Below are 144,179 nucleotides of genomic sequence, written 5' to 3' on the forward strand. Positions count from 1 at the left end.
GAACCGACAAAAGCCACCTTTATCGTTTTTATGCATGCAGACCTTAGGGATCCCCTGCTTGTCCTATGTAGCAAGCCCACAGGGCTGCCCCTATGGGTCCCGCACAATGCCGAGTTGTAAATCCTGCGCATATCCTACGTCGGGCCCCCATGGGCTGCCCGTGCTGGGCCCACAAGGGCCCGCAATTCAGAGCCCCGTTTGTGCTACTGGGGTAGCTTTGCTTTCGGAATTTTATAAATAGCTAATATTATTTCACGAAATCTTTCTCTGAACATATTTATTAAATCAATCTCAAAACGCCCTCTGCAAGAGATGCAGAACACCTTCTGAAATATAAAGTTATGCAAAACATAAACCCTAACTTCAAAACAGGCGGAAATTTCTGTGGCTGTAATGTTCAAGGGCATTACGATCACAGTTTTTCAAGACTACAAAATAAAAAAAATCAAATAACCATTTTTGACCAAGCCTCGATGCTCAGAGGTTTTGTCCCACGCTTTCCATGTCTGGGAATCAAGGAAACTGAAGCTCTGATTGCCTTTTATCCTTTACGACATATCGATATATATGTTCTACGATTTATACGCTGGTGTGCAGCATGAAATATGTTTTATTTACCTATTTCTATTGATGTTTTTTGCGCTATGGAACTCGAAAGCTCTCGGAGATTCAATTTTCTTTCGTTTACATGTGCATTTTCCCAGCTATGTGAAGCTTCCTGTGCGTTGGCAAGTGCAATATGTATGCGACTAAACAACTCCAAAAAAACTCGGCAACAGCACCCCAGGGTCTAAGTAAGTGTGCCTTTTACGTATATGATCGTTCTCCCTCGTTTTCAAGGTATCACATGGAAAGACGCCCGTCCGGCCACTACATCTGCACGAATGGCAACGAGCCGGCGCCATAAGCGAAAGACGAAGGCTGCTTTGGTTCTTTCTAACATCCAAGTAGCACAATGTGGGCTATCATGTGCGGGTCCTAGTGGGCCCGATGAGGGCAATGTTTGTCGGGCGAACGCAGGCTCTGCAACTTGGGCCCCGGTAGGCCTAAATAGGGCAGCCCACCAAACTTCCCCATGGGTACCACTTTGGACCGATCGGGGCAGCCCAAGTGAGGCACGTCTGATTTACTAATCGGTCCAACAGCGAAAGTAGGTGGGCTGCCTACATCAGCAGCCTAAGTGGGTTTTATAGCAGGTTGATGTGGGCTGCCTACATCGGCAGCCTAAGTCGGTCCTACAGCAGGTTGATGTGGGCAGCCTATGTAGGCTTCCTCAATGAGGCACACAGCAGGTTCAGGTGGGCTGCCTTAATGGGATCCACAACGGGCTAACTTGGGCAGCCTAAGTGGGCTGGGACCTTAGCAACTGTTACGCCACTACTGTTTCTTAGGTTGGCCTAAGCCCCTGAACAGGGACAGGCAAGTGGCGGCAATGATATTCAGATAAACTGTAATAGTTAACTGGAATATCAGATTCTGTGAGCAAGTGACGTATTTTGCTATGCCACTTCAGCCCACAGATCAGGTACACAAAGCCATCAAAATGCAAATTAATACATTTTATTTCAAGAAAAAAAAACGCCTGTGGTGGGCAGCCCAAGTTAAAATCGCTGTCCTGCTGTAGCACAGCCTACTTCATCCTGGCCCTGCGGCCGCCATCCCGGTCCCGGGCCCCTCTCAAGTACCCTGCGATGCGGTTATTAATGACTGCCACATCCGCATGCGGAATCCGGCGCTGGACAGCAGCTGAAATCACATAAATCTCATTTATGACAGAATCAATTCAGACAGCTGGAAGAGTACTCATCTTATTAGCATTTGAAAATAATGCCCCAATGCATCAAAACAGTTAATCAAGGTATAAAACTTCATTGGCACTTAACATCTAAACAAAGAAGGTTATGCCAGAATATTTTTTTAATATTTGCGAGATACTAAGACCCACCAAACTAAACATCAAACTAATACGTTCGTTAGATTCACCTATTTAACGGGCCTAATACATTTATGGCACTGCAGCAGTACAATTTGCTCTTGATGATGCACTCAAACTGTAGACGGCAAGTACACACGTAAGCATAACGCCTGAAGTCAGGCACAAGGACTAAGGATGTGGTCAGTTACATATAAAGTTAGTGTAAAACAGAAACATACCAACAATCACATTGTTGTTGAAGAGATAAGCCGGCCTTCAAAGACCAAAGTCTTTGAAGGCCGGCTTATCTCTTCGCCCCTCCAAGGTGTACTCCAGGGCCACTGGTGTTTTGATAAAGGCTTTCATTATGAGGCGTGTAGCTTCATCAGGAGTTGTTCCCCCAATTAATCCGAGCTTTTTCGTGTGAAAGAAAAATTGCAACAAGAATTACCTTGCTAGCTTCACAATTGATGGAGCAGGAGTCCCTTGTGCTTTTTTCGGTTTTGGCATATAAAGATGCTTTTTAATAACAACTCTCCTAACTCTAATAAGACTCAATGACATTAAGAAGTGACTGTAGGATATTACTATATTTGCTAGGATGTAATGATGATGATGATGAAGGCTCCTGGCAACAATCAGACCAATAAAACTTCTGCTCTCCACTCCACGTTCAGCAAGCATCACTGCATCGAAGTGCAGTTGAAACCTCAGCAATGAAAGCCCTCAAGAATGAAATTCCAGCGGCAACAAAGAATCTGGCAGCCCTGGCGAACGCCCATAGAGATCATTACATTTGCCGCCTCTGAACAGCGAGCGTTCTTTTTGTTTCGCAAAAACTTCAAGAAGTGATCAATATTTTTTCGGCACATGAGCCAGTTGGGAATACAGAAGTACCAGATTTGCACAAGCAAACTAGCCAACAAGCACTGGTGAAGGCATTGTATTTACATTAAATTGTTAAAAGAAAAATGATGCAGACAGCTATGCATTTTGTATGCTGAAAACTGCGTTTTGCTACGTAGGCATGATATATTCATCGAGACAGTACCCCAGCTACCGGCTGTCAACAATGCGCGCTGCCACTGAAGGGAGTATGAGGACGCAAGTTTGTGACCTCACTGTCCACCATATGCATGCTATGACTGACCACGTCTTGCTGACATCAATATATCTGGTATCGTTATAAGTGGACTGCACTGTAATGCAGGTGACAACCCAACATATAAAGCACTGGTTTAATCAAGCTGTATGGTCGTGCCTTCTTAACCTAGGAGTAGCATGCTTGTCTCGACATCCAAGAGAACTGGAAGGTTGATTCTTATTCCGATTTTATAATCCCATCTCACATGAACAACCCCAACTGGCAGCTCCTCCCAACTTTCTGATATGATGCGGTCCCGTTAAGTTGAACAGACCAGTTGCGCAAAAAAATCATTGGCCAGCCATGCAAGCTACCAGCTTTCAGCACCATGGATGTGATTTCTAGCTCACAATGCCAACGAAGAATTTTGCAACAAAGCCAACTTGTCTTCATGGCGACCACAGGGAGCTTACCAGAAAGGTTCGATTGTCGGGATCTGCAAGCTCCTCCTCGATTTATTTCAGTACCTCAACAGAGGTTGCCGACCCCATTTCTTGGCATGGGCCTCCACTATGCGCAGCTGCGTAGTTCCCTTTCAGCTCCTTAATGCCAGCCCGGAGTTCCATCAGTAGCTGTACAACCCGGTGGATCATGCCTGGGGAAAATCACATGAAGTGAAAGAATGAAACATTCATCTTTACTAAACATCATCATCAGTCTGACTACCCATTGCAGGGCAAAGGACTCTCCCATATCCTTCCAATTAACCGGGCCGTGTGTCAGCTCATCCACTTGATTCCTGCAAACTGCCTAATCCCACCTAGACACCTGGTTTCCTGCTGTCTCCTACACATGCCTTATCTTGAAACCTACTTCCCTACCTTTAACCGTCGGTTACATTCCCCGCCTCTTTCATTTGACTAGCCTGTATTTGTTCACTGACCCGCTCTGCTCTCTTCCTTATTTACGTGACATCTACAGTGAAATCTCTTTACTACGAACACATTAAATAATTTTTTCAAATTAACGAGTTTTTTAAGAATCCCCGGCAGATTTGCTATGTTTTCAATGTAAAACTATTTCAGCATTACAAATTTCAAAATAGCGTATATTTCTGAACAACGAACGTATTTTATTTCTTCTTCTAGAATTTTGGAACATCAGTATTACGAATTCGGCTAAAATTAACAGCGCCGCAGCTTGCAACTCTCGCGTGAAACAGAAACTGCCGTTTCTGTGTGCGTGGTCCGTGGGCCGTAGCTATCATCATCAGCACATCTAATACCAGCTCCTAGCGCCACCATGAAGCTATGGTTTATTGCGCAGCAGCCAGCAGGCCTAGCTGCCTGCGTTTCTTTTCCTCTCTTGTGTGTCGTACGCGGGCCGGTCGTTCATGTGTTCGTTCGTGTGGGACGGTATATTTTTTTTGCCACAGATTATCTTACGGCGAAGTTTGTGCGATATTGGCGATGATATTAGCCAGCGAAATGCCAAGAAGATATGAACGCAGCTCTTTTCCCAGCATGAAATCGACGCAGGGAAAAAACGATTCGGCCTCTACAGACGGCTAGCATTGCCCCATCGAATGCCGCGATCACTATGAAAGACCAAGACAAGATTTTCAAACTTCAGGGAGCATTGAAGATGGGTTCATAGAGAACTCTGACGTTTCTAGTTTTTTTTGCACATGGACAAAGTCCTTATTTTCATCGCTCGGTGCAAATACGCATGCGATGAGGTGTTCAGGAAAGTGGAAGGTGTATGTGCTGTAGTGGTGTAATGTAGTGCGCGGTCATGTTTGCTGCACGGGGCAGAAGAAAATAATTGATTTCTTCAAATAAATCAGCTTTGGGGTTAGTGCAACATTTTCACTTGAGGTTTTGCTGTGCTACACACGTGCCTACTGCCAAGGTACGTCATTTTCATACCTACGTTTTACCACTGGCTTGTAATCGCAGATTTTTCATTACAACGATATTTCAAAAAAAATATTTTTTTGTAGTCCCACAGGATTCGTTATGTTGAGATTTGACAGTACTGTATTTACTCGACTCTAAGTAACCTCTTTTTTTCTCGATAGCAGTGGTTAAAGTGAGGGAGGAGATAAGAAAATCTACCCCCCCCTCCTTTTTGCATCAATATCTTGCCAAGATGGCTGCAAGCAGTAACAATTCATTTGGCCAAAAAAATTAGCAAACATCTTCATAAAACGCAATTGCACTGCGCTTGAATTTCAAGCTATGACAGCCCTCTTCAAACTTAACTGACTTTCGTTATGGATGCCGAACAGCTGACTTTAAACGAGGCAAATGTGGGCCCACGGCGCCTGCAAAGCCTGCTGACATAGCCAAATGGCTGCCATTACGAGGTCCATGTGGCAACACGCTGAAAGAGCATTAGGGGTCATTTTCAGTCGGCTTTTGCCGTCCTGCGCCACTAGCTCTCATGTAGTGTCGGAGCGCTGCAGCACAATTGGAGACCGCGCAGTGGACACTGCACGAACTCGGCTCTCCGACTCCAGTTCGATTGAGTGAGCAAGCATGCTAGAAGCCTTGTCTGCGTTCTTTTCCTCTCAAAAAAGGGGGTGCTTAGACTCACATGCAAACTTTTTGTCCAAATTTTCTTTTGCCAAGTTGGGAGGGGGTGCTTAGAATCGTGAAAGTATGGTGCTGTCACTACAGTACTGTCATACCACACTGTCACTACGTGACAGTGTGGTATTTACAAAAACACACACAAACTCCTTTTCAAATCATAAACTAAACGGTTTTCAAGGATTCAGAAATTCCAAGATTATCAAGGCACTGAACAACAGTTTTTTAGTTAAATTTCAAGTATTTCAAGGATGCAAACGAGTCCTGATTAAACCATTGTAAAAGGATATAAGAGTACTTGCGTTGGTTTGCGACACACCGTGGGTCTTCATAGTGTCCACCTGAAAAATTGAACCAAACTCTTTTAAAAGTGTCAAGTGATATTTCAGAGAGCTGCCAACTTTAGTTCAGGTTTTCAGTAGAAGAGTAAATGAGGTATCAAGGAAGTTTAAAATATTATAGTTGAAGCACAGATCAGAGGTTTTCTATGTTGCCCTTCCAACAGTTTCACTGGCCGAGTTGAATGTTACAGGCTTCAGCGGCGTTTACATAGTACTATTATAGTCGGCTACAGCTCGAAAAAAATGGTGGATTTTACTCCCTAAAGAACCATTCTGCAGCCAATGCCATTGAGAGATTCTAAAGTATAATCACCTTAGACCTGACAGAGAGACAATGCAGGGTGTGGCAGATGAAGGAAGGTTCACCATGCCTTCACCACCTTCACCTCCATCTGCAGTTATTTTATCGTGCCAAAAGTATGCGTTCGTCAAGTGCTATTGGCGCATTGTTTAGTGCAGCCTCCTCACACCCGATACTGGCACTTGTGAGAGAGCACCACCACTAATGTGTCACACCATGAAGGACGCAGGGGTTGAAAATAGGAAACAATGGTCACTGTTCAACGCTTCTTATCAAAAAGCAACCATTGGTCAGTCTTTTACAAAATAAATATATCCTCCGATATCAAATTAGTGAGCTTTTACTGTATATGGTAATAAAACGGCACTGGCCATCGTTGCTGCTGCTGTGCAAGGTATACCAAGGAATATTTAATATTAGGCACTCTTCACTGCCAAAAATGCACTGTAATTAAGTGAAAAGAGCTTGTCAGCCTTCCAATTTGTTCAATCTATCTGAATGTATAGTGTGAATGAATCTCCAGTAAATGAAGCTGTGGGCCCCATGCAGAAGCACACGGGGCAGCACTCGCGGTGAACAGGCAGCGCCACGAATGGGCACCGGAGTTTTTCAAGGACAGACGTGGCCACCTGGGCAGGTCGCGCGCTTGAAAAAGGCGGCTGTAGGAAAGTAATCGTGGTCTGCAAAGCGAAACAGTGACAGTTTGGGCTAGCTGGAGTGACGTAGCGAAGCATGAACAATGCAGGCACCACAAGGCGCAAGACTGAGAGACACTGACAAGCCCTGTCTGCCTGCTGGGAATTTATTTCTAGGCTGAAAACATGAAAATAGAAGACAGAAGGAAAAGCACGTGCAGTTTGGAAAGGCCAAGCAAAAGAACAAAGAGGAGGGGATAAAAACATGATAAAAAGGTAAGAAATTAAAAAAAATTGTGAACCCTCCTCCTTCCACATGCGGTGCAGTTTCACAGAAAGCCAGCCTCAAATTCTTCATGTGGGAATGGCTAAGGAAAAAATAAAAATAAAGGAACACTGCGGGGGATTTAGCGGCGGAGAAGGATGGAACAAGTGTGTGAAAAGAATAGGAATGAATGAAGTGGGAGCCAAACAGGAGAAAAAGGCGTGAAAAAAAGAATTAATAAACATGATCGCAATGCGCAAAGCCTGAAGACTGAAGAACAGGTGGCCGCCAGCCACTCGACCACTTGTTTGGAGTAGGATGGCGTGTAAAGAATGCTCATTTATTCAGAGCACCCACGAATAAGTAAGGAAGAAGAAAACTGCCCAGAAGGAGAAGGAAAGTGGCAGCAGCGCATGGAAGGAAAAAAGGTGTGAGCTAGAGGGAAGAAAAATATTGAAAGCAAAAAAGTAACGAAGACGAATACGCAAAACTAAGCGCAAGAAACGCAAACAGTAAATATGCAGTAAAAGCGCCACGTTTCCATTGGTTCTCTCTGCATTGCACCGGTCCTCATGCAAGCTACAGTAGGCAAGAAAATATAGACCACAGGACAGATTAAATAAAGATTGCGCAATGATCAACTGCGTCCACGAGCGCGGCCCACAGGGTGCACATGGTGGTCCTAGTACCTGCGCATTCCTTTTGTCGGGCATGGCAATTGGCTCCATATATTGGAGATGCCTACGAGTTGCCAGATTTCTTGCTTCGTTTCGTTTTTTTTTATGTGAGAAAGACTGCGAACGTGGGAAAAGGGAGTGTGCCCTCTATTGGGAAGGACGCCGTGTGGAAAATCTGGAAGCAGCAGATCCGGCCATGATTGCCAGCTCACTGCTTGTTGGATGGCAGCTATCCAAGCTTCGCGTCACTTTGCTTCATAAAGCTTATTTGGGGCGTCAAAAGCATTTTATCAGGCAAGTGAAAATGTATGAAACCAAACGACCAAAAAAACTGCAACCCAGGAATTCATTTGTGACCTTATAATGCCACGAATACAATGAACGAACGGCGAATATGAACCACGCACAGCAGAGCCGCAGCATCTTCACAGTGCGGCTGGGCACACCCTTCTCGAACAGACCTCCCTTCCCGCCTCGAGGGGTGCACGCAATGCGGCGCGAGTTGCTCCTGCACAGTGCCCATACACATTAGCAGAGCTAGGAAGATTAAAAAGCATGCCAGATTTGAGAGCTACATTCAAATATTCATTGGAAGGGGATATTATGACATGAGATTATATATCTCAAATGATAAGTTATTCAGCACCTGTGACAGTTCTCAATGCTGACAAATGTACAATTAAATGACATCAACATCCACAAACCCAACAGGTCATCACTTTCGTCGTGCAGACTGTGTGCGCTGGGGACATTCATAGTCCGCACTTCATCCCGGACAGCCTCATGACGGACTTCACTACTGGTGATGCTTGTCGTAGGCATGGGTGAAGCCCGGTCCCTGGGGCCACCAGCTGAAATGACCTCTGCACAACTCTCGTGTGCATACTCTGTTAGGTCTGCAAAGAATGGTAGTAAAAAGCAAGAAATGGTTGCACCAGTACAAAAGGCACTGTGCTAGGGTGCTAAACAGCTTTTTAAAAAAAATGATGCCAGAACATGAATATCATGTACCGTCTTTGCCAAAAGTAACCAGGCTGCATGTTTTGCTTCTCGCTTGTATTCTAAAGCCAACATGGATTCCCAGAAGGTAACAACTTGTTTAGAAATGAGGACAGGATCTAGCCTTTACTTTCCATAGATTTAATGCTTCATAAGTGGTACGAAGTCTGTACCGCCCAACTCAGAAGCCAAGCACGCAGCCTAGTTACTTTTGGCAAAGACGGTACAAATCGGCCAAAACTATATGCAATATCATTAAACGGGCCCTAAATCACCTGTGCTTGGGTTATAATATCCCTTACTTGCTCAATTGTGTTGTAATGAACACTAGAGCAAAATAATACACTCCTACCCGCAGAACACAGCCCACAATCGCATTCAAAGTTTGAAAGGCTCTCTCCTTTGACTTTTGCATTCACTCTTTCTCTCTGTGCAACACTACTTTGTGTCAACGGCTTTTAATGGCTACTTGTCAGCTGCAAGCATGCATCACATATCTATTGCACATGAGAAGTAGTAATACTAATTTTCAGTTAGCACAAAAGAAAATTATGGGTGTTTAGAACATGAGAATGTTTTTTTAAAGATTTCTGTTTTGCACTTCCGCTCCCGCGCTGGTGGCTCAAGTGGCCTTCGCCACTTTTGCATTTCTAACACGAAATCATAGATAAGGTTAATGCCTGGAATGATTGGCACAGGAATAAGAGCCGCAGCCAAGAACGGCATGCATGAAGCAGATGACCACCATGCCTGGCCACGCTAGAACACAAGTTCCTGTTTGCAGAGACAACTAAAAAAGCAAACGCACAAAACCACCAAAGGTGGGCACGGGACCCAAGGAAGAGCTCCAGCCATTGCGCATGCCAAAAACATCAAAAGGAGGAATGCCACGACTGAATTTCAAACTTTGATTGCAAACAACTTCGAAAAAAAATTTCCTGGAAGATAATTGTACAGTGAAACAGCATAAACTAGCTGTTTCGAGCTCCTTTAACTCTTGAAAAATGTGTGCCCACTGCCCTGCCCACAGAGCAGTGGCGGCTACTCCATGCAATTGGGCATTACAGCCATGACATTAGAAGTTCGGTACAAAGTGCCGCTGGAAAAGCCTTTCTTATGGAAGAACATGCTGCTAAAGTGGCCCTTGAGAAAGTGAAGAGCCCCTGCCACCCGTACAGCATACTTCAAGAACACCGCAACTGGCACATTACCTGCAAGCTCTGCAATGAAATTTATATGCGCTGCAAAACAGTGAGAATATAAAAATACGCTCTTTCAAAGCCACAAATGACTATGTTACTAGCTTATTCATTGGCGAGTAAATAGTACAGCACAAGGTTGCGCAGACCACAGGCGTAAGCCCCCCCCATTATTCAGATTCACACTGCTTTTAGTAAGCTTGTTGACCAAGCCAAGAAAAGTGGAAACTGTTGAAGCCTATCGGAGGCTCAGTTGAATGGCAGATGCACAGGAGTGAGTGTGACTGCCAGAGGTGCAGAAACAAGAGACCACAGTGCTGAATTCATGCAGCTGGTGTTTGCTGCCCTCTGCTGCCACCGCACATTACGTGTAAATGGGGCAGAGTGAAAATATATTCGTAATCATTCATTTCAATGGTCCTACAAATGTAATTGACAAAAAATATTTTGATTCATTACATATGGGTACATTTCCATCCATCAGCAGAATTTTGAACTAGATAGACTCTTTAGTGTCTCTTGAATTAGCACATCATTTAGAACCTTTCTTTGAGCCATTCAGGGCATGTTAGTGTTTTCATATGTTTGTGATGTTATCAGTGTATGAAACGCATTGTGCCTCGCCACAGAGTGAATTTTAGTTTGCTATTTTTGTAGCTTTAAAACAGTCCCACTTTGTATAGTGAAAAACAGTTCTGCAAATGTAAAGAGACGCCAAAAAATGTGATCTTCATAAAATTCCAGGAGTTACATATTAATATTGTACTTCACCATATAAAAGAAAGAGAGATGCACTTACCGTCCTCAACCCGAGGCATGCGAAACAGTAAATCTGGAACTGAAACAAATACCCAAATGCAATATTACCTCTGAGCACAATCTTAACCGCGATTAGCTCCTTTCGGAGCCCTGCAAGGCCTGTGAGCAAACCTCAACCCTCACATGCGAAGCAGTAAATCTGGAACTGAAACAAATACCCAAATGCAATATTACCTCTGAGCACAATCTTAACCGCGATTAGCTCCTTTCGGAGCCCTGCAAGGCCTGTGGGCAAATCTCAACCCTCACATGCGAAGCAGTAAATCTGGAACTGAAACAAATACCCAAATGCAATATTACCTCTGAGCACAATCTTAACCGCGATTAGCTCCTTTCGGAGCCCTGCAAGGCCTGTGGGCAAATCTCAACCCTCACATGCGAAGCAGTAAATCTGGAACTGAAACAAATACCCAAATGCAATATTACCTCTGAGCACAATCTTAACCGCGATTAGCTCCTTTCGGAGCCCTGCAAGGCCTGTGGGCAAATCTCAACCCTCACATGCGAAGCAGTAAATCTGGAACTGAAAGAAATACCCAAATGCAATATTACCTCTGAGCACAATCTTAACCGCGATTAGCTCCTTTCGGAGCCCTGCAAGGCCTGTGGGCCAACCTCAACTCTCACATGCGAAGCAGTAAATCTGGAACTGAAACAAATACCCAAATGCAATATTACCTCTGAGCACAATCTTAACCGCGATTAGCTCCTTTCGGAGCCCTGCAAGGCCTGTGGGCAAATCTTAACCCTCACATGCGAAGCAGTAAATCTGGAACTGAAACAAATACCCAAATGCAATATTACCTCTGAGCACAATCTTAACCGCGATTAGCTCCTTTCGGAGCCCTGCAAGGCCTGTGGGCAAATCTCAACCCTCACATGCGAAGCAGTAAATCTGGAACTGAAACAAATACCCAAATGCAATATTACCTCTGAGCACAATCTTAACCGCGATTAGCTCCTTTCGGAGCCCTGCAAGGCCTGTGGGCAAATCTCAACCCTCACATGCGAAGCAGTCAATCTGGAACTGAAATACCCAAATGCAATATTACCTCTGAGCACAATCTTAACCGCGATTAGCTCCTTTCGGATCTCTGCAAGGCCTGTGGGCAAATCTCAACCCTCACATGCGAAGCAGTAAATCTGGAACTGAAACAAATACCCAAATGCAATATTACCTCTGAGCACAATCTTAACCGCGATTAGCTCCTTTCGGAGCCCTGCAAGGCCTGTGGGCAAATCTCAACCCCCACATCCGAAGCAGTAAATCTGGAACTGAAACAAATACCCAAATGCAATATTACCTCTGAGCACAATCTTAACCGCGATTAGCTCCTTTCGGAGCCCTGCAAGGCCTGTGGGCAAATCTCAACCCTCACATGCGAAGCAGTAAATCTGGAACTGAAACAAATACCCAAATGCAATATCACCTCTGAGCACAATCTTAACCGCGATTAGCTCCTTTCGGAGCCCTGCAAGGCCTGTGAGCAAATCTCAACCCTCACATGCGAAGCAGTAAATCTGGAACTGAACCAAATACCCAAATGCAGTATTACCTCTGAGCACAATCTTAACCGCGATTTGCTCCTTTCGGAGCCCTGCATGGCCTGTGAGCAAATCTCAACCCTCACATGCGAAGCAGTAAATCTGAAACTGAAACAAATACCCAAATGCAGTATTACCTCTGAGCACAATCTTAACCGCGATTAGCTCCTTTCGGAGCCCTGCAAGGCCTGTGAGCAAATCTCAACCCTCACGTGCGAAGCAGTAAATCTGGAACTGAAACAAATACCCAAATGCAATATTACCTCTGAGCACAATCTTAACCGCGATTAGCTCCTTTCGGAGCCCTGCAAGGCCTTTGGGCAAATCTCAACCCTCACATGCGAAGCATTAAATCTGGAACTGAAACAAATACCCAAATGCAATATTACCTCTGAGCACAATCTTAACCGCGATTAGCTCCTTTCGGAGCCCTGCAAGATCTGTGAGCAAATCTCAACCCTCACATGCGAAGCAGTAAATCTGGAACTGAAACAAATACCCAAATGCAATATCACCTCTGAGCACAATCTTAACCGCGATTAGCTCCTTTTGGAGCCCTGCAAGGCCTGTGAGCAAATCTCAACCCTCACATGCGAAGCAGTAAATCTGGAACTGAAACAAATACCCAAATGCAGTATTACCTCTGAGCACAATCTTAACCGCGATTAGCTCCTTTCGGAGCCCTGCAAGGCCTGTGAGCAAATCTCAACCCTCACATGCGAAGCAGTAAATCTGGAACTGAAACAAATACCCAAATGCAGTATTACCTCTGAGCACAATCTTAACCGCGATTAGCTCCTTTCGGAGCCCTGCAAGGCCTGTGAGCAAATCTCAACCCTCACATGCAAAGCAGTAAATCTGGAACTGAAACAAATACCCAAATGCAATATCACCTCTGAGCACAATCTTAACCGCGATTAGCTCCTTTCGGAGCCCTGCAAGGCCTGTGAGCAAATCTCAACCCTCACATGCGAAGCAGTAAATCTGGAACTGAAACAAATACCCAAATGCAATATCACCTCTGAGCACAATCTTAACCGCGATTAGCTCCTTTCGGAGCCCTGCAAGGCCTGTGAGCAAATCTCAACCCTCATATGCGAAGCAGTAAATCTGGAACTGAAACAAATACCCAAATGCAGTATTACCTCTGAGCACAATCTTATCCGCGATTAGCTCCTTTTGTAGCCCTGCAAGGCCTGTGAGCAAATCTCAACCATCACATGCGAAGCAGTAAATTTGGAAGTGAAACAAATACCGAAATGCAATATTACCTCTGAGCACAATCTTAACCGCGATTAGCTCCTTTCGGAGCCCTGCAAGGTCTGTGAGCAAATCTCAACCCTCACATGCGAAGCAGTAAATCTGGAACTGAAACAAATACCCAAATGCAGTATTACCTCTGAGCACAATCTTAACCGCGATTAGCTCCTTTCGGAGCCCTGCAAGGCCTGTGAGCAAATCTCTACCCTCACATGCGAAGCAGTAAATCTGGAACTGAAACAAATACCCAAATGCAATATTACCTCTGAGCACAATCTTAACCGCGATTAGCTCCTTTCGGAGCCCTGCAAGGCCTGTGAGCATACTCAACCCTCACATGCGAAGCAGTAAATCTGGAACTGAAACAAATACCCAAATGCAGTATTACCTCTGAGCACAATCTTAACCGCGATTAGCTCCTTTCGGAGCCCTGCAAGGCCTGTGAGCAAATCTCAACCCACACATGCGAAGCAGTAAATCTGGAACTAAAACAAATACCCAAATGCAATATTACCTCTGAGCACAATCCTAACCGCGATTAGCTCCTTTCGGAGCCCTCCAAGGCCTGTGAGCAAATCTCAACCCTCCCATGCGAAGCAGTAAATCTGGAACTGAAACAAATACCCAAATGCAGTATTACCTCTGAGCACAATCTTAACCGCGATTAGCTCCTTTCGGAGCCCTGAAAGGCCTGTGAGCAAATCTCAACCCTCACATGCGAAGCAGTAAATCTGGAACTGAAACAAATACCCAAATGCAATATTACCTCTGAGCACGATCTTAACCGCGATTAGCTCCTTTCGCAGCCCTGCAAGGCCTGTGAGCATAGTCAACCCTCACATGCGAAGCAGTAAATCTGGAACTGAAACAAAAACCCAAATGCAGTATTACCTCTGAGCACAATCTTAACCGCGATTAGCTCCTTTCGGAGCCCTGCAAGGCCTGTGGGCAAATCTCGACACTCACATGCGAAGCAGTAAATCTGGAACTGAAACAAATACCCAAATGCAATATTACCTCTGAGCACAATCTTAACCGCGATTAGCTCCTTTCAGAGCCCTGCAAGGCCTGTGGGCAAATCTCAACCCTCACATGCGAAGCAGTAAATCTGGAACTGAAACAAATACCCAAATGCAATATTACCTCTGAGCACAATCCTAACCGCGATTAGCTCCTTTCGGAGCCCTGCAAGGCCTGTGAGCAAATCTCAACCCTCCGATGCGAAGCAGTAAATCTGGAACTGAAACAAATACCCAAATGCAATATTACCTCTGAGCACAATCCTAACCGCGATTAGCTCCTTTCGGAGCCCTGCAAGGCCTGTGAGCAAATCTCAACCCTCCCATGCGAAGCAGTAATTCTGGAACTGAAACAAATACCCAAATGCAGTATTACCTCTGAGCACAATCTTAACCGCGATTAGCTCCTTTCGGAGCCCTGCAAGATCTGTGAGCAAATCTCAACCCTCACATGCGAAGCAGTAAATCTGGAACTGAAACAAATACCCAAATGCAGTATCACCTCTGAGCACAATCTTAACCGCGATTAGCTCCTTTCGGAGCCCTGCAAGGCCTGTGAGCAAATCTCAACCCTCACATGCGAAGCAGTAAATCTGAAACTGAAACAAATACCCAAATGCAGTATTACCTCTGAGCACAATCTTAACCGCGATTAGCTCCTTTCGGAGCCCTGCAAGGCCTGTGAGCAAATCTCAACCCTCACATGCGAAGCAGTAAATCTGAAACTGAAACAAATACCCAAATGCAGTATTACCTCTGAGCACAATCTTAACCGCGATTAGCTCCTTTCGGAGCCCTGCAAGGCCTGTGAGCAAATCTCAACCCTCACGTGCGAAGCAGTAAATCTGGAACTGAAACAAATACCCAAATGCAATATTACCTCTGAGCACAATCTTAACCGCGATTAGCTCCTTTCGGAGCCCTGCAAGGCCTTTGGGCAAATCTCAACCCTCACATGCGAAGCAGTAAATCTGGAACTGAAACAAATACCCAAATGCAATATTACCTCTGAGCACAATCTTAACCGCGATTAGCTCCTTTCGGAGCCCTGCAAGATCTGTGAGCAAATCTCAACCCTCACATGCGAAGCAGTAAATCTGGAACTGAAACAAATACCCAAATGCAATATCACCTCTGAGCACAATCTTAACCGCGATTAGCTCCTTTTGGAGCCCTGCAAGGCCTGTGAGCAAATCTCAACCCTCACATGTGAAGCAGTAAATCTGGAACTGAAACAAATACCCAAATGCAGTATTACCTCTGAGCACGATCTTAACCGCGATTAGCTCCTTTCGCAGCCCTGCAAGGCCTGTGAGCATAGTCAACCCTCACATGCGAAGCAGTAAATCTGGAACTGAAACAAAAACCCAAATGCAGTATTACCTCTGAGCACAATCTTAACCGCGATTAGCTCCTTTCGGAGCCCTGCAAGGCCTGTGGGCAAATCTCGACACTCACATGCGAAGCAGTAAATCTGGAACTGAAACAAATACCCAAATGCAATATTACCTCTGAGCACAATCTTAACCGCGATTAGCTCCTTTCAGAGCCCTGCAAGGCCTGTGGGCAAATCTCAACCCTCACATGCGAAGCAGTAAATCTGGAACTGAAACAAATACCCAAATGCAATATTACCTCTGAGCACAATCCTAACCGCGATTAGCTCCTTTCGGAGCCCTGCAAGGCCTGTGAGCAAATCTCAACCCTCGGATGCGAAGCAGTAAATCTGGAACTGAAACAAATACCCAAATGCAATATTACCTCTGAGCACAATCCTAACCGCGATTAGCTCCTTTCGGAGCCCTGCAAGGCCTGTGAGCAAATCTCAACCCTCCCATGCGAAGCAGTAATTCTGGAACTGAAACAAATACCCAAATGCAGTATTACCTCTGAGCACAATCTTAACCGCGATTAGCTCCTTTCGGAGCCCTGCAAGATCTGTGAGCAAATCTCAACCCTCACATGCGAAGCAGTAAATCTGGAACTGAAACAAATACCCAAATGCAGTATCACCTCTGAGCACAATCTTAACCGCGATTAGCTCCTTTCGGAGCCCTGCAAGGCCTGTGAGCAAATCTCAACCCTCACATGCGAAGCAGTAAATCTGAAACTGAAACAAATACCCAAATGCAGTATTACCTCTGAGCACAATCTTAACCGCGATTAGCTCCTTTCGGAGCCCTGCAAGGCCTGTGAGCAAATCTCAACCCTCACATGCGAAGCAGTAAATCTGAAACTGAAACAAATACCCAAATGCAGTATTACCTCTGAGCACAATCTTAACCGCGATTAGCTCCTTTCGGAGCCCTGCAAGGCCTGTGAGCAAATCTCAACCCTCACGTGCGAAGCAGTAAATCTGGAACTGAAACAAATACCCAAATGCAATATTACCTCTGAGCACAATCTTAACCGCGATTAGCTCCTTTCGGAGCCCTGCAAGGCCTTTGGGCAAATCTCAACCCTCACATGCGAAGCAGTAAATCTGGAACTGAAACAAATACCCAAATGCAATATTACCTCTGAGCACAATCTTAACCGCGATTAGCTCCTTTCGGAGCCCTGCAAGATCTGTGAGCAAATCTCAACCCTCACATGCGAAGCAGTAAATCTGGAACTGAAACAAATACCCAAATGCAATATCACCTCTGAGCACAATCTTAACCGCGATTAGCTCCTTTTGGAGCCCTGCAAGGCCTGTGAGCAAATCTCAACCCTCACATGTGAAGCAGTAAATCTGGAACTGAAACAAATACCCAAATGCAGTATTACCTCTGAGCACAATCTTAACCGCGATTAGCTCCTTTCGGAGCCCTGCAAGGCCTGTGAGCAAATCTCAACCCTCACATGCGAAGCAGTAAATCTGGAACTGAAACAAATACCCAAATGCAGTATTACCTCTGAGCACAATCTTAACCGCGATTAGCTCCTTTCGGAGCCCTGCAAGGCCTGTGAGCAAATCTCAACCCTCACATGCAAAGCAGTAAATCTGGAACTGAAACAAATACCCAAATGCAATATCACCTCTGAGCACAATCTTAACCGCGATTAGCTCCTTTCGGAGCCCTGCAAGGCCTGTGAGCAAATCTCAACCCTCACATGCGAAGCAGTAAATCTGGAACTGAAACAAATACCCAAATGCAATATCACCTCTGAGCACAATCTTAACCGCGATTAGCTCCTTTCGGAGCCCTGCAAGGCCTGTGAGCAAATCTCAACCCTCACATGCGAAGCAGTAAATCTGGAACTGAAACAAAAACCCAAATGCAGTATTACCTCTGAGCACAATCTTAACCGCGATTAGCTCCTTTCGGAGCCCTGCAAGGCCTGTGAGCAAATCTCAACCCTCATATGCGAAGCAGTAAATCTGGAACTGAAACAAATACCCAAATGCAGTATTACCTCTGAGCACAATCTTAACCGCGATTAGCTCTTTTTGTAGCCCTGCAAGGCCTGTGAGCAAATCTCAACCCTCACATGCGAAGCAGTAAATTTGGAAGTGAAACAAATACCGAAATGCAATATTACCTCTGAGCACAACCTTAACCGCGATTAGCTCCTTTCGGAGCCCTGCAAGGCCTGTGAGCAAATCTCAACCCTCACATGCGAAGCAGTAAATCTGGAACTGAAACAAATACCCAAATGCAGTATTACCTCTGAGCACAATCTTAACCGCGATTAGCTCCTTTCGGAGCCCTGCAAGGCCTGTGAGCAAATCTCAACCCTCACATGCGAAGCAGTAAATCTGGAACTGAAACAAATACCCAAATGCAATATTACCTCTGAGCACAATCTTAACCGCGATTAGCTCCTTTCGGAGCCCTGCAAGGCCTGTGAGCATACTCAACCCTCACATGCGAAGCAGTAAATCTGGAACTGAAACAAATACCCAAATGCAGTATTACCTCTGAGCACAATCTTAACCGCGATTAGCTCCTTTCGGAGCCCTGCAAGGCCTGTGAGCAAATTTCAACCCTCACATGCGAAGCAGTAAATCTGGAACTGAAACAAATACCCAAATGCAATATTACCTCTGAGCACAATCCTAACCGCGATTAGCTCCTTTCGGAGCCCTGCAAGGCCTGTGAGCAAATCTCAACCCTCCCATGCGAAGTAGTAAATCTGGAACTGAAACAAATACCCAAATGCAGTATTACCTCTGAGCACAATCTTAACCGCGATTAGCTCCTTTCGGAGCCCTGAAAGGCCTGTGAGCAAATCTCAACCCTCATATGCGAAGCAGTAAATCTGGAACTGAAACAAATGCCCAAATGCAGTATTACCTCTGAGCACAATCTTAACCGCGATTAGCTCCTTTTGTAGCCCTGCAAGGCCTGTGAGCAAATCTCAACCCTCACATGCGAAGCAGTAAATTTGGAAGTGAAACAAATACCGAAATGCAATATTACCTCTGAGCACAATCTTAACCGCGATTAGCTCCTTTCGGAGCCCTGCAAGGCCTGTGAGCAAATCTCAACCCTCACATGCGAAGCAGTAAATCTGGAACTGAAACAAATACCCAAATGCAGTATTACCTCTGAGCACAATCTTAACCGCGATTAGCTCCTTTCGGAGCCCTGCAAGGCCTGTGAGCAAATCTCAACCCTCACATGCGAAGCAGTAAATCTGGAACTGAAACAAATACCCAAATGCAATATTACCTCTGAGCACAATCTTAACCGCGATTAGCTCCTTTCGGAGCCCTGCAAGGCCTGTGAGCATACTCAACCCTCACATGCGAAGCAGTAAATCTGGAACTGAAACAAATACCCAAATACAGTATTACCTCTGAGCACAATCTTAACCGCGATTAGCTCCTTTCGGAGCCCTGCAAGGCCTGTGAGCAAATCTCAACCCTCACATGCGAAGCAGTAAATCTGGAACTGAAACAAATACCCAAATGCAATATTACCTCTGAGCACAATCCTAACCGCGATTAGCTCCTTTCGGAGCCCTGCAAGGCCTGTGAGCAAATCTCAACCCTCCCATGCGAAGCAGTAAACCTGGAACTGAAACAAATACCCAAATGCAGTATTACCTCTGAGCACAATCTTAACCGCGATTAGCTCCTTTCGGAGCCCTGCAAGGCCTGTGAGCAAATCTCAACCCTCACATGCGAAGCAGTAAATCTGGAACTGAAACAAAAACCCAAATGCAGTATTACCTCTGAGCACAATCTTAACCGCGATTAGCTCCTTTCGGAGCCCTGCAAGGCCTGTGAGCAAATCTCAACCCTCATATGCGAAGCAGTAAATCTGGAACTGAAACAAATACCCAAATGCAGTATTACCTCTGAGCACAATCTTAACCGCGATTAGCTCTTTTTGTAGCCCTGCAAGGCCTGTGAGCAAATCTCAACCCTCACATGCGAAGCAGTAAATTTGGAAGTGAAACAAATACCGAAATGCAATATTACCTCTGAGCACAATCTTAACCGCGATTAGCTCCTTTCGGAGCCCTGCAAGGCCTGTGAGCAAATCTCAACCCTCACATGCGAAGCAGTAAATCTGGAACTGAAACAAATACCCAAATGCAGTATTACCTCTGAGCACAATCTTAACCGCGATTAGCTCCTTTCGGAGCCCTGCAAGGCCTGTGAGCAAATCTCAACCCTCACATGCGAAGCAGTAAATCTGGAACTGAAACAAATACCCAAATGCAATATTACCTCTGAGCACAATCCTAACCGCGATTAGCTCCTTTCGGAGCCCTGCAAGGCCTGTGAGCAAATCTCAACCCTCCCATGCGAAGTAGTAAATCTGGAACTGAAACAAATACCCAAATGCAGTATTACCTCTGAGCACAATCTTAACCGCGATTAGCTCCTTTCGGAGCCCTGAAAGGCCTGTGAGCAAATCTCAACCCTCATATGCGAAGCAGTAAATCTGGAACTGAAACAAATGCCCAAATGCAGTATTACCTCTGAGCACAATCTTAACCGCGATTAGCTCCTTTTGTAGCCCTGCAAGGCCTGTGAGCAAATCTCAACCCTCACATGCGAAGCAGTAAATTTGGAAGTGAAACAAATACCGAAATGCAATTTACCTCTGAGCACAATCTTAACCGCGATTAGCTCCTTTCGGAGCCCTGCAAGGCCTGTGAGCAAATCTCAACCCTCACATGCGAAGCAGTAAATCTGGAACTGAAACAAATACCCAAATGCAGTATTACCTCTGAGCACAATCTTAACCGCGATTAGCTCCTTTCGGAGCCCTGCAAGGCCTGTGAGCAAATCTCAACCCTCACATGCGAAGCAGTAAATCTGGAACTGAAACAAATACCCAAATGCAATATTACCTCTGAGCACAATCTTAACCGCGATTAGCTCCTTTCGGAGCCCTGCAAGGCCTGTGAGCATACTCAACCCTCACATGCGAAGCAGTAAATCTGGAACTGAAACAAATACCCAAATACAGTATTACCTCTGAGCACAATCTTAACCGCGATTAGCTCCTTTCGGAGCCCTGCAAGGCCTGTGAGCAAATCTCAACCCTCACATGCGAAGCAGTAAATCTGGAACTGAAACAAATACCCAAATGCAATATTACCTCTGAGCACAATCCTAACCGCGATTAGCTCCTTTCGGAGCCCTGCAAGGCCTGTGAGCAAATCTCAACCCTCCCATGCGAAGCAGTAAACCTGGAACTGAAACAAATACCCAAATGCAGTATTACCTCTGAGCACAATCTTAACCGCGATTAGCTCCTTTCGGAGCCCTGAAAGGCCTGTGAGCAAATCTCAACCCTCACATGCGAAGCAGTAAATCTGGAACTGAAACAAATACCCAAATGCAATATTACCTCTGAGCACGATCTTAACCGCGATTAGCTCCTTTCGCAGCCCTGCAAGGCCTGTGAGCATAGTCAACCCTCACATGCGAAGCAGTAAATCTGGAACTGAAACAAAAACCCAAATGCAGTACTACCTCTGAGCACAATCTTAACCGCGATTAGCTCCTTTCGGAGCCCTGCAAGGCCTGTGGGCAAATCTCAACCCTCACATGCGAAGCAGTAAATCTGGAACTGAAACAAATACCCAAATACAATATTACCTCTGAGCACAATCTTAACCGCGATTAGCTCCTTTCAGAGCCCTGCAAGGCCTGTGGGCAAATCTCAACCCTCACATGCGAAGCAGTAAATCTGGAACTGAAACAAATACCCAAATGCAATATTACCTCTGAGCACAATCCTAACCGCGATTAGCTCCTTTCGGAGCCCTGCAAGGCCTGTGAGCAAATCTCAACCCTCCCATGCGAAGCAGTAAATCTGGAACTGAAACAAATACCCAAATGCAATATTACCTCTGAGCACAATCCTAACCGCGATTAGCTTCTTTCGGAGCCCTGCAAGGCCTGTGAGCAAATCTCAACCCTCCCATGCGAAGCAGTAATTCTGGAACTGAAACAAATACCCAAATGCAGTATTACCTCTGAGCACAATCTTAACCGCGCTTAGCTCCTTTCGGAGCCCTGCAAGATCTGTGAGCAAATCTCAACCCTCACATGCGAAGCAGTAAATCTGGAACTGAAACAAATACCCATATGCAATATCACCTCTGAGCACAATCTTAACCGCGATTAGCTCCTTTCGGAGCCCTGCAAGGCCTGTGAGCAAATCTCAACCCTCACATGCGAAGCAGTAAATCTGGAACTGAAACAAATACCCAAATGCAGTATTACCTCTGAGCACAATCTTAACCGCGATTAGCTCCTTTCGGAGCCCTGCAAAGCCTGTGAGCAAATCTCAACCCTCACATGCGAAGCAGTAAATCTGGAACTGAAACAAATACCCAAATGCAGTATTACCTCTGAGCACAATCTTAACCGCGATTAGCTCCTTTCGGAGCCCTGCAAGGCCTGTGAGCATACTCAACCCTCACATGCGAAGCAGTAAATCTGGAACTGAAACAAATACCCAAATGCAGTATTACCTCTGAGCACAATCTTAACCGCGATTAGCTCCTTTCGGAGCCCTGCAAGGCCTGTGAGCAAATCTCAACCCACACATGCGAAGCAGTAAATCTGGAACTAAAACAAATACCCAAATGCAATATTACCTCGGAGCACAATCCTAACCGCGATTAGCTCCTTTCGGAGCCCTCCAAGGCCTGTGAGCAAATCTCAACCCTCCCATGCGAAGCAGTAAATCTGGAACTGAAACAAATACCCAAATGCAGTATTACCTCTGAGCACAATCTTAACCGCGATTAGCTCCTTTCGGAGCCCTGAAAGGCCTGTGAGCAAATCTCAACCCTCACATGCGAAGCAGTAAATCTGGAACTGAAACAAATACCCAAATGCAATATTACCTCTGAGCACGATCTTAACCGCGATTAGCTCCTTTCGCAGCCCTGCAAGGCCTGTGAGCATAGTCAACCCTCACATGCGAAGCAGTAAATCTGGAACTGAAACAAAAACCCAAATGTATTACCTCTGAGCACAATCTTAACCGCGATTAGCTCCTTTCGGAGCCCTGCAAGGCCTGTGGGCAAATCTCGACACTCACATGCGAAGCAGTAAATCTGGAACTGAAACAAATACCCAAATGCAATATTACCTCTGAGCACAATCTTAACCGCGATTAGCTCCTTTCAGAGCCCTGCAAGGCCTGTGGGCAAATCTCAACCCTCACATGCGAAGCAGTAAATCTGGAACTGAAACAAATACCCAAATGCAATATTACCTCTGAGCACAATCCTAACCGCGATTAGCTCCTTTCGGAGCCCTGCAAGGCCTGTGAGCAAATCTCAACCCTCCGATGCGAAGCAGTAAATCTGGAACTGAAACAAATACCCAAATGCAATATTACCTCTGAGCACAATCCTAACCGCGATTAGCTCCTTTCGGAGCCCTGCAAGGCCTGTGAGCAAATCTCAACCCTCCCATGCGAAGCAGTAATTCTGGAACTGAAACAAATACCCAAATGCAGTATTACCTCTGAGCACAATCTTAACCGCGATTAGCTCCTTTCGGAGCCCTGCAAGATCTGTGAGCAAATCTCAACCCTCACATGCGAAGCAGTAAATCTGGAACTGAAACAAATACCCAAATGCAGTATCACCTCTGAGCACAATCTTAACCGCGATTAGCTCCTTTCGGAGCCCTGCAAGGCCTGTGAGCAAATCTCAACCCTCACATGCGAAGCAGTAAATCTGAAACTGAAACAAATACCCAAATGCAGTATTACCTCTGAGCACAATCTTAACCGCGATTAGCTCCTTTCGGAGCCCTGCAAGGCCTGTGAGCAAATCTCAACCCTCACATGCGAAGCAGTAAATCTGAAACTGAAACAAATACCCAAATGCAGTATTACCTCTGAGCACAATCTTAACCGCGATTAGCTCCTTTCGGAGCCCTGCAAGGCCTGTGAGCAAATCTCAACCCTCACGTGCGAAGCAGTAAATCTGGAACTGAAACAAATACCCAAATGCAATATTACCTCTGAGCACAATCTTAACCGCGATTAGCTCCTTTCGGAGCCCTGCAAGGCCTTTGGGCAAATCTCAACCCTCACATGCGAAGCAGTAAATCTGGAACTGAAACAAATACCCAAATGCAATATTACCTCTGAGCACAATCTTAACCGCGATTAGCTCCTTTCGGAGCCCTGCAAGATCTGTGAGCAAATCTCAACCCTCACATGCGAAGCAGTAAATCTGGAACTGAAACAAATACCCAAATGCAATATCACCTCTGAGCACAATCTTAACCGCGATTAGCTCCTTTTGGAGCCCTGCAAGGCCTGTGAGCAAATCTCAACCCTCACATGTGAAGCAGTAAATCTGGAACTGAAACAAATACCCAAATGCAGTATTACCTCTGAGCACAATCTTAACCGCGATTAGCTCCTTTCGGAGCCCTGCAAGGCCTGTGAGCAAATCTCAACCCTCACATGCGAAGCAGTAAATCTGGAACTGAAACAAATACCCAAATGCAGTATTACCTCTGAGCACAATCTTAACCGCGATTAGCTCCTTTCGGAGCCCTGCAAGGCCTGTGAGCAAATCTCAACCCTCACATGCAAAGCAGTAAATCTGGAACTGAAACAAATACCCAAATGCAATATCACCTCTGAGCACAATCTTAACCGCGATTAGCTCCTTTCGGAGCCCTGCAAGGCCTGTGAGCAAATCTCAACCCTCACATGCGAAGCAGTAAATCTGGAACTGAAACAAATACCCAAATGCAATATCACCTCTGAGCACAATCTTAACCGCGATTAGCTCCTTTCGGAGCCCTGCAAGGCCTGTGAGCAAATCTCAACCCTCACATGCGAAGCAGTAAATCTGGAACTGAAACAAAAACCCAAATGCAGTATTACCTCTGAGCACAATCTTAACCGCGATTAGCTCCTTTCGGAGCCCTGCAAGGCCTGTGAGCAAATCTCAACCCTCATATGCGAAGCAGTAAATCTGGAACTGAAACAAATACCCAAATGCAGTATTACCTCTGAGCACAATCTTAACCGCGATTAGCTCTTTTTGTAGCCCTGCAAGGCCTGTGAGCAAATCTCAACCCTCACATGCGAAGCAGTAAATTTGGAAGTGAAACAAATACCGAAATGCAATATTACCTCTGAGCACAATCTTAACCGCGATTAGCTCCTTTCGGAGCCCTGCAAGGCCTGTGAGCAAATCTCAACCCTCACATGCGAAGCAGTAAATCTGGAACTGAAACAAATACCCAAATGCAGTATTACCTCTGAGCACAATCTTAACCGCGATTAGCTCCTTTCGGAGCCCTGCAAGGCCTGTGAGCAAATCTCAACCCTCACATGCGAAGCAGTAAATCTGGAACTGAAACAAATACCCAAATGCAATATTACCTCTGAGCACAATCTTAACCGCGATTAGCTCCTTTCGGAGCCCTGCAAGGCCTGTGAGCATACTCAACCCTCACATGCGAAGCAGTAAATCTGGAACTGAAACAAATACCCAAATGCAGTATTACCTCTGAGCACAATCTTAACCGCGATTAGCTCCTTTCGGAGCCCTGCAAGGCCTGTGAGCAAATTTCAACCCTCACATGCGAAGCAGTAAATCTGGAACTGAAACAAATACCCAAATGCAATATTACCTCTGAGCACAATCCTAACCGCGATTAGCTCCTTTCGGAGCCCTGCAAGGCCTGTGAGCAAATCTCAACCCTCCCATGCGAAGTAGTAAATCTGGAACTGAAACAAATACCCAAATGCAGTATTACCTCTGAGCACAATCTTAACCGCGATTAGCTCCTTTCGGAGCCCTGAAAGGCCTGTGAGCAAATCTCAACCCTCACATGCGAAGCAGTAAATTTGGAAGTGAAACAAATACCGAAATGCAATATTACCTCTGAGCACAATCTTAACCGCGATTAGCTCCTTTCGGAGCCCTGCAAGGCCTGTGAGCAAATCTCAACCCTCACATGCGAAGCAGTAAATCTGGAACTGAAACAAATACCCAAATGCAGTATTACCTCTGAGCACAATCTTAACCGCGATTAGCTCCTTTCGGAGCCCTGCAAGGCCTGTGAGCAAATCTCAACCCTCACATGCGAAGCAGTAAATCTGGAACTGAAACAAATACCCAAATGCAATATTACCTCTGAGCACAATCTTAACCGCGATTAGCTCCTTTCGGAGCCCTGCAAGGCCTGTGAGCATACTCAACCCTCACATGCGAAGCAGTAAATCTGGAACTGAAACAAATACCCAAATACAGTATTACCTCTGAGCACAATCTTAACCGCGATTAGCTCCTTTCGGAGCCCTGCAAGGCCTGTGAGCAAATCTCAACCCTCACATGCGAAGCAGTAAATCTGGAACTGAAACAAATACCCAAATGCAATATTACCTCTGAGCACAATCCTAACCGCGATTAGCTCCTTTCGGAGCCCTGCAAGGCCTGTGAGCAAATCTCAACCCTCCCATGCGAAGCAGTAAACCTGGAACTGAAACAAATACCCAAATGCAGTATTACCTCTGAGCACAATCTTAACCGCGATTAGCTCCTTTCGGAGCCCTGCAAGGCCTGTGAGCAAATCTCAACCCTCACATGCGAAGCAGTAAATCTGGAACTGAAACAAAAACCCAAATGCAGTATTACCTCTGAGCACAATCTTAACCGCGATTAGCTCCTTTCGGAGCCCTGCAAGGCCTGTGAGCAAATCTCAACCCTCATATGCGAAGCAGTAAATCTGGAACTGAAACAAATACCCAAATGCAGTATTACCTCTGAGCACAATCTTAACCGCGATTAGCTCTTTTTGTAGCCCTGCAAGGCCTGTGAGCAAATCTCAACCCTCACATGCGAAGCAGTAAATTTGGAAGTGAAACAAATACCGAAATGCAATATTACCTCTGAGCACAATCTTAACCGCGATTAGCTCCTTTCGGAGCCCTGCAAGGCCTGTGAGCAAATCTCAACCCTCACATGCGAAGCAGTAAATCTGGAACTGAAACAAATACCCAAATGCAGTATTACCTCTGAGCACAATCTTAACCGCGATTAGCTCCTTTCGGAGCCCTGCAAGGCCTGTGAGCAAATCTCAACCCTCACATGCGAAGCACTAAATCTGGAACTGAAACAAATACCCAAATGCAATATTACCTCTGAGCACAATCTTAACCGCGATTAGCTCCTTTCGGAGCCCTGCAAGGCCTGTGAGCATACTCAACCCTCACATGCGAAGCAGTAAATCTGGAACTGAAACAAATACCCAAATGCAGTATTACCTCTGAGCACAATCTTAACCGCGATTAGCTCCTTTCGGAGCCCTGCAAGGCCTGTGAGCAAATCTCAACCCTCACATGCGAAGCAGTAAATCTGGAACTGAAACAAATACCCAAATGCAATATTACCTCTGAGCACAATCCTAACCGCGATTAGCTCCTTTCGGAGCCCTGCAAGGCCTGTGAGCAAATCTCAACCCTCCCATGCGAAGTAGTAAATCTGGAACTGAAACAAATACCCAAATGCAGTATTACCTCTGAGCACAATCTTAACCGCGATTAGCTCCTTTCGGAGCCCTGAAAGGCCTGTGAGCAAATCTCAACCCTCATATGCGAAGCAGTAAATCTGGAACTGAAACAAATGCCCAAATGCAGTATTACCTCTGAGCACAATCTTAACCGCGATTAGCTCCTTTTGTAGCCCTGCAAGGCCTGTGAGCAAATCTCAACCCTCACATGCGAAGCAGTAAATTTGGAAGTGAAACAAATACCGAAATGCAATTTACCTCTGAGCACAATCTTAACCGCGATTAGCTCCTTTCGGAGCCCTGCAAGGCCTGTGAGCAAATCTCAACCCTCACATGCGAAGCAGTAAATCTGGAACTGAAACAAATACCCAAATGCAGTATTACCTCTGAGCACAATCTTAACCGCGATTAGCTCCTTTCGGAGCCCTGCAAGGCCTGTGAGCAAATCTCAACCCTCACATGCGAAGCAGTAAATCTGGAACTGAAACAAATACCCAAATGCAATATTACCTCTGAGCACAATCTTAACCGCGATTAGCTCCTTTCGGAGCCCTGCAAGGCCTGTGAGCATACTCAACCCTCACATGCGAAGCAGTAAATCTGGAACTGAAACAAATACCCAAATACAGTATTACCTCTGAGCACAATCTTAACCGCGATTAGCTCCTTTCGGAGCCCTGCAAGGCCTGTGAGCAAATCTCAACCCTCACATGCGAAGCAGTAAATCTGGAACTGAAACAAATACCCAAATGCAATATTACCTCTGAGCACAATCCTAACCGCGATTAGCTCCTTTCGGAGCCCTGCAAGGCCTGTGAGCAAATCTCAACCCTCCCATGCGAAGCAGTAAACCTGGAACTGAAACAAATACCCAAATGCAGTATTACCTCTGAGCACAATCTTAACCGCGATTAGCTCCTTTCGGAGCCCTGAAAGGCCTGTGAGCAAATCTCAACCCTCACATGCGAAGCAGTAAATCTGGAACTGAAACAAATACCCAAATGCAATATTACCTCTGAGCACGATCTTAACCGCGATTAGCTCCTTTCGCAGCCCTGCAAGGCCTGTGAGCATAGTCAACCCTCACATGCGAAGCAGTAAATCTGGAACTGAAACAAAAACCCAAATGCAGTACTACCTCTGAGCACAATCTTAACCGCGATTAGCTCCTTTCGGAGCCCTGCAAGGCCTGTGGGCAAATCTCAACCCTCACATGCGAAGCAGTAAATCTGGAACTGAAACAAATACCCAAATACAATATTACCTCTGAGCACAATCTTAACCGCGATTAGCTCCTTTCAGAGCCCTGCAAGGCCTGTGGGCAAATCTCAACCCTCACATGCGAAGCAGTAAATCTGGAACTGAAACAAATACCCAAATGCAATATTACCTCTGAGCACAATCCTAACCGCGATTAGCTCCTTTCGGAGCCCTGCAAGGCCTGTGAGCAAATCTCAACCCTCCCATGCGAAGCAGTAAATCTGGAACTGAAACAAATACCCAAATGCAATATTACCTCTGAGCACAATCCTAACCGCGATTAGCTTCTTTCGGAGCCCTGCAAGGCCTGTGAGCAAATCTCAACCCTCCCATGCGAAGCAGTAATTCTGGAACTGAAACAAATACCCAAATGCAGTATTACCTCTGAGCACAATCTTAACCGCGCTTAGCTCCTTTCGGAGCCCTGCAAGATCTGTGAGCAAATCTCAACCCTCACATGCGAAGCAGTAAATCTGGAACTGAAACAAATACCCATATGCAATATCACCTCTGAGCACAATCTTAACCGCGATTAGCTCCTTTCGGAGCCCTGCAAGGCCTGTGAGCAAATCTCAACCCTCACATGCGAAGCAGTAAATCTGGAACTGAAACAAATACCCAAATGCAGTATTACCTCTGAGCACAATCTTAACCGCGATTAGCTCCTTTCGGAGCCCTGCAAAGCCTGTGAGCAAATCTCAACCCTCACATGCGAAGCAGTAAATCTGGAACTGAAACAAATACCCAAATGCAGTATTACCTCTGAGCACAATCTTAACCGCGATTAGCTCCTTTCGGAGCCCTGCAAAGCCTGTGAGCAAATCTCAACCCTCACATGCGAAGCAGTAAATCTGGAACTGAAACAAATACCCAAATGCAATATTACCTCTGAGCACAATCTTAACCGCGATTAGCTCCTTTCGGAGCCCTGCAAGGCCTGTGAGCATACTCAACCCTCACATGCGAAGCAGTAAATCTGGAACTGAAACAAAAACCCAAATGCAGTACTACCTCTGAGCACAATCTTAACCGCGATTAGCTCCTTTCGGAGCCCTGCAAGGCCTGTGGGCAAATCTCAACCCTCACATGCGAAGCAGTAAATCTGGAACTGAAACAAATACCCAAATGCAATATCACCTCTGAGCACAATCTTAACCGCGATTAGCTCCTTTTGGAGCCCTGCAAGGCCTGTGAGCAAATCTCAACCCTCACATGCGAAGCAGTAAATCTGGAACTGAAACAAATACCCAAATGCAGTATTACCTCTGAGCACAATCTTAACCGCGATTAGCTCCTTTCGGAGCCCTGCAAGGCCTGTGAGCAAATCTCAACCCTCACATGCGAAGCAGTAAATCTGGAACTGAAACAAATACCCAAATGCAGTATTACATCTGAGCACAATCTTAACCGCGATTAGCTCCTTTCGGAGTCCTGCAAGGCCTGTGAGAAAATCTCAACCCTCACATGCAAAGCAGTAAATCTGGAACTGAAACAAATACCCAAATGCAATATCACCTCTGAGCACAATCTTAACCGCGATTAGCTCCTTTCGGAGCCCTGCAAGGCCTGTGAGCAAATCTCAACCCTCACATGCGAAGCAGTAAATCTGGAACTGAAACAAATACCCAAAAGCAATATCACCTCTGAGCACAATCTTAACCGCGATTAGCTCCTTTCGGAGCCCTGCAAGGCCTGTGAGCAAATCTCAACCCTCACATGCGAAGCAGTAAATCTGGAACTGAAACAAAAACCCAAATGCAGTATTACCTCTGAGCACAATCTTAAGCGCGATTAGCTCCTTTCGGAGCTCTGCAAGGCCTGTGAACAAATCTCAACCCTCATATGCGAAGCGGTAAATCTGGAACTGAAACAAATACCCAAATGCAGTATTACCTCTGAGCACAATCTTAACCGCGATTAGCTCCTTTTGTAGCCCTGCAAGGCCTGTGAGCAAATCTCAACCCTCACATGCGAAGCAGTAAATTTGGAAGTGAAACAAATACCGAAATGCAATATTACCTCTGAGCACAATCTTAACCGCGATTAGCTCCTTTCGGAGCCCTGCAAGGCCTGTGAGCAAATCTCAACCCTCACATGCGAAGCAGTAAATCTGGAACTGAAACAAATACCCAAATGCAGTATTACCTCTGAGCACAATCTTAACCGCGATTAGCTCCTTTCGGAGCCCTGCAAGGCCTGTGAGCAAATCTCAACCCTCACATGCGAAGCAGTAAATCTGGAACTGAAACAAATACCCAAATGCAATATTACCTCTGAGCACAATCTTAACCGCGATAAGCTCCTTTCGGAGCCCTGCAAGGCCTGTGAGCATACTCAACCCTCATATGCGAAGCAGTAAATCTGGAACTGAAACAAATACCCAAATGCAATATTACCTCTGAGCACAATCCTAACCGCGATTAGCTCCTTTCGGAGCCCTGCAAGGCCTGTGAGCAAATCTCAACCCTCCCATGCGAAGCAGTAAATCTGGAACTGAAACAAATACCCAAATGCAGTATTACCTCTGAGCACAATCTTAACCGCGATTAGCTCCTTTCGGAGCCCTGAAAGGCCTGTGAGCAAATCTCAACCCTCACATGCGAAGCAGTAAATCTGGAACTGAAACAAATACCCAAATGCAATTTTACCTCTGAGCACGATCTTAACCGCGATTTGCTCCTTTCGCAGCCCTGCAAGGCCTGTGAGCATAGTCAACCCTCACATGCGAAGCAGTAAATCTGGAACTGAAACAAAAACCCAAATGCAGTACTACCTCTGAGCACAATCTTAACCGCGATTAGCTCCTTTCGGAGCCCTGCAAGGCCTGTGGGCAAATCTCAACCCTCACATGCGAAGCAGTAAATCTGGAACTGAAACAAATACCCAAATGCAATATTACCTCTGAGCACAATCTTAACCGCGATTAGCTCCTTTCAGAGCCCTGCAAGGCCTGTGGGCAAATCTCAACCCTCACATGCGAAGCAGTAAACCTGGAACTGAAACAAATACCCAAATGCAATATTACCTCTGAGCACAATCCTAACCGCGATTAGCTCCTTTCGGAGCCCTGCAAGGCCTGTGAGCAAATCTCAACCCTCCCATGCGAAGCAGTAAATCTGGAACTGAAACAAATACCCAAATGCAATATTACCTCTGAGCGCAATCCTAACCGCGATTAGCTTCTTTCGGAGCCCTGCAAGGCCTGTGAGCAAATCTCAACCCTCCCATGCGAAGCAGTAATTCTGGAACTGAAACAAATACCCAAATGCAGTATTACCTCTGAGCACAATCTTAACCGCGCTTAGCTCCTTTCGGAGCCCTGCAAGATCTGTGAGCAAATCTCAACCCTCACATGCGAAGCAGTAAATCTGGAACTGAAACAAATACCCAAATGCAATATCACCTCTGAGCACAATCTTAACCGCGATTAGCTCCTTTCGGAGCCCTGCAAGGCGTGTGAGCAAATCTCAACCCTCACATGCGAAGCAGTAAATTTGGAAGTGAAACAAATACCGAATAGCAATATTACCTCTGAGCACAATCTTAACCGCGATTAGCTCCTTTCGGAGCCCTGCAAGGCCTGTGAGCAAATCTCAACCCTCACATGCGAAGCAGTAAATCTGGAACTGAAACAAATACCCAAATGCAGTATTACCTCTGAGCACAATCTTAACCGCGATTAGCTCCTTTCGGAGCCCTGCAAGGCCTGTGAGCAAATCTCAACCCTCACATGCGAAGCAGTAAATCTGGAACTGAAACAAATACCCAAATGCAATATTACCTCTGAGCACAATCTTAACCGCGATTAGCTCCTTTCGGAGCCCTGCAAGGCCTGTGAGCATACTCAACCCTCACATGCGAAGCAGTAAATCTGGAACTGAAACAAATACCCAAATACAGTATTACCTCTGAGCACAATCTTAACCGCGATTAGCTCCTTTCGGAGCCCTGCAAGGCCTGTGAGCAAATCTCAACCCTCACATGCGAAGCAGTAAATCTGGAACTGAAACAAATACCCAAATGCAATATTACCTCTGAGCACAATCCTAACCGCGATTAGCTCCTTTCGGAGCCCTGCAAGGCCTGTGAGCAAATCTCAACCCTCCCATGCGAAGCAGTAAACCTGGAACTGAAACAAATACCCAAATGCAGTATTACCTCTGAGCACAATCTTAACCGCGATTAGCTCCTTTCGGAGCCCTGAAAGGCCTGTGAGCAAATCTCAACCCTCACATGCGAAGCAGTAAATCTGGAACTGAAACAAATACCCAAATGCAATATTACCTCTGAGCACAATCTTAACCGCGATTAGCTCCTTTCGCAGCCCTGCAAGGCCTGTGAGCATAGTCAACCCTCACATGCGAAGCAGTAAATCTGGAACTGTAACAAAAACCCAAATGCAGTACTACCTCTGAGCACAATCTTAACCGCGATTAGCTCCTTTCGGAGCCCTGCAAGGCCTGTGGGCAAATCTCAACCCTCACATGCGAAGCAGTAAATCTGGAACTGAAACAAATACCCAAATACAATATTACCTCTGAGCACAATCTTAACCGCGATTAGCTCCTTTCAGAGCCCTGCAAGGCCTGTGGGCAAATCTCAACCCTCACATGCGAAGCAGTAAATCTGGAACTGAAACAAATACCCAAATGCAATATTACCTCTGAGCACAATCCTAACCGCGATTAGCTCCTTTCGGAGCCCTGCAAGGCCTGTGAGCAAATCTCAACCCTCCCATGCGAAGCAGTAAATCTGGAACTGAAACAAATACCCAAATGCAATATTACCTCTGAGCACAATCCTAACCGCGATTAGCTTCTTTCGGAGCCCTGCAAGGCCTGTGAGCAAATCTCAACCCTCCCATGCGAAGCAGTAATTCTGGAACTGAAACAAATACCCAAATGCAGTATTACCTCTGAGCACAATCTTAACCGCGCTTAGCTCCTTTCGGAGCCCTGCAAGATCTGTGAGCAAATCTCAACCCTCACATGCGAAGCAGTAAATCTGGAACTGAAACAAATACCCATATGCAATATCACCTCTGAGCACAATCTTAACCGCGATTAGCTCCTTTCGGAGCCCTGCAAGGCCTGTGAGCAAATCTCAACCCTCACATGCGAAGCAGTAAATCTGGAACTGAAACAAATACCCAAATGCAGTATTACCTCTGAGCACAATCTTAACCGCGATTAGCTCCTTTCGGAGCCCTGCAAAGCCTGTGAGCAAATCTCAACCCTCACATGCGAAGCAGTAAATCTGGAACTGAAACAAATACCCAAATGCAGTATTACCTCTGAGCACAATCTTAACCGCGATTAGCTCCTTTCGGAGCCCTGCAAAGCCTGTGAGCAAATCTCAACCCTCACATGCGAAGCAGTAAATCTGGAACTGAAACAAATACCCAAATGCAATATTACCTCTGAGCACAATCTTAACCGCGATTAGCTCCTTTCGGAGCCCTGCAAGGCCTGTGAGCGTACTCAACCCTCACATGCGAAGCAGTAAATCTGGAACTGAAACAAAAACCCAAATGCAGTACTACCTCTGAGCACAATCTTAACCGCGATTAGCTCCTTTCGGAGCCCTGCAAGGCCTGTGGGCAAATCTCAACCCTCACATGCGAAGCAGTAAATCTGGAACTGAAACAAATACCCAAATGCAATATCACCTCTGAGCACAATCTTAACCGCGATTAGCTCCTTTTGGAGCCCTGCAAGGCCTGTGAGCAAATCTCAACCCTCACATGCGAAGCAGTAAATCTGGAACTGAAACAAATACCCAAATGCAGTATTACCTCTGAGCACAATCTTAACCGCGATTAGCTCCTTTCGGAGCCCTGCAAGGCCTGTGAGCAAATCTCAACCCTCACATGCGAAGCAGTAAATCTGGAACTGAAACAAATACCCAAATGCAGTATTACCTCTGAGCACAATCTTAACCGCGATTAGCTCCTTTCGGAGTCCTGCAAGGCCTGTGAGAAAATCTCAACCCTCACATGCAAAGCAGTAAATCTGGAACTGAAACAAATACCCAAATGCAATATCACCTCTGAGCACAATCTTAACCGCGATTAGCTCCTTTCGGAGCCCTGCAAGGCCTGTGAGCAAATCTCAACCCTCACATGCGAAGCAGTAAATCTGGAACTGAAACAAATACCCAAATGCAATATCATCTCTGAGCACAATCTTAACCGCGATTAGCTCCTTTCGGAGCCCTGCAAGGCCTGTGAGCAAATCTCAACCCTCACATGCGAAGCAGTAAATCTGGAACTGAAACAAAAACCCAAATGCAGTATTACCTCTGAGCACAATCTTAACCGCGATTAGCTCCTTTCGGAGCCCTGCAAGGCCTGTGAGCAAATCTCAACCCTCATATGCGAAGCGGTAAATCTGGAACTGAAACAAATACCCAAATGCAGTATTACCTCTGAGCACAATCTTAACCGCGATTAGCTCCTTTTGTAGCCCTGCAAGGCCTGTGAGCAAATCTCAACCCTCACATGCGAAGCAGTAAATTTGGAAGTGAAACAAATACCGAAATGCAATATTACCTCTGAGCACAATCTTAACCGCGATTAGCTCCTTTCGGAGCCCTGCAAGGCCTGTGAGCAAATCTCAACCCTCACATGCGAAGCAGTAAATCTGGAACTGAAACAAATACCCAAATGCAGTATTACCTCTGAGCACAATCTTAACCGCGATTAGCTCCTTTCGGAGCCCTGCAAGGCCTGTGAGCAAATCTCAACCCTCACATGCGAAGCAGTAAATCTGGAACTGAAACAAATACCCAAATGCAATATTACCTCTGAGCACAATCTTAACCGCGATAAGCTCCTTTCGGAGCCCTGCAAGGCCTGTGAGCATACTCAACCCTCATATGCGAAGCAGTAAATCTGGAACTGAAACAAATACCCAAATGCAATATTACCTCTGAGCACAATCCTAACCGCGATTAGCTCCTTTCGGAGCCCTGCAAGGCCTGTGAGCAAATCTCAACCCTCCCATGCGAAGCAGTAAATCTGGAACTGAAACAAATACCCAAATGCAGTATTACCTCTGAGCACAATCTTAACCGCGATTAGCTCCTTTCGGAGCCCTGAAAGGCCTGTGAGCAAATCTCAACCCTCACATGCGAAGCAGTAAATCTGGAACTGAAACAAATACCCAAATGCAATTTTACCTCTGAGCACGATCTTAACCGCGATTAGCTCCTTTCGCAGCCCTGCAAGGCCTGTGAGCATAGTCACCCCTCACATGCGAAGCAGTAAATCTGGAACTGAAACAAAAACCCAAATGCAGTACTACCTCTGAGCACAATCTTAACCGCGATTAGCTCCTTTCGGAGCCCTGCAAGGCCTGTGGGCAAATCTCAACCCTCACATGCGAAGCAGTAAATCTGGAACTGAAACAAATACCCAAATGCAATATTACCTCTGAGCACAATCTTAACCGCGATTAGCTCCTTTCAGAGCCCTGCAAGGCCTGTGGGCAAATCTCAACCCTCACATGCGAAGCAGTAAACCTGGAACTAAAAAAAATACCCAAATGCAATATTACCTCTGAGCACAATCCTAACCGCGATTAGCTCCTTTCGGAGCCCTGCAAGGCCTGTGAGCAAATCTCAACCCTCCCATGCGAAGCAGTAAATCTGGAACTGAAACAAATACCCAAATGCAATATTACCTCTGAGCACAATCCTAACCGCGATTAGCTTCTTTCGGAGCCCTGCAAGGCCTGTGAGCAAATCTCAACCCTCCCATGCGAAGCAGTAATTCTGGAACTGAAACAAATACCCAAATGCAGTATTACCTCTGAGCACAATCTTAACCGCGCTTAGCTCCTTTCGGAGCCCTGCAAGATCTGTGAGCAAATCTCAACCCTCACATGCGAAGCAGTAAATCTGGAACTGAAACAAATACCCAAATGCAATATCACCTCTGAGCACAATCTTAACCGCGATTAGCTCCTTTCGGAGCCCTGCAAGGCCTGTGAGCAAATCTCAACCCTCACATGCGAAGCAGTAAATCTGGAACTGAAACAAATACCCAAATACAATATTACCTCTGAGCACAATCTTAACCGCGATTAGCTCCTTTCGGAGCCCTGCAAGATCTGTGAGCAAATCTCAACCCTCACATGCAAAGCAGTAAATCTGGAACTGAAACAAATACCCAAATGCAATATCACCTCTGAGCACAATCTTAACCGCGATTAGCTCCTTTTGGAGCCCTGCAAGGCCTGTGAGCAAATCTCAACCCTCACATGTGAAGCAGTAAATCTGGAACTGAAACAAATACCCAAATGCAGTATTACCTCTGAGCACAATCTTAACCGCGATTAGCTCCTTTCGGAGCCCTGCAAGGCCTGTGAGCAAATCTCAACCCTCACATGCGAAGCAGTAAATCTGGAACTGAAACAAAAACCCAAATGCAGTATTACCTCTGAGCACAATCTTAACCGCGATTAGCTCCTTTCGGAGCCCTGCAAGGCCTGTGAGCAAATCTCAACCCTCATATGCGAAGCAGTAAATCTGGAACTGAAACAAATACCCAAATGCAGTATTACCTCTGAGCACAATCTTAACCGCGATTAGCTCCTTTTGTAGCCCTGCAAGGCTTGTGAGCAAATCTCAACCCTCACATGCGAAGCAGTAAATTTGGAAGTGAAACAAATACCGAAATGCAATATTACCTCTGAGCACAATCTTAACCGCGATTAGCTCCTTTCGGAGCCCTGCAAGGCCTGTGAGCAAATCTCAACCCTCACATGCGAAGCAGTAAATCTGGAACTGAAACAAATACCCAAATGCAGTATTACCTCTGAGCACAATCTTAACCGCGATTAGCTCCTTTCGGAGCCCTGCAAGGCCTGTGAGCAAATCTCAACCCTCACATGCGAAGCAGTAAATCTGGAACTGAAACAAATACCCAAATGCAATATTACCTCTGAGCACAATCTTAACCGCGATTAGCTCCTTTCGGAGCCCTGCAAGGCCTGTGAGCATACTCAACCCTCACATGCGAAGCAGTAAATCTGGAACTGAAACAAATACCCAAATGCAGTATTACCTCTGAGCACAATCTTAACCGCGATTAGCTCCTTTCGGAGCCCTGCAAGGCCTGTGAGCAAATCTCAACCCTCACATGCGAAGCAGTAAATCTGGAACTGAAACAAATACCCAAATGCAATATTACCTCTGAGCACAATCCTAACCGCGATTAGCTCCTTTCGGAGCCCTGCAAGGCCTGTGAGCAAATCTCAACCCTCCCATGCGAAGTAGTAAATCTGGAACTGAAACAAATACCCAAATGCAGTATTACCTCTGAGCACAATCTTAACCGCGATTAGCTCCTTTCGGAGCCCTGAAAGGCCTGTGAGCATACTCAACCCTCACATGCGAAGCAGTAAATCTGGAACTGAAACAAATACCCAAATGCAGTATTACCTCTGAGCACAATCTTAACCGCGATTAGCTCCTTTCGGAGCCCTGCAAGGCCTGTGAGCAAATCTCAACCCTCACATGCGAAGCAGTAAATCTGGAACTGAAACAAATACCCAAATGCAATATTACCTCTGAGCACAATCCTAACCGCGATTAGCTCCTTTCGGAGCCCTGCAAGGCCTGTGAGCAAATCTCAACCCTCCCATGCGAAGCAGTAAACCTGGAACTGAAACAAATACCCAAATGCAGTATTACCTCTGAGCACAATCTTAACCGCGATTAGCTCCTTTCGGAGCCCTGAAAGGCCTGTGAGCAAATCTCAACCCTCACATGCGAAGCAGTAAATCTGGAACTGAAACAAATACCCAAATGCAATATTACCTCTGAGCACGATCTTAACCGCGATTAGCTTCTTTCGGAGCCCTGCAAGGCCTGTGAGCAAATCTCAACCCTCCCATGCGAAGCAGTAATTCTGGAACTGAAACAAATACCCAAATGCAGTATTACCTCTGAGCACAATCTTAACCGCGCTTAGCTCCTTTCGGAGCCCTGCAAGATCTGTGAGCAAATCTCAACCCTCACATGCGAAGCAGTAAATCTGGAACTGAAACAAATACCCATATGCAATATCACCTCTGAGCACAATCTTAACCGCGATTAGCTCCTTTCGGAGCCCTGCAAGGCCTGTGAGCAAATCTCAACCCTCACATGCGAAGCAGTAAATCTGGAACTGAAACAAATACCCAAATGCAGTATTACCTCTGAGCACAATCTTAACCGCGATTAGCTCCTTTCGGAGCCCTGCAAAGCCTGTGAGCAAATCTCAACCCTCACATGCGAAGCAGTAAATCTGGAACTGAAACAAATACCCAAATGCAGTATTACCTCTGAGCACAATCTTAACCGCGATTAGCTCCTTTCGGAGCCCTGCAAAGCCTGTGAGCAAATCTCAACCCTCACATGCGAAGCAGTAAATCTGGAACTGAAACAAATACCCAAATGCAATATTACCTCTGAGCACAATCTTAACCGCGATTAGCTCCTTTCGGAGCCCTGCAAGGCCTGTGAGCATACTCAACCCTCACATGCGAAGCAGTAAATCTGGAACTGAAACAAAAACCCAAATGCAGTACTACCTCTGAGCACAATCTTAACCGCGATTAGCTCCTTTCGGAGCCCTGCAAGGCCTGTGGGCAAATCTCAACCCTCACATGCGAAGCAGTAAATCTGGAACTGAAACAAATACCCAAATGCCATATCACCTCTGAGCACAATCTTAACCGCGATTAGCTCCTTTTGGAGCCCTGCAAGGCCTGTGAGCAAATCTCAACCCTCACATGCGAAGCAGTAAATCTGGAACTGAAACAAATACCCAAATGCAGTATTACCTCTGAGCACAATCTTAACCGCGATTAGCTCCTTTCGGAGCCCTGCAAGGCCTGTGAGCAAATCTCAACCCTCACATGCGAAGCAGTAAATCTGGAACTGAAACAAATACCCAAATGCAGTATTACCTCTGAGCACAATCTTAACCGCGATTAGCTCCTTTCGGAGTCCTGCAAGGCCTGTGAGAAAATCTCAACCCTCACATGCAAAGCAGTAAATCTGGAACTGAAACAAATACCCAAATGCAATATCACCTCTGAGCACAATCTTAACCGCGATTAGCTCCTTTCGGAGCCCTGCAAGGCCTGTGAGCAAATCTCAACCCTCACATGCGAAGCAGTAAATCTGGAACTGAAACAAATACCCAAATGCAATATCATCTCTGAGCACAATCTTAACCGCGATTAGCTCCTTTCGGAGCCCTGCAAGGCCTGTGAGCAAATCTCAACCCTCACATGCGAAGCAGTAAATCTGGAACTGAAACAAAAACCCAAATGCAGTATTACCTCTGAGCACAATCTTAACCGCGATTAGCTCCTTTCGGAGCCCTGCAAGGCCTGTGAGCAAATCTCAACCCTCATATGCGAAGCGGTAAATCTGGAACTGAAACAAATACCCAAATGCAGTATTACCTCTGAGCACAATCTTAACCGCGATTAGCTCCTTTTGTAGCCCTGCAAGGCCTGTGAGCAAATCTCAACCCTCACATGCGAAGCAGTAAATTTGGAAGTGAAACAAATACCGAAATGCAATATTACCTCTGAGCACAATCTTAACCGCGATTAGCTCCTTTCGGAGCCCTGCAAGGCCTGTGAGCAAATCTCAACCCTCACATGCGAAGCAGTAAATCTGGAACTGAAACAAATACCCAAATGCAGTATTACCTCTGAGCACAATCTTAACCGCGATTAGCTCCTTTCGGAGCCCTGCAAGGCCTGTGAGCAAATCTCAACCCTCACATGCGAAGCAGTAAATCTGGAACTGAAACAAATACCCAAATGCAATATTACCTCTGAGCACAATCTTAACCGCGATAAGCTCCTTTCGGAGCCCTGCAAGGCCTGTGAGCATACTCAACCCTCATATGCGAAGCAGTAAATCTGGAACTGAAACAAATACCCAAATGCAATATTACCTCTGAGCACAATCCTAACCGCGATTAGCTCCTTTCGGAGCCCTGCAAGGCCTGTGAGCAAATCTCAACCCTCCCATGCGAAGCAGTAAATCTGGAACTGAAACAAATACCCAAATGCAGTATTACCTCTGAGCACAATCTTAACCGCGATTAGCTCCTTTCGGAGCCCTGAAAGGCCTGTGAGCAAATCTCAACCCTCACATGCGAAGCAGTAAATCTGGAACTGAAACAAATACCCAAATGCAATTTTACCTCTGAGCACGATCTTAACCGCGATTAGCTCCTTTCGCAGCCCTGCAAGGCCTGTGAGCATAGTCAACCCTCACATGCGAAGCAGTAAATCTGGAACTGAAACAAAAACCCAAATGCAGTACTACCTCTGAGCACAATCTTAACCGCGATTAGCTCCTTTCGGAGCCCTGCAAGGCCTGTGGGCAAATCTCAACCCTCACATGCGAAGCAGTAAATCTGGAACTGAAACAAATACCCAAATGCAATATTACCTCTGAGCACAATCTTAACCGCGATTAGCTCCTTTCAGAGCCCTGCAAGGCCTGTGGGCAAATCTCAACCCTCACATGCGAAGCAGTAAACCTGGAACTAAAAAAAATACCCAAATGCAATATTACCTCTGAGCACAATCCTAACCGCGATTAGCTCCTTTCGGAGCCCTGCAAGGCCTGTGAGCAAATCTCAACCCTCCCATGCGAAGCAGTAAATCTGGAACTGAAACAAATACCCAAATGCAATATTACCTCTGAGCACAATCCTAACCGCGATTAGCTTCTTTCGGAGCCCTGCAAGGCCTGTGAGCAAATCTCAACCCTCCCATGCGAAGCAGTAATTCTGGAACTGAAACAAATACCCAAATGCAGTATTACCTCTGAGCACAATCTTAACCGCGCTTAGCTCCTTTCGGAGCCCTGCAAGATCTGTGAGCAAATCTCAACCCTCACATGCGAAGCAGTAAATCTGGAACTGAAACAAATACCCAAATGCAATATCACCTCTGAGCACAATCTTAACCGCGATTAGCTCCTTTCGGAGCCCTGCAAGGCCTGTGAGCAAATCTCAACCCTCACATGCGAAGCAGTAAATCTGGAACTGAAACAAATACCCAAATACAATATTACCTCTGAGCACAATCTTAACCGCGATTAGCTCCTTTCGGAGCCCTGCAAGATCTGTGAGCAAATCTCAACCCTCACATGCAAAGCAGTAAATCTGGAACTGAAACAAATACCCAAATGCAATATCACCTCTGAGCACAATCTTAACCGCGATTAGCTCCTTTTGGAGCCCTGCAAGGCCTGTGAGCAAATCTCAACCCTCACATGTGAAGCAGTAAATCTGGAACTGAAACAAATACCCAAATGCAGTATTACCTCTGAGCACAATCTTAACCGCGATTAGCTCCTTTCGGAGCCCTGCAAGGCCTGTGAGCAAATCTCAACCCTCACATGCGAAGCAGTAAATCTGGAACTGAAACAAAAACCCAAATGCAGTATTACCTCTGAGCACAATCTTAACCGCGATTAGCTCCTTTCGGAGCCCTGCAAGGCCTGTGAGCAAATCTCAACCCTCATATGCGAAGCAGTAAATCTGGAACTGAAACAAATACCCAAATGCAGTATTACCTCTGAGCACAATCTTAACCGCGATTAGCTCCTTTTGTAGCCCTGCAAGGCTTGTGAGCAAATCTCAACCCTCACATGCGAAGCAGTAAATTTGGAAGTGAAACAAATACCGAAATGCAATATTACCTCTGAGCACAATCTTAACCGCGATTAGCTCCTTTCGGAGCCCTGCAAGGCCTGTGAGCAAATCTCAACCCTCACATGCGAAGCAGTAAATCTGGAACTGAAACAAATACCCAAATGCAGTATTACCTCTGAGCACAATCTTAACCGCGATTAGCTCCTTTCGGAGCCCTGCAAGGCCTGTGAGCAAATCTCAACCCTCACATGCGAAGCAGTAAATCTGGAACTGAAACAAATACCCAAATGCAATATTACCTCTGAGCACAATCTTAACCGCGATTAGCTCCTTTCGGAGCCCTGCAAGGCCTGTGAGCATACTCAACCCTCACATGCGAAGCAGTAAATCTGGAACTGAAACAAATACCCAAATGCAGTATTACCTCTGAGCACAATCTTAACCGCGATTAGCTCCTTTCGGAGCCCTGCAAGGCCTGTGAGCAAATCTCAACCCTCACATGCGAAGCAGTAAATCTGGAACTGAAACAAATACCCAAATGCAATATTACCTCTGAGCACAATCCTAACCGCGATTAGCTCCTTTCGGAGCCCTGCAAGGCCTGTGAGCAAATCTCAACCCTCCCATGCGAAGTAGTAAATCTGGAACTGAAACAAATACCCAAATGCAGTATTACCTCTGAGCACAATCTTAACCGCGATTAGCTCCTTTCGGAGCCCTGAAAGGCCTGTGAGCATACTCAACCCTCACATGCGAAGCAGTAAATCTGGAACTGAAACAAATACCCAAATGCAGTATTACCTCTGAGCACAATCTTAACCGCGATTAGCTCCTTTCGGAGCCCTGCAAGGCCTGTGAGCAAATCTCAACCCTCACATGCGAAGCAGTAAATCTGGAACTGAAACAAATACCCAAATGCAATATTACCTCTGAGCACAATCCTAACCGCGATTAGCTCCTTTCGGAGCCCTGCAAGGCCTGTGAGCAAATCTCAACCCTCCCATGCGAAGCAGTAAACCTGGAACTGAAACAAATACCCAAATGCAGTATTACCTCTGAGCACAATCTTAACCGCGATTAGCTCCTTTCGGAGCCCTGAAAGGCCTGTGAGCAAATCTCAACCCTCACATGCGAAGCAGTAAATCTGGAACTGAAACAAATACCCAAATGCAATATTACCTCTGAGCACGATCTTAACCGCGATTAGCTTCTTTCGGAGCCCTGCAAGGCCTGTGAGCAAATCTCAACCCTCCCATGCGAAGCAGTAATTCTGGAACTGAAACAAATACCCAAATGCAGTATTACCTCTGAGCACAATCTTAACCGCGCTTAGCTCCTTTCGGAGCCCTGCAAGATCTGTGAGCAAATCTCAACCCTCACATGCGAAGCAGTAAATCTGGAACTGAAACAAATACCCAAATGCAATATCACCTCTGAGCACAATCTTAACCGCGATTAGCTCCTTTCGGAGCCCTGCAAGGCCTGTGAGCAAATCTCAACCCTCACATGCGAAGCAGTAAATCTGGAACTGAAACAAATACCCAAATGCAGTATTACCTCTGAGCACAATCTTAACCGCGATTAGCTCCTTTCGGAGCCCTGCAAAGCCTGTGAGCAAATCTCAACCCTCACATGCGAAGCAGTAAATCTGGAACTGAAACAAATACCCAAATGCAATATTACCTCTGAGCACAATCTTAACCGCGATTAGCTCCTTTCGGAGCCCTGCAAGGCCTGTGAGCATACTCAACCCTCACATGCGAAGCAGTAAATCTGGAACTGAAACAAAAACCCAAATGCAGTACTACCTCTGAGCACAATCTTAACCGCGATTAGCTCCTTTCGGAGCCCTGCAAGGCCTGTGGGCAAATCTCAACCCTCACATGCGAAGCAGTAAATCTGGAACTGAAACAAATACCCAAATGCAATATCACCTCTGAGCACAATCTTAACCGCGATTAGCTCCTTTTGGAGCCCTGCAAGGCCTGTGAGCAAATCTCAACCCTCACATGCGAAGCAGTAAATCTGGAACTGAAACAAATACCCAAATGCAGTATTACCTCTGAGCACAATCTTAACCGCGATTAGCTCCTTTCGGAGCCCTGCAAGGCCTGTGAGCAAATCTCGACCCTCACATGCGAAGCAGTAAATCTGGAACTGAAACAAATACCCAAATGCAGTATTACCTCTGAGCACAACCTTAACCGCGATTAGCTCCTTTCGGAGCCCTGCAAGGCCTGTGAGCAAATCTCAACCCTCACATGCAAAGCAGTAAATCTGGAACTGAAACAAATACCCAAATGCAATATCACCTCTGAGCACAATCTTAACCGCGATTAGCTCCTTTCGGAGCCCTGCAAGGCCTGTGAGCAAATCTCAACCCTCACATGCGAAGCAGTAAATCTGGAACTGAAACAAATACCCAAATGCAATATCACCTCTGAGCACAATCTTAACCGCGATTAGCTCCTTTCGGAGCCCTGCAAGGCCTGTGAGCAAATCTCAACCCTCACATGCGAAGCAGTAAATCTGGAACTGAAACAAAAACCCAAATGCAGTATTACCTCTGAGCACAATCTTAACCGCGATTAGCTCCTTTCGGAGCCCTGCAAGGCCTGTGAGCAAATCTCAACCCTCATGCGAAGCGGTAAATCTGGAACTGAAACAAATACCCAAATGCAGTATTACCTCTGAGCACAATCTTAACCGCGATTAGCTCCTTTTGTAGCCCTGCAAGGCCTGTGAGCAAATCTCAACCCTCACATGCGAAGCAGTAAATTTGGAAGTGAAACAAATACCGAAATGCAATATTACCTCTGAGCACAATCTTAACCGCGATTAGCTCCTTTCGGAGCCCTGCAAGGCCTGTGAGCAAATCTCAACCCTCACATGCGAAGCAGTAAATCTGGAACTGAAACAAATACCCAAATGCAGTATTACCTCTGAGCACAATCTTAACCGCGATTAGCTCCTTTCGGAGCCCTGCAAGGCCTGTGAGCAAATCTCAACCCTCACATGCGAAGCAGTAAATCTGGAACTGAAACAAATACCCAAATGCAATATTACCTCTGAGCACAATCTTAACCGCGATTAGCTCCTTTCGGAGCCCTGCAAGGCCTGTGAGCATACTCAACCCTCACATGCGAAGCAGTAAATCTGGAACTGAAACAAATACCCAAATGCAGTATTACCTCTGAGCACAATCTTAACCGCGATTAGCTCCTTTCGGAGCCCTGCAAGGCCTGTGAGCAAATCTCAACCCTCACATGCGAAGCAGTAAATCTGGAACTGAAACAAATACCCAAATGCAATATTACCTCTGAGCACAATCCTAACCGCGATTAGCTCCTTTCGGAGCCCTGCAAGGCCTGTGAGCAAATCTCAACCCTCCCATGCGAAGTAGTAAATCTGGAACTGAAACAAATACCCAAATGCAATATCACCTCTGAGCACAATCTTAACCGCGATTAGCTCCTTTCGGAGCCCTGCAAGATCTGTGAGCAAATCTCAACCCTCACATGCGAAGCAGTAAATCTGGAACTGAAACAAATACCCAAATGCAATATTACCTCTGAGCACAATCTTAACCGCGATTAGCTTTTTCGCAGCCCTGCAAGGGCTGTGGAAAATCTCAACCCTCACATGCGAAGCAGTAAATCTGGAACTGAAACAAATACCCAAATGCAATATTACCTCTGAGCACAATCCTAACCGCGATTAGCTCCTTTCGGAGCCCTGCAAGGCCTGTGAGCAAATCTCAACCCTCCCATGCGAAGCAGTAAATCTGGAACTGAAACAAATACCCAAATGCAGTATTACCTCTGAGCACAATCTTAACCGCGATTAGCTCCTTTCGGAGCCCTGCAAGGCCTGTGAGCAAATCTCAACCCTCACATGCGAAGCAGTAAATCTGGAACTGAAACAAATACCCAAATGCAATATTACCTCTGAGCACAATCTTAACCGCGATAAGCTCCTTTCGGAGCCCTGCAAGGCCTGTGAGCATACTCAACCCTCATATGCGAAGCAGTAAATCTGGAACTGAAACAAATACCCAAATGCAATATTACCTCTGAGCACAATCCTAACCGCGATTAGCTCCTTTCGGAGCCCTGCAAGGCCTGTGAGCAAATCTCAACCCTCCCATGCGAAGCAGTAAATCTGGAACTGAAACAAATACCCAAATGCAGTATTACCTCTGAGCACAATCTTAACCGCGATTAGCTCCTTTCGGAGCCCTGAAAGGCCTGTGAGCAAATCTCAACCCTCACATGCGAAGCAGTAAATCTGGAACTGAAACAAATACCCAAATGCAATTTTACCTCTGAGCACGATCTTAACCGCGATTAGCTCCTTTCGCAGCCCTGCAAGGCCTGTGAGCATAGTCAACCCTCACATGCGAAGCAGTAAATCTGGAACTGAAACAAAAACCCAAATGCAGTACTACCTCTGAGCACAATCTTAACCGCGATTAGCTCCTTTCGGAGCCCTGCAAGGCCTGTGGGCAAATCTCAACCCTCACATGCGAAGCAGTAAATCTGGAACTGAAACAAATACCCAAATGCAATATTACCTCTGAGCACAATCTTAACCGCGATTAGCTCCTTTCAGAGCCCTGCAAGGCCTGTGGGCAAATCTCAACCCTCACATGCGAAGCAGTAAACCTGGAACTGAAACAAATACCCAAATGCAATATTACCTCTGAGCACAATCCTAACCGCGATTAGCTCCTTTCGGAGCCCTACAAGGCCTTTGAGCAAATCTCAACCCTCCCATGCGAAGCAGTAAATCTGGAACTGAAACAAATACCCAAATGCAATATTACCTCTGAGCACAATCCTAACCGCGATTAGCTTCTTTCGGAGCCCTGCAAGGCCTGTGAGCAAATCTCAACCCTCCCATGCGAAGCAGTAATTCTGGAACTGAAACAAATACCCAAATGCAGTATTACCTCTGAGCACAATCTTAACCGCGCTTAGCTCCTTTCGGAGCCCTGCAAGATCTGTGAGCAAATCTCAACCCTCACATGCGAAGCAGTAAATCTGGAACTGAAACAAAAACCCAAATGCAGTATTACCTCTGAGCACAATCTTAACCGCGATTAGCTCCTTTCGGAGCCCTGCAAGGCCTGTGAGCAAATCTCAACCCTCATATGCGAAGCAGTAAATCTGGAACTGAAACAAATACCCAAATGCAGTATTACCTCTGAGCACAATCTTAACCGCGATTAGCTCCTTTTGTAGCCCTGCAAGGCTTGTGAGCAAATCTCAACCCTCACATGCGAAGCAGTAAATTTGGAAGTGAAACAAATACCGAAATGCAATATTACCTCTGAGCACAATCTTAACCGCGATTAGCTCCTTTCGGAGCCCTGCAAGGCCTGTGAGCAAATCTCAACCCTCACATGCGAAGCAGTAAATCTGGAACTGAAACAAATACCCAAATGCAGTATTACCTCTGAGCACAATCTTAACCGCGATTAGCTCCTTTCGGAGCCCTGCAAGGCCTGTGAGCAAATCTCAACCCTCACATGCGAAGCAGTAAATCTGGAACTGAAACAAATACCCAAATGCTATATTACCTCTGAGCACAATCTTAACCGCGATTAGCTCCTTTCGGAGCCCTGCAAGGCCTGTGAGCATACTCAACCCTCACATGCGAAGCAGTAAATCTGGAACTGAAACAAATACCCAAATGCAGTATTACCTCTGAGCACAATCTTAACCGCGATTAGCTCCTTTCGGAGCCCTGCAAGGCCTGTGAGCAAATCTCAACCCTCACATGCGAAGCAGTAAATCTGGAACTGAAACAAATACCCAAATGCAATATTACCTCTGAGCACAATCCTAACCGCGATTACCTCCTTTCGGAGCCCTGCAAGGCCTGTGAGCAAATCTCAACCCTCCCATGCGAAGTAGTAAATCTGGAACTGAAACAAATACCCAAATGCAGTATTACCTCTGAGCACAATCTTAACCGCGATTAGCTCCTTTCGGAGCCCTGAAAGGCCTGTGAGCATACTCAACCCTCACATGCGAAGCAGTAAATCTGGAACTGAAACAAATACCCAAATGCAGTATTACCTCTGAGCACAATCTTAACCGCGATTAGCTCCTTTCGGAGCCCTGCAAGGCCTGTGAGCAAATCTCAACCCTCACATGCGAAGCAGTAAATCTGGAACTGAAACAAATACCCAAATGCAATATTACCTCTGAGCACAATCCTAACCGCGATTAGCTCCTTTCGGAGCCCTGCAAGGCCTGTGAGCAAATCTCAACCCTCCCATGCGAAGCAGTAAACCTGGAACTGAAACAAATTCCCAAATGCAGTATTACCTCTGAGCACAATCTTAACCGCGATTAGCTCCTTTCGGAGCCCTGAAAGGCCTGTGAGCAAATCTCAACCCTCACATGCGAAGCAGTAAATCTGGAACTGAAACAAATACCCAAATGCAATATTACCTCTGAGCACGATCTTAACCGCGATTAGCTTCTTTCGGAGCCCTGCAAGGCCTGTGAGCAAATCTCAACCCTCCCATGCGAAGCACTAATTCTGGAACTGAAACAAATACCCAAATGCAGTATTACCTCTGAGCACAATCTTAACCGCGCTTAGCTCCTTTCGGAGCCCTGCAAGATCTGTGAGCAAATCTCAACCCTCACATGCGAAGCAGTAAATCTGGAACTGAAACAAATACCCAAATGCAATATCACCTCTGAGCACAATCTTAACCGCGATTAGCTCCTTTCGGAGCCCTGCAAGGCCTGTGAGCAAATCTCAACCCTCACATGCGAAGCAGTAAATCTGGAACTGAAACAAATACCCAAATGCAGTATTACCTCTGAGCACAATCTTAACGGCGATTAGCTCCTTTCGGAGCCCTGCAAAGCCTGTGAGCAAATCTCAACCCTCACATGCGAAGCAGTAAATCTGGAACTGAAACAAATACCCAAATGCAATATTACCTCTGAGCACAATCTTAACCGCGATTAGCTCCTTTCGGAGCCCTGCAAGGCCTGTGAGCATACTCAACCCTCACATGCGAAGCAGTAAATCTGGAACTGAAACAAAAACCCAAATGCAGTACTACCTCTGAGCACAATCTTAACCGCGATTAGCTCCTTTCGGAGCCCTGCAAGGCCTGTGGGCAAATCTCAACCCTCACATGCGAAGCAGTAAATCTGGAACTGAAACAAATACCCAAATGCAATATCACCTGTGAGCACAATCTTAACCGCGATTAGCTCCTTTTGGAGCCCTGCAAGGCCTGTGAGCAAATCTCAACCCTCACATGCGAAGCAGTAAATCTGGAACTGAAACAAATACCCAAATGCAGTATTACCTCTGAGCACAATCTTAACCGCGATTAGCTCCTTTCGGAGCCCTGCAAGGCCTGTGAGCAAATCTCAACCCTCACATGCGAAGCAGTAAATCTGGAACTGAAACAAATACCCAAATGCAGTATTACCTCTGAGCACAACCTTAACCGCGATTAGCTCCTTTCGGAGCCCTGCAAGGCCTGTGAGCAAATCTCAACCCTCACATGCAAAGCAGTAAATCTGGAACTGAAACAAATACCCAAATGCAATATCACCTCTGAGCACAATCTTAACCGCGATTAGCTCCTTTCGGAGCCCTGCAAGGCCTGTGAGCAAATCTCAACCCTCATATGCGAAGCAGTAAATCTGGAACTGAAACAAATACCCAAATGCAATATCACCCCTGAGCACAATCTTAACCGCGATTAGCTCCTTTCGGAGCCCTGCAAGGCCTGTGAGCAAATCTCAACCCTCACATGCGAAGCAGTAAATCTGGAACTGAAACAAAAACCCAAATGCAGTATTACCTCTGAGCACAATCTTAACCGCGATTAGCTCCTTTCGGAGCCCTGCAAGGCCTGTGAGCAAATCTCAACCCTCATGCGAAGCGGTAAATCTGGAACTGAAACAAATACCCAAATGCAGTATTACCTCTGAGCACAATCTTAACCGCGATTAGCTCCTTTTGTAGCCCTGCAAGGCCTGTGAGCAAATCTCAACCCTCACATGCGAAGCAGTAAATTTGGAAGTGAAACAAATACCGAAATGCAATATTACCTCTGAGCACAATCTTAACCGCGATTAGCTCCTTTCGGAGCCCTGCAAGGCCTGTGAGCAAATCTCAACCCTCACATGCGAAGCAGTAAATCTGGAACTGAAACAAATACCCAAATGCAGTATTACCTCTGAGCACAATCTTAACCGCGATTAGCTCCTTTCGGAGCCCTGCAAGGCCTGTGAGCAAATCTCAACCCTCACATGCGAAGCAGTAAATCTGGAACTGAAACAAATACCCAAATGCAATATTACCTCTGAGCACAATCTTAACCGCGATTAGCTCCTTTCGGAGCCCTGCAAGGCCTGTGAGCATACTCAACCCTCACATGCGAAGCAGTAAATCTGGAACTGAAACAAATACCCAAATGCAGTATTACCTCTGAGCACAATCTTAACCGCGATTAGCTCCTTTCGGAGCCCTGCAAGGCCTGTGAGCAAATCTCAACCCTCACATGCGAAGCAGTAAATCTGGAACTGAAACAAATACCCAAATGCAATATTACCTCTGAGCACAATCCTAACCGCGATTAGCTCCTTTCGGAGCCCTGCAAGGCCTGTGAGCAAATCTCAACCCTCCCATGCGAAGTAGTAAATCTGGAACTGAAACAAATACCCAAATGCAATATCACCTCTGAGCACAATCTTAACCGCGATTAGCTCCTTTCGGAGCCCTGCAAGATCTGTGAGCAAATCTCAACCCTCACATGCGAAGCAGTAAATCTGGAACTGAAACAAATACCCAAATGCAATATTACCTCTGAGCACAATCTTAACCGCGATTAGCTTTTTCGCAGCCCTGCAAGGGCTGTGGAAAATCTCAACCCTCACATGCGAAGCAGTAAATCTGGAACTGAAACAAATACCCAAATGCAATATTACCTCTGAGCACAATCCTAACCGCGATTAGCTCCTTTCGGAGCCCTGCAAGGCCTGTGAGCAAATCTCAACCCTCCCATGCGAAGCAGTAAATCTGGAACTGAAACAAATACCCAAATGCAGTATTACCTCTGAGCACAATCTTAACCGCGATTAGCTCCTTTCGGAGCCCTGAAAGGCCTGTGAGCAAATCTCAACCCTCACATGCGAAGCAGTAAATCTGGAACTGAAACAAATACCCAAATGCAATTTTACCTCTGAGCACGATCTTAACCGCGATTAGCTCCTTTCGCAGCCCTGCAAGGCCTGTGAGCATAGTCAACCCTCACATGTGAAGCAGTAAATCTGGAACTGAAACAAAAACCCAAATGCAGTACTACCTCTGAGCACAATCTTAACCGCGATTAGCTCCTTTCGGAGCCCTGCAAGGCCTGTGGGCAAATCTCAACCCTCACATGCGAAGCAGTAAATCTGGAACTGAAACAAATACCCAAATGCAATATTACCTCTGAGCACAATCTTAACCGCGATTAGCTCCTTTCGGAGCCCTGCAAGGCCTGTGAGCATACTCAACCCTCACATGCGAAGCAGTAAATCTCGAACTGAAACAAATACCCAAATGCAGTATTACCTCTGAGCACAATCTTAACCGCGATTAGCTCCTTTCGGAGCCCTGCAAGGCCTGTGAGCAAATCTCAACCCTCACATGCGAAGCAGTAAATCTGGAACTGAAACAAATACCCAAATGCAATATTACCTCTGAGCACAATCCTAACCGCGATTAGCTCCTTTCGGAGCCCTGCAAGGCCTGTGAGCAAATCTCAACCCTCCCATGCGAAGTAGTAAATCTGGAACTGAAACAAATACCCAAATGCAATATCACCTCTGAGCACAATCTTAACCGCGATTAGCTCCTTTCGGAGCCCTGCAAGATCTGTGAGCAAATCTCAACCCTCACATGCGAAGCAGTAAATCTGGAACTGAAACAAATACCCAAATGCAATATTACCTCTGAGCACAATCTTAACCGCGATTAGCTTTTTCGCAGCCCTGCAAGGGCTGTGGAAAATCTCAACCCTCACATGCGAAGCAGTAAATCTGGAACTGAAACAAATACCCAAATGCAATATTACCTCTGAGCACAATCCTAACCGCGATTAGCTCCTTTCGGAGCCCTGCAAGGCCTGTGAGCAAATCTCAACCCTCCCATGCGAAGCAGTAAATGTGGAACTGAAACAAATACCCAAATGCAGTATTACCTCTGAGCACAATCTTAACCGCGATTAGCTCCTTTCGGAGCCCTGAAAGGCCTGTGAGCAAATCTCAACCCTCACATGCGAAGCAGTAAATCTGGAACTGAAACAAATACCCAAATGCAATTTTACCTCTGAGCACGATCTTAACCGCGATTAGCTCCTTTCGCAGCCCTGCAAGGCCTCTGAGCATAGTCAACCCTCACATGCGAAGCAGTAAATCTGGGACTGAAACAAAAACCCAAATGCAGTACTACCTCTGAGCACAATCTTAACCGCGATTAGCTCCTTTCGGAGCCCTGCAAGGCCTGTGGGCAAATCTCAACCCTCACATGCGAAGCAGTAAATCTAGAACTGAAACAAATACCCAAATGCAATATTACCTCTGAGCACAATCTTAACCGCGATTAGCTCCTTTCAGAGCCCTGCAAGGCCTGTGGGCAAATCTCAACCCTCACATGCGAAGCAGTAAATCTGGAACTGAAACAAATACCCAAATGCAATATTACCTCTGAGCACAATCCTAACCGCGATTAGCTCCTTTCGGAGCCCTGCAAGGCCTGTGAGCAAATCTCAACCCTCCCATGCGAAGCAGTAAATCTGGAACTGAAACAAATACCCAAATGCAATATTACCTCTGAGCACAATCCTAACCGCGATTAGCTTCTTTCGGAGCCCTGCAAGGCCTGTGAGCAAATCTCAACCCTCCCATGCGAAGCAGTAATTCTGGAACTGAAACAAATACCCAAATGCAGTATTACCTCTGAGCACAATCTTAACCGCGCTTAGCTCCTTTCGGAGCCCTGCAAGATCTGTGAGCAAATCTCAACCCTCACATGCGAAGCAGTAAATCTGGAACTGAAACAAATACCCAAATGCAATATCACCTCTGAGCACAATCTTAACCGCGATTAGCTCCTTTCGGAGCCCTGCAAGGCCTGTGAGCAAATCTCAACCCTCACATGCGAAGCAGTAAATCTGGAACTGAAACAAGTACCCAAATGCAGTATTACCTCTGAGCACAATCTTAACCGCGATTAGCTCCTTTCGGAGCCCTGCAAAGCCTGTGAGCAAATCTCAACCCTCACATGCGAAGCAGTAAATCTGGAACTGAAACAAATACCCAAATGCAATATTACCTCTGAGCACAATCTTAACCGCGATTAGCTCCTTTCGGAGCCCTGCAAGCCCTGTGAGCATACTCAACCCTCACATGCGAAGCAGTAAATCTGGAACTGAAACAAATACCCAAATGCAGTATTACCTCTGAGCACAATCTTAACCGCGATTAGCTCCTTTCGGAGCCCTGAAAGGCCTGTGAGCAAATCTCAACCCTCACATGCGAAGCAGTAAATCTGGAACTGAAACAAATACCCAAATGCAATATCACCTCTGAGCACAATCTTAACCGCGATTAGCTCCTTTCGGAGCCCTGCAAGATCTGTGAGCAAATCTCAACCCTCACATGCGAAGCAGTAAATCTGGAACTGAAACAAATACCCAAATGCAATATTACCTCTGAGCACAATCTTAACCGCGATTAGCTCTTTCGCAGCCCTGCAAGGGCTGTGGAAAATCTCAACCCTCACATGCGAAGCAGTAAATCTGGAACTGAAAGAAATACCCAAATGCAATATTACCTCTGAGCACAATCTTAACCGCGATTAGCTCCTTTCGGAGCCCTGCAAGGCCTGTGAGCAAATCTCAACCCTCACATGCGAAGCAGTAAATCTGAAACTGAAACAAATACCCAAATGCAGTATTACCTCTGAGCACAATCTTAACCGCGATTAGCTCCTTTCGGAGCCCTGCAAGGCCTGTGAGCAAATCTCAACCCTCACGTGCGAAGCAGTAAATCTGGAACTGAAACAAATACCCAAATGCAATATTACCTCTGAGCACAATCTTAACCGCGATTAGCTCCTTTCGGAGCCCTGCAAGGCCTTTGGGCAAATCTCAACCCTCACATGCGAAGCAGTAAATCTGGAACTGAAACAAATACCCAAATGCAATATTACCTCTGAGCACAATCTTAACCGCGATTAGCTCCTTTCGGAGCCCTGCAAGATCTGTGAGCAAATCTCAACCCTCACATGCGAAGCAGTAAATCTGGCACTGAAACAAATACCCAAATGCAATATCACCTCTGAGCACAATCTTAACCGCGATTAGCTCCTTTTGGAGCCCTGCAAGGCCTGTGAGCAAATTTCAACCCTCACATGCGAAGCAGTAAATCTGGAACTGAAACAAATACCCAAATGCAGTATTACCTCTGAGCACAATCTTAACCGCGATTAGCTCCTTTCGGAGCCCTGCAAAGCCTGTGAGCAAATCTCAACCCTCACATGCGAAGCAGTAAATCTGGAACTGAAACAAATACCCAAATGCAGTATTACCTCTGAGCACAATCTTAACCGCGATTAGCTCCTTTCGGAGCCCTGCAAGGCCTGTGAGCAAATCTCAACCCTCACATGCAAAGCAGTAAATCTGGAACTGAAACAAATACCCAAACGCAATATCACCTCTGAGCACAATCTTAACCGCGATTAGCTCCTTTCGGAGCCCTGCAAGGCCTGTGAGCAAATCTCAACCCTCACATGCGAAGCAGTAAATCTGGAACTGAAACAAATACCCAAATGCAATATCACCTCTGAGCACAATCTTAACCGCGATTAGCTCCTTTCGGAGCCCTGCAAGGCCTGTGAGCAAATCTCAACCCTCACATGCGAAGCAGTAAATCTGGAACTGAAACAAAAACCCAAATGCAGTATTACCTCTGAGCACAATCTTAACCGCGATTAGCTCCTTTCGGAGCCCTGCAAGGCCTGTGAGCAAATCTCAACCCTCATATGCGAAGCAGTAAATCTGGAACTGAAACAAATACCCAAATGCAGTATTACCTCTGAGCACAATCTTAACCGCGATTAGCTCCTTTTGTAGCCCTGCAAGGCCTGTGAGCAAATCTCAACCCTCACATGCGAAGCAGTAAATTTGGAAGTGAAACAAATACCGAAATGCAATATTACCTATGAGCACAATCTTAACCGCGATTAGCTCCTTTCGGAGCCCTGCAAGGCCTGTGAGCAAATCTCAACCCTCACATGCGAAGCAGTAAATCTGGAACTGAAACAAATACCCAAATGCAGTATTACCTCTGAGCACAATCTTAACCGCGATTAGCTCCTTTCGGAGCCCTGCAAGGCCTGTGAGCAAATCTCAACCCTCACATGCGAAGCAGTAAATCTGGAACTGAAACAAATACCCAAATGCAATATTACCTCTGAGCACAATCTTAACCGCGATTAGCTCCTTTCGGAGCCCTGCAAGGCCTGTGAGCATACTCAACCCTCACATGCGAAGCAGTAAATCTGGAACTGAAACAAATACCCAAATGCAGTATTACCTCTGAGCACAATCTTAACCGCGATTAGCTCCTTTCGGAGCCCTGCAAGGCCTGTGAGCAAATCTCAACCCTCACATGCGAAGCAGTAAATCTGGAACTGAAACAAATACCCAAATGCAATATTACCTCTGAGCACAATCTTAACCGCGATTAGCTCTTTCGCAGCCCTGCAAGGGCTGTGGAAAATCTCAACCCTCACATGCGAAGCAGTAAATCTGGAACTGAAAGAAATACCCAAATGCAATATTACCTCTGAGCACAATCTTAACCGCGATTAGCTCCTTTCGGAGCCCTGCAAGGCCTGTGAGCAAATCTCAACCCTCACATGCGAAGCAGTAAATCTGAAACTGAAACAAATACCCAAATGCAGTATTACCTCTGAGCACAATCTTAACCGCGATTAGCTCCTTTCGGAGCCCTGCAAGGCCTGTGAGCAAATCTCAACCCTCACGTGCGAAGCAGTAAATCTGGAACTGAAACAAATACCCAAATGCAATATTACCTCTGAGCACAATCTTAACCGCGATTAGCTCCTTTCGGAGCCCTGCAAGGCCTTTGGGCAAATCTCAACCCTCACATGCGAAGCAGTAAATCTGGAACTGAAACAAATACCCAAATGCAATATTACCTCTGAGCACAATCTTAACCGCGATTAGCTCTTTTCGGAGCCCTGCAAGATCTGTGAGCAAATCTCAACCCTCACATGCGAAGCAGTAAATCTGGCACTGAAACAAATACCCAAATGCAATATCACCTCTGAGCACAATCTTAACCGCGATTAGCTCCTTTTGGAGCCCTGCAAGGCCTGTGAGCAAATCTCAACCCTCACATGCGAAGCAGTAAATCTGGAACTGAAACAAATACCCAAATGCAGTATTACCTCTGAGCACAATCTTAACCGCGATTAGCTCCTTTCGGAGCCCTGCAAGGCCTGTGAGCAAATCTCAACCCTCACATGCAAAGCAGTAAATCTGGAACTGAAACAAATACCCAAACGCAATATCACCTCTGAGCACAATCTTAACCGCGATTAGCTCCTTTCGGAGCCCTGCAAGGCCTGTGAGCAAATCTCAACCCTCACATGCGAAGCAGTAAATCTGGAACTGAAACAAATACCCAAATGCAATATCACCTCTGAGCACAATCTTAACCGCGATTAGCTCCTTTCGGAGCCCTGCAAGGCCTGTGAGCAAATCTCAACCCTCACATGCGAAGCAGTAAATCTGGAACTGAAACAAATACCCAAATGCAATATCACCTCTGAGCACAATCTTAACCGCGATTAGCTCCTTTCGGAGCCCTGCAAGGCCTTTGGGCAAATCTCAACCCTCACATGCGAAGCAGTAAATCTGGAACTGAAACAAATACCCAAATGCAATATTACCTCTGAGCACAATCTTAACCGCGATTAGCTCTTTTCGGAGCCCTGCAAGATCTGTGAGCAAATCTCAACCCTCACATGCGAAGCAGTAAATCTGGAACTGAAACAAATACCCAAATGCAATATTACCTCTGAGCACAATCTTAACCGCGATTAGCTCTTTCGCAGCCCTGCAAGGGCTGTGGAAAATCTCAACCCTCACATGCGAAGCAGTAAATCTGGAACTGAAAGAAATACCCAAATGCAATATTACCTCTGAGCACAATCTTAACCGCGATTAGCTCCTTTCGGAGCCCTGCAAGGCCTGTGAGCAAATCTCAACCCTCACATGCGAAGCAGTAAATCTGAAACTGAAACAAATACCCAAATGCAGTATTACCTCTGAGCACAATCTTAACCGCGATTAGCTCCTTTCGGAGCCCTGCAAGGCCTGTGAGCAAATCTCAACCCTCACGTGCGAAGCAGTAAATCTGGAACTGAAACAAATACCCAAATGCAATATTACCTCTGAGCACAATCTTAACCGCGATTAGCTCCTTTCGGAGCCCTGCAAGGCCTTTGGGCAAATCTCAACCCTCACATGCGAAGCAGTAAATCTGGAACTGAAACAAATACCCAAATGCAATATTACCTCTGAGCACAATCTTAACCGCGATTAGCTCCTTTCGGAGCCCTGCAAGATCTGTGAGCAAATCTCAACCCTCACATGCGAAGCAGTAAATCTGGCACTGAAACAAATACCCAAATGCAATATCACCTCTGAGCACAATCTTAACCGCGATTAGCTCCTTTTGGAGCCCTGCAAGGCCTGTGAGCAAATTTCAACCCTCACATGCGAAGCAGTAAATCTGGAACTGAAACAAATACCCAAATGCAGTATTACCTCTGAGCACAATCTTAACCGCGATTAGCTCCTTTCGGAGCCCTGCAAAGCCTGTGAGCAAATCTCAACCCTCACATGCGAAGCAGTAAATCTGGAACTGAAACAAATACCCAAATGCAGTATTACCTCTGAGCACAATCTTAACCGCGATTAGCTCCTTTCGGAGCCCTGCAAGGCCTGTGAGCAAATCTCAACCCTCACATGCAAAGCAGTAAATCTGGAACTGAAACAAATACCCAAACGCAATATCACCTCTGAGCACAATCTTAACCGCGATTAGCTCCTTTCGGAGCCCTGCAAGGCCTGTGAGCAAATCTCAACCCTCACATGCGAAGCAGTAAATCTGGAACTGAAACAAATACCCAAATGCAATATCACCTCTGAGCACAATCTTAACCGCGATTAGCTCCTTTCGGAGCCCTGCAAGGCCTGTGAGCAAATCTCAACCCTCACATGCGAAGCAGTAAATCTGGAACTGAAACAAAAACCCAAATGCAGTATTACCTCTGAGCACAATCTTAACCGCGATTAGCTCCTTTCGGAGCCCTGCAAGGCCTGTGAGCAAATCTCAACCCTCATATGCGAAGCAGTAAATCTGGAACTGAAACAAATACCCAAATGCAGTATTACCTCTGAGCACAATCTTAACCGCGATTAGCTCCTTTTGTAGCCCTGCAAGGCCTGTGAGCAAATCTCAACCCTCACATGCGAAGCAGTAAATTTGGAAGTGAAACAAATACCGAAATGCAATATTACCTATGAGCACAATCTTAACCGCGATTAGCTCCTTTCGGAGCCCTGCAAGGCCTGTGAGCAAATCTCAACCCTCACATGCGAAGCAGTAAATCTGGAACTGAAACAAATACCCAAATGCAGTATTACCTCTGAGCACAATCTTAACCGCGATTAGCTCCTTTCGGAGCCCTGCAAGGCCTGTGAGCAAATCTCAACCCTCACATGCGAAGCAGTAAATCTGGAACTGAAACAAATACCCAAATGCAATATTACCTCTGAGCACAATCTTAACCGCGATTAGCTCCTTTCGGAGCCCTGCAAGGCCTGTGAGCATACTCAACCCTCACATGCGAAGCAGTAAATCTGGAACTGAAACAAATACCCAAATGCAGTATTACCTCTGAGCACAATCTTAACCGCGATTAGCTCCTTTCGGAGCCCTGCAAGGCCTGTGAGCAAATCTCAACCCTCACATGCGAAGCAGTAAATCTGGAACTGAAACAAATACCCAAATGCAATATTACCTCTGAGCACAATCTTAACCGCGATTAGCTCTTTCGCAGCCCTGCAAGGGCTGTGGAAAATCTCAACCCTCACATGCGAAGCAGTAAATCTGGAACTGAAAGAAATACCCAAATGCAATATTACCTCTGAGCACAATCTTAACCGCGATTAGCTCCTTTCGGAGCCCTGCAAGGCCTGTGAGCAAATCTCAACCCTCACATGCGAAGCAGTAAATCTGAAACTGAAACAAATACCCAAATGCAGTATTACCTCTGAGCACAATCTTAACCGCGATTAGCTCCTTTCGGAGCCCTGCAAGGCCTGTGAGCAAATCTCAACCCTCACGTGCGAAGCAGTAAATCTGGAACTGAAACAAATACCCAAATGCAATATTACCTCTGAGCACAATCTTAACCGCGATTAGCTCCTTTCGGAGCCCTGCAAGGCCTTTGGGCAAATCTCAACCCTCACATGCGAAGCAGTAAATCTGGAACTGAAACAAATACCCAAATGCAATATTACCTCTGAGCACAATCTTAACCGCGATTAGCTCTTTTCGGAGCCCTGCAAGATCTGTGAGCAAATCTCAACCCTCACATGCGAAGCAGTAAATCTGGCACTGAAACAAATACCCAAATGCAATATCACCTCTGAGCACAATCTTAACCGCGATTAGCTCCTTTTGGAGCCCTGCAAGGCCTGTGAGCAAATCTCAACCCTCACATGCGAAGCAGTAAATCTGGAACTGAAACAAATACCCAAATGCAGTATTACCTCTGAGCACAATCTTAACCGCGATTAGCTCCTTTCGGAGCCCTGCAAGGCCTGTGAGCAAATCTCAACCCTCACACGCGAAGCAGTAAATCTGGAACTGAAACAAATACCCAAATGCAGTATTACCTCTGAGCACAATCTTAACCGCGATTAGCTCCTTTCGGAGCCCTGCAAGGCCTGTGAGCAAATCTCAACCCTCACATGCAAAGCAGTAAATCTGGAACTGAAACAAATACCCAAATGCAATATCCCCTCTGAGCACAATCTTAACCGCGATTAGCTCCTATCAGAGCCCTGCAAGGCCTGTGAGCAAATCTCAACCCTCACATGCGAAGCAGTAAATCTGGAACTGAAACAAATACCCAAATGCAATATCACCTCTGAGCACAATCTTAACCGCGATTAGCTCCTTTCGGAGCCCTGCAAGGCCTGTGAGCAAATCTCAACCCTCACATGCGAAGCAGTAAATCTGGAACTGAAACAAAAACCCAAATGCAGTATTACCTCTGGGCACAATCTTAACCGCGATTAGCTCCTTTCGGAGCCCTGCAAGGCCTGTGAGCAAATCTCAACCCTCATATGCGAAGCAGTAAATCTGGAACTGAAACAAATACCCAAATGCAGTATTACCTCTGAGCACAATCTTAACCGCGATTAGCTCCTTTCAGAGCCCTGCAAGGCCTGTGAGCAAATCTCAACCCTCACATGCGAAGCAGTAAATTTGGAAGTGAAACAAATACCGAAATGCAATATTACCTATGAGCACAATCTTAACCGCGATTAGCTCCTTTCAGAGCCCTGCAAGGCCTGTGAGCAAATCTCAACCCTCACATGCGAAGCAGTAAATTTGGAAGTGAAACAAATACCGAAATGCAATATTACCTATGAGCACAATCTTAACCGCGATTAGCTCCTTTCGGAGCCCTGCAAGGCCTGTGAGCAAATCTCAACCCTCACATGCGAAGCAGTAAATCTGGAAGTGAAAGAAATACCGAAATGCAATATTACCTATGAGCACAATCTTAACCGCGATTAGCTCCTTTCGGAGCCCTGCAAGGCCTGTGAGCAAATCTCAACCCTCACATGCGAAGCAGTAAATCTGGAACTGAAACAAATACCCAAATGCAATATTACCTCTGAGCACGATCTTAACCGCGATTAGCTCCTTTCGCAGCCCTGCAAGGCCTGTGAGCATAGTCAACCCTCACATGCGAAGCAGTAAATCTGGAACTTAAACAAAAACCCAAATGCAGTATTACCTCTGAGCACAATCTTAACCGCGATTAGCTCCTTTCGGAGCCCTGCAAGGCCTGTGGGCAAATCTCAACCCTCACATGCGAAGCAGTAAATCTGGAACTGAAACAAATACCCAAATGCAATATTACCTCTGAGCACAATCTTAACCGCGATTAGCTCCTTTCAGAGCCCTGCAAGGCCTGTGAGCAAATCTCAACCCTCACATGCGAAGCAGTAAATTTGGAAGTGAAACAAATACCGAAATGCAATATTACCTATGAGCACAATCTTAACCGCGATTAGCTCCTTTCGGAGCCCTGCAAGGCCTGTGAGCAAATCTCAACCCTCACATGCGAAGCAGTAAATCTGGAACTGAAACAAATACCCAAATGCAGTATTACCTCTGAGCACAATCTTAACCGCGATTAGCTCCTTTCGGAGCCCTGCAAGGCCTGTGAGCAAATCTCAACCCTCACATGCGAAGCAGTAAATCTGGAACTGAAACAAATACCCAAATGCAATATTACCTCTGAGCACAATCTTAACCGCGATTAGCTCCTTTCGGAGCCCTGCAAGGCCTGTGAGCATACTCAACCCTCACATGCGAAGCAGTAAATCTGGAACTGAAACAAATACCCAAATGCAGTATTACCTCTGAGCACAATCTTAACCGCGATTAGCTCCTTTCGGAGCCCTGCAAGGCCTGTGAGCAAATCTCAACCCTCACATGCGAAGCAGTAAATCTGGAACTGAAACAAATACCCAAATGCAATATTACCTCTGAGCACAATCCTAACCGCGATTAGCTCCTTTCGGAGCCCTGCAAGGCCTGTGAGCAAATCTCAAGCCTCCCATGCGAAGCAGTAAATCTGGAACTGAAACAAATACCCAAATGCAGTATTACCTCTGAGCACAATCTTAACCGCGATTAGCTCCTTTCGGAGCCCTGAAAGGCCTGTGAGCAAATCTCAACCCTCTCATGCGAAGCAGTAAATCTGGAACTGAAACAAATACCCAAATGCAATATTACCTCTGAGCACGATCTTAACCGCGATTAGCTCCTTTCGCAGCCCTGCAAGGCCTGTGAGCATAGTCAACCCTCACATGCGAAGCAGTAAATCTGGAACTTAAACAAAAACCCAAATGCAGTATTACCTCTGAGCACAATCTTAACCGCTTTTAGCTCCTTTCGGAGCCCTGCAAGGCCTGTGGGCAAATCTCAACCCTCACATGCGAAGCAGTAAATCTGGAACTGAAACAAATACCCAAATGCAATATTACCTCTGAGCACAATCTTAACCGCGATTAGCTCCTTTCAGAGCCCTGCAAGGCCTGTGGGCAAATCTCAACCCTCACATGCGAAGCAGTAAATCTGGAACTGAAACAAATACCCAAATGCAATATTACCTCTGAGCACAATCCTAACCGCGATTAGCTCCTTTCGGAGCCCTGCAAGATCTGTGAGCAAATCTGAACCCTCACATGCGAAGCAGTAAATCTGGAACTGAAACAAATACCCAAATGCAATATCACCTCTGAGCACAATCTTAACCGCGATTAGCTCCTTTCGGAGCCCTGCAAGGCCTGTGAGCATACTCAACCCTCACATGCGAAGCAGTAAATCTGGAACTGAAACAAATACCCAAATGCAGTATTACCTCTGAGCACAATCTTAACCGCGATTAGCTCCTTTCGGAGCCCTGAAAGGCCTGTGAGCAAATCTCAACCCTCACATGCGAAGCAGTAAATCTGGAACTGAAACAAATACCCAAATGCAATATCACCTCTGAGCACAATCTTAACCGCGATTAGCTCCTTTCGGAGCCCTGCAAGATCTGTGAGCAAATCTCAACCCTCACATGCGAAGCAGTAAATCTGGAACTGAAACAAATACCCAAATGCAATATTACCTCTGAGCACAATCTTAACCGCGATTAGCTCTTTCGCAGCCCTGCAAGGGCTGTGGAAAATCTCAACCCTCACATGCGAAGCAGTAAATCTGGAACTGAAAAATACCCAAATGCAGTATTACCTCTGAGCACAATCTTAACCGCGATTAGCTAATTTCAGAGCCCTGCAAGGCCTGTGGGCAAATCTCAACCCTCACATGCGAAGCAGTACATCTGGAATTGAAACAAATACCCAAATGCAATATTATCTCTGAGCACAATCCTAACCGCGATTAGCTCCTTTCGGAGCCCTGCAAGGCCTGTGAGCAAATCTCAACCCTCCCATGCGAAGCAGTAAGTCTGGAACTGAAACAAATACCCAAATGCAGTATTACCTCTGAGCACAATCTTAACCGCGATTACCTCCATTCGGAGCCCTGCAAGATCTGTGAGCAAATCTCAACCCTCACATGCGAAGCAGTAAATCTGGAACTGAAACAAATACCCAAATATGCAATATTACCTCTGAGCACAATCTTAACCGCGATTAGCTCCTTTCGGAGCCCTGCAAGGCCTGTGAGCATACTCAACCCTCACATGCGAAGCAGTAAATCTGGAACTGAAACAAATACCCAAATGCAGTATTACCTCTGAGCACAATCTTAACCGTGATTAGCTCCTTTCGGAGCCCTGCAAGGCCTGTGAGCAAATCTCAACCCTCACATGCGAAGCAGTAAATCTGGAACTGAAACAAATACCCAAATGCAACATCACCTCTGAGCACAATCTTAACCGCGATTAGCTCCTTTCGGAGCCCTGCAAGATCTCTGAGCAAATCTCAACCCTCACATGCGAAGCAGTAAATCTGGAACTGAAAGAAATACCCAAATGCAATATTACCTCTGAGCACAATCTTAACCGCGATTAGCTCCTTTCGGAGCCCTGCAAGGCCTGTGGGCAAATCTCAACCCTCACATGCGAAGCAGTAAATCTGGAACTGAAGCAAATACCCAAATGCAATATTACCTCTGAGCACAATCTTAACCGCGATTAGCTCCTTTCGGAGCCCTGCAAGGCCTGTGGGCAAATCTCAACCCTCATATGCGAAGCAGTAAATCTGGAACTGAAACAAATACCCAAATGCAGCATTACCTCTGAGCACAATCTTAACCGCGATTAGCTCCTTTTGTAGCCCTGCAAGGCCTGTGAGCAAATCTCAACCCTCACATGGGAAGCAGTAAATTTGGAAGTGAAACAAATACCGAAATGCAATATTACCTCTGAGCACAATCTTAACCGTGATTAGCTCCTTTCGGAGCCCTGCAAGATCTGTGAGCAAATCTCAACCCTCACATGCGAAGCAGTAAATCTGGAACTGAAACAAATACCCAAATGCAATATTACCTCTGAGCACAATCTTAACCGCGATTAGCTCTTTCGCAGCCCTGCAAGGGCTGTGGAAAATCTCAACCCTCACATGCGAAGCAGTAAATCTGGAACTGAAAAATACCCAAATGCAGTATTACCTCTGAGCACAATCTTAACCGCGATTAGCTAATTTCAGAGCCCTGCAAGGCCTGTGGGCAAATCTCAACCCTCACATGCGAAGCAGTACATCTGGAATTGAAACAAATACCCAAATGCAATATTATCTCTGAGCACAATCCTAACCGCGATTAGCTCCTTTCGGAGCCCTGCAAGGCCTGTGAGCAAATCTCAACCCTCCCATGCGAAGCAGTAAGTCTGGAACTGAAACAAATACCCAAATGCAGTATTACCTCTGAGCACAATCTTAACCGCGATTACCTCCATTCGGAGCCCTGCAAGATCTGTGAGCAAATCTCAACCCTCACATGCGAAGCAGTAAATCTGGAACTGAAACAAATACCCAAATATGCAATATTACCTCTGAGCACAATCTTAACCGCGATTAGCTCCTTTCGGAGCCCTGCAAGGCCTGTGAGCATACTCAACCCTCACATGCGAAGCAGTAAATCTGGAACTGAAACAAATACCCAAATGCAGTATTACCTCTGAGCACAATCTTAACCGTGATTAGCTCCTTTCGGAGCCCTGCAAGGCCTGTGAGCAAATCTCAACCCTCACATGCGAAGCAGTAAATCTGGAACTGAAACAAATACCCAAATGCAACATCACCTCTGAGCACAATCTTAACCGCGATTAGCTCCTTTCGGAGCCCTGCAAGATCTCTGAGCAAATCTCAACCCTCACATGCGAAGCAGTAAATCTGGAACTGAAAGAAATACCCAAATGCAATATTACCTCTGAGCACAATCTTAACCGCGATTAGCTCCTTTCGGAGCCCTGCAAGGCCTGTGGGCAAATCTCAACCCTCACATGCGAAGCAGTAAATCTGGAACTGAAGCAAATACCCAAATGCAATATTACCTCTGAGCACAATCTTAACCGCGATTAGCTCCTTTCGGAGCCCTGCAAGGCCTGTGGGCAAATCTCAACCCTCATATGCGAAGCAGTAAATCTGGAACTGAAACAAATACCCAAATGCAGCATTACCTCTGAGCACAATCTTAACCGCGATTAGCTCCTTTTGTAGCCCTGCAAGGCCTGTGAGCAAATCTCATCCCTCACATGGGAAGCAGTAAATTTGGAAGTGAAACAAATACCGAAATGCAATATTACCTCTGAGCACAATCTTAACCGCGATTAGCTCCTTTCGGAGCCCTGCAAGGCCTGTGAGCAAATCTCAACCCTCACATGCCAAGCAGTAAATCTGGAACTGAAACAAACACCCAAATGCAGTATTACCTCTGAGCACAATCTTAACCGCGATTAGCTCCTTTCGGAGCCCTGCAAGGCCTGTGAGCAAATCTCAACCCTCACATGCGAAGCAGTAAATCTGGAACTGAAACAAATACCCAAATGCAATATCACCTCTGAGCACAATCTTAACCGCGATTAGCTCCTTTCGGAGCCCTGCAAGGCCTGTGAGCATACTCAGCCCTCACATGCGAAGCAGTAAATCTGGAACTGAAACAAATACCCAAATGCAGTATTACCTCTGAGCACAATCTTAACCGCGATTAGCTCCTTTCGGAGCCCTGCAAGGCCTGTGAGCAAACCTCAACCCTCAGATGCGAAGCAGTAAATCTGAACTGAAACAAATACCCAAATGCAATATTACCTCTGAGCACAATCCTAACCGCGATAAGCTCCTTTTGGAGCCCTGCAAGGCCTGTGAGCAAATCTCAACCCTCCCATGCGAAGCAGTAAATCTGGAACTGAAACAAATACCCAAATGCAGTATTACCTCTGAGCACAATCTTGACCGCGATTAGCTCCTTTCGGAGCCCTGCAAGATCTGTGAGCAAATCTCAACCCTCACATGCGAAGCAGTAAATCTGGAACTGAAACAAATACCCAAATGCAATATCACCTCTGAGCACAATCTTAACCGCGATTAGCTCCTTTCGGAGCCCTGCAAGGCCTGTGAGCAAATCTCAACCCTCACATGCGAAGCAGTAAATCTGGAACTGAAACAAATACCCAAATGCAGTATTACCTCTGAGCACAATCTTAACCGCGATTAGCTCCTTTCGGAGCCCTGCAAGGCCTGTGAGCAAATCTCAACCCTCACATGCGAAGCAGTAAATCTGGAACTGAAACAAATACCCAAATGCAATATTACCTCTTAGCACAATCTTAACCGCGATTAGCTCCTTTCGGAGCCCTGCAAGGCCTGTGAGCATACTCAACCCTCACATGCGAAGCAGTAAATCTGGAACTGAAACAAATACCCAAATGCAGTATTACCTCTGAGCACAATCTTAACCGCGATTAGCTCCTTTCGGAGCCCTGCAAGGCCTGTGAGCAAATCTCAACCCTCACATGCGAAGCAGTAAATCTGGACCTGAAACAAATACCCAAATGCAATATCACCTCTGAGCACAATCTTAACCGCGATTAGCTCCTTTCGGAGCCCTGCAAGGCCTGTGAGCATACTCAACCCTCACATGCGAAGCAGTAAATCTGGAACTGAAACAAATACCCAAATGCAGTATTACCTCTGAGCACAATCTTAACCGCGATTAGCTCCTTTCGGAGCCCTGCAAGGCCTGTGAGCAAATCTCAACCCTCACATGCGAAGCAGTAAATCTGGAACTGAAAAATACCCAAATGCAGTATTACCTCTGAGCACAATCTTAACCGCGATAGCTCCTTTCGGAGCCCTGCATGGCCTGTGAGCAAATGTCAACCCTCACATGCGAAGCAGTAAATCTGGAACTGAAACAAATACCCAAATGCAGTATTACCTCTGAGCACAATCTTAACCGCGATTAGCTCCTTTTGTAGCCCTGCAAGGCCTGTGAGCAAATCTCAACCCTCACATGGGAAGCAGTAAATTTGGAAGTGAAACAAATACCGAAATGCAATATTACCTTTGAGCACAATCTTAACCGCGATTAGCTCCTTTCGGAGCCCTGCAAGGCCTGTGAGCATACTCAACCCTCAGATGCGAAGCAGTAAATCTGGACCTGAAACAAATACCCAAATGCAATATCACCTCTGAGCACAATCTTAACCGCGATTAGCTCCTTTCGGAGCCCTGCAAGGCCTGTGAGCATACTCAACCCTCACATGCGAAGCAGTAAATCTGGAACTGAAACAAATACCCAAATGCAGTATTACCTCTGAGCACAGTCTTAACCGCGATTAGCTCCTTTCGGAGCCCTGCAAGGCCTGTGAGCAAATCTCAACCCTCACATGCGAAGCAGTAAATCTGGAACTGAAAAATACCCAAATGCAGTATTACCTCTGAGCACAATCTTAACCGCGATAGCTCCTTTCGGAGCCCTGCATGGCCTGTGAGCAAATGTCAACCCTCACATGCGAAGCAGTAAATCTGGAACTGAAACAAATACCCAAATGCAGTATTACCTCTGAGCACAATCTTAACCGCGATTAGCTCCTTTCGGAGCCCTGCAAGGCCTGTGAGCAAATCTCAACCCTCACATGCGAAGCAGTAAATCTAGAACTGAAACAAATACCCAAATGCAATATTACCTCTGAGCACAATCTTAACCGCGATTAGCTCCTTTCGGAGCCCTGCAAGGCCTGTGAGCATACTCAACCCTCACATGCGAAGCAGTAAATCTGGAACTGAAACAAATACCCAAATGCAGTATTACCTCTGAGCACAATCTTAACCGCGATTAGCTCCTTTCGGAGCCCTGCAAGGCCTGTGAGCAAATCTCAACCCTCACATGCGAAGCAGTAAATCTGGAACTGAAACAAATACCCAAATGCAATATCACCTCTGAGCACAATCTTAACCGCGATTAGCTCCTTTCGGAGCCCTGCAAGGCCTGTGAGCATACTCAACCCTCACATGCGAAGCAGTAAATCTGGAACTGAAACAAATACCCAAATGCAGTATTACCTCTGAGCACAATCTTAACCGCGATTAGCTCCTTTCGGAGCCCTGCAAGGCCTTTGAGCAAATCTCAACCCTCACATGCGAAGCAGTAAATCTGGAACTGAAACGAATACACAAATGCAATATCACCTCTGAGCACAATCTTAACCGCGATTAGCTCCTTTCGGAGCCCTGCAAGGCCTGTGAGCAAATCTCAACCCTCACATGCGAAGCAGTAAATCTGTAACTGAAACTAATACCCAAATGCAATATCACCTCTGAGCACAATCTTAACCGCGATTGGCTCCTTTCGAAGCCCTGCAAGGCCTGTGAGCAAATCTCAACCCTCACATGCGAAGCAGTGAATCTGGAACTGAAACAAATACCCAAATGCAGTATTACCTCTGAGCACAGCCTTAACCGCGATTAGCTCCTTTCGGAGCCCTGCAAGGCCTGTGAGCAAATCTCAACCCTCACATGCGAAGCAATAAATCTGGAACTGAAACGAATACCCAAATGCAGTATTACCTCTGAGCACAATCTTAACCGCGATTAGCTCCTTTCGGAGCCCTGCAAGGCCTGTGAGCAAACATCAACCCTCACATGCGAAGCAGTAAATCTGGAACTGAAACAAATACCCAAATGCAGTATTACCTCTGAGCACAATCTTAACCGCGATTAGGTCCTTTCGTAGCCCTGCAAGGCCTGTGAGCAAATCTCAACCCTCACATGCGAAGCAGTAAATTTGGAACTGAAACAAATACCCAAATGCAACATTACCTCTGAGCACAATCTTAACCGCGATTAGCTCCTTTCGGAGCCCTGCAAGGCCTGTGAGCAAATCTCAACCCTCACATGCGAAGCAGTAAATCTGGAACTGAAACAAATACCCAAATGCAGTATTACCTCTGAGCACAATCTTAACCGTGATTAGCTCCTTTCGGAGCCCTGCAAGGCCTGTGAGCAAATCTCAACCCTCACATGCGAAGCAGTAAATCTGGAACTGAAACAAATACCCAAATGCAATATTACCTCTGAGCACAGTCTTAACCGCGATTAGCTCCTTTCGGAGCCCTGCAAGGCCTGTGAGCAAATCTCAACCCTCACATGCGAAGCAGTAAATCTGGAACTGAAACAAATACCCAAATGCAGTATTACCTCTGAGCACAATCTTAACCGCGATAGCTCCTTTCGGAGCCCTGCATGGCCTGTGAGCAAATGTCAACCCTCACGTGCGAAGCAGTAAATCTGGAACTGAAACAAATACCCAAATGCAGTATTACCTCTGAGCACAATCTTAACCGCGATTAGCTCCTTTCGGAGCCCTGCAAGGCCTGTGAGCAAATCTCAACCCTCACATGCGAAGCAGTAAATCTGGACCTGAAACAAATACCCAAATGCAATATCACCTCTGAGCACAATCTTAACCGCGATTAGCTCCTTTTGTAGCCCTGCAAGGCCTGTGAGCAAATCTCAACCCTCACATGGGAAGCAGTAAATTTGGAAGTGAAACAAATACCGAAATGCAATATTACCTTTGAGCACAATCTTAACCGCGATTAGCTCCTTTCGGAGCCCTGCAAGGCCTGTGAGCATACTCAACCCTCAGATGCGAAGCAGTAAATCTGGACCTGAAACAAATACCCAAATGCAATATCACCTCTGAGCACAATCTTAACCGCGATTAGCTCCTTTCGGAGCCCTGCAAGGCCTGTGAGCATACTCAACCCTCACATGCGAAGCAGTAAATCTGGAACTGAAACAAATACCCAAATGCAGTATTACCTCTGAGCACAGTCTTAACCGCGATTAGCTCCTTTCGGAGCCCTGCAAGGCCTGTGAGCAAATCTCAACCCTCACATGCGAAGCAGTAAATCTGGAACTGAAAAATACCCAAATGCAGTATTACCTCTGAGCACAATCTTAACCGCGATAGCTCCTTTCGGAGCCCTGCATGGCCTGTGAGCAAATGTCAACCCTCACATGCGAAGCAGTAAATCTGGAACTGAAACAAATACCCAAATGCAGTATTACCTCTGAGCACAATCTTAACCGCGATTAGCTCCTTTCGGAGCCCTGCAAGGCCTGTGAGCAAATCTCAACCCTCACATGCGAAGCAGTAAATCTAGAACTGAAACAAATACCCAAATGCAATATTACCTCTGAGCACAATCTTAACCGCGATTAGCTCCTTTCGGAGCCCTGCAAGGCCTGTGAGCATACTCAACCCTCACATGCGAAGCAGTAAATCTGGAACTGAAACAAATACCCAAATGCAGTATTACCTCTGAGCACAATCTTAACCGCGATTAGCTCCTTTCGGAGCCCTGCAAGGCCTGTGAGCAAATCTCAACCCTCACATGCGAAGCAGTAAATCTGGAACTGAAACAAATACCCAAATGCAATATCACCTCTGAGCACAATCTTAACCGCGATTAGCTCCTTTCGGAGCCCTGCAAGGCCTGTGAGCATACTCAACCCTCACATGCGAAGCAGTAAATCTGGAACTGAAACAAATACCCAAATGCAGTATTACCTCTGAGCACAATCTTAACCGCGATTAGCTCCTTTCGGAGCCCTGCAAGGCCTTTGAGCAAATCTCAACCCTCACATGCGAAGCAGTAAATCTGGAACTGAAACGAATACACAAATGCAATATCACCTCTGAGCACAATCTTAACCGCGATTAGCTCCTTTCGGAGCCCTGCAAGGCCTGTGAGCAAATCTCAACCCTCACATGCGAAGCAGTAAATCTGTAACTGAAACTAATACCCAAATGCAATATCACCTCTGAGCACAATCTTAACCGCGATTGGCTCCTTTCGAAGCCCTGCAAGGCCTGTGAGCAAATCTCAACCCTCACATGCGAAGCAGTGAATCTGGAACTGAAACAAATACCCAAATGCAGTATTACCTCTGAGCACAGCCTTAACCGCGATTAGCTCCTTTCGGAGCCCTGCAAGGCCTGTGAGCAAATCTCAACCCTCACATGCGAAGCAATAAATCTGGAACTGAAACGAATACCCAAATGCAGTATTACCTCTGAGCACAATCTTAACCGCGATTAGCTCCTTTCGGAGCCCTGCAAGGCCTGTGAGCAAACATCAACCCTCACATGCGAAGCAGTAAATCTGGAACTGAAACAAATACCCAAATGCAGTATTACCTCTGAGCACAATCTTAACCGCGATTAGGTCCTTTCGTAGCCCTGCAAGGCCTGTGAGCAAATCTCAACCCTCACATGCGAAGCAGTAAATTTGGAACTGAAACAAATACCCAAATGCAACATTACCTCTGAGCACAATCTTAACCGCGATTAGCTCCTTTCGGAGCCCTGCAAGGCCTGTGAGCAAATCTCAACCCTCACATGCGAAGCAGTAAATCTGGAACTGAAACAAATACCCAAATGCAGTATTACCTCTGAGCACAATCTTAACCGTGATTAGCTCCTTTCGGAGCCCTGCAAGGCCTGTGAGCAAATCTCAACCCTCACATGCGAAGCAGTAAATCTGGAACTGAAACAAATACCCAAATGCAATATTACCTCTGAGCACAGTCTTAACCGCGATTAGCTCCTTTCGGAGCCCTGCAAGGCCTGTGAGCAAATCTCAACCCTCACATGCGAAGCAGTAAATCTGGAACTGAAACGAATACACAAATGCAATATCACCTCTGAGCACAATCTTAACCGCGATTAGCTCCTTTCGGAGCCCTGCAAGGCCTGTGAGCAAATCTCAACCCTCACATGCGAAGCAGTAAATCTGGAACTGAAACAAATACCCAAATGCAGTATTACCTCTGAGCACAGTCTTAACCGCGATTAGCTCCTTTCGGAGCCCTGCAAGGCCTGTGAGCAAATCTCAACCCTCACATGCGAAGCAGTAAATCTGGAACTGAAACAAATACCCAAATGCAGTATTACCTCTGAGCACAATCTTAACCGCGATAGCTCCTTTCGGAGCCCTGCATGGCCTGTGAGCAAATGTCAACCCTCACGTGCGAAGCAGTAAATCTGGAACTGAAACAAATACCCAAATGCAGTATTACCTCTGAGCACAATCTTAACCGCGATTAGCTCCTTTCGGAGCCCTGCAAGGCCTGTGAGCAAATCTCAACCCTCACATGCGAAGCAGTAAATCTGGACCTGAAACAAATACCCAAATGCAATATCACCTCTGAGCACAATCTTAACCGCGATTAGCTCCTTTCGGAGCCCTGCAAGGCCTCTGAGCATACTCAACCCTCACATGCGAAGCAGTAAATCTGGAACTGAAACAAATACCCAAATGCAGTATTACCTCTGAGCACAATCTTAACCGCGATTAGCTCCTTTCGGAGCCCTGCAAGGCCTGTGAGCAAATCTCAACCCTCACATGCGAAGCAGTAAATCTGGAACTGAAACGAATACACAAATGCAATATCACCTCTGAGCACAATCTTAACCGCGATTAGCTCCTTTCGGAGCCCTGCAAGGCCTGTGAGCAAATCTCAACCCGCACATGCGAAGCAGTAAATCTGGAACTGAAACAAATTCCCAAATGCAGTATTACCTCTGAGCACAGTCTTAACCGCGATTAGCTCCTTTCGGAGCCCTGCAAGGCCTGTGAGCAAATCTCAACCCTCACATGCGAAGCAGTAAATCTGGAACTGAAAAATACCCAAATGCAGTATTACCTCTGAGCACAATCTTAACCGCGATAGCTCCTTTCGGAGCCCTGCATGGCCTGTGAGCAAATGTCAACCCTCACATGCGAAGCAGTAAATCTGGAACTGAAACAAATACCCAAATGCAGTATTACCTCTGAGCACAATCTTAACCGCGATTAGCTCCTTTTGTAGCCCTGCAAGGCCTGTGAGCAAATCTCAACCCTCACATGGGAAGCAGTAAATTTGGAAGTGAAACAAATACCGAAATGCAATATTACCTCTGAGCACAATCTTAACCGCGATTAGCTCCTTTCGGAGCCCTGCAAGGCCTGTGAGCATACTCAACCCTCAGATGCGAAGCAGTAAATCTGGACCTGAAACAAATACCCAAATGCAATATCACCTCTGAGCACAATCTTAACCGCGATTAGCTCCTTTCGGAGCCCTGAAAGGCCTGTGAGCATACTCAACCCTCACATGCGAAGCAGTAAATCTGGAACTGAAACAAATACCCAAATGCAGTATTACCTCTGAGCACAGTCTTAACCGCGATTAGCTCCTTTCGGAGCCCTGCAAGGCCTGTGAGCAAATCTCAACCCTCACATGCGAAGCAGTAAATCTGGAACTGAAAAATACCCAAATGCAGTATTACCTCTGAGCACAATCTTAACCGCGATAGCTCCTTTCGGAGCCCTGCATGGCCTGTGAGCAAATGTCAACCCTCACATGCGAAGCAGTAAATCTTAGACTGAAACAAATACCCAAATGCAGTATTACCTCTGAGCACAATCTTAACCGCGATTAGCTCCTTTCGGAGCCCTGCAAGGCCTGTGAGCAAATCTCAACCCTCACATGCGAAGCAGTAAATCTGGAACTGAAACAAATACCCAAATGCAATATTACCTCTGAGCACAATCTTAACCGCGATTAGCTCCTTTCGGAGCCCTGCAAGGCCTGTGAGCATACTCAACCCTCACATGCGAAGCAGTAAATCTGGAACTGAAACAAATACCCAAATGCAGTATTACCTCTGAGCACAATCTTAACCGCGATTAGCTCCTTTCGGAGCCCTGCAAGGCCTTTGAGCAAATCTCAACCCTCACATGCGAAGCAGTAAATCTGGAACTGAAACGAATACACAAATGCAATATCACCTCTGAGCACAATCTTAACCGCGATTAGCTCCTTTCGGAGCCCTGCAAGGCCTGTGAGCAAATCTCAACCCTCACATGCGAAGCAGTAAATCTGGAACTGAAACTAATACCCAAATGCAATATCACCTCTGAGCACAATCTTAACCGCGATTAGCTCCTTTCGGAGCCCTGCAAGGCCTGTGAGCAAATCTCAACCCTCACATGCGAAGCAGTAAATCTGGAACTGAAACAAATACCCAAATGCAGTATTACCTCTGAGCACAGCCTTAACCGCGATTAGCTCCTTTCGGAGCCCTGCAAGGCCTGTGAGCAAATCTCAACCCTCACATGCGAAGCAGTAAATCTGGAACTGAAACAAATACCCAAATGCAGTATTACCTCTGAGCACAATCTTAACCGCGATTAGCTCCTTTCGGAGCCCTGCAAGGCCTGTGAGCAAATATGAACCCTCACATGCGAAGCAGTAAATCTGGAACTGAAACAAATACCCAAATGCAGTATTACCTCTGAGCACAATCTTAACCGCGATTAGGTCCTTTCGTAGCCCTGCAAGGCCTGTGAGCAAATCTCAACCCTCACATGCGAAGCAGTAAATTTGGAACTGAAACAAATACCCAAATGCAATATTACCTCTGAGCACAATCTTAACCGCGATTAGCTCCTTTCGGAGCCCTGCAAGGCCTGTGAGCAAATCTCAACCCTCACATGCGAAGCAGTAAATCTGGAACTGAAACAAATACCCAAATGCAGTATTACCTCTGAGCACAATCTTAACCGTGATTAGCTCCTTTCGGAGCCCTGCAAGGCCTGTGAGCAAATCTCAACCCTCACATGCGAAGCAGTAAATCTGGAACTGAAACAAATACCCAAATGCAATATTACCTCTGAGCACAGTCTTAACCGCGATTAGCTCCTTTCGGAGCCCTGCAAGGCCTGTGAGCATACTCAACCCTCACATGCGAAGCAGTAAATCTGGAACTGAAACAAATACCCATATGCAGTATTACCTCTGAGCACAATCTTAACCGCGATTAGCTCCTTTCGGAGCCCTGCAAGGCCTGTGAGCAAATCTCAACTCTCACATGCGAAGCAGTAAATCTGGAACTCAAACAGACCCAAATGCAATATCACCTCTGAGCACAATCTTAACCGCGATTAGCTCCTTTCGGAGCCCTGCAAGGCCTGTGAGCAAATCTCAAACCTCACATGCGAAGCAGTAAATCTGGAACTGAAACAAATACCCAAATGCACTATTACCTCTGAGCACAATCTTAACCGCGATTAGCTCGTTTCGGAGCCCTGCAAGGCCTGTGAGCAAATCTCAACCCTCACATGCGAAGCAGTAAATCTGGAACTGAAACAAATACCCAAATGCAATATCACCTCTGAGCACAATCTTAACCGCGATTAGCTCCTTTCGGAGCCCTGCAAGGCCTGTGAGCATACTCAACCCTCACATGCGAAGCAGTAAATCTGGAACTGAAACAAATACCCAAATGCAGTATTACCTCTGAGCACAATCTTAACCGCGATTAGCTCCTTTCGGAGCCCTGCAAGGCCTGTGAGCAAATCTCAACCCTCACATGCGAAGCAGTAAATCTGGAACTGAAACGAATACACAAATGCAATATCACCTCTGAGCACAATCTTAACCGCGATTAGCTCCTTTCGGAGCCCTGCAAGGCCTGTGAGCAAATCTCAACCCTCACATGCGAAGCAGTAAATCTGGAACTGAAACAAATACCCAAATGCAGTATTACCTCTGAGCACAATCTTAACCGCGATTAGCTCCTTTTGTAGCCCTGCAAGGCCTGTGAGCAAATCTCAACCCTCACATGGGAAGCAGTAAATTTGGAAGTGAAACAAATACCGAAATGCAATATTACCTCTGAGCACAATCTTAACCGCGATTAGCTCCTTTCGGAGCCCTGCAAGGCCTGTGAGCATACTCAACCCTCAGATGCGAAGCAGTAAATCTGGACCTGAAACAAATACCCAAATGCAATATCACCTCTGAGCACAATCTTAACCGCGATTAGCTCCTTTCGGAGCCCTGAAAGGCCTGTGAGCATACTCAACCCTCACATGCGAAGCAGTAAATCTGGAACTGAAACAAATACCCAAATGCAGTATTACCTCTGAGCACAGTCTTAACCGCGATTACCTCCTTTCGGAGCCCTGCAAGGCCTGTGAGCAAATCTCAACCCTCACATGCGAAGCAGTAAATCTGGAACTGAAAAATACCCAAATGCAGTATTACCTCTGAGCACAATCTTAACCGCGATAGCTCCTTTCGGAGCCCTGCATGGCCTGTGAGCAAATGTCAACCCTCACATGCGAAGCAGTAAATCTTGGACTGAAACAAATACCCAAATGCAGTATTGCCTCTGAGCACAATCTTAACCGCGATTAGCTCCTTTCGGAGCCCTGCAAGGCCTGTGAGCAAATCTCAACCCTCACATGCGAAGCAGTAAATCTGGAACTGAAACAAATACCCAAATGCAATATTACCTCTGAGCACAATCTTAACCGCGATTAGCTCCTTTCGGAGCCCTGCAAGGCCTGTGAGCATACTCAACCCTCACATGCGAAGCAGTAAATCTGGAACTGAAATAAATACCCAAATGCAGTATTACCTCTGAGCACAATCTTAACCGCGATTAGCTCCTTTCGGAGCCCTGCAAGGCCTTTGAGCAAATCTCAACCCTCACATGCGAAGCAGTAAATCTGGAACTGAAACGAATACACAAATGCAATATCACCTCTGAGCACAATCTTAACCGCGATTAGCTCCTTTCGGAGCCCTGCAAGGCCTGTGAGCAAATCTCAACCCTCACATGCGAAGCAGTAAATCTGGAACTGAAACTAATACCCAAATGCAATATCACCTCTGAGCACAATCTTAACCGCGATTAGCTCCTTTCGGAGCCCTGCAAGGCCTGTGAGCAAATCTCAACCCTCACATGCGAAGCAGTAAATCTGGAACTGAAACAAATACCCAAATGCAGTATTACCTCTGAGCACAGCCTTAACCGCGATTAGCTCCTTTCGGAGCCCTGCAAGGCCTGTGAGCAAATCTCAACCCTCACATGCGAAGCAGTAAATCTGGAACTGAAACAAATACCCAAATGCAGTATTACCTCTGAGCACAATCTTAACCGCGATTAGCTCCTTTCGGAGCCCTGCAAGGCCTGTGAGCAAATATCAACCCTCACATGCGAAGCAGTAAATCTGGAACTGAAACAAATACCCAAATGCAGTATTACCTCTGAGCACAATCTTAACCGCGATTAGGTCCTTTCGTAGCCCTGCAAGGCCTGTGAGCAAATCTCAACCCTCACATGCGAAGCAGTAAATTTGGAACTGAAACAAATACCCAAATGCAATATTACCTCTGAGCACAATCTTAACCGCGATTAGCTCCTTTCGGAGCCCTGCAAGGCCTGTGAGCAAATCTCAACCCTCACATGCGAAGCAGTAAATCTGGAACTGAAACAAATACCCAAATGCAGTATTACCTCTGAGCACAATCTTAACCGCGATTAGCTCCTTTTGTAGCCCTGCAAGGCCTGTGAGCAAATCTCAACCCTCACATGGGAAGCAGTAAATTTGGAAGTGAAACAAATACCGAAATGCAATATTACCTCTGAGCACAATCTTAACCGCGATTAGCTCCTTTCGGAGCCCTGCAAGGCCTGTGAGCATACTCAACCCTCAGATGCGAAGCAGTAAATCTGGACCTGAAACAAATACCCAAATGCAATATCACCTCTGAGCACAATCTTAACCGCGATTAGCTCCTTTCGGAGCCCTGAAAGGCCTGTGAGCATACTCAACCCTCACATGCGAAGCAGTAAATCTGGAACTGAAACAAATACCCAAATGCAGTATTACCTCTGAGCACAGTCTTAACCGCGATTACCTCCTTTCGGAGCCCTGCAAGGCCTGTGAGCAAATCTCAACCCTCACATGCGAAGCAGTAAATCTGGAACTGAAAAATACCCAAATGCAGTATTACCTCTGAGCACAATCTTAACCGCGATAGCTCCTTTCGGAGCCCTGCATGGCCTGTGAGCAAATGTCAACCCTCACATGCGAAGCAGTAAATCTTGGACTGAAACAAATACCCAAATGCAGTATTGCCTCTGAGCACAATCTTAACCGCGATTAGCTCCTTTCGGAGCCCTGCAAGGCCTGTGAGCAAATCTCAACCCTCACATGCGAAGCAGTAAATCTGGAACTGAAACAAATACCCAAATGCAATATTACCTCTGAGCACAATCTTAACCGCGATTAGCTCCTTTCGGAGCCCTGCAAGGCCTGTGAGCATACTCAACCCTCACATGCGAAGCAGTAAATCTGGAACTGAAACAAATACCCAAATGCAGTATTACCTCTGAGCACAATCTTAACCGCGATTAGCTCCTTTCGGAGCCCTGCAAGGCCTTTGAGCAAATCTCAACCCTCACATGCGAAGCAGTAAATCTGGAACTGAAACGAATACACAAATGCAATATCACCTCTGAGCACAATCTTAACCGCGATTAGCTCCTTTCGGAGCCCTGCAAGGCCTGTGAGCAAATCTCAACCCTCACATGCGAAGCAGTAAATCTGGAACTGAAACTAATACCCAAATGCAATATCACCTCTGAGCACAATCTTAACCGCGATTAGCTCCTTTCGGAGCCCTGCAAGGCCTGTGAGCAAATCTCAACCCTCACATGCGAAGCAGTAAATCTGGAACTGAAACAAATACCCAAATGCAGTATTACCTCTGAGCACAGCCTTAACCGCGATTAGCTCCTTTCGGAGCCCTGCAAGGCCTGTGAGCAAATCTCAACCCTCACATGCGAAGCAGTAAATCTGGAACTGAAACAAATATCCAAATGCAGTATTACCTCTGAGCACAATCTTAACCGCGATTAGCTCCTTTCGGAGCCCTGCAAGGCCTGTGAGCAAATATCAACCCTCACATGCGAAGCAGTAAATCTGGAACTGAAACAAATACCCAAATGCAGTATTACCTCTGAGCACAATCTTAACCGCGATTAGGTCCTTTCGTAGCCCTGCAAGGCCTGTGAGCAAATCTCAACCCTCACATGCGAAGCAGTAAATTTGGAACTGAAACAAATACCCAAATGCAATATTACCTCTGAGCACAATCTTAACCGCGATTAGCTCCTTTCGGAGCCCTGCAAGGCCTGTGAGCAAATCTCAACCCTCACATGCGAAGCAGTAAATCTGGAACTGAAACAAATACCCAAATGCAGTATTACCTCTGAGCACAATCTTAACCGTGATTAGCTCCTTTCGGAGCCCTGCAAGGCCTGTGAGCAAATCTCAACCCTCACATGCGAAGCAGTAAATCTGGAACTGAAACAAATACCCAAATGCAATATTACCTCTGAGCACAGTCTTAACCGCGATTAGCTCCTTTCGGAGCCCTGCAAGGCCTGTGAGCATACTCAACCCTCACATGCGAAGCAGTAAATCTGGAACTGAAACAAATACCCATATGCAGTATTACCTCTGAGCACAATCTTAACCGCGATTAGCTCCTTTCGGAGCCCTGCAAGGCCTGTGAGCAAATCTCAACTCTCACATGCGAAGCAGTAAATCTGGAACTCAAACAGACCCAAATGCAATATCACCTCTGAGCACAATCTTAACCGCGATTAGCTCCTTTCGGAGCCCTGCAAGGCCTGTGAGCAAATCTCAACCCTCACATGCGAAGCAGTAAATCTGGAACTGAAACTAATACCCAAATGCAATATCACCTCTGAGCACAATCTTAACCGCGATTAGCTCCTTTCGGAGCCCTGCAAGGCCTGTGAGCAAATCTCAACCCTCACATGCGAAGCAGTAAATCTGGAACTGAAACAAATACCCAAATGCAGTATTACCTCTGAGCACAGCCTTAACCGCGATTAGCTCCTTTCGGAGCCCTGCAAGGCCTGTGAGCAAATCTCAACCCTCACATGCGAAGCAGTAAATCTGGAACTGAAACAAATACCCAAATGCAGTATTACCTCTGAGCACAATCTTAACCGCGATTAGGTCCTTTCGTAGCCCTGCAAGGCCTGTGAGCAAATCTCAACCCTCACATGCGAAGCAGTAAATTTGGAACTGAAACAAATACCCAAATGCAATATTACCTCTGAGCACAATTTTAACCGCGATTAGCTCCTTTCGGAGCCCTGCAAGGCCTGTGAGCAAATCTCAACCCTCACATGCGAAGCAGTAAATCTGGAACTGAAACAAATACCCAAATGCAGTATTACCTCTGAGCACAATCTTAACCGTGATTAGCTCCTTTCGGAGCCCTGCAAGGCCTGTGAGCAAATCTCAACCCTCACATGCGAAGCAGTAAATCTGGAACTGAAACAAATACCCAAATGCAATATTACCTCTGAGCACAGTCTTAACCGCGATTAGCTCCTTTCGGAGCCCTGCAAGGCCTGTGAGCATACTCAACCCTCACATGCGAAGCAGTAAATCTGGAACTGAAACAAATACCCATATGCAGTATTACCTCTGAGCACAATCTTAACCGCGATTAGCTCCTTTCGGAGCCCTGCAAGGCCTGTGAGCAAATCTCAACTCTCACATGCGAAGCAGTAAATCTGGAACTCAAACAGACCCAAATGCAATATCACCTCTGAGCACAATCTTAACCGCGATTAGCTCCTTTCGGAGCCCTGCAAGGCCTGTGAGCAAATCTCAACCCTCACATGCGAAGCAGTAAATCTGGAACTGAAACGAATACACAAATGCAATATCACCTCTGAGCACAATCTTAACCGCGATTAGCTCCTTTCGGAGCCCTGCAAGGCCTGTGAGCAAATCTCAACCCTCACATGCGAAGCAGTAAATCTGGAACTGAAACAAATACCCAAATGCAGTATTACCTCTGAGCACAGTCTTAACCGCGATTAGCTCCTTTCGGAGCCCTGCAAGGCCTGTGAGCAAATCTCAACCCTCACATGCGAAGCAGTAAATCTGGAACTGAAACAAATACCCAAATGCAGTATTACCTCTGAGCACAATCTTAACCGCGATAGCTCCTTTCGGAGCCCTGCATGGCCTGTGAGCAAATGTCAACCCTCACGTGCGAAGCAGTAAATCTGGAACTGAAACAAATACCCAAATGCAGTATTACCTCTGAGCACAATCTTAACCGCGATTAGCTCCTTTCGGAGCCCTGCAAGGCCTGTGAGCAAATCTCAACCCTCACATGCGAAGCAGTAAATCTGGACCTGAAACAAATACCCAAATGCAATATCACCTCTGAGCACAATCTTAACCGCGATTAGCTCCTTTCGGAGCCCTGCAAGGCCTGTGAGCATACTCAACCCTCACATGCGAAGCAGTAAATCTGGAACTGAAACAAATACCCAAATGCAGTATTACCTCTGAGCACAATCTTAACCGCGATTAGCTCCTTTCGGAGCCCTGCAAGGCCTGTGAGCAAATCTCAACCCTCACATGCGAAGCAGTAAATCTGGAACTGAAACGAATACACAAATGCAATATCACCTCTGAGCACAATCTTAACCGCGATTAGCTCCTTTCGGAGCCCTGTAAGGCCTGTGAGCAAATCTCAACCCTCACATGCGAAGCAGTAAATCTGGAACTGAAACAAATTCCCAAATGCAGTATTACCTCTGAGCACAGTCTTAACCGCGATTAGCTCCTTTCGGAGCCCTGCAAGGCCTGTGAGCAAATCTCAACCCTCACATGCGAAGCAGTAAATCTGGAACTGAAAAATACCCAAATGCAGTATTACCTCTGAGCACAATCTTAACCGCGATAGCTCCTTTCGGAGCCCTGCATGGCCTGTGAGCAAATGTCAACCCTCACATGCGAAGCAGTAAATCTGGAACTAAAACAAATACCCAAATGCAGTATTACCTCTGAGCACAATCTTAACCGCGATTAGCTCCTTTTGTAGCCCTGCAAGGCCTGTGAGCAAATCTCAACCCTCACATGGGAAGCAGTAAATTTGGAAGTGAAACAAATACCGAAATGCAATATTACCTCTGAGCACAATCTTAACCGCGATTAGCTCCTTTCGGAGCCCTGCAAGGCCTGTCAGCATACTCAACCCTCAGATGCGAAGCAGTAAATCTGCACCTGAAACAAATACCCAAATGCAATATCACCTCTGAGCACAATCTTAACCGCGATTAGCTCCTTTCGGAGCCCTGAAAGGCCTGTGAGCATACTCAACCCTCACATGCGAAGCAGTAAATCTGGAACTGAAACAAATACCCAAATGCAGTATTACCTCTGAGCACAGTCTTAACCGCGATTAGCTCCTTTCGGAGCCCTGCAAGGCCTGTGAGCAAATCTCAACCCTCACATGCGAAGCAGTAAATCTGGAACTGAAAAATACCCAAATGCAGTATTACCTCTGAGCACAATCTTAACCGCGATAGCTCCTTTCGGAGCCCTGCATGGCCTGTGAGCAAATGTCAACCCTCACATGCGAAGCAGTAAATCTGGAACTGAAACAAATACCCAAATGCAGTATTACCTCTGAGCACAATCTTAACCGCGATTAGCTCCTTTCGGAGCCCTGCAAGGCCTGTGAGCAAATCTCAACCCTCACATGCGAAGCAGTAAATCTGGAACTGAAACAAATACCCAAATGCAATATTACCTCTGAGCACAATCTTAACCGCGATTAGCTCCTTTCGGAGCCCTGCAAGGCCTGTGAGCATACTCAACCCTCACATGCGAAGCAGTAAATCTGGAACTGAAACAAATACCCAAATGCAGTATTACCTCTGAGCACAATCTTAACCGCGATTAGCTCCTTTCGGAGCCCTGCAAGGCCTTTGAGCAAATCTCAACCCTCACATGCGAAGCAGTAAATCTGGAACTGAAACGAATACACAAATGCAATATCACCTCTGAGCACAATCTTAACCGCGATTAGCTCCTTTCGGAGCCCTGCAAGGCCTGTGAGCAAATCTCAACCCTCACATGCGAAGCAGTAAATCTGGAACTGAAACTAATACCCAAATGCAATATCACCTCTGAGCACAATCTTAACCGCGATTAGCTCCTTTCGGAGCCCTGCAAGGCCTGTGAGCAAATCTCAACCCTCACATGCGAAGCAGTAAATCTGGAACTGAAACAAATACCCAAATGCAGTATTACCTCTGAGCACAGCCTTAACCGCGATTAGCTCCTTTCGGAGCCCTGCAAGGCCTGTGAGCAAATCTCAACCCTCACATGCGAAGCAGTAAATCTGGAACTGAAACAAATACCCAAATGCAGTATTACCTCTGAGCACAATCTTAACCGCGATTAGCTCCTTTCGGAGCCCTGCAAGGCCTGTGAGCAAATATCAGCCCTCACATGCGAAGCAGTAAATCTGGAACTGAAACAAATACCCAAATGCCGTATTACCTCTGAGCACAATCTTAACCGCGATTAGGTCCTTTCGTAGCCCTGCAAGGCCTGTGAGCAAATCTCAACCCTCACATGCGAAGCAGTAAATTTGGAACTGAAACAAATACCCAAATGCAATATTACCTCTGAGCACAATCTTAACCGCGATTAGCTCCTTTCGGAGCCCTGCAAGGCCTGTGAGCAAATCTCAACCCTCACATGCGAAGCAGTAAATCTGGAACTGAAACAAATACCCAAATGCAGTATTACCTCTGAGCACAATCGTAACCGTGATTAGCTCCTTTCGGAGCCCTGCAAGGCCTGTGAGCAAATCTCAACCCTCACATGCGAAGCAGTAAATCTGGAACTGAAACAAATACCCAAATCCAATATTACCTCTGAGCACAGTCTTAACCGCGATTAGCTCCTTTCGGAGCCCTGCAAGGCCTGTGAGCATACTCAACCCTCACATGCGAAGCAGTAAATCTGGAACTGAAACAAATACCCATATGCAGTATTACCTCTGAGCACAATCTTAACCGCGATTAGCTCCTTTCGGAGCCCTGCAAGGCCTGTGAGCAAATCTCAACTCTCACATGCGAAGCAGTAAATCTGGAACTCAAACAGACCCAAATGCAATATCACCTCTGAGCACAATCTTAACCGCGATTAGCTCCTTTCGGAGCCCTGCAAGGCCTGTGAGCAAATCTCAAACCTCACATGCGAAGCAGTAAATCTGGAACTGAAACAAATACCCAAATGCACTATTACCTCTGAGCACAATCTTAACCGCGATTAGCTCGTTTCGGAGCCCTGCAAGGCCTGTGAGCAAATCTCAACCCTCACATGCGAAGCAGTAAATCTGGAACTGAAACAAATACCCAAATGCAATATCACCTCTGAGCACAATCTTAACCGCGATTAGCTCCTTTCGGAGCCCTGCAAGGCCTGTGAGCATACTCAACCCTCACATGCGAAGCAGTAAATCTGGAACTGAAACAAATACCCAAATGCAGTATTACCTCTGAGCACAATCTTAACCGCGATTAGCTCCTTTCGGAGCCCTGCAAGGCCTGTGAGCAAATCTCAACCCTCACATGCGAAGCAGTAAATCTGGAACTGAAACGAATACACAAATGCAATATCACCTCTGAGCACAATCTTAACCGCGATTAGCTCCTTTCGGAGCCCTGCAAGGCCTGTGAGCAAATCTCAACCCTCACATGCGAAGCAGTAAATCTGGAACTGAAACAAATACCCAAATGCAGTATTACCTCTGAGCACAGTCTTAACCGCGATTAGCTCCTTTCGGAGCCCTGCAAGGCCTGTGAGCAAATCTCAACCCTCACATGCGAAGCAGTAAATCTGGAACTGAAACAAATACCCAAATGCAGTATTACCTCTGAGCACAATCTTAACCGCGATAGCTCCTTTCGGAGCCCTGCATGGCCTGTGAGCAAATGTCAACCCTCACGTGCGAAGCAGTAAATCTGGAACTGAAACAAATACCCAAATGCAGTATTACCTCTGAGCACAATCTTAACCGCGATTAGCTCCTTTCGGAGCCCTGCAAGGCCTGTGAGCAAATCTCAACCCTCATATGCGAAGCAGTAAATCTGGAACTGAAACAAATACCCAAATGCAATATTACCTCTGAGCACAATCTTAACCGCGATTAGCTCCTTTCGGAGCCCTGCAAGGCCTGTGAGCATACTCAACCCTCACATGCGAAGCAGTAAATCTGGAACTGAAACAAATACCCAAATGCAGTATTACCTCTGAGCACAATCTTAACCGCGATTAGCTCCTTTCGGAGCCCTGCAAGGCCTGTGAGCAAATCTCAACCCTCACATGCGAAGCAGTAAATCTGGAACTGAAACAAATACCCAAATGCAATATTACCTCTGAGCACAATCCTAACCGCGATTAGCTCCTTTCGGAGCCCTGCAAGGCCTGTAAGCAAATCTCAACCCTCCCATGCGAAGCAGTAAATCTGGAACTGAAACAAATACCCAAATGCAGTATTCCCTCTGAGCACAATCTTAACCGCGATTAGCTCCTTTCGGAGCCCTGCAAGATCTGTGAGCAAATCTCAACCCTCACATGCGAAGCAGTAAATCTGGAACTGAAACAAATACCCAAATGCAATATCACCTCTGAGCACAATCTTAACCGCGATTAGCTCCTTTCGGAGCCCTGCAAGGCCTGTGAGCAAATCTCAACCCTCACATGCGAAGCAGTAAATCTGGAACTGAAACAAATACCCAAATGCAGTATTACCTCTGAGCACAATCTTAACCGCGATTAGTTCCTTTCGGAGCCCTGCAAGGCCTGTGGGCAAATCTGAACCCTCACATGCGGAGCAGTAAATCTGGAACTGAAACAAATACCCAAATGCAATATTACCTCTGAGCACAATCTTAACCGCGATTAGCTCCTTTCGGAGCCCTGCAAGGCCTGTGGGCAAATCTCAACCCTCACATGCGAAGCAGTAAATCTGGAACAGAAACAAATACCCAAATGCAATATTACCTCTGAGCACAATCTTAACCGCGATTAGCTCCTTTCGTAGCCCTGCAAGTCCTGTGGGTAAATCTCAACCCTCACATGCGAAGCAGTAAATCTGGAACTGAAACAAATACCCAAATGCAATATTACATCTGAGCACAATCTTAACCGCGATTAGCTCCTTTCGGAGCCCTGCAAGGCCTGTGAGCAAATCTCAACCCTCCCATGCGAAGCAGAAAATCTGGAACTGAAACAAATACCCAAATGCAGTATTACCTCTGAGCACAATCTTAACCGCGATTAGCTCCTTTCGGAGCCCTGCAAGCCTGTGCGCAAATCTCAACCCTCACATGCGAAGCAGTAAATCTGGAACTGAACCAAATACCCAAATGCAATATCACCTCTGAGCACTATCTTAACCGCGATTAGCTCCTTTCGGAGCCCTGCAAGGCCTGTGAGCAAATCTCAACCCTCACATGCGAAGCAGTAAATCTGGAACTGAAACAAATACCCAAATGCAGTATTACCTCTGAGCACAATCTTAACCGCGATTAGCTCCTTTCGGAGCCCTGCAAGGCCTGTGAGCAAATCTCAACCCTCACATGCGAAGCAGTAAATCTGGAACTGAAACAAATACCCAAATGCAATATTACCTCTGAGCACAATCTTAACCGCGATTAGCTCCTTTCGGAGCCCTGCAAGGCCTGTGAGCATACTCAACCCTCACATGCGAAGCAGTAAATCTGGAACTGAAACAAATACCCGAATGCAATATTACCTCTGAGCACAATCTTAACCGCGATTAGTTCCTTTCGGAGCCCTGCAAGGCCTGTGGGCAAATCTGAACCCTCACATGCGGAGCAGTAAATCTGGAACTGAAACAAATACCCAAATGCAATATTACCTCTGAGCACAATCTTAACCGCGATTAGCTCCTTTCGGAGCCCTGCAAGGCCTGTGGGCAAATCTCAACCCTCACATGCGAAGCAGTAAATCTGGAACAGAAACAAATACCCAAATGCAATATTACCTCTGAGCACAATCTTAACCGCGATTAGCTCCTTTCGTAGCCCTGCAAGTCCTGTGGGTAAATCTCAACCCTCACATGCGAAGCAGTAAATCTGGAACTGAAACAAATACCCAAATGCAATATTACATCTGAGCAAAATCTTAACCGCGATTAGCTCCTTTCGGAGCCCTGCAAGGCCTGTGAGCAAATCTCAACCCTCCCATGCGAAGCAGAAAATCTGGAACTGAAACAAAAACCCAAATGCAGTATTACCTCTGAGCACAATCTTAACCGCGATTAGCTCCTTTCGGAGCCCTGCAAGCCTGTGCGCAAATCTCAACCCTCACATGCGAAGCAGTAAATCTGGAACTGAACCAAATACCCAAATGCAATATCACCTCTGAGCACTATCTTAACCGCGATTAGCTCCTTTCGGAGCCCTGCAAGGCCTGTGAGCAAATCAACCCTCACATGCGAAGCAGTAAATCTGGAACTGAAACAAATACCCAAATGCAGTATTACCTCTGAGCACAATCTTAACCGCGATTAGCTCCTTTCGGAGCCCTGCAAGGCCTGTGAGCAAATATCAACCCTCACATGCGAAGCAGTAAATCTGGAACTGAAACAAATACCCAAGTGCAATATCCCCTCTGAGCACAATCTTAACCGCGATTAGCTCCTTTCGGAGCCCTGCAAGGCCTGTGAGCATACTCAACCCTCACATGCGAAGCAGTAAATCTGGAACTGAAAAAAATACCCAAATGCAGTATTACCTCTGAGCACAATCTTAACCGCGATTAGCTCCTTTCGGAGCCCTGCAAGGCCTGTGAGCAAATCTCAACCCTCACATGCGAAGCAGTAAATCTGGAACTGAAACGAATACACAAATGCAATATCACCTCTGAGCACAATCTTAACCGCGATTAGCTCCTTTCGGAGCCCTGCAAGGCCTGTGAGCAAATCTCAACCCTCACATGCGAAGGAGTAAATCTGGAACTGAAACAAATACCCAAATGCAGTATTACCTCTGAGCACAGTCTTAACCGCGATTAGCTCCTTTCGGAGCCCTGCAAGGCCTGTGAGCAAATCTCAACCCTCACATGCGAAGCAGTAAATCTGGAACTGAAACAAATACCCAAATGCAGTATTACCTCTGAGCACAATCTTAACCGCGATAGCTCCTTTCGGAGCCCTGCATGGCCTGTGAGCAAATGTCAACCCTCACATGCGAAGCAGTAAATCTGGAACTGAAACAAATACCCAAATGCAGTATTACCTCTGAGCACAATCTTAACCGCGATTAGCTCCTTTCGGAGCCCTGCAAGGCCTGTGAGCAAATCTCAACCCTCATATGCGAAGCAGTAAATCTGGAACTGAAACAAATACCCAAATGCAATATTACCTCTGAGCACAATCTTAACCGCGATTAGCTCCTTTCGGAGCCCTGCAAGGCCTGTGAGCATACTCAACCCTCACATGCGAAGCAGTAAATCTGGAACTGAAACAAATACCCAAATGCAGTATTACCTCTGAGCACAATCTTAACCGCGATTAGCTCCTTTCGGAGCCCTGCAAGGCCTGTGAGCAAATCTCAACCCTCACATGCGAAGCAGTAAATCTGGAACTGAAACAAATACCCAAATGCAATATTACCTCTGAGCACAATCCTAACCGCGATTAGCTCCTTTCGGAGCCCTGCAAGGCCTGTGAGCAAATCTCAACCCTCCCATGCGAAGCAGCAAATCTGGAACTGAAACAAATACCCAAATGCAGTATTACCTCTGAGCACAATCTTAACCGCGATTAGCTCCTTTCGGAGCCCTGCAAGATCTGTGAGCAAATCTCAACCCTCACATGCGAAGCAGTAAATCTGGAACTGAAAAAAATACCCAAATGCAATATCACCTCTGAGCACAATCTTAACCGCGATTAGCTCCTTTCGGAGCCCTGCAAGGCCTGTGAGCATACTCAACCCTCACATGCGAAGCAGTAAATCTGGAACTGAAACAAATACCCAAATGCAGTATTACCTCTGAGCACAATCTTAACCGCGATTAGCTCCTTTCGGAGCCCTGCAAGGCCTGTGAGCAAATCTCAACCCTCACATGCGAAGCAGTAAATCTGGAACTGAAACGAATACCCAAATGCAATATCACCTCTGAGCACAATCTTAACCGCGATTAGCTCCTTTCGGAGCCCTGCAAGGCCTGTGAGCATACTCAACCCTCACATGCGAAGCAGTAAATCTGGAACTGAAACAAATACCCAAATGCAGTATTACCTCTGAGCACAATCTTAACCGCGATTAGCTCCTTTCGGAGCCCTGCAAGCCTGTGCGCAAATCTCAACCCTCACATGCGAAGCAGTAAATCTGGAACTGAAACAAATACCCAAATGCAATATCACCTCTGAGCACAATCGTAACCGCGATTAGCTCCTTTCGGAGCCCTGCAAGGCCTGTGAGCAAATCTCAACCCTCACATGCAAAGCAGTAAATCTGGAACTGAAACAAATACCCAAATGCAGTATTACCTCTGAGCACAATATCAACCGCGATTAGCTCCTTTCGGAGCCCTGCAAGGCCTGTGAGCAAATATCAACCCTCACATGCGAAGCAGTAAATCTGGAACTGAAACAAATACCCAAATGCAGTATTACCTCTGAGCACAATCTTAACCGCGATTAGGTCCTTTCGTAGCCCTGCAAGGCCTGTGAGCAAATCTCAACCCTCACATGCGAAGCAGTAAATTTGGAACTGAAACAAATACCCAAATGCAATATTACCTCTGAGCACAATCTTAACCGCGATTAGCTCCTTTCGGAGCCCTGCAAGGCCTGTGAGCAAATCTCAACCCTCACATGCGAAGCAGTAAATCTGGAACTGAAACAAATACCCAAATGCAGTATTACCTCTGAGCACAATCTTAACCGTGATTAGCTCCTTTCGGAGCCCTGCAAGGCCTGTGAGCAAATCTCAACCCTCACATGCGAAGCAGTAAATCTGGAACTGAAACAGACCCAAATGCAATATCACCTCTGAGCACAATCTTAACCGCGATTAGCTCCTTTCGGAGCCCTGCAAGGCCTGTGAGCAAATCTCAAACCTCACATGCGAAGCAGTAAATCTGGAACTGAAACAAATACCCAAATGCACTATTACCTCTGAGCACAATCTTAACCGCGATTAGCTCGTTTCGGAGCCCTGCAAGGCCTGTGAGCAAATCTCAACCCTCACATGCGAAGCAGTAAATCTGGAACTGAAACAAATACCCAAATGCAGTATTACCTCTGAGCACAATCTTAACCGCGATTAGCTCCTTTCGGAGCCCTGCAAGATCTGTGAGCAAATCTCAACCCTCACATGCGAAGCAGTAAATCTGGAACTGAAACAAATACCCAAATGCAGTATTACCTCTGAGCACAATCTTAACCGCGATTAGCTCCTTTCGGAGCCCTGCAAGGCCTGTGAGCAAATCTCAACCCTCACATGCGAAGCAGTAAATCTGGAACTGAAACAAATACCCAAATGCAATATCACCTCTGAGCACAATCTTAACCGCGACTAGCTCCTTTCGGAGCCCTGCAAGGCCTGTGAGCATACTCAACCCTCACATGCGAAGCAGTAAATCTGGAACTGAAACAAATACCCAAATGCAGTATTACCTCTGAGCACAATCTTAACCGCGATTAGCTCCTTTCGGAGCCCTGCAAGGCCTGTGAGCAAATCTCAACCCTCACATGCGAAGCAGTAAATCTGGAACTGAAACGAATACCCAAATGCAATATCACCTCTGAGCACAATCTTAACCGCGATTAGCTCCTTTCGGAGCCCTGCAAGGCCTGTGAGCAAATCTCAACCCTCACATGCGAAGCAGTAAATCTGGAACTGAAACAAATACCCAAATGCAGTATTACCTCTGAGCACAGTCTTAACCGCGATTAGCTCCTTTCGGAGCCCTGCAAGGCCTGTGAGCAAATCTAAACCCTCACATGCGAAGCAGTAAATCTGGAACTGAAACAAATACCCAAATGCAGTATTACCTCTGAGCACAATCTTAACCGCGATTAGCTCCTTTCGGAGCCCTGCAAGCCTGTGCGCAAATCTCAACCCTCACATGCGAAGCAGTAAATCTGGAACTGAAACAAATACCCAAATGCAATATCACCTCTGAGCACAATCGTAACCGCGATTAGCTCCTTTCGGAGCCCTGCAAGGCCTGTGAGCAAATCTCAACCCTCACATGCAAAGCAGTAAATCTGGAACTGAAACAAATACCCAAATGCAGTATTACCTCTGAGCACAATCTTAACCGCGATTAGCTCCTTTCGGAGCCCTGCAAGGCCTGTGAGCAAATCTCAACCCTCACATGCGAAGCAGTAAATCTGGAACTGAAACAAATACCCAAATGCAATATTACCTCTGAGCACAATCTTAACCGCGATTAGCTCCTTTCGGAGCCCTGCAAGGCCTGTGAGCAAATCTCAACCCTCACATGCGAAGCAGTAAATCTGGAACTGAAACAAATACCCAAATGCAATATCACCTCTGAGCACAATCTTAACCGCGACTAGCTCCTTTCGGAGCCCTGCAAGGCCTGTGAGCATACTCAACCCTCACATGCGAAGCAGTAAATCTGGAACTGAAACAAATACCCAAATGCAGTATTACCTCTGAGCACAATCTTAACCGCGATTAGCTCCTTTCGGAGCCCTGCAAGGCCTGTGAGCAAATCTCAACCCTCACATGCGAAGCAGTAAATCTGGAACTGAAACAAATACCCAAATGCAATATCACCTCTGAGCACAATCTTAACCGCGACTAGCTCCTTTCGGAGCCCTGCAAGGCCTGTGAGCATACTCAACCCTCACATGCGAAGCAGTAAATCTGGAACTGAAACAAATACCCAAATGCAGTATTACCTCTGAGCACAATCTTAACCGCGATTAGCTCCTTTCGGAGCCCTGCAAGGCCTGTGAGCAAATCTCAACCCTCACATGCGAAGCAGTAAATCTGGAACTGAAACGAATACCCAAATGCAATATCACCTCTGAGCACAATCTTAACCGCGATTAGCTCCTTTCGGAGCCCTGCAAGGCCTGTGAGCAAATCTCAACCCTCACATGCGAAGCAGTAAATCTGGAACTGAAACAAATACCCAAATGCAGTATTACCTCTGAGCACAGTCTTAACCGCGATTAGCTCCTTTCGGAGCCCTGCAAGGCCTGTGAGCAAATCTAAACCCTCACATGCGAAGCAGTAAATCTGGAACTGAAACAAATACCCAAATGCAGTATTACCTCTGAGCACAATCTTAACCGCGATAGCTCCTTTCGGAGCCCTGCATGGCCTGTGAGCAAATCTCAACCCTCACATGCGAAGCAGTAAATCTGGAACTGAAACAAATACCCAAATGCAGTATTACCTCTGAGCACAATCTTAACCGCGATTAGCTCCTTTCGGAGCCCTGCAAGGCCTGTGAGCAAATCTCAACCCTCACATGCGAAGCAGTAAATCTGTAACTGAAACAAATACCCGAATGCAATATTACCTCTGAGCACAATCTTAACCGCGACTAGTTCCTTTCGGAGCCCTGCAAGGCCTGTGGGCAAATCTGAACCCTCACATGCGGAGCAGTAAATATGGAACTGAAACAAATACCCAAATGCAGTATTACCTCTGAGCACAATCTTAACCGCGATTAGCTCCTTTCGGAGCCCTGCAAGGCCTGTGAGCAAATCTCAACCCTCACATGCGAAGCAGTAAATCTGGAACTGAAACAAATACCCAAATGCAATATCACCTCTGAGCACAATCTTAACCGCGACTAGCTCCTTTCGGAGCCCTGCAAGCCCTGTGAGCATACTCAACCCTCACATGCGAAGCAGTAAATCTGGAACTGAAACAAATACCCAAATGCAGTATTACCTCTGAGCACAATCTTAACCGCGATTAGCTCCTTTCGGAGCCCTGCAAGGCCTGTGAGCAAATCTCAACCCTCACATGCGAAGCAGTAAATCTGGAACTGAAACGAATACCCAAATGCAATATCACCTCTGAGCACAATCTTAACAGCGATTAGCTCCTTTCGGAGCCCTGCAAGGCCTGTGAGCAAATCTCAACCCTCACATGCGAAGCAGTAAATCTGGAACTGAAACAAATACCCAAATGCAGTATTACCTCTGAGCACAGTCTTAACCGCGATTAGCTCCTTTCGGAGCCCTGCAAGGCCTGTGAGCAAATCTAAACCCTCACATGCGAAGCAGTAAATCTGGAACTGAAACAAATACCCAAATGCAGTATTACCTCTGAGCACAATCTTAACCGCGATAGCTCCTTTCGGAGCCCTGCATGGCCTGTGAGCAAATCTCAACCCTCACATGCGAAGCAGTAAATCTGGAACTGAAACAAATACCCAAATGCACTATTACCTCTGAGCACAATCTTAACCGCGATTAGCTCCTTTCGGAGCCCTGCAAGGCCTGTGAGCAAATCTCAACCCTCACATGCGAAGCAGTAAATCTGTAACTGAAACAAATACCCGAATGCAATATTACCTCTGAGCACAATCTTAACCGCGATTAGTTCCTTTCGGAGCCCTGCAAGGCCTGTGGGCAAATCTGAACCCTCACATGCGGAGCAGTAAATATGGAACTGAAACAAATACCCCAATGCAATATTACCTCTGAGCACAATCTTAACCGCGATTAGCTCCTTTCGGAGCCCTGCAAGGCCTGTGGGCAAATCTCAACCCTCACATACGAAGCAGTAAATCTGGAACTGAAACAAATACCCAAATGCAATATTACCTCTGAGCACAATCTTAACCGCGATTAGCTCCTTTCGGAGCCCTGCAAGTCCTGTGGGTAAATCTCAACCCTCACATGCGAAGCAGTAAATCTGGAACTGAAACAAATACCCAAATGCAATATTACATCTGAGCACAATCTTAACCGCGATTAGCTCCTTTCGGAGCCCTGCAAGGCCTGTGAGCAAATCTCAACCCTCCCATGCGAAGCAGTAAATCTGGAACTGAAACAAATACCCAAATGCAGTATTACCTCTGAGCACAATCTTAACCGCGATTAGCTCCTTTCGGAGCCCTGCAAGGCCTGTGAGCAAATCTCAACCCTCACATGCGAAGCAGTAAATCTGGAACTGAAACAAATACCCAAATGCAATATTACATCTGAGCACAATCTTAACCGCGATTAGCTCCTTTCGGAGCCCTGCAAGGCCTGTGAGCAAATCTCAACCCTCCCATGCGAAGCAGTAAATCTGGAACTGAAACAAATACCCAAATGCAGTATTACCTCTGAGCACAATCTTAACCGCGATTAGCTCCTTTCGGAGCCCTGCAAGGCCTGTGAGCAAATCTCAACCCTCACATGCGAAGCAGTAAATCTGGAACTGAAACAAATACCCAAATGCAATATCACCTCTGAGCACAATCTTAACCGCGATTAGCTCCATTCGGAGCCCTGCAAGGCCTGTGAACAAATCTCAACCCTCACATGCGAAGCAGTAAATCTGGAACTGAAACAAATACCCAAATGCAGTGTTACCTCTGAGCACAATCTTAACCGTGATTAGCTCCTTTCGGAGCCCTGCAAGGCCTGTGAGCAAATCTCAACCCTCACATGCGAAGCAGTAAATCTGGAACTGAAACAAATGCCCAAATGCAATATTACCTCTGAGCACAGTCTTAACCGCGATTAGCTCCTTTCGGAGCCCTGCGAGGCCTCTGAGCATATTCAACCCTCACATGCGAAGCAGTAAATCTGGAACTGAAACAAATACCCAAATGCAGTATTACCTCTGAGCACAATCTTAACCGCGATTAGCTCCTTTCGGAGTCCTGCAAGGCCTGTGAGCAAATCTCAACCCTCACATGCGAAGCAGTAAATCTGGAACTGAAACAGACCCAAATGCAATATCACCTCTGAGCACAATCTTAACCGCGATTAGCTCCTTTCGGAGCCCTTCAAGGCCTGTGAGCAAATCTGAAACCTCACATGCGAAGCAGTAAATCTGGAACTGAAACAAATACCCAAATGCACTATTACCTCTGAGCACAATCTTAACCGCGATTAGCTCGTTTCGGAGCCCTGCAAGGCCTGTGAGCAAATCTCAACCCTCACATGCGAAGCAGTAAATCTGGAACTGAAACAAATACCCAAATGCAATATCACCTCTGAGCACAATCTTAACCGCGATTAGCTCCTTTCGGAGCCCTGCAAGGCCTGTGAGCATACTCAACCCTCACATGCGAAGCAGTAAATCTGGAACTGAAACAAATACCCAAATGCAGTATTACCTCTGAGCACAATTTTAACCGCGATTAGCTCCTTTCGGAGCCCTGCAAGGCCTGTGAGCAAATCTCAACCCTCACTTGCGAAGCAGTAAATCTGGAACTGAAACGAATACACAAATGCAATATCACCTCTGAGCACAATCTTAACCGCGACTAGCTCCTTTCCGAGCCCTGCAAGGCCTGTGAGCATACTCAACCCTCACATGCGAAGCAGTAAATCTGGAACTGAAACAAATACCCAAATGCAGTATTACCTCTGAGCACAATCTTAACCGCGATTAGCTCCTTTCGGAGCCCTGCAAGGCCTGTGAGCAAATCTCAACCCTCACATGCGAAGCAGTAAATCTGGAACTGAAACGAATACCCAAATGCAATATCACCTCTGAGCACAATCTTAACCGCGATTAGCTCCTTTCGGAGCCCTGCAAGGCCTGTGAGCAAATCTCAACCCTCACATGCGAAGCACTAAATCTGGAACTGAAACAAATACGCAAATGCAGTATTACCTCTGAGCACAATCTTAACCGCGATTAGCTCCTTTCGGAGCCCTGCAAGGCCTGTGAGCAAATCTCAACCCTCACATGCGAAGCAGTAAATCTGGAACTGAAACAAATACCCAAATGCAATATCACCTCTGAGCACAATCTTAACCGCGACTAGCTCCTTTCGGAGCCCTGCAAGGCCTGTGAGCATACTCAACCCTCACATGCGAAGCAGTAAATCTGGAACTGAAACAAATACCCAAATGCAGTATTACCTCTGAGCACAATCTTAACCGCGATTAGCTCCTTTCGGAGCCCTGCAAGGCCTGTGAGCAAATCTCAACCCTCACATGCGAAGCAGTAAATCTGGAACTGAAACAAATACCCAAATGCAATATCACCTCTGAGCACAATCTTAACCGCGACTAGCTCCTTTCGGAGCCCTGCAAGGCCTGTGAGCATACTCAACCCTCACATGCGAAGCAGTAAATCTGGAACTGAAACAAATACCCAAATGCAGCATTACCTCTGAGCACAATCTTAACCGCGATTAGCTCCTTTCGGAGCCCTGCAAGGCCTGTGAGCAAATCTCAACCCTCACATGCGAAGCAGTAAATCTGGAACTGAAACGAATACCCAAATGCAATATCACCTCTGAGCACAATCTTAACCGCGATTAGCTCCTTTCGGAGCCCTGCAAGGCCTGTGAGCAAATCTCAACCCTCACATGCGAAGCAGTAAATCTGGAACTGAAACAAATACCCAAATGCAGTATTACCTCTGAGCACAGTCTTAACCGCGATTAGCTCCTTTCGGAGCCCTGCAAGGCCTGTGAGCAAATCTAAACCCTCACATGCGAAGCAGTAAATCTGGAACTGAAACAAATACCCAAATGCAGTATTACCTCTGAGCACAATCTTAACCGCGATAGCTCCTTTCGGAGCCCTGCATGGCCTGTGAGCAAATCTCAACCCTCACATGCGAAGCAGTAAATCTGGAACTGAAACAAATACCCAAATGCAGTATTACCTCTGAGCACAATCTTAACCGCGATTAGCTCCTTTCGGAGCCCTGCAAGGCCTGTGAGCAAATCTCAACCCTCACATGCGAAGCAGTAAATCTGGAACTGAAACAAATACCCAAATGCAATATCACCTCTGAGCACAATCTTAACCGCGACTAGCTCCTTTCGGAGCCCTGCAAGCCCTGTGAGCATACTCAACCCTCACATGCGAAGCAGTAAATCTGGAACTGAAACAAATACCCAAATGCAGTATTACCTCTGAGCACAATCTTAACCGCGATTAGCTCCTTTCGGAGCCCTGCAAGGCCTGTGAGCAAATCTCAACCCTCACATGCGAAGCAGTAAATCTGGAACTGAAACGAATACCCAAATGCAATATCACCTCTGAGCACAATCTTAACCGCGATTAGCTCCTTTCGGAGCCCTGCAAGGCCTGTGAGCAAATCTCAACCCTCACATGCGAAGCAGTAAATCTGGAACTGAAACAAATACCCAAATGCAGTATTACCTCTGAGCACAGTCTTAACCGCGATTAGCTCCTTTCGGAGCCCTGCAAGGCCTGTGAGCAAATCTAAACCCTCACATGCGAAGCAGTAAATCTGGAACTGAAACAAATACCCAAATGCAGTATTACCTCTGAGCACAATCTTAACCGCGATAGCTCCTTTCGGAGCCCTGCATGGCCTGTGAGCAAATCTCAACCCTCACATGCGAAGCAGTAAATCTGGAACTGAAACAAATACCCAAATGCACTATTACCTCTGAGCACAATCTTAACCGCGATTAGCTCCTTTCGGAGCCCTGCAAGGCCTGTGAGCAAATCTCAACCCTCACATGCGAAGCAGTAAATCTGTAACTGAAACAAATACCCGAATGCAATATTACCTCTGAGCACAATCTTAACCGCGATTAGTTCCTTTCGGAGCCCTGCAAGGCCTGTGGGCAAATCTGAACCCTCACATGCGGAGCAGTAAATATGGAACTGAAACAAATACCCCAATGCAATATTACCTCTGAGCACAATCTTAACCGCGATTAGCTCCTTTCGGAGCCCTGCAAGGCCTGTGGGCAAATCTCAACCCTCACATACGAAGCAGTAAATCTGGAACTGAAACAAATACCCAAATGCAATATTACCTCTGAGCACAATCTTAACCGCGATTAGCTCCTTTCGGAGCCCTGCAAGTCCTGTGGGTAAATCTCAACCCTCACATGCGAAGCAGTAAATCTGGAACTGAAACAAATACCCAAATGCAATATTACATCTGAGCACAATCTTAACCGCGATTAGCTCCTTTCGGAGCCCTGCAAGGCCTGTGAGCAAATCTCAACCCTCCCATGCGAAGCAGTAAATCTGGAACTGAAACAAATACCCAAATGCAGTATTACCTCTGAGCACAATCTTAACCGCGATTAGCTCCTTTCGGAGCCCTGCAAGGCCGGTGAGCAAATCTCAACCCTCACATGCGAAGCAGTAAATCTGGAACTGAAACAAATACCCAAATGCAATATTACATCTGAGCACAATCTTAACCGCGATTAGCTCCTTTCGGAGCCCTGCAAGGCCTGTGAGCAAATCTCAACCCTCCCATGCGAAGCAGTAAATCTGGAACTGAAACAAATACCCAAATGCAGTATTACCTCTGAGCACAATCTTAACCGCGATTAGCTCCTTTCGGAGCCCTGCAAGGCCTGTGAGCAAATCTCAACCCTCACATGCGAAGCAGTAAATCTGGAACTGAAACAAATACCCAAATGCAATATCACCTCTGAGCACAATCTTAACCGCGATTAGCTCCATTCGGAGCCCTGCAAGGCCTGTGAACAAATCTCAACCCTCACATGCGAAGCAGTAAATCTGGAACTGAAACAAATACCCAAATGCAGTGTTACCTCTGAGCACAATCTTAACCGTGATTAGCTCCTTTCGGAGCCCTGCAAGGCCTGTGAGCAAATCTCAACCCTCACATGCGAAGCAGTAAATCTGGAACTGAAACAAATGCCCAAATGCAATATTACCTCTGAGCACAGTCTTAACCGCGATTAGCTCCTTTCGGAGCCCTGCGAGGCCTCTGAGCATATTCAACCCTCACATGCGAAGCAGTAAATCTGGAACTGAAACAAATACCCAAATGCAGTATTACCTCTGAGCACAATCTTAACCGCGATTAGCTCCTTTCGGAGTCCTGCAAGGCCTGTGAGCAAATCTCAACCCTCACATGCGAAGCAGTAAATCTGGAACTGAAACAGACCCAAATGCAATATCACCTCTGAGCACAATCTTAACCGCGATTAGCTCCTTTCGGAGCCCTTCAAGGCCTGTGAGCAAATCTGAAACCTCACATGCGAAGCAGTAAATCTGGAACTGAAACAAATACCCAAATGCACTATTACCTCTGAGCACAATCTTAACCGCGATTAGCTCGTTTCGGAGCCCTGCAAGGCCTGTGAGCAAATCTCAACCCTCACATGCGAAGCAGTAAATCTGGAACTGAAACAAATACCCAAATGCAATATCACCTCTGAGCACAATCTTAACCGCGATTAGCTCCTTTCGGAGCCCTGCAAGGCCTGTGAGCATACTCAACCCTCACATGCGAAGCAGTAAATCTGGAACTGAAACGAATACACAAATGCAATATCACCTCTGAGCACAATCTTAACTGCGACTAGCTCCTTTCCGAGCCCTGCAAGGCCTGTGAGCATACTCAACCCTCACATGCGAAGCAGTAAATCTGGAACTGAAACAAATACCCAAATGCAGTATTACCTCTGAGCACAATCTTAACCGCGATTAGCTCCTTTCGGAGCCCTGCAAGGCCTGTGAGCAAATCTCAACCCTCACATGCGAAGCAGTAAATCTGGAACTGAAACGAATACCCAAATGCAATATCACCTCTGAGCACAATCTTAACCGCGATTAGCTCCTTTCGGAGCCCTGCAAGGCCTGTGAGCAAATCTCAACCCTCACATGCGAAGCACTAAATCTGGAACTGAAACAAATACCCAAATGCAGTATTACCTCTGAGCACAGTCTCAACCGCGATTAGCTCCTTTCGGAGCCCTGCAAGGCCTGTGAGCAAATCTAAACCCTCACATGCGAAGCAGTAAATCTGGAACTGAAACAAATACCCAAATGCAGTATTACCTCTGAGCGCAATCTTAACCGCGATAGCTCCCTTCGGAGCCCTGCATGGCCTGTGAGCAAATCTCAACCCTCACATGCGAAGCAGTAAATCTGGAACTGAAACAAATACCCAAATGCAGTATTACCTCTGAGCACAATCTTAACCGCGATTAGCTCCTTTCGGAGCCCTGCAAGGCCTGTGAGCAAATCTCAACCCTCACATGCGAAGCAGTAAATCTGTAACTGAAACAAATACCCGAATGCAATATTACCTCTGAGCACAATCTTAACCGCGATTAGTTCCTTTCGGAGCCCTGCAAGGCCTGTGGGCAAATCTCAACCCTCACATGCGAAGCAGTAAATCTGGAACTGAAACAAATACCCAAATGCAATATCACCTCTGAGCACAATCTTAACCGCGACTAGCTCCTTTCGGAGCCCTGCAAGGCCTGTGAGCATACTCAACCCTCACATGCGAAGCAGTAAATCTGGAACTGAAACAAATACCCAAATGCAGTATTACCTCTGAGCACAATCTTAACCGCGATTAGCTCCTTTCGGAGCCCTGCAAGGCCTGTGAGCAAATCTCAACCCTCACATGCGAAGCAGTAAATCTGGAACTGAAACGAATACCCAAATGCAATATCACCTCTGAGCACAATCTTAACCGCGATTAGCTCCTTTCGGAGCCCTGCAAGGCCTGTGAGCAAATCTCAACCCTCACATGCGAAGCAGTAAATCTGGAACTGAAACAAATACCCAAATGCAGTATTACCTCTGAGCACAGTCTTAACCGCGATTAGCTCCTTTCGGAGCCCTGCAAGGCCTGTGAGCAAATCTAAACCCTCACATGCGAAGCAGTAAATCTGGAACTGAAACAAATACCCAAATGCAGTATTACCTCTGAGCACAATCTTAACCGCGATAGCTCCTTTCGGAGCCCTGCATGGCCTGTGAGCAAATCTCAACCCTCACATGCGAAGCAGTAAATCTGGAACTGAAACAAATACCCAAATGCACTATTACCTCTGAGCACAATCTTAACCGCGATTAGCTCCTTTCGGAGCCCTGCAAGGCCTGTGAGCAAATCTCAACCCTCACATGCGAAGCAGTAAATCTGTAACTGAAACAAATACCCGAATGCAATATTACCTCTGAGCACAATCTTAACCGCGATTAGTTCCTTTCGGAGCCCTGCAAGGCCTGTGGGCAAATCTGAACCCTCACATGCGGAGCAGTAAATATGGAACTGAAACAAATACCCCAATGCAATATTACCTCTGAGCACAATCTTAACCGCGATTAGCTCCTTTCGGAGCCCTGCAAGGCCTGTGGGCAAATCTCAACCCTCACATACGAAGCAGTAAATCTGGAACTGAAACAAATACCCAAATGCAATATTACCTCTGAGCACAATCTTAACCGCGATTAGCTCCTTTCGGAGCCCTGCAAGTCCTGTGGGTAAATCTCAACCCTCACATGCGAAGCAGTAAATCTGGAACTGAAACAAATACCCAAATGCAATATTACATCTGAGCACAATCTTAACCGCGATTAGCTCCTTTCGGAGCCCTGCAAGGCCTGTGAGCAAATCTCAACCCTCCCATGCGAAGCAGTAAATCTGGAACTGAAACAAATACCCAAATGCAGTATTACCTCTGAGCACAATCTTAACCGCGATTAGCTCCTTTCGGAGCCCTGCAAGGCCTGTGAGCAAATCTCAACCCTCACATGCGAAGCAGTAAATCTGGAACTGAAACAAATACCCAAATGCAATATTACCTCTGAGCACAATCTTAACCGCGATTAGCTCCTTTCGGAGCCCTGCAAGTCCTGTGGGTAAATCTCAACCCTCACATGCGAAGCAGTAAATCTGGAACTGAAACAAATACCCAAATGCAATATTACATCTGAGCACAATCTTAACCGCGATTAGCTCCTTTCGGAGCCCTGCAAGGCCTGTGAGCAAATCTCAACCCTCCCATGCGAAGCAGTAAATCTGGAACTGAAACAAATACCCAAATGCAGTATTACCTCTGAGCACAATCTTAACCGCGATTAGCTCCTTTCGGAGCCCTGCAAGGCCTGTGAGCAAATCTCAACCCTCACATGCGAAGCAGTAAATCTGGAACTGAAACAAATACCCAAATGCAATATCACCTCTGAGCACAATCTTAACCGCGATTAGCTCCATTCGGAGCCCTGCAAGGCCTGTGAACAAATCTCAACCCTCACATGCGAAGCAGTAAATCTGGAACTGAAACAAATACCCAAATGCAGTGTTACCTCTGAGCACAATCTTAACCGTGATTAGCTCCTTTCGGAGCCCTGCAAGGCCTGTGAGCAAATCTCAACCCTCACATGCGAAGCAGTAAATCTGGAACTGAAACAAATGCCCAAATGCAATATTACCTCTGAGCACAGTCTTAACCGCGATTAGCTCCTTTCGGAGCCCTGCGAGGCCTGTGAGCATATTCAACCCTCACATGCGAAGCAGTAAATCTGGAACTGAAACAAATACCCAAATGCAGTATTACCTCTGAGCACAATCTTAACCGCGATTAGCTCCTTTCGGAGTCCTGCAAGGCCTGTGAGCAAATCTCAACCCTCACATGCGAAGCAGTAAATCTGGAACTGAAACAGACCCAAATGCAATATCACCTCTGAGCACAATCTTAACCGCGATTAGCTCCTTTCGGAGCCCTTCAAGGCCTGTGAGCAAATCTGAAACCTCACATGCGAAGCAGTAAATCTGGAACTGAAACAAATACCCAAATGCACTATTACCTCTGAGCACAATCTTAACCGCGATTAGCTCGTTTCGGAGCCCTGCAAGGCCTGTGAGCAAATCTCAACCCTCACATGCGAAGCAGTAAATCTGGAACTGAAACAAATACCCAAATGCAATATCACCTCTGAGCACAATCTTAACCGCGATTAGCTCCTTTCGGAGCCCTGCAAGGCCTGTGAGCATACTCAACCCTCACATGCGAAGCAGTAAATCTGGAACTGAAACAAATACCCAAATGCAGTATTACCTCTGAGCACAATTTTAACCGCGATTAGCTCCTTTCGGAGCCCTGCAAGGCCTGTGAGCAAATCTCAACCCTCACTTGCGAAGCAGTAAATCTGGAACTGAAACGAATACACAAATGCAATATCACCTCTGAGCACAATCTTAACCGCGACTAGCTCCTTTCGGAGCCCTGCAAGGCCTGTGAGCATACTCAACCCTCACATGCGAAGCAGTAAATCTGGAACTGAAACAAATACCCAAATGCAGTATTACCTCTGAGCACAATCTTAACCGCGATTAGCTCCTTTCGGAGCCCTGCAAGGCCTGTGAGCAAATCTCAACCCTCACATGCGAAGCAGTAAATCTGGAACTGAAACAAATACCCAAATGCAATATCACCTCTGAGCACAATCTTAACCGCGACTAGCTCCTTTCGGAGCCCTGCAACGCCTGTGAGCATACTCAACCCTCACATGCGAAGCAGTAAATCTGGAACTGAAACAAATACCCAAATGCAGTATTACCACTGAGCACAATCTTAACCGCGATTAGCTCCTTTCGGAGCCCTGCAAGGCCTGTGAGCAAATCTCAACCCTCACATGCGAAGCAGTAAATCTGGAACTGAAACGAATACCCAAATGCAATATCACCTCTGAGCACAATCTTAACCGCGATTAGCTCCTTTCGGAGCCCTGCAAGGCCTGTGAGCAAATCTCAACCCTGACATGCGAAGCAGTAAATCTGGAACTGAAACAAATACCCAAATACATCGGGCAGCGGTGGCGGTGGCACGTTGCTGCACAAGAGTGCTCAAACAACTGTTTTGAATTTGCAGTTCCTTCGCTGCTGTCCGTCTGCAAGAATTTCCGTATCAAGCGCGATCTGCATTCTGCTGGCTTCGTTGACGCACCGTGTGCGGCTGCCTATCGTGCTGTCATCACGTGAAGATACGCCCCTTCCTTCTGGCTATAAAGCTGCGCAAGTCGTCGAGAGCCTTCACACATCGGGCAGCGGTGGCGGTGGCACGTTGCTGCACAAGAGTGCTCAAACAACTGTTTTGAATTTGCAGTTCCTTCGCTGCTGTCCGTCTGCAAGAATTTCCGTATCAAGCGCGATCTGCATTCTGCTGGCTTCGTTGACGCACCGTGTGCGGCTGCCTATCGTGCTGTCATCACGTGAAGATACGCCCCTTCCTTCTGGCTATAAAGCTGCGCAAGTCGTCGAGAGCCTTCACACATCGGGCAGCGGTGGCGTTGGCACGTTGCTGCACAAGAGTGCTCAAACAACTGTTTTGAATTTGCAGGTCAGTTGTCTTTTCTTACTGTTGTTAAGCTGCCAGTGCATACTGCCGCCACTGCTGCCACTGCTGCCCATGGTCTAGTGTCTTGCTTGCAATGTCATCTGAAAATTTTGATCCTTGTTCTGCATGCTACGAAGACATTATAGATGGTGAAGAATTTATGACTTGTGCGGATTGCTGTCAAAGGTTTCATATAGGGAAGTGTGCAGGGGTTGGGGAGCGGAGTTTCAAAGCAAAAAATGCTGAATTAAGAAAAGCCCTGAAATGCTTGACATGTCGCTCTTCGGCGTCTCGCAGTCATGATAGCAGCAGTAATGCATCTTCTGCTGTCTTATGCAAACAGCTTGCTGAGATTAGTAGGTCTTTGGCAAATCTCACAGCCAAAGTGGATGATCTGACATCTTTGAAGGAAACCGTTTCAAGCATTGAAATGTCTGTACAACATATGTCTGACACGTATGACAAATTGCTCGAAGTATCTAATAGGCATGACAAGGAAATCGAGCTCCTACGTAAGAGAGTTGACGACATTGAGGCAAACCAGGACGAGCAGCAAATTCGAAAACTGCGTCAGGAATTGAACGACCTGAGCCAGTACAGTAGGCGGCAAAACATGGAAATACATGGAATGCCTGTGACAGATGGTGAAGATTTACTGAGCAAAGTAAACAGCCTTGCTGTGAAGCTTGACTTGCCCACACTTGTAGCAAAGGACATTGAAGGGCTACACCGCCTTCCATCTCAACCTGACAAGGTGCCTGTGGTTTTGATCCGTTTTGCCAACCGATCCACAAAAACAGACTGGATTTCAAAGCGCAAAGAATGCGAAGATGACATTCGATTCTTTGATAACCTGACGGCTTCTAGCAGGAATTTACTGTGGCTCGCTAAAATGAAGGCTAAGGAAATGAAGTACGCTTTCGTCTGGTCAAAGGAAGGAAAGATCTACGCTCGAAAGCAGGCTGGTGCACGAGCCATCAGGATAGCTTGTGAGGAGGACATTGATAAGATGGTTTAATCACTGTTGCTGCGAGACTGCGCAGTACACCTGCTCAACAATGGCTTATTTTACTGCCGAGTCATTCACCGACTTTCTAAAGGACGGTGCTTACAATCCTCGCAACACACTATCTCTTTACCACTTGAATTGTCAAAGCCTAAAAAATAAATCAGAAGAAGTAGAAGCTGAATTAACTAAACTGAACTTTAATTTTGACCTTATTGCCTTCACTGAAACATGGTTTACCTCAAATGCAGATGTCAGCGAGTTTCCTGGTTACAAACCTATTTCAGTATTTCGAGATGGAAAGCGTGGTGGTGGTGTATCTTTATATGTGCAAAATTATTTGTGCTTTGAGGTCTTGTCGGATTATTCACTTGTTTGTAATGATTTTGAAACTGTCTGCATTGCTTTTCATAGAGTTGCTATTATGGTTGTGTATCGCCCCCCTCAAGGAAATTCTGACAATTTTTTTCGCTTCATTGATTGTTTTCTGAAGTTTGCAAACCAAAACAACTGGCGTATCATTGTGCTAGGTGACTTCAATATCAACTTTTTGGAGGATAACGCTCTGAAGATTAATTTAAATGAAATAATGCTGTCTAATGGTTGTGACAATACTATTGAATTGCCTACTCGCATATCCTTGCACTCTGAAACATTAATTGATTTGTGCTTCACTAATTTCCCACCTCAGAGTTGCATATCCGGTGTTTTTTCTTCTGGGATTAGTGATCACTTGCCTTTCTTTTCACTTTTTCCTGATACGACCAAATTGAACAAACCCGTTCACGCTCGTAGAGTTAATGATGAGAAGAGCATCTCCACATTTTGTCACTTGTTGTCTACAATTAATTGGTTAGATGTATATGGTGAAAATGACTCGTCCCGTGCTTATGATATATTTATTCAGATGCTGCTTGAATGCTATTACGCTGCGTTCCCAACTCAAACTATAAAAAAACATAGAAAGGCTAGAAAAGAATGGATGACAGGAGCACTTTTGAAACAAATTAAAGAAAAGAACAAAATGTTCTCTCGTTTTTTGGAAACGCGATGCCCGGATGATTTAGTTAAGTTTAAGAAGTTTCGAAATAAATTAAACTCAAATCTAAAGAAAGCTAAATCTTTTTTCTATATTAATAAGTTTTCGTCAATCTTACACAATCCTAAATTACTTTGGCAAGGTATTAACGTTATTATAGGGAACAGGAAGAATTGTCTTCCCTCTGAGCTGAAAGTCAATGGGGTGAATTATGCTGGAGTTTCACTTGCCAATATGCTGAATGAACACTTTTTAGCTGCCGGAGCATACCGACCCTCTGCTAGCTGTCATTCAACTCGGACTGTAGACTCATACTTACCCTCTTGCAGTACTGAATCTATATTTTTGTCCCCTACTTCAGAGGATGAAGTTATTTCTATCATTAATTCTTTTAGGAACACCTGCTCACCTGGAGATGACGAAGTTGCTGCTTTTCCTATCAAATGTGCTGTAAAAATTATTGCTGGCCCTCTTACGCATATTTGTAACAGAATGCTACTTTCTGGTGTATTCCCTAGCAAATTAAAAGTCGCACGAGTTACCGTTTTATTCAAAGGAGGCAACAAAAATGACCCAAATAATTACCGTCCTATTTCGGTATTGCCTTTGTTTTCGAAGTTAGCTGAGCGTGTACTCTATAGGCGACTAAACAATTTCTTACAAGCTAAACATCTTATCTGCCCCCAACAGTATGGCTTTCAGGCCGGTAAATCAACAGAATCTGCTCTGTTAGATATTAAGAACTCTATAATTAACAATTTAGAAACTAAGCTTTTTTCAGTTGGAATTTTTCTTGATCTGCGCAAAGCTTTCGATTCTGTGCAACATACAATACTACTCCATAAATTAAAGACTTACGGGATCCGTGGAGTGGCAAATTCACTTTTGGAAAGTTATCTAACTGCACGAATACAGTACACTCAGATTCATGATGTAAAATCCAGTTTTGGTATGATAAAATTCGGTGTCCCTCAGGGTTCAATTTTGGGACCACTTTTATTTATTCTCTATATTAATGACATTGTAAACATTCCATTAACTCCTAATATCATGATGTATGCCGACGATACTAATGTCTTTTTTTCCGGCTCCAGTCTCCAAGTAATTGAACACCAATGTAATGCCTGGCTTGAGGAGTTAGCGGTTTGGCTCTATGTTAATCAACTTCAATTAAACGTAAACAAAACAAAGTTTATGCTCTTCCATCCAAAAAACAAACCATTAGATCATCACATCAAACTATTTTTTAATGACTTTAACATCGAGCAAGTTCATAGTTGCCGGTTCCTTGGTGTGTTTTTTCGTAGCGATTTGGGTTGGACTGATCATATAAACTACATTAGACTAAAAATGGCCAGATCTATTTATGTTATTTATCGTGTTAGACATCTCCTCCCACTACAAGTTAAAAAACAGCTATATTTTGCCCTTGTTCATTCTCACCTGGTGTATTGCAACCTAGTGTGGGGTACATGCAACAAAACTGATTCATACAAATTGCTTTCTCTCCAGAAAAGAGCTCTACGTTTATTAAGTTCAAGCTCATCTGTTGAAACAAATCTTTTCGAAACATTTCATGTTCGCAATTTCTTTCATTCATACAATTTTAGTTTGGCTCTTCATATTTTTTATAAAGTCAAGCATGACTTTAGCTCTTTTTCTAACACTTATAATTCAAGAAACGTTGCGTATGGTCTACGTTCCGTTGCCCTATCTACTGCAAGACCCAGAACAAATTATGGTAAACAAACAACCGATTATCAAATCATAACATTGTGTAATACCTACCAGTCTCTTATTCAGATTGCTTTAGAAAGTTATAGTGTGTCTGTATTCAAGAAAAAACTGACGATTCTTTTCTCGCCCGGTTAAATTTCAGCTAATTCTGTATACTTAGTTATTTTTTTTAGTGTGTGTTTGTGTTCTGCTTTTTTTTTAAATGTGCATATTATGAAATGTTTTGTTTATTGTTAATTGATATTTATTATTGTCTATCATTAACTATTTTCTATTGTGATCATGTTTGCTCATTGTTTTTTTATCTCATGTCCATTCGGCCCCCGTTTCCATGATGTGTGATCGGGGTGTAGGCCTTGTCAGGAGGTATGCTTGGTCTACCTCTTTTAGCCTCACCTCGAGGGCCTATTGTATATAATATGGCCAAATAAACCTACTACTACTACTACTACTAAATGCAGTATTACCTCTGAGCACAGTCTTAACCGCGATTAGCTCCTTTCGGAGCCCTGCAAGGCCTGTGAGCAAATCTAAACCCTCACATGCGAAGCAGTAAATCTGGAACTGAAACAAATACCCAAATGCAGTATTACCTCTGAGCACAATCTTAACCGCGATAGCTCCTTTCGGAGCCCTGCATGGCCTGTGAGCAAATCTCAACCCTCACATGCGAAGCAGTAAATCTGGAACTGAAACAAATACCCAAATGCAGTATTACCTCTGAGCACAATCTTAACCGCGATTAGCTCCTTTCGGAGCCCTGCAAGGCCTGTGAGCAAATCTCAACCCTCACATGCGAAGCAGTAAATCTGTAACTGAAACAAATACCCGAATGCAATATTACCTCTGAGCACAATCTTAACCGCGATTAGTTCCTTTCGGAGCCCTGCAAGGCCTGTGGGCAAATCTGAACCCTCACATGCGGAGCAGTAAATATGGAACTGAAACAAATACCCCAATGCAATATTACCTCTGAGCACAATCTTAACCGCGATTAGCTCCTTTCGGAGCCCTGCAAGGCCTGTGGGCAAATCTCAACCCTCACATACGAAGCAGTAAATCTGGAACTGAAACAAATACCCAAATGAAATATTACCTCTGAGCACAATCTTAACCGCGATTAGCTCCTTTCGGAGCCCTGCAAGTCCTGTGGGTAAATCTCAACCCTCACATGCGAAGCAGTAAATCTGGAACTGAAACAAATACCCAAATGCAATATTACATCTGAGCACAATCTTAACCGCGATTAGCTCCTTTCGGAGCCCTGCAAGGCCTGTGAGCAAATCTCAACCCTCCCATGCGAAGCAGTAAATCTGGAACTGAAACAAATACCCAAATGCAGTATTACCTCTGAGCACAATCTTAACCGCGATTAGCTCCTTTCGGAGCCCTGCAAGGCCTGTGAGCAAATCTCAACCCTCACATGCGAAGCAGTAAATCTGGAACTGAAACAAATACCCAAATGCAATATTACCTCTGAGCACAATCTTAACCGCGATTAGCTCCTTTCGGAGCCCTGCAAGTCCTGTGGGTAAATCTCAACCCTCACATGCGAAGCAGTAAATCTGGAACTGAAACAAATACCCAAATGCAATATTACATCTGAGCACAATCTTAACCGCGATTAGCTCCTTTCGGAGCCCTGCAAGGCCTGTGAGCAAATCTCAACCCTCCCATGCGAAGCAGTAAATCTGGAACTGAAACAAATACCCAAATGCAGTATTACCTCTGAGCACAATCTTAACCGCGATTAGCTCCTTTCGGAGCCCTGCAAGGCCTGTGAGCAAATCTCAACCCTCACATGCGAAGCAGTAAATCTGGAACTGAAACAAATACCCGAATGCAATATCACCTCTGAGCACAATCTTAACCGCGATTAGCTCCTTTCGGAGCCCTGCAAGGCCTGTGAGCAAATCTCAACCCTCACATGCGAAGCAGTAAATCTGGAACTGAAACAAATACCCAAATGCAGTATTACCTCTGAGCACAATCTTAACCGTGATTAGCTCCTTTCGGAGCCCTGCAAGGCCTGTGAGCAAATCTCAACCCTCACATGCGAAGCAGTAAATTTGGAACTGAAACAAATGCCCAAATGCAATATTACCTCTGAGCACAGTATTAACCGCGATTAGCTCCTTTCGGAGCCCTGCGAGGCCTGTGAGCATACTCAACCCTCACATGCGAAGCAGTAAATCTGGAACTGAAACAAATACCCAAATGCAGTATTACCTCTGAGCACAATCTTAACCGCGATTAGCTCCTTTCGGAGTCCTGCAAGGCCTGTGAGCAAATCTCAACCCTCACATGCGAAGCAGTAAATCTGGAACTGAAACAGACCCAAATGCAATATCACCTCTGAGCACAATCTTAACCGCGATTAGCTCCTTTCGGAGCCCTGCAAGGCCTGTGAGCAAATCTCAAACCTCACATGCGAAGCAGTAAATCTGGAACTGAAACAAATACCCAAATGCACTATTACCTCTGAGCACAATCTTAACCGCGATTAGCTCGTTTCGGAGCCCTGCAAGGCCTGTGAGCAAATCTCAACCCTCACATGCGAAGCAGTAAATCTGGAACTGAAACAAATACCCAAATGCAATATCACCTCTGAGCACAATCTTAACCGCGATTAGCTCCTTTCGGAGCCCTGCAAGGCCTGTGAGCATACTCAACCCTCACATGCGAAGCAGTAAATCTGGAACTGAAACAAATACCCAAATGCAGTATTACCTCTGAGCACAATCTTAACCGCGATTAGCTCCTTTCGGAGCCCTGCAAGGCCTGTGAGCAAATCTCAACCCTCACATGCGAAGCAGTAAATCTGGGACTGAAACGAATACACAAATGCAATATCACCTCTGAGCACAATCTTAACCGCGATTAGCTCCTTTCGGAGCCCTGCAAGGCCTGTGAGCAAATCTCAACCCTCACAGCGAAGCAGTAAATCTGGAACTGAAACAAATACCCAAATGCAGTATTACCTCTGAGCACAGTCTTAACCGCGATTAGCTCCTTTCGGAGCCCTGCAAGGCCTGTGAGCAAATCTCAACCCTCACATGCGAAGCAGTAAATCTGGAACTGAAACAAATACCCAAATGCAGTATTACCTCTGAGCACAATCTTAACCGCGATAGCTCCTTTCGGAGCCCTGCATGGCCTGTGAGCAAATGTCAACCCTCACATGCGAAGCAGTAAATCTGGAACTGAAACAAATACCCAAATGCAGTATTACCACTGAGCACAATCTTAACCGCGATTAGCTTCTTTCGGAGCCCTGCAAGGCCTGTGAGCAAATCTCAACCCTCATATGCGAAGCAGTAAATCTGGAACTGAAACAAATACCCAAATGCAATATTACCTCTGAGCACAATCTTAACCGCGATTAGCTCCTTTCGGAGCCCTGCAAGGCCTGTGAGCATGCTCAACCCTCACATGCGAATCAGTAAATCTGGAACTGAAACAAATACCCAAATGCAGTATTACCTCTGAGCACAATCTTAACCGCGATTAGCTCTTTTCGGAGCCCTGCAAGGCCTGTGAGCAAATCTCAACCCTCACATGCGAAGCAGTAAATCTGGAACTGAAACAAATACCCAAATGCAATATTACCTCTGAGCACAATCCTAACCGCGATATGCTCCTTTCGGAGCCCTGCAAGGCCTGTGAGGAAATCTCAACCCTCCCATGCGAAGCAGTAAATCTGGAACTGAAACAAATACCCAAATGCAGTATTACCTCTGAGCACAATCTTAACCGCGATTAGCTCCTTTCGGAGCCCTGCAAGATCTGTGAGCAAATCTCAACCCTCACATGCGAAGCAGTAAATCTGGAACTGAAACAAATACCCAAATGCAATATCACCTCTGAGCACAATCTTAACCGCGATTAGCTCCTTTCGGAGCCCTGCAAGGCCTGTGAGCAAATCTCAACCCTCACATGCGAAGCAGTAAATCTGGAACTGAAACAAATACCCAAATGCAGTATTACCTCTGAGCACAATCTTAACAGCGATTAGCTCCTTTCGGAGCCCTGCAAGGCCTGTGAGCAAATCTCAACCCTCACATGCGAAGCAGTAAATCTGGAACTGAAACAAATACCCAAATGCAATATTACCTCTGAGCACAATCTTAACCGCGATTAGCTCCTTTCGGAGCCCTGCAAGGCCTGTGAGCATACTCAACCCTCACATGCGAAGCAGTAAATCTGGAACTGAAACAAATACCCAAATGCAGTATTACCTCTGAGCACAATCTTAACCGCGATTAGCTCCTTTCGGAGCCCTGCAAGGCCTGTGAGCAAATCTCAACCCTCACATGCGAAGCAGTAAATCTGGAACTGAAACAAAAACCCAAATGCAATATCACCTCTGAGCACAATCTTAACCGCGACTAGCTCCTTTCGGAGCCCTGCAAGGCCTGTGAGCATACTCAACCCTCACATGCGAAGCAGTAAATCTGGAACTGAAACAAATACCCAAATGCAGTATTACCTCTGAGCACAATCTTAACCGCGATTAGCTCCTTTCGGAGCCCTGCAAGGCCTGTGAGCAAATCTCAACCCTCACATGCGAAGCAGTAAATCTGGAACTGAAACGAATACCCAAATGCAATATCACCTCTGAGCACAATCTTAACCGCGATTAGCTCCTTTCGGAGCCCTGCAAGGCCTGTGAGCAAATCTCAACCCTCACATGCGAAGCAGTAAATCTGGAACTGAAACAAATACCCAAATGCAGTATTACCTCTGAGCACAGTCTTAACCGCGATTAGCTCCTTTCGGAGCCCTGCAAGGCCTGTGAGCAAATCTAAACCCTCACATGCGAAGCAGTAAATCTGGAACTGAAACAAATACCCAAATGCAGTATTACCTCTGAGCACAATCTTAACCGCGATAGCTCCTTTCGGAGCCCTGCATGGCCTGTGAGCAAATCTCAACCCTCACATGCGAAGCAGTAAATCTGGAACTGAAACAAATACCCAAATGCAGTATTACCTCTGAGCACAATCTTAACCGCGATTAGCTCCTTTCGGAGCCCTGCAAGGCCTGTGAGCAAATCTCAACCCTCCCATGCGAAGCAGTAAATCTGGAACTGAAACAAATACCCAAATGCAGTATTACCTCTGAGCACAATCTTAACCGCGATTAGCTCCTTTCGGAGCCCTGCAAGGCCTGTGAGCAAATCTCAACCCTCACATGCGAAGCAGTAAATCTGGAACTGAAACAAATACCCAAATGCAATATCACCTCTGAGCACAATCTTAACTGCGATTAGCTCCTTTCGGAGCCCTGCAAGGCCTGTGAGCAAATCTCAACCCTCACATGCGAAGCAGTAAATCTGGAACTGAAACAAATACCCAAATGCAGTATTACCTCTGAGCACAATCTTAACCGCGATTAGCTCCTTTCGGAGCCCTGCAAGGCCTGTGAGCAAATCTCAACCCTCACATGCGAAGCAGTAAATCTGGAACTGAAACAAATACCCAAATGCAGTATTACCTCTGAGCACAATCTTAACCGCGATTAGGTCCTTTCGTAGCCCTGCAAGGCCTGTGAGCAAATCTCAACCCTCACATGCGAAGCAGTAAATTTGGAACTGAAACAAATACCCAAATGCAATATTACCTCTGAGCACAATCTTAACCGCGATTAGCTCCTTTCGGAGCCCTGCAAGGCCTGTGAGCAAATCTCAACCCTCACATGCGAAGCAGTAAATCTGGAACTGAAACAAATACCCAAATGCAGTATTACCTCTGAGCACAATCTTAACCGCGATTAGCTCCTTTCGGAGCCCTGCAAGGCCTGTGAGCAAATCTCAACCCTCACATGCGAAGCAGTAAATCTGGAACTGAAACAAATACCCAAATGCAATATTACCTCTGAGCACAATCTTAACCGCGATTAGCTCCTTTCGGAGCCCTGCAAGTCCTGTGGGTAAATCTCAACCCTCACATGCGAAGCAGTAAATCTGGAACTGAAACAAATACCCAAATGCAATATTACATCTGAGCACAATCTTAACCGCGATTAGCTCCTTTCGGAGCCCTGCAAGGCCTGTGAGCAAATCTCAACCCTCCCATGCGAAGCAGTAAATCTGGAACTGAAACAAATACCCAAATGCAGTATTACCTCTGAGCACAATCTTAACCGCGATTAGCTCCTTTCGGAGCCCTGCAAGGCCTGTGAGCATACTCAACCCTCACATGCGAAGCAGTAAATCTGGAACTGAAACAATTACCCAAATGCAGTATTGCCTCTGAGCACAATCTTAACCGCGATTAGCTCCTTTCGGAGCCCTGCAAGGCCTGTGAGCAAATCTCAACCCTCACATGCGAAGCAGTAAATCTGGAACTGAAACAAATACCCAAATGCAATATCACCTCTGAGCACAATCTTAACCGCGACTAGCTCCTTTCGGAGCCCTGCAAGGCCTGTGAGCATACTCAACCCTCACATGCGAAGCAGTAAATCTGGAACTGAAACAAATACCCAAATGCAGTATTACCTCTGAGCACAATCTTAACCGCGATTAGCTCCTTTCGGAGCCCTGCAAGGCCTGTGAGCAAATCTCAACCCTCACATGCGAAGCAGTAAATCTGGAACTGAAACGAATACCCAAATGCAATATCACCTCTGAGCACAATCTTAACCGCGATTAGCTCCTTTCGGAGCCCTGCAAGGCCTGTGAGCAAATCTCAACCCTCACATGCGAAGCAGTAAATCTGGAACTGAAACAAATACCCAAATGCAGTATTACCTCTGAGCACAGTCTTAACCGCGATTAGCTCCTTTCGGAGCCCTGCAAGGCCTGTGAGCAAATCTAAACCCTCACATGCGAAGCAGTAAATCTGGAACTGAAACAAATACCCAAATGCAGTATTACCTCTGAGCACAATCTTAACCGCGATAGCTCCTTTCGGAGCCCTGCATGGCCTGTGAGCAAATCTCAACCCTCACATGCGAAGCAGTAAATCTGGAACTGAAACAAATACCCAAATGCAATATTACCTCTGAGCACAATCTTAACCGCGATTAGCTCCTTTCGTAGCCCTGCAAGGTCTGTGAGCAAATCTCAACCCTCACATGCGAAGCAGTAAATTTGGAACTGAAACAAATACCCAAATACAATATTACCTCTGAGCACAATCTTAACCGCGATTAGCTCCTTTCGGAGCCCTGCAAGGCCTGTGGGCAAATCTCAACCGTCACATGCGAAGCAGTAAATCTGGAACTGAAACAAATACATAGATGCAATATTACCCCTGAGCACAATCTTAACCGCGATTAGCTCCTTTCGGAGCCCTGCAAGGCCTGTGGGCAAATCTCAACCCTCACATGCGAAGCAGTAAATCTGGAACTGAAACAAATACCCAAATGCAATATTACCTCTGAGCACAATCTTAACCGCGATTAGCTCCTTTCGGAGCCCTGCAAGGCCTGTGGTCAAATCTCAACCCTCACATGCGAAGCAGTAAATCTGGAACTGAAACAAATACCCATATGCAGTATTACCTCTGAGCACAATCTTAACCGCGATTAGCTCCTTTCGGAGCCCTGCAAGGCCTGTGAGCAAATCTCAACCCTCACATGCGAAGCAGTAAATCTGGAACTGAAACAAATACCCAAATGCAATATTACCTCTGAGCACAATCTTAACCGCGATTAGCTCCTTTCGGAGCCCTGCAAGGCCTGTGGGCAAATCTCAAACCTCACATGCGAGGCAGTAAATCTGGAACTGAAACAAATACCCAAATGCAGTATTACCTCTGAGCACAATCTTAACCGCGATTAGCTCCTTTCGGAGCCCTGCAAGGCCTGTGGGCAAATCTCAACCGTCACATGCGAAGCAGTAAATCTGGAACTGAAACAAATACCCAAATGCAATATTACCTCTGAGCACAATCTTAACCGCGATTAGCTCCTTTCGGAGCCCTGCCAGGCCTGTGGAAAATCTCAACCCTCCCATGCGAAGCAGTAAATCTGGAACTGAAACAAATACCCAAATGCAGTATTACCTCTGAGCACAATCTTAACCGCGATTAGCTCCTTTCGGAGCCCTGCAAGGCCTGTGAGCAAATCTCAACCCTCACATGCGAAGCAGTAAATCTGGAACTGAAACAAAAACCCAAATGCAATATCACCTCTGAGCACAATCTTAACCGCGATTAGCTCCTTTCGGAGCCCTGCAAGGCCTGTGAGCAAATCTCAACCCTCACATGCGAAGCAGTAAATCTGGAACTGAAACAAATACCCAAATGCAGTATTACCTCTGAGCACAATCTTAACCGTGATTAGCTCCTTTCGGAGCCCTGCAAGGCCTGTGAGCAAATCTCAACCCTCACATGCGAAGCAGTAAATCTGGAACTGAAACAAATGCCCAAATGCAATATTACCTCTGAGCACAGTCTTAACCGCGATTAGCTCCTTTCGGAGCCCTGCAAGGCCTGTGAGCATACTCAACCCTCACATGCGAAGCAGTAAATCTGGAACTGAAACAAATACCCAAATGCAGTATTACCTCTGAGCACAATCTTAACCGCGATTAGCTCCTTTCGGAGTCCTGCAAGGCCTGTGAGCAAATCTCAACCCTCACATGCGAAGCAGTAAATCTGGAACTGAAACAGACCCAAATGCAATATCACCTCTGAGCACAATCTTAACCGCGATTAGCTCCTTTCGGAGCCCTGCAAGGCCTGTGAGCAAATCTCAAACCTCACATGCGAAGCAGTAAATCTGGAACTGAAACAAATACCCAAATGCACTATTACCTCTGAGCACAATCTTAACCGCGATTAGCTCGTTTCGGAGCCCTGCAAGGCCTGTGAGCAAATCTCAACCCTCACATGCGAAGCAGTAAATCTGGAACTGAAACGAATACCCAAATGCAATATCACCTCTGAGCACAATCTTAACCGCGATTAGCTCCTTTCGGAGCCCTGCAAGGCCTGTGAGCAAATCTCAACCCTCACATGCGAAGCAGTAAATCTGGAACTGAAACAAATACCCAAATGCAGTATTACCTCTGAGCACAGTCTTAACCGCGATTAGCTCCTTTCGGAGCCCTGCAAGGCCTGTGAGCAAATCTAAACCCTCACATGCGAAGCAGTAAATCTGGAACTGAAACAAATACCCAAATGCAGTATTACCTCTGAGCACAATCTTAACCGCGATAGCTCCTTTCGGAGCCCTGCATGGCCTGTGAGCAAATCTCAACCCTCACATGCGAAGCAGTAAATCTGGAACTGAAACAAATACCCAAATGCAGTATTACCTCTGAGCACAGTCTTAACCGCGATTAGCTCCTTTCGGAGCCCTGCAAGGCCTGTGAGCAAATCTAAACCCTCACATGCGAAGCAGTAAATCTGGAACTGAAACAAATACCCAAATGCAGTATTACCTCTGAGCACAATCTTAACCGCGATAGCTCCTTTCGGAGCCCTGCATGGCCTGTGAGCAAATCTCAACCCTCACATGCGAAGCAGTAAATCTGGAACTGAAACAAATACCCAAATGCAGTATTACCTCTGAGCACAGTCTTAACCGCGATTAGCTCCTTTCGGAGCCCTGCAAGGCCTGTGAGCAAATCTAAACCCTCACATGCGAAGCAGTAAATCTGGAACTGAAACAAATACCCAAATGCAGTATTACCTCTGAGCACAATCTTAACCGCGATAGCTCCTTTCGGAGCCCTGCATGGCCTGTGAGCAAATCTCAACCCTCACATGCGAAGCAGTAAATCTGGAACTGAAACAAATACCCAAATGCAGTATTACCTCTGAGCACAGTCTTAACCGCGATTAGCTCCTTTCGGAGCCCTGCAAGGCCTGTGAGCAAATCTAAACCCTCACATGCGAAGCAGTAAATCTGGAACTGAAACAAATACCCAAATGCAGTATTACCTCTGAGCACAATCTTAACCGCGATAGCTCCTTTCGGAGCCCTGCATGGCCTGTGAGCAAATCTCAACCCTCACATGCGAAGCAGTAAATCTGGAACTGAAACAAATACCCAAATGCAGTATTACCTCTGAGCACAATCTTAACCGCGATTAGCTCCTTTCAGAGCCCTGCAAGGCCTGTGAGCAAATCTCAACCCTCACATGCGAAGCAGTAAATCTGGAACTGAAACAAATACCCAAATGCAATATCACCTCTGAGCACAATCTTAACCGCGATTAGCTCCTTTCGGAGCCCTGCAAGGCCTGTGAGCAAATCTCAACCCTCACATGCGAAGCAGTAAATCTGGAACTGAAACAAATACCCAAATGCAGTATTACCTCTGAGCACAATCTTAACCGCGATTAGCTCCTTTCGGAGCCCTGCAAGGCCTGTGAGCAAATCTCAACCCTCACATGCGAAGCAGTAAATCTGGAACTGAAACAAATACCCAAATGCAGTATTACCTCTGAGCACAATCTTAACCGCGATTAGGTCCTTTCGTAGCCCTGCAAGGCCTGTGAGCAAATCTCAACCCTCACATGCGAAGCAGTAAATTTGGAACTGAAACAAATACCCAAATGCAATATTACCTCTGAGCACAATCTTAACCGCGATTAGCTCCTTTCGGAGCCCTGCAAGGCCTGTGAGCAAATCTCAACCCTCACATGCGAAGCAGTAAATCTGGAACTGAAACAAATACCCAAATGCAGTATTACCTCTGAGCACAATCTTAACCGCGATTAGCTCCTTTCGGAGCCCTGCAAGGCCTGTGAGCAAATCTCAACCCTCACATGCGAAGCAGTAAATCTGGAACTGAAACAAATACCCAAATGCAATATTACCTCTGAGCACAATCTTAACCGCGATTAGCTCCTTTCGGAGCCCTGCAAGTCCTGTGGGTAAATCTCAACCCTCACATGCGAAGCAGTAAATCTGGAACTGAAACAAATACCCAAATGCAATATTACATCTGAGCACAATCTTAACCGCGATTAGCTCCTTTCGGAGCCCTGCAAGGCCTGTGAGCAAATCTCAACCCTCCCATGCGAAGCAGTAAATCTGGAACTGAAACAAATACCCAAATGCAGTATTACCTCTGAGCACAATCTTAAACCGCGATTAGCTCCTTTCGGAGCCCTGCAAGGCCTGTGAGCAAATCTCAACCCTCACATGCGAAGCAGTAAATCTGGAACTGAAACAAATACCCAAATGCAATATCACCTCTGAGCACAATCTTAACCGCGATTAGCTCCTTTCGGAGCCCTGCAAGGCCTGTGAGCAAATCTCAACCCTCACATGCGAAGCAGTAAATCTGGAACTGAAACAAATACCCAAGTGCAGTATTACCTCTGAGCACAATCTTAACCGTGATTAGCTCCTTTCGGAGCCCTGCAAGGCCTGTGAGCAAATCTCAACCCTCACATGCGAAGCAGTAAATCTGGAACTGAAACAAATGCCCAAATGCAATATTACCTCTGAGCACAGTCTTAACCGCGATTAGCTCCTTTCGGAGCCCTGCAAGGCCTGTGAGCATACTCAACCCTCACATGCGAAGCAGTAAATCTGGAACTGAAACAAATACCCAAATGCAGTATTACCTCTGAGCACAATCTTAACCGCGATTAGCTCCTTTCGGAGTCCTGCAAGGCCTGTGAGCAAATCTCAACCCTCACATGCGAAGCAGTAAATCTGGAACTGAAACAGACCCAAATGCAATATCACCTCTGAGCACAATCTTAACCGCGATTAGCTCCTTTCGGAGCCCTGCAAGGCCTGTGAGCAAATCTCAAACCTCACATGCGAAGCAGTAAATCTGGAACTGAAACAAATACCCAAATGCACTATTACCTCTGAGCACAATCTTAACCGCGATTAGCTCGTTTCGGAGCCCTGCAAGGCCTGTGAGCAAATCTCAACCCTCACATGCGAAGCAGTAAATCTGGAACTGAAACAAATACCCAAATTCAATATCACCTCTGAGCACAATCTTAACCGCGATTAGCTCCTTTCGGAGCCCTGCAAGGCCTGTGAGCATACTCAACCCTCACATGCGAAGCAGTAAATCTGGAACTGAAACAAATACCCAAATGCAGTATTACCTCTGAGCACAATCTTAACCGCGATTAGCTCCTTTCGGAGCCCTGCAAGGCCTGTGAGCAAATCTCAACCCTCACATGCGAAGCAGTAAATCTGGAACTGAAACGAATACACAAATGCAATATCACCTCTGAGCACAATCTTAACCGCGATTAGCTCCTTTCGGAGCCCTGCAAGGCCTGTGAGCAAATCTCAACCCTCACATGCGAAGCAGTAAATCTGGAACTGAAACAAATACCCAAATGCAGTATTACCTCTGAGCACAGTCTTAACCGCGATTAGCTCCTTTCGGAGCCCTGCAAGGCCTGTGAGCAAATCTCAACCCTCACATGCGAAGCAGTAAATCTGGAACTGAAACAAATACCCAAATGCAGTATTACCTCTGAGCACAATCTTAACCGCGATAGCTCCTTTCGGAGCCCTGCATGGCCTGTGAGCAAATGTCAACCCTCACATGCGAAGCAGTAAATCTGGAACTGAAACAAATACCCAAATGCAGTATTACCTCTGAGCACAATCTTAACCGCGATTAGCTTCTTTCGGAGCCCTGCAAGGCCTGTGAGCAAATCTCAACCCTCATATGCGAAGCAGTAAATCTGGAACTGAAACAAATAACCAAATGCAATATTACCTCTGAGCACAATCTTAACCGCGATTAGCTCCTTTCGGAGCCCTGCAAGGCCTGTGAGCATACTCAACCCTCACATGCGAAGCAGTAAATCTGGAACTGAAACAAATACCCAAATGCAGTATTACCTCTGAGCACAATCTTAACCGCGATTAGCTCTTTTCGGAGCCCTGCAAGGCCTGTGAGCAAATCTCAACCCTCACATGCGAAGCAGTAAATCTGGAACTGAAACAAATACCCAAATGCAATATTACCTCTGAGCACAATCCTAACCGCGATTAGCTCCTTTCGGAGCCCTGCAAGGCCTGTGAGCAAATCTCAACCCTCCCATGCGAAGCAGTAAATCTGGAACTGAAACAAATACCCAAATGCAGTATTACCTCTGAGCACAATCTTAACCGCGATTAGCTCCTTTCGGAGCCCTGCAAGATCTGTGAGCAAATCTCAACCCTCACATGCGAAGCAGTAAATCTGGAACTGAAACAAATACCCAAATGCAGTATTACCTCTGAGCACAATCTTAACCGCGATTAGCTCCTTTCGGAGCCCTGCAAGGCCTGTGAGCAAATCTCAACCCTCACATGCGAAGCAGTAAATCTGGAACTGAAACAAATACCCAAATGCAGTATTACCTCTGAGCACAATCTTAACCGCGATTAGGTCCTTTCGTAGCCCTGCAAGGCCTGTGAGCAAATCTCAACCCTCACATGCGAAGCAGTAAATTTGGAACTGAAACAAATACCCAAATGCAATATTACCTCTGAGCACAATCTTAACCGCGATTAGCTCCTTTCGGAGCCCTGCAAGGCCTGTGAGCAAATCTCAACCCTCACATGCGAAGCAGTAAATCTGGAACTGAAACAAATACCCAAATGCAGTATTACCTCTGAGCACAATCTTAACCGCGATTAGCTCCTTTCGGAGCCCTGCAAGGCCTGTGAGCAAATCTCAACCCTCACATGCGAAGCAGTAAATCTGGAACTGAAACAAATACCCAAATGCAATATTACCTCTGAGCACAATCTTAACCGCGATTAGCTCCTTTCGGAGCCCTGCAAGTCCTGTGGGTAAATCTCAACCCTCACATGCGAAGCAGTAAATCTGGAACTGAAACAAATACCCAAATGCAATATTACATCTGAGCACAATCTTAACCGCGATTAGCTCCTTTCGGAGCCCTGCAAGGCCTGTGAGCAAATCTCAACCCTCCCATGCGAAGCAGTAAATCTGGAACTGAAACAAATACCCAAATGCAGTATTACCTCTGAGCACAATCTTAACCGCGATTAGCTCCTTTCGGAGCCCTGCAAGGCCTGTGAGCATACTCAACCCTCACATGCGAAGCAGTAAATCTGGAACTGAAACAATTACCCAAATGCAGTATTGCCTCTGAGCACAATCTTAACCGCGATTAGCTCCTTTCGGAGCCCTGCAAGGCCTGTGAGCAAATCTCAACCCTCACATGCGAAGCAGTAAATCTGGAACTGAAACAAATACCCAAATGCAATATCACCTCTGAGCACAATCTTAACCGCGACTAGCTCCTTTCGGAGCCCTGCAAGGCCTGTGAGCATACTCAACCCTCACATGCGAAGCAGTAAATCTGGAACTGAAACAAATACCCAAATGCAGTATTACCTCTGAGCACAATCTTAACCGCGATTAGCTCCTTTCGGAGCCCTGCAAGGCCTGTGAGCAAATCTCAACCCTCACATGCGAAGCAGTAAATCTGGAACTGAAACAAATACCCAAATGCAGTATTACCTCTGAGCACAATCTTAACCGCGATTAGCTCCTTTCGGAGCCCTGCAAGGCCTGTGAGCAAATCTCAACCCTCACATGCGAAGCAGTAAATCTGGAACTGAAACAAATACCCAAATGCAATATTACCTCTGAGCACAATCTTAACCGCGATTAGCTCCTTTCGGAGCCCTGCAAGTCCTGTGGGTAAATCTCAACCCTCACATGCGAAGCAGTAAATCTGGAACTGAAACAAATACCCAAATGCAATATTACATCTGAGCACAATCTTAACCGCGATTAGCTCCTTTCGGAGCCCTGCAAGGCCTGTGAGCAAATCTCAACCCTCCCATGCGAAGCAGTAAATCTGGAACTGAAACAAATACCCAAATGCAGTATTACCTCTGAGCACAATCTTAAACCGCGATTAGCTCCTTTCGGAGCCCTGCAAGGCCTGTGAGCAAATCTCAACCCTCACATGCGAAGCAGTAAATCTGGAACTGAAACAAATACCCAAATGCAATATCACCTCTGAGCACAATCTTAACCGCGATTAGCTCCTTTCGGAGCCCTGCAAGGCCTGTGAGCAAATCTCAACCCTCACATGCGAAGCAGTAAATCTGGAACTGAAACAAATACCCAAATGCAGTATTACCTCTGAGCACAATCTTAACCGTGATTAGCTCCTTTCGGAGCCCTGCAAGGCCTGTGGGCAAATCTCAACCCTCACATGCGAAGCAGTAAATCTGGAACTGAAACAAATACCCAAATGCAATATTACCTCTGAGCACAATCTTAACCGCGATTAGCTCCTTTCGGAGCCCTGCAAGGCCTGTGGTCAAATCTCAACCCTCACATGCGAAGCAGTAAATCTGGAACTGAAACAAATACCCATATGCAGTATTACCTCTGAGCACAATCTTAACCGCGATTAGCTCCTTTCGGAGCCCTGCAAGGCCTGTGAGCAAATCTCAACCCTCACATGCGAAGCAGTAAATCTGGAACTGAAACAAATACCCAAATGCAATATTACCTCTGAGCACAATCTTAACCGCGATTAGCTCCTTTCGGAGCCCTGCAAGGCCTGTGGGCAAATCTCAAACCTCACATGCGAGGCAGTAAATCTGGAACTGAAACAAATACCCAAATGCAGTATTACCTCTGAGCACAATCTTAACCGCGATTAGCTCCTTTCGGAGCCCTGCAAGGCCTGTGGGCAAATCTCAACCGTCACATGCGAAGCAGTAAATCTGGAACTGAAACAAATACCCAAATGCAATATTACCTCTGAGCACAATCTTAACCGCGATTAGCTCCTTTCGGAGCCCTGCCAGGCCTGTGGAAAATCTCAACCCTCCCATGCGAAGCAGTAAATCTGGAACTGAAACAAATACCCAAATGCAGTATTACCTCTGAGCACAATCTTAACCGCGATTAGCTCCTTTCGGAGCCCTGCAAGGCCTGTGAGCAAATCTCAACCCTCACATGCGAAGCAGTAAATCTGGAACTGAAACAAAAACCCAAATGCAATATCACCTCTGAGCACAATCTTAACCGCGATTAGCTCCTTTCGGAGCCCTGCAAGGCCTGTGAGCAAATCTCAACCCTCACATGCGAAGCAGTAAATCTGGAACTGAAACAAATACCCAAATGCAGTATTACCTCTGAGCACAATCTTAACCGTGATTAGCTCCTTTCGGAGCCCTGCAAGGCCTGTGAGCAAATCTCAACCCTCACATGCGAAGCAGTAAATCTGGAACTGAAACAAATGCCCAAATGCAATATTACCTCTGAGCACAGTCTTAACCGCGATTAGCTCCTTTCGGAGCCCTGCAAGGCCTGTGAGCATACTCAACCCTCACATGCGAAGCAGTAAATCTGGAACTGAAACAAATACCCAAATGCAGTATTACCTCTGAGCACAATCTTAACCGCGATTAGCTCCTTTCGGAGTCCTGCAAGGCCTGTGAGCAAATCTCAACCCTCACATGCGAAGCAGTAAATCTGGAACTGAAACAGACCCAAATGCAATATCACCTCTGAGCACAATCTTAACCGCGATTAGCTCCTTTCGGAGCCCTGCAAGGCCTGTGAGCAAATCTCAAACCTCACATGCGAAGCAGTAAATCTGGAACTGAAACAAATACCCAAATGCACTATTACCTCTGAGCACAATCTTAACCGCGATTAGCTCGTTTCGGAGCCCTGCAAGGCCTGTGAGCAAATCTCAACCCTCACATGCGAAGCAGTAAATCTGGAACTGAAACGAATACCCAAATGCAATATCACCTCTGAGCACAATCTTAACCGCGATTAGCTCCTTTCGGAGCCCTGCAAGGCCTGTGAGCAAATCTCAACCCTCACATGCGAAGCAGTAAATCTGGAACTGAAACAAATACCCAAATGCAGTATTACCTCTGAGCACAGTCTTAACCGCGATTAGCTCCTTTCGGAGCCCTGCAAGGCCTGTGAGCAAATCTAAACCCTCACATGCGAAGCAGTAAATCTGGAACTGAAACAAATACCCAAATGCAGTATTACCTCTGAGCACAATCTTAACCGCGATAGCTCCTTTCGGAGCCCTGCATGGCCTGTGAGCAAATCTCAACCCTCACATGCGAAGCAGTAAATCTGGAACTGAAACAAATACCCAAATGCAGTATTACCTCTGAGCACAGTCTTAACCGCGATTAGCTCCTTTCGGAGCCCTGCAAGGCCTGTGAGCAAATCTAAACCCTCACATGCGAAGCAGTAAATCTGGAACTGAAACAAATACCCAAATGCAGTATTACCTCTGAGCACAATCTTAACCGCGATAGCTCCTTTCGGAGCCCTGCATGGCCTGTGAGCAAATCTCAACCCTCACATGCGAAGCAGTAAATCTGGAACTGAAACAAATACCCAAATGCAGTATTACCTCTGAGCACAGTCTTAACCGCGATTAGCTCCTTTCGGAGCCCTGCAAGGCCTGTGAGCAAATCTAAACCCTCACATGCGAAGCAGTAAATCTGGAACTGAAACAAATACCCAAATGCAGTATTACCTCTGAGCACAATCTTAACCGCGATAGCTCCTTTCGGAGCCCTGCATGGCCTGTGAGCAAATCTCAACCCTCACATGCGAAGCAGTAAATCTGGAACTGAAACAAATACCCAAATGCAGTATTACCTCTGAGCACAGTCTTAACCGCGATTAGCTCCTTTCGGAGCCCTGCAAGGCCTGTGAGCAAATCTAAACCCTCACATGCGAAGCAGTAAATCTGGAACTGAAACAAATACCCAAATGCAGTATTACCTCTGAGCACAATCTTAACCGCGATAGCTCCTTTCGGAGCCCTGCATGGCCTGTGAGCAAATCTCAACCCTCACATGCGAAGCAGTAAATCTGGAACTGAAACAAATACCCAAATGCAGTATTACCTCTGAGCACAATCTTAACCGCGATTAGCTCCTTTCAGAGCCCTGCAAGGCCTGTGAGCAAATCTCAACCCTCACATGCGAAGCAGTAAATCTGGAACTGAAACAAATACCCAAATGCAATATCACCTCTGAGCACAATCTTAACCGCGATTAGCTCCTTTCGGAGCCCTGCAAGGCCTGTGAGCAAATCTCAACCCTCACATGCGAAGCAGTAAATCTGGAACTGAAACAAATACCCAAATGCAGTATTACCTCTGAGCACAATCTTAACCGCGATTAGCTCCTTTCGGAGCCCTGCAAGGCCTGTGAGCAAATCTCAACCCTCACATGCGAAGCAGTAAATCTGGAACTGAAACAAATACCCAAATGCAGTATTACCTCTGAGCACAATCTTAACCGCGATTAGGTCCTTTCGTAGCCCTGCAAGGCCTGTGAGCAAATCTCAACCCTCACATGCGAAGCAGTAAATTTGGAACTGAAACAAATACCCAAATGCAATATTACCTCTGAGCACAATCTTAACCGCGATTAGCTCCTTTCGGAGCCCTGCAAGGCCTGTGAGCAAATCTCAACCCTCACATGCGAAGCAGTAAATCTGGAACTGAAACAAATACCCAAATGCAGTATTACCTCTGAGCACAATCTTAACCGCGATTAGCTCCTTTCGGAGCCCTGCAAGGCCTGTGAGCAAATCTCAACCCTCACATGCGAAGCAGTAAATCTGGAACTGAAACAAATACCCAAATGCAATATTACCTCTGAGCACAATCTTAACCGCGATTAGCTCCTTTCGGAGCCCTGCAAGTCCTGTGGGTAAATCTCAACCCTCACATGCGAAGCAGTAAATCTGGAACTGAAACAAATACCCAAATGCAATATTACATCTGAGCACAATCTTAACCGCGATTAGCTCTTTTCGGAGCCCTGCAAGGCCTGTGAGCAAATCTCAACCCTCCCATGCGAAGCAGTAAATCTGGAACTGAAACAAATACCCAAATGCAGTATTACCTCTGAGCACAATCTTAAACCGCGATTAGCTCCTTTCGGAGCCCTGCAAGGCCTGTGAGCAAATCTCAACCCTCACATGCGAAGCAGTAAATCTGGAACTGAAACAAATACCCAAATGCAATATCACCTCTGAGCACAATCTTAACCGCGATTAGCTCCTTTCGGAGCCCTGCAAGGCCTGTGAGCAAATCTCAACCCTCACATGCGAAGCAGTAAATCTGGAACTGAAACAAATACCCAAATGCAGTATTACCTCTGAGCACAATCTTAACCGTGATTAGCTCCTTTCGGAGCCCTGCAAGGCCTGTGAGCAAATCTCAACCCTCACATGCGAAGCAGTAAATCTGGAACTGAAACAAATGCCCAAATGCAATATTACCTCTGAGCACAGTCTTAACCGCGATTAGCTCCTTTCGGAGCCCTGCAAGGCCTGTGAGCATACTCAACCCTCACATGCGAAGCAGTAAATCTGGAACTGAAACAAATACCCAAATGCAGTATTACCTCTGAGCACAATCTTAACCGCGATTAGCTCCTTTCGGAGTCCTGCAAGGCCTGTGAGCAAATCTCAACCCTCACATGCGAAGCAGTAAATCTGGAACTGAAACAGACCCAAATGCAATATCACCTCTGAGCACAATCTTAACCGCGATTAGCTCCTTTCGGAGCCCTGCAAGGCCTGTGAGCAAATCTCAAACCTCACATGCGAAGCAGTAAATCTGGAACTGAAACAAATACCCAAATGCACTATTACCTCTGAGCACAATCTTAACCGCGATTAGCTCGTTTCGGAGCCCTGCAAGGCCTGTGAGCAAATCTCAACCCTCACATGCGAAGCAGTAAATCTGGAACTGAAACAAATACCCAAATTCAATATCACCTCTGAGCACAATCTTAACCGCGATTAGCTCCTTTCGGAGCCCTGCAAGGCCTGTGAGCATACTCAACCCTCACATGCGAAGCAGTAAATCTGGAACTGAAACAAATACCCAAATGCAGTATTACCTCTGAGCACAATCTTAACCGCGATTAGCTCCTTTCGGAGCCCTGCAAGGCCTGTGAGCAAATCTCAACCCTCACATGCGAAGCAGTAAATCTGGAACTGAAACGAATACACAAATGCAATATCACCTCTGAGCACAATCTTAACCGCGATTAGCTCCTTTCGGAGCCCTGCAAGGCCTGTGAGCAAATCTCAACCCTCACATGCGAAGCAGTAAATCTGGAACTGAAACAAATACCCAAATGCAGTATTACCTCTGAGCACAGTCTTAACCGCGATTAGCTCCTTTCGGAGCCCTGCAAGGCCTGTGAGCAAATCTCAACCCTCACATGCGAAGCAGTAAATCTGGAACTGAAACAAATACCCAAATGCAGTATTACCTCTGAGCACAATCTTAACCGCGATAGCTCCTTTCGGAGCCCTGCATGGCCTGTGAGCAAATGTCAACCCTCACATGCGAAGCAGTAAATCTGGAACTGAAACAAATACCCAAATGCAGTATTACCTCTGAGCACAATCTTAACCGCGATTAGCTTCTTTCGGAGCCCTGCAAGGCCTGTGAGCAAATCTCAACCCTCATATGCGAAGCAGTAAATCTGGAACTGAAACAAATAACCAAATGCAATATTACCTCTGAGCACAATCTTAACCGCGATTAGCTCCTTTCGGAGCCCTGCAAGGCCTGTGAGCATACTCAACCCTCACATGCGAAGCAGTAAATCTGGAACTGAAACAAATACCCAAATGCAGTATTACCTCTGAGCACAATCTTAACCGCGATTAGCTCTTTTCGGAGCCCTGCAAGGCCTGTGAGCAAATCTCAACCCTCACATGCGAAGCAGTAAATCTGGAACTGAAACAAATACCCAAATGCAATATTACCTCTGAGCACAATCCTAACCGCGATTAGCTCCTTTCGGAGCCCTGCAAGGCCTGTGAGCAAATCTCAACCCTCCCATGCGAAGCAGTAAATCTGGAACTGAAACAAATACCCAAATGCAGTATTACCTCTGAGCACAATCTTAACCGCGATTAGCTCCTTTCGGAGCCCTGCAAGATCTGTGAGCAAATCTCAACCCTCACATGCGAAGCAGTAAATCTGGAACTGAAACAAATACCCAAATGCAATATCACCTCTGAGCACAATCTTAACCGCGATTAGCTCCTTTCGGAGCCCTGCAAGGCCTGTGAGCAAATCTCAACCCTCACATGCGAAGCAGTAAATCTGGAACTGAAACAAATACCCAAATGCAGTATTACCTCTGAGCACAATCTTAACAGCGATTAGCTCCTTTCGGAGCCCTGCAAGGCCTGTGAGCAAATCTCAACCCTCACATGCGAAGCAGTAAATCTGGAACTGAAACAAATACCCAAATGCAATATTACCTCTGAGCACAATCTTAACCGCGATTAGCTCCTTTCGGAGCCCTGCAAGGCCTGTGAGCATACTCAACCCTCACATGCGAAGCAGTAAATCTGGAACTGAAACAAATACCCAAATGCAGTATTACCTCTGAGCACAATCTTAACCGCGATTAGCTCCTTTCGGAGCCCTGCAAGGGCTGTGAGCAAATCTCAACCCTCACATGCGAAGCAGTAAATCTGGAACTGAAACAAATACCCAAATGCAATATCACCTCTGAGCACAATCTTAACCGCGACTAGCTCCTTTCGGAGCCCTGCAAGGCCTGTGAGCATACTCAACCCTCACATGCGAAGCAGTAAATCTGGAACTGAAACAAATACCCAAATGCAGTATTACCTCTGAGCACAATCTTAACCGCGATTAGCTCCTTTCGGAGCCCTGCAAGGCCTGTGAGCAAATCTCAACCCTCACATGCGAAGCAGTAAATCTGGAACTGAAACGAATACCCAAATGCAATATCACCTCTGAGCACAATCTTAACCGCGATTAGCTCCTTTCGGAGCCCTGCAAGGCCTGTGAGCAAATCTCAACCCTCACATGCGAAGCAGTAAATCTGGAACTGAAACAAATACCCAAATGCAGTATTACCTCTGAGCACAGTCTTAACCGCGATTAGCTCCTTTCGGAGCCCTGCAAGGCCTGTGAGCAAATCTAAACCCTCACATGCGAAGCAGTAAATCTGGAACTGAAACAAATACCCAAATGCAGTATTACCTCTGAGCACAATCTTAACCGCGATAGCTCCTTTCGGAGCCCTGCATGGCCTGTGAGCAAATCTCAACCCTCACATGCGAAGCAGTAAATCTGGAACTGAAACAAATACCCAAATGCAGTATTACCTCTGAGCACAATCTTAACCGCGATTAGCTCCTTTCGGAGCCCTGCAAGGCCTGTGAGCAAATCTCAACCCTCCCATGCGAAGCAGTAAATCTGGAACTGAAACAAATACCCAAATGCAGTATTACCTCTGAGCACAATCTTAACCGCGATTAGCTCCTTTCGGAGCCCTGCAAGGCCTGTGAGCAAATCTCAACCCTCACATGCGAAGCAGTAAATCTGGAACTGAAACAAATACCCAAATGCAATATCACCTCTGAGCACAATCTTAACCGCGATTAGCTCCTTTCGGAGCCCTGCAAGGCCTGTGAGCAAATCTCAACCCTCACATGCGAAGCAGTAAATCTGGAACTGAAACAAATACCCAAATGCAGTATTACCTCTGAGCACAATCTTAACCGCGATTAGCTCCTTTCGGAGCCCTGCAAGGCCTGTGAGCAAATCTCAACCCTCACATGCGAAGCAGTAAATCTGGAACTGAAACAAATACCCAAATGCAGTATTACCTCTGAGCACAATCTTAACCGCTATCAGGTCCTTTCGTAGCCCTGCAAGGCCTGTGAGCAAATCTCAACCCTCACATGCGAAGCAGTAAATTTGGAACTGAAACAAATACCCAAATGCAATATTACCTGAGCACAATCTTAACCGCGATTAGCTCCTTTCGGAGCCCTGCAAGGCCTGTGAGCAAATCTCAACCCTCACATGCGAAGCAGTAAATCTGGAACTGAAACAAATACCCAAATGCAGTATTACCTCTGAGCACAATCTTAACCGTGATTAGCTCCTTTCGGAGCCCTGCAAGGCCTGTGAGCAAATCTCAATCCTCACATGCGAAGCAGTAAATCTGGAACTGAAACAAATACCCAAATGCAATATTACCTCTGAGCACAATCTTAACCGCGATTAGCTCCTTTCGGAGCCCTGCAAGTCCTGTGGGTAAATCTCAACCCTCACATGCGAAGCAGTAAATCTGGAACTGAAACAAATACCCAAATGCAATATTACATCTGAGCACAATCTTAACCGCGATTAGCTCCTTTCGGAGCCCTGCAAGGCCTGTGAGCAAACCTCAACCCTCCCATGCGAAGCAGTAAATCTGGAACTGAAACAAATACCCAAATGCAGTATTACCTCTGAGCACAATCTTAACCGCGATTAGCTCCTTTCGGAGCCCTGCAAGGCCTGTGAGCAAATCTCAACCCTCACATGCGAAGCAGTAAATCTGGAACTGAAACAAATACCCAAATGCAATATCACCTCTGAGCACAATCTTAACCGCGATTAGCTCCTTTCGGAGCCCTGCAAGGCCTGTGAGCAAATCTCAACCCTCACATGCGAAGCAGTAAATCTGGAACTGAAACAAATACCCAAATGCAGTATTACCTCTGAGCACAATCTTAACCGCGATTAGCTCCTTTCGGAGCCCTGCAAGGCCTGTGAGCAAATCTCAACCCTCACATGCGAAGCAGTAAATCTGGAACTGAAACAAATACCCAAATGCAGTATTACCTCTGAGCACAATCTTAACCGCGATTAGGTCCTTTCGTAGCCCTGCAAGGCCTGTGAGCAAATCTCAACCCTCACATGCGAAGCAGTAAATTTGGAACTGAAACAAATACCCAAATGCAATATTACCTCTGAGCACAATCCTAACCGCGATTAGCTCCTTTCGGAGCCCTGCAAGGCCTGTGAGCAAATCTCAACCCTCCCATGCGAAGCAGTAAATCTGGAACTGAAACAAATACCCAAATGCAGTATTACCTCTGAGCACAATCTTAACCGCGATTAGCTCCTTTCGGAGCCCTGCAAGATCTGTGAGCAAATCTCAACCCTCACATGCGAAGCAGTAAATCTGGAACTGAAACAAATACCCAAATGCAATATCACCTCTGAGCACAATCTTAACCGCGATTAGCTCCTTTCGGAGCCCTGCAAGGCCTGTGAGCAAATCTCAACCCTCACATGCGAAGCAGTAAATCTGGAACTGAAACAAATACCCAAATGCAGTATTACCTCTGAGCACAATCTTAACAGCGATTAGCTCCTTTCGGAGCCCTGCAAGGCCTGTGAGCAAATCTCAACCCTCACATGCGAAGCAGTAAATCTGGAACTGAAACAAATACCCAAATGCAATATTACCTCTGAGCACAATCTTAACCGCGATTAGCTCCTTTCGGAGCCCTGCAAGGCCTGTGAGCATACTCAACCCTCACATGCGAAGCAGTAAATCTGGAACTGAAACAAATACCCAAATGCAGTATTACCTCTGAGCACAATCTTAACCGCGATTAGCTCCTTTCGGAGCCCTGCAAGGCCTGTGAGCAAATCTCAACCCTCAAATGCGAAGCAGTAAATCTGGAACTGAAACAAATACCCAAATGCAATATCACCTCTGAGCACAATCTTAACCGCGACTAGCTCCTTTCGGAGCCCTGCAAGGCCTGTGAGCATACTCAACCCTCACATGCGAAGCAGTAAATCTGGAACTGAAACAAATACCCAAATGCAGTATTACCTCTGAGCACAATCTTAACCGCGATTAGCTCCTTTCGGAGCCCTGCAAGGCCTGTGAGCAAATCTCAACCCTCACATGCGAAGCAGTAAATCTGGAACTGAAAGAAATACCCAAATGCAATATCACCTCTGAGCACAATCTTAACCGCGATTAGCTCCTTTCGGAGCCCTGCAAGGCCTGTGAGCAAATCTCAACCCTCACATGCGAAGCAGTAAATCTGGAACTGAAACAAATACCCAAATGCAGTATTACCTCTGAGCACAGTCTTAACCGCGATTAGCTCCTTTCGGAGCCCTGCAAGGCCTGTGAGCAAATCTAAACCCTCACATGCGAAGCAGTAAATCTGGAACTGAAACAAATACCCAAATGCAGTATTACCTCTGAGCACAATCTTAACCGCGATAGCTCCTTTCGGAGCCCTGCATGGCCTGTGAGCAAATCTCAACCCTCACATGCGAAGCAGTAAATCTGGAACTGAAACAAATACCCAAATGCAGTATTACCTCTGAGCACAATCTTAACCGCGATTAGCTCCTTTCGGAGCCCTGCAAGGCCTGTGAGCAAATCTCAACCCTCCCATGCGAAGCAGCAAATCTGGAACTGAAACAAATACCCAAATGCAGTATTACCTCTGAGCACAATCTTAACCGCGATTAGCTCCTTTCGGAGCCCTGCAAGGCCTGTGAGCAAATCTCAACCCTCACATGCGAAGCAGTAAATCTGGAACTGAAACAAATACCCAAATGCAATATCACCTCTGAGCACAATCTTAACCGCGATTAGCTCCTTTCGGAGCCCTGCAAGGCCTGTGAGCAAATCTCAACCCTCACATGCGAAGCAGTAAATCTGGAACTGAAACGAATACCCAAATGCAATATCACCTCTGAGCACAATCTTAACCGCGATTAGCTCCTTTCGGAGCCCTGCAAGGCCTGTGAGCAAATCTCAACCCTCACATGCGAAGCAGTAAATCTGGAACTGAAACAAATACCCAAATGCAGTATTACCTCTGAGCACAGTCTTAACCGCGATTAGCTCCTTTCGGAGCCCTGCAAGGCCTGTGAGCAAATCTAAACCCTCACATGCGAAGCAGTAAATCTGGAACTGAAACAAATACCCAAATGCAGTATTACCTCTGAGCACAATCTTAACCGCGATAGCTCCTTTCGGAGCCCTGCATGGCCTGTGAGCAAATCTCAACCCTCACATGCGAAGCAGTAAATCTGGAACTGAAACAAATACCCAAATGCAGTATTACCTCTGAGCACAATCTTAACCGCGATTAGCTCCTTTCGGAGCCCTGCAAGGCCTGTGAGCAAATCTCAACCCTCCCATGCGAAGCAGTAAATCTGGAACTGAAACAAATACCCAAATGCAGTATTACCTCTGAGCACAATCTTAACCGCGATTAGCTCCTTTCGGAGCCCTGCAAGGCCTGTGAGCAAATCTCAACCCTCACATGCGAAGCAGTAAATCTGGAACTGAAACAAATACCCAAATGCAATATCACCTCTGAGCACAATCTTAACCGCGATTAGCTCCTTTCGGAGCCCTGCAAGGCCTGTGAGCAAATCTCAACCCTCACATGCGAAGCAGTAAATCTGGAACTGAAACAAATACCCAAATGCAGTATTACCTCTGAGCACAATCTTAACCGCGATTAGCTCCTTTCGGAGCCCTGCAAGGCCTGTGAGCAAATCTCAACCCTCACATGCGAAGCAGTAAATCTGGAACTGAAACAAATACCCAAATGCAGTATTACCTCTGAGCACAATCTTAACCGCTATCAGGTCCTTTCGTAGCCCTGCAAGGCCTGTGAGCAAATCTCAACCCTCACATGCGAAGCAGTAAATTTGGAACTGAAACAAATACCCAAATGCAATATTACCTGAGCACAATCTTAACCGCGATTAGCTCCTTTCGGAGCCCTGCAAGGCCTGTGAGCAAATCTCAACCCTCACATGCGAAGCAGTAAATCTGGAACTGAAACAAATACCCAAATGCAGTATTACCTCTGAGCACAATCTTAACCGTGATTAGCTCCTTTCGGAGCCCTGCAAGGCCTGTGAGCAAATCTCAATCCTCACATGCGAAGCAGTAAATCTGGAACTGAAACAAATACCCAAATGCAATATTACCTCTGAGCACAATCTTAACCGCGATTAGCTCCTTTCGGAGCCCTGCAAGTCCTGTGGGTAAATCTCAACCCTCACATGCGAAGCAGTAAATCTGGAACTGAAACAAATACCCAAATGCAATATTACATCTGAGCACAATCTTAACCGCGATTAGCTCCTTTCGGAGCCCTGCAAGGCCTGTGAGCAAACCTCAACCCTCCCATGCGAAGCAGTAAATCTGGAACTGAAACAAATACCCAAATGCAGTATTACCTCTGAGCACAATCTTAACCGCGATTAGCTCCTTTCGGAGCCCTGCAAGGCCTGTGAGCAAATCTCAACCCTCACATGCGAAGCAGTAAATCTGGAACTGAAACAAATACCCAAATGCAATATCACCTCTGAGCACAATCTTAACCGCGATTAGCTCCTTTCGGAGCCCTGCAAGGCCTGTGAGCAAATCTCAACCCTCACATGCGAAGCAGTAAATCTGGAACTGAAACAAATACCCAAATGCAGTATTACCTCTGAGCACAATCTTAACCGCGATTAGCTCCTTTCGGAGCCCTGCAAGGCCTGTGAGCAAATCTCAACCCTCACATGCGAAGCAGTAAATCTGGAACTGAAACAAATACCCAAATGCAGTATTACCTCTGAGCACAATCTTAACCGCGATTAGGTCCTTTCGTAGCCCTGCAAGGCCTGTGAGCAAATCTCAACCCTCACATGCGAAGCAGTAAATTTGGAACTGAAACAAATACCCAAATGCAATATTACCTCTGAGCACAATCCTAACCGCGATTAGCTCCTTTCGGAGCCCTGCAAGGCCTGTGAGCAAATCTCAACCCTCCCATGCGAAGCAGTAAATCTGGAACTGAAACAAATACCCAAATGCAGTATTACCTCTGAGCACAATCTTAACCGCGATTAGCTCCTTTCGGAGCCCTGCAAGATCTGTGAGCAAATCTCAACCCTCACATGCGAAGCAGTAAATCTGGAACTGAAACAAATACCCAAATGCAATATCACCTCTGAGCACAATCTTAACCGCGATTAGCTCCTTTCGGAGCCCTGCAAGGCCTGTGAGCAAATCTCAACCCTCACATGCGAAGCAGTAAATCTGGAACTGAAACAAATACCCAAATGCAATATCACCTCTGAGCACAATCTTAACCGCGATTAGCTCCTTTCGGAGCCCTGCTAAGGCCTGTGAGCAAATCTCAACCCTCACATGCGAAGCAGTAAATCTGGAACTGAAACAAATACCCAAATGCAGTATTACCTCTGAGCACAATCTTAACCGCGATTAGCTCCTTTCGGAGCCCTGCAAGGCCTGTGAGCAAATCTCAACCCTCACATGCGAAGCAGTAAATCTGGAACTGAAACAAATACCCAAATGCAGTATTACCTCTGAGCACAATCTTAACCGCGATTAGGTCCTTTCGTAGCCCTGCAAGGCCTGTGAGCAAATCTCAACCCTCACATGCGAAGCAGTAAATCTGGAACTGAAACAAATACCCAAATGCAGTATTACCTCTGAGCACAGTCTTAACCGCGATTAGCTCCTTTCGGAGCCCTGCAAGGCCTGTGAGCAAATCTAAACCCTCACATGCGAAGCAGTAAATCTGGAACTGAAACAAATACCCAAATGCAGTATTACCTCTGAGCACAATCTTAACCGCGATAGCTCCTTTCGGAGCCCTGCATGGCCTGTGAGCAAATCTCAACCCTCACATGCGAAGCAGTAAATCTGGAACTGAAACAAATACCCAAATGCAGTATTACCTCTGAGCACAATCTTAACCGCGATTAGCTCCTTTCGGAGCCCTGCAAGGCCTGTGAGCAAATCTCAACCCTCCCATGCGAAGCAGTAAATCTGGAACTGAAACAAATACCCAAATGCAGTATTACCTCTGAGCACAATCTTAACCGCGATTAGCTCCTTTCGGAGCCCTGCAAGGCCTGTGAGCAAATCTCAACCCTCACATGCGAAGCAGTAAATCTGGAACTGAAACAAATACCCAAATGCAATATCACCTCTGAGCACAATCTTAACCGCGATTAGCTCCTTTCGGAGCCCTGCAAGGCCTGTGAGCAAATCTCAACCCTCACATGCGAAGCAGTAAATCTGGAACTGAAACAAATACCCAAATGCAGTATTACCTCTGAGCACAATCTTAACCGCGATTAGCTCCTTTCGGAGCCCTGCAAGGCCTGTGAGCAAATCTCAACCCTCACATGCGAAGCAGTAAATCTGGAACTGAAACAAATACCCAAATGCAGTATTACCTCTGAGCACAATCTTAACCGCTATCAGGTCCTTTCGTAGCCCTGCAAGGCCTGTGAGCAAATCTCAACCCTCACATGCGAAGCAGTAAATTTGGAACTGAAACAAATACCCAAATGCAATATTACCTGAGCACAATCTTAACCGCGATTAGCTCCTTTCGGAGCCCTGCAAGGCCTGTGAGCAAATCTCAACCCTCACATGCGAAGCAGTAAATCTGGAACTGAAACAAATACCCAAATGCAGTATTACCTCTGAGCACAATCTTAACCGTGATTAGCTCCTTTCGGAGCCCTGCAAGGCCTGTGAGCAAATCTCAATCCTCACATGCGAAGCAGTAAATCTGGAACTGAAACAAATACCCAAATGCAATATTACCTCTGAGCACAATCTTAACCGCGATTAGCTCCTTTCGGAGCCCTGCAAGTCCTGTGGGTAAATCTCAACCCTCACATGCGAAGCAGTAAATCTGGAACTGAAACAAATACCCAAATGCAATATTACATCTGAGCACAATCTTAACCGCGATTAGCTCCTTTCGGAGCCCTGCAAGGCCTGTGAGCAAACCTCAACCCTCCCATGCGAAGCAGTAAATCTGGAACTGAAACAAATACCCAAATGCAGTATTACCTCTGAGCACAATCTTAACCGCGATTAGCTCCTTTCGGAGCCCTGCAAGGCCTGTGAGCAAATCTCAACCCTCACATGCGAAGCAGTAAATCTGGAACTGAAACAAATACCCAAATGCAATATCACCTCTGAGCACAATCTTAACCGCGATTAGCTCCTTTCGGAGCCCTGCAAGGCCTGTGAGCAAATCTCAACCCTCACATGCGAAGCAGTAAATCTGGAACTGAAACAAATACCCAAATGCAGTATTACCTCTGAGCACAATCTTAACCGCGATTAGCTCCTTTCGGAGCCCTGCAAGGCCTGTGAGCAAATCTCAACCCTCACATGCGAAGCAGTAAATCTGGAACTGAAACAAATACCCAAATGCAGTATTACCTCTGAGCACAATCTTAACCGCGATTAGGTCCTTTCGTAGCCCTGCAAGGCCTGTGAGCAAATCTCAACCCTCACATGCGAAGCAGTAAATTTGGAACTGAAACAAATACCCAAATGCAATATTACCTCTGAGCACAATCCTAACCGCGATTAGCTCCTTTCGGAGCCCTGCAAGGCCTGTGAGCAAATCTCAACCCTCCCATGCGAAGCAGTAAATCTGGAACTGAAACAAATACCCAAATGCAGTATTACCTCTGAGCACAATCTTAACCGCGATTAGCTCCTTTCGGAGCCCTGCAAGATCTGTGAGCAAATCTCAACCCTCACATGCGAAGCAGTAAATCTGGAACTGAAACAAATACCCAAATGCAATATCACCTCTGAGCACAATCTTAACCGCGATTAGCTCCTTTCGGAGCCCTGCAAGGCCTGTGAGCAAATCTCAACCCTCACATGCGAAGCAGTAAATCTGGAACTGAAACAAATACCCAAATGCAATATCACCTCTGAGCACAATCTTAACCGCGATTAGCTCCTTTCGGAGCCCTGCTAAGGCCTGTGAGCAAATCTCAACCCTCACATGCGAAGCAGTAAATCTGGAACTGAAACAAATACCCAAATGCAGTATTACCTCTGAGCACAATCTTAACCGCGATTAGCTCCTTTCGGAGCCCTGCAAGGCCTGTGAGCAAATCTCAACCCTCACATGCGAAGCAGTAAATCTGGAACTGAAACAAATACCCAAATGCAGTATTACCTCTGAGCACAATCTTAACCGCGATTAGGTCCTTTCGTAGCCCTGCAAGGCCTGTGAGCAAATCTCAACCCTCACATGCGAAGCAGTAAATTTGGAACTGAAACAAATACCCAAATGCAATATTACCTCTGAGCACAATCTTAACCGCGATTAGCTCCTTTCGGAGCCCTGCAAGGCCTGTGAGCAAATCTCAACCCTCACATGCGAAGCAGTAAATCTGGAACTGAAACAAATACCCAAATGCAGTATTACCTCTGAGCACAATCTTAACCGTGATTAGCTCCTTTCGGAGCCCTGCAAGGCCTGTGAGCAAATCTCAACCCTCACATGCGAAGCAGTAAATCTGGAACTGAAACAAATGCCCAAATGCAATATTACCTCTGAGCACAGTCTTAACCGCGATTAGCTCCTTTCGGAGCCCTGCAAGGCCTGTGAGCATACTCAACCCTCACATGCGAAGCAGTAAATCTGGAACTGAAACAAATACCCAAATGCAGTATTACCTCTGAGCACAATCTTAACCGCGATTAGCTCCTTTCGGAGTCCTGCAAGGCCTGTGAGCAAATCTCAACCCTCACATGCGAAGCAGTAAATCTGGAACTGAAACAGACCCAAATGCAATATCACCTCTGAGCACAATCTTAACCGCGATTAGCTCCTTTCGGAGCCCTGCAAGGCCTGTGAGCAAATCTCAACCCTCACATGCGAAGCAGTAAATCTGGAACTGAAACAAATACCCAAATGCAATATCACCTCTGAGCACAATCTTAACCGCGATTAGCTCCTTTCGGAGCCCTGCTAAGGCCTGTGAGCAAATCTCAACCCTCACATGCGAAGCAGTAAATCTGGAACTGAAACAAATACCCAAATGCAGTATTACCTCTGAGCACAATCTTAACCGCGATTAGCTCCTTTCGGAGCCCTGCAAGGCCTGTGAGCAAATCTCAACCCTCACATGCGAAGCAGTAAATCTGGAACTGAAACAAATACCCAAATGCAGTATTACCTCTGAGCACAATCTTAACCGCGATTAGGTCCTTTCGTAGCCCTGCAAGGCCTGTGAGCAAATCTCAACCCTCACATGCGAAGCAGTAAATTTGGAACTGAAACAAATACCCAAATGCAATATTACCTCTGAGCACAATCTTAACCGCGATTAGCTCCTTTCGGAGCCCTGCAAGGCCTGTGAGCAAATCTCAACCCTCACATGCGAAGCAGTAAATCTGGAACTGAAACAAATACCCAAATGCAGTATTACCTCTGAGCACAATCTTAACCGTGATTAGCTCCTTTCGGAGCCCTGCAAGGCCTGTGAGCAAATCTCAACCCTCACATGCGAAGCAGTAAATCTGGAACTGAAACAAATGCCCAAATGCAATATTACCTCTGAGCACAGTCTTAACCGCGATTAGCTCCTTTCGGAGCCCTGCAAGGCCTGTGAGCATACTCAACCCTCACATGCGAAGCAGTAAATCTGGAACTGAAACAAATACCCAAATGCAGTATTACCTCTGAGCACAATCTTAACCGCGATTAGCTCCTTTCGGAGTCCTGCAAGGCCTGTGAGCAAATCTCAACCCTCACATGCGAAGCAGTAAATCTGGAACTGAAACAGACCCAAATGCAATATCACCTCTGAGCACAATCTTAACCGCGATTAGCTCCTTTCGGAGCCCTGCAAGGCCTGTGAGCAAATCTCAAACCTCACATGCGAAGCAGTAAATCTGGAACTGAAACAAATACCCAAATGCACTATTACCTCTGAGCACAATCTTAACCGCGATTAGCTCGTTTCGGAGCCCTGCAAGGCCTGTGAGCAAATCTCAACCCTCACATGCGAAGCAGTAAATCTGGAACTGAAACAAATACCCAAATTCAATATCACCTCTGAGCACAATCTTAACCGCGATTAGCTCCTTTCGGAGCCCTGCAAGGCCTGTGAGCATACTCAACCCTCACATGCGAAGCAGTAAATCTGGAACTGAAACAAATACCCAAATGCAGTATTACCTCTGAGCACAATCTTAACCGCGATTAGCTCCTTTCGGAGCCCTGCAAGGCCTGTGAGCAAATCTCAACCCTCACATGCGAAGCAGTAAATCTGGAACTGAAACGAATACACAAATGCAATATCACCTCTGAGCACAATCTTAACCGCGATTTGCTCCTTTCGGAGCCCTGCAAGGCCTGTGAGCAAATCTCAACCCTCACATGCGAAGCAGTAAATCTGGAACTGAAACAAATACCCAAATGCAGTATTACCTCTGAGCACAGTCTTAACCGCGATTAGCTCCTTTCGGAGCCCTGCAAGGCCTGTGAGCAAATCTCAACCCTCACATGCGAAGCAGTAAATCTGGAACTGAAACAAATACCCAAATGCAGTATTACCTCTGAGCACAATCTTAACCGCGATAGCTCCTTTCGGAGCCCTGCATGGCCTGTGAGCAAATGTCAACCCTCACATGCGAAGCAGTAAATCTGGAACTGAAACAAATACCCAAATGCAGTATTACCTCTGAGCACAATCTTAACCGCGATTAGCTTCTTTCGGAGCCCTGCAAGGCCTGTGAGCAAATCTCAACCCTCATATGCGAAACAGTAAATCTGGAACTGAAACAAATAACCAAATGCAATATTACCTCTGAGCACAATCTTAACCGCGATTAGCTCCTTTCGGAGCCCTGCAAGGCCTGTGAGCATACTCAACCCTCACATGCGAAGCAGTAAATCTGGAACTGAAACAAATACCCAAATGCAGTATTACCTCTGAGCACAATCTTAACCGCGATTAGCTCTTTTCGGAGCCCTGCAAGGCCTGTGAGCAAATCTCAACCCTCACATGCGAAGCAGTAAATCTGGAACTGAAACAAATACCCAAATGCAATATTACCTCTGAGCACAATCCTAACCGCGATTAGCTCCTTTCGGAGCCCTGCAAGGCCTGTGAGCAAATCTCAACCCTCCCATGCGAAGCAGTAAATCTGGAACTGAAACAAATACCCAAATGCAGTATTACCTCTGAGCACAATCTTAACCGCGATTAGCTCCTTTCGGAGCCCTGCAAGATCTGTGAGCAAATCTCAACCCTCACATGCGAAGCAGTAAATCTGGAACTGAAACAAATACCCAAATGCAATATCACCTCTGAGCACAATCTTAACCGCGATTAGCTCCTTTCGGAGCCCTGCAAGGCCTGTGAGCAAATCTCAACCCTCACATGCGAAGCAGTAAATCTGGAACTGAAACAAATACCCAAATGCAGTATTACCTCTGAGCACAATCTTAACAGCGATTAGCTCCTTTCGGAGCCCTGCAAGGCCTGTGAGCAAATCTCAACCCTCACATGCGAAGCAGTAAATCTGGAACTGAAACAAATACCCAAATGCAATATTACCTCTGAGCACAATCTTAACCGCGATTAGCTCCTTTCGGAGCCCTGCAAGGCCTGTGAGCATACTCAACCCTCACATGCGAAGCAGTAAATCTGGAACTGAAACAAATACCCAAATGCAGTATTACCTCTGAGCACAATCTTAACCGCGATTAGCTCCTTTCGGAGCCCTGCAAGGGCTGTGAGCAAATCTCAACCCTCACATGCGAAGCAGTAAATCTGGAACTGAAACAAATACCCAAATGCAATATCACCTCTGAGCACAATCTTAACCGCGATTAGCTCCTTTCGGAGCCCTGCAAGGCCTGTGAGCAAATCTCAACCCTCACATGCGAAGCAGTAAATCTGGAACTGAAACGAATACACAAATGCAATATCACCTCTGAGCACAATCTTAACCGCGATTAGCTCCTTTCGGAGCCCTGCAAGGCCTGTGAGCAAATCTCAACCCTCACATGCGAAGCAGTAAATCTGGAACTGAAACAAATACCCAAATGCAGTATTACCTCTGAGCACAGTCTTAACCGCGATTAGCTCCTTTCGGAGCCCTGCAAGGCCTGTGAGCAAATCTCAACCCTCACATGCGAAGCAGTAAATCTGGAACTGAAACAAATACCCAAATGCAGTACTACCTCTGAGCACAATCTTAACCGCGATAGCTCCTTTCGGAGCCCTGCATGGCCTGTGAGCAAATGTCAACCCTCACATGCGAAGCAGTAAATCTGGAACTGAAACAAATACCCAAATGCAGTATTACCTCTGAGCACAATCTTAACCGCGATTAGCTTCTTTCGGAGCCCTGCAAGGCCTGTGAGCAAATCTCAACCCTCATATGCGAAGCAGTAAATCTGGAACTGAAACAAATAACCAAATGCAATATTACCTCTGAGCACAATCTTAACCGCGATTAGCTCCTTTCGGAGCCCTGCAAGGCCTGTGAGCATACTCAACCCTCACATGCGAAGCAGTAAATCTGGAACTGAAACAAATACCCAAATGCAGTATTACCTCTGAGCACAATCTTAACCGCGATTAGCTCTTTTCGGAGCCCTGCAAGGCCTGTGAGCAAATCTCAACCCTCACATGCGAAGCAGTAAATCTGGAACTGAAACAAATACCCAAATGCAATATTACCTCTGAGCACAATCCTAACCGCGATTAGCTCCTTTCGGAGCCCTGCAAGGCCTGTGAGCAAATCTCAACCCTCCCATGCGAAGCAGTAAATCTGGAACTGAAACAAATACCCAAATGCAGTATTACCTCTGAGCACAATCTTA

General features: G+C 46.2%; 1 protein-coding gene across 1 annotated transcript; it reads left to right on the top strand.

Moving 5' to 3' along the window:
• The first annotated feature begins 105,394 nt into the window (after nt 1-105,394).
• Nucleotides 105,395-105,967, top strand: LOC149361459 (uncharacterized). Its single transcript, XM_089568085.1, has one exon. The coding sequence runs from the start codon at nt 105,395-105,397 to the stop codon at nt 105,965-105,967; it is 573 nt and encodes a 190-aa protein (XP_089424211.1).
• Nucleotides 105,968-144,179: the final 38,212 nt, after the last annotated feature.

Source organism: Amblyomma mixtum, chromosome 2 (assembly GCF_055824585.1).
Source record: "Amblyomma mixtum isolate Tamu chromosome 2, ASM5582458v1, whole genome shotgun sequence".
NCBI classification, from domain to species: domain Eukaryota; kingdom Metazoa; phylum Arthropoda; class Arachnida; order Ixodida; family Ixodidae; genus Amblyomma; species Amblyomma mixtum.

Bases quoted from the DNA above. Each gene is read 5' to 3' on its own strand.
- LOC149361459 (XM_089568085.1), top strand. From the start codon at position 105,395: ATGTCTGACACGTATGACAAATTGCTCGAAGTATCTAATAGGCATGAC.